The following is a 113,958-nucleotide window of genomic DNA, read 5'->3' as shown; positions in this document are numbered from 1 at the left end:
CAGTAGAGGAGATATTCTATACGATTTGAAAATGCTTTTAGTATTTCTTGTGGTTTAATTTCTCAACAAATACACTCCTTTTAAGGGTTGTTACTTAAATTTTAAGTAAATTAAATTAAAACTAAAGAATAAAAAACTTTGAAATTAAAAAAAAGAAAAGAAAAAAAGAAACAGAGATGGCTGGCTGGAATAGCCCTGGAATAGTCAGCTGAAAAGCTCATTATTCCTAGCACCAGTGTGGGAAACGACCATCAATGAGTTCTGATTGGTTCTAGTTTTGGATTGATTTTTCAAGGCTGGATTGAGATTGTTCTGATCAAAATTGAACCCATTAATTCTCTACAATGGATTCGATTTTTTGGCTCAATCTCTTCAATCTAAACCAACCGATTCCAGATTGAAATTGACACTGGAAAAACTCAAATGTTTCTGATGCCATTTCAGGAAACAATGTGTTTTATTAGGGCTAGAAATCAAACCCAGAGAGAGGTAGAGAGAGAGAGAAGAGGAAGAACAAGAACAAGAAGCAACTGGAGCAACGAAAGGACGAGACTCATCATCTGCAACCCACCTCAACATCTCCACCGTCGGCAACTTCGTCACTTCCTCCATCGCTGAAAACAAACCCATCTTGAATGAAACAAACAAACCCATATAGGTTTGAATATTTAGAACAAACCCACCCAAATTTTGCTTCTCTTTAGATCGGTGCGAGGAGATGTTGTCTTCTTATTCGACAGTTTCGTAGACGGTGTCAATTGGCTTGCAATGACAATAGTAGGGTTCTTCCATCTCTCTCCCAAATCTGGAACCCATTGGGTTTCCAGCCTCACCTTTTTCCTTATTCTTTGATTTTTTTATTCTTATTAAATTTTGATTAATTTAACTAAATATATGGTAATCTCAGTCTAATTAACGAAGTTGGTATCAAAGGAGGTGTCTTTGCCAAAACATTAAATGAAAATTTTTGAGAATCAAACAAATTGACAAGCAAGTTTACTAGAACGAGGGCTAAAAGACTAAAATACCACCGTCTATATTACATTGCACTTTTTTCAATGCAATTTGAGTGAGGGCATTTAGTTTTTTAGTTCCTATTCTGTAAGCCTATCTCAACCTGTTTAACCTTGTAGAAGAACTTAACATTAAATTATGAGGTGATCTTTGACGGCTTTTCTATTTCGCTTCGTCCAGTCAAATACGGGGAGTCAGCCAATCAACACTACTCGTCAAGTCACGGCGAAGTTCAAAATCATCACTAAGAGTGGTAAGTGAAAATCATTGATGTCCCCCACCCCCTCGCGGTCATCAAGCGTAATTAAATTAAAAAAAAATGTTTTAGTAAATAATTTTTTAATTATATTTTTAATAAAATTAAAAAAATATCAATTATAAGAACATAAATCATTTCATAATTGACTTTTTACTTACCAGATAATTTTTTTTCGTTAAGTTCAACTCCACTCAACATATCAATAAATGATTTGAAATAAAATTTTATATTATAAAACTATCATCCATAGCATCTATAATATTAATTTTTGACATAAAGTTTAACTTGTACTTATGACCTATAATCTTGTATTTTATATTGTTATATGTCAAATTATAAAATTGTGCATAAAATACAATTATTCTTCACCAACCAATATTTTAAAAGACTAAACCAACGAACGCTTGATTATTGTATGAATTATTTCACCTTATAAATTCGATGGGAAAATCTTAAATAATTTATACAAAACAAAAGATATTATTTAAATAATTAACATTAAATTTACAAAAGAAAAAAAAACATGTTCATCATTGAAAACGATTTCAATGCTATAAGTTTCTAACTTATCTTCAAAATGTGGAATCCTCCGAAGCCTCACGACTCAAACCTTTATTGTGTCTTGTTAGCATTGATTTGATTGACAAAATCAAATCTTTCATTCATATTTTGAAAAACTATTTTAAAGAGACTTTTATTAAATTGTAGCGTGTTATATACAATGAAAAATCTTGACATGAATTTTCTATTTATATTAAAAAATTATTATATTGGAACAATAAAATATTAAATATTAAAATATGTTTTATAATTATTAAAACTTTTCATATTTTTTATAATGCTCTCCCCACTTTCCCAAGGAGAATGAATAATACTATTGAAATTTAATTTTTTGAAAATATAGATTTTAAAAATATGATTTCTTAAATCTTAAGATATCACATTTTAAAATTTAAAATATCACATTTTTAAGATTATGGAAAAAGATTAATGCGTAATGAAAGAAAAATAAGTCAAAATTCATATTTTTAAGGTTTTTTTTTATCATTTCAGAAATTAAATTTCAAAAGCAGAAATTAAAAATTTCAAGAGAATTTTTAATTAGTATTGAAAAACCCATGCTGCATTTATAGGATTTTCTAACGTTATTTTAAATTTAAGATATCACATTTTTAAAATTATAATATAATAAATAATTTTATTTTAATAATTAATTCAACACTATCTTTAATTTGATGCAAGTTTTAGAGAAAAATAGTTCACTGTTGATTGCTACTTAACAAAATAACAAATTCATAAAAAATTCTTTACAAATGCATAGATTGTTTAATGCTAATTAAGATTTAATATATCACATTTTTAAGACTATAAAAGAAAATTAATACATAATAAAAGAAAAATAAGTCAAAATCTATATTTTTAAAGTTTTGTTATCATTGTAAAAATTAAATTTCAAGGGCAAAAATTAAAATTTTCAAGAGAATTTTAAATTAGTATTAGAAAACTCATATTTTCTCTTGTTTAAGAGTTTTAATTAATCATTCCTATGCCACAGATTAAGTGATTAGGGTACGATAAGGTAGAATTCGTACCAATAGGTAGTAAGTTCGATTCATTGCCCTACACAATGAGACAAAACCTCTACTTGTAATTTACCTCATCTGTCAAAATCAAGAGCATGAGCAGTAGAGGACCGCACAATGGCAGTAATTTCAAGAGTTTTAATTAATCATTACCTTTAATTTAATGTAATTTTTTTAAAAAAAATTAGTTAACGATTAATTGTCACTTGATAAAAATTTTTTTACAGACTATCATATTTTAATATATTAATAAGATAAGATAAGATAACTAATTTTTAAAAAATATTTTATAATACAAACAAACACTGAAAATAAGATAAAAAATAATATTTTATGTAAAATATTTTACATTAAAAATATTTTTTAATATAAAACACCTAGTTTTGAATTATGTGCAAGACAAACCAAAACCAAATTTTAAATTATATTTTCCAAATTTACAAATTAAGCCTTATTTTGATAAGAAATTGAACCATATCAAATGAAACCAAATTATGGCCAGCTCACTCTGGCAAGCAAGGGTTAGTTTGTTTCACAAAAAATATATGGCTTAATACATTTTTTCGTCCCTAAACTAATTAAAAAAATGGCTTTAAGGACCTCTACTAAAAAGTGTTCAGTATTCATCCCTGAATCAAATTAATTTGTACATTTTTCATCCCTAACTTAACAGTCGTTAAAAGAGGCGTTAAATTTACCTCGTCAGCACTGTCACATCACCATATATATACACACACACATACATATATATATATATACACACACATACATATATATATATATATATACACATAGCACACTAGTCATGGCTGGCTGTTCGAGCTTCTAAAAATACATATATATACACACAGCACACTAGCCATGACTGGCTGTTCGAGCTTCTAAAAATACACACATACATATATATATATACACACACACAGAGCACACTAGCCATCGACACCCACCCTATTCGAGCTTCTGAAAATACAAACATACATATATATATATACACACACACACACACAGCACATCCGCCATCGACATCCACTCTGTTCCAGCTTCTGAAAATTCTCGTCATTGACACCCACCCCGTTCCAACTTCTGAAAATACACACATACATACATACATTGTAACGGCCCGCCTCCCGGAGCCCCCGCTAGCATAGAGGATCCGTGAGAGGGTCATTATAAAATGATACCGAATAATAACGCAACTACAACTCATATACAACCCTTATTAAAATCGTAATCTTTCTTTTATTTAACATCTCATAATGATCTTTACAAACCATTCCTCACTTGGGCCCACCTGGGCTTACATAACATATGACAAACTCAAAAACGTAAACATTAACCTTATCAAAGACACGATGACACCCAGGATCTAGTTTCGGGAGAGCTCTGCACTTGCTACCATGACACGACGGCCTGGACCCAAACCTTGCTGAACTCACCTGCGGTCTCGAGACACACTCTTACTTGGAATGATATAAAACAACATGAGTCGCGAGACTCAGCAAGCTCTAGAAAGGAAGGTTATAGGTTTAAGGTAAGACTCTTCCCATGACACCCTATGCAATTCATGTCAATGCAATCACACCATGTCATGATTCGTACGTGCCTTACTTCTACGTGCATAACATAAAGTTAACTGCACATAAGTAACCAGGGGCCCACATAAGTCACACATTGGCACCCAGGTCTCGCATACAAACCTGTTGCAGCCTAACATAGGCTACCATATCATCATTCTCTTAGACCAGCCTTTTCCTGACATGGTCGATTTTTCCTAACATTCAACATTTGTCTTTTCCTGATACTTGTTACATATTTTTCCTGATATCCATCATATTCTCATGTGTTCTTCATGTCATATATCACATAATCATGTACTTCCGCGATCTTGGTCTTCCCTCGAGTCAACCCCGAGCTAATATCTAAGTCGAACCGAAGCTCACATGAGTCGGTACTCCCGACACCTGGTACGGTACTCCCGTCCAGAATAACAGTAACAATAAAATCATACAATGCAACACATAGGAAATGCAATGGCCTTTGTAGCATAAACGTGATGATAAGGCCCCCATAAACCAAGCATCAGGCCCTGCTACGCCTCACATAGGAATACACACATGCAGCATGCTCTAAATGCATATGCTCACCTAGGATACCCAAATTGGCTCTTGGACCAACCGGGTCATGCAAATGCTCATACATCTCATCACACACAAAGCATGTCCCCACGTGAATGCAACTCAGCCCCTTGTAGTACACACATCATGAAATGCACAAACCAAGGCGGGAATCTGGAGTACCAGCTCTTCTGGTTGTCTAGCGCTTATCGTAACAACCGATGAGTGGCGCCCATACATCCAGCCATCAACTGCCATGACTCACGGTCGACAGTCAGTGGCTTTGTACCCATACCCTTAGACACACTTACTAACACTATTAACTTTATATCTTCCCAGCTTAACTTTACATAACATTTCTCCATAACTCATAACCCTTCATGTGCATAATCGTATAACATCGTAATACCATTCTCATTATTTTTCATTCACATAAAGCCATGTCAACATACATAATAAATTATTAATAAAACCCCATTAAACCATAAACAACTTTTCTAAGAACCTAGCCCAACGGGTACGGCATCATTCCCAAGGAAAGCGGAGCGATACGAAGCTCCATGACGGTTGAAATGAAAGACACCATGACGCCATTACTTAGCTCATTCCATTAACAATAAATCCATTAATAAAATAAAAGTCATTAAGTGGTTATCACGCGGATTATTGTTATTGATGCGTGAAACCGAGTCAAGGTGAGGGAGGGTTTAGAGTATAAGAAACCTCGAAGACTTTCACGGGAAATAAATAACGCGAGGAGAAGGTTAGGAGCTTGCCTGTAAATAGCCGATCCTAGTTTCTCTCGTATTCCCGCTACGAAGTAAAATGTTTTATAAGAAGATGATAAGATTATGGATCTTAATAATTAGATTTAACCGTGAAAAATATACAATCTAACAGTGAAAAATCTATAATCTAAACATATAATACTTTTAATAATTTTATTCACTTACCTGAATACTTTAAACACTGATTAATCCCCAAAATCTCTTGATTTTCTCCAATTTTCTTCCTTCCCATCTGCTACTCGCGAGCTCTTCTTCTTCCCTTATTTTCTCTCATTCCTTTCTCTCATTTACTCCCTGTTTCTTGGCAACAAAAGTGGCCGAATTGACCTTCAAATTGCCTTCAATGCTTGCTGCCCAAGCCTCCCCTAATATGTATCAACTTAAGTGGCTTTTAAGCCACAAATTGAAATGGCCAAGGATGGGCCACGCCATGCATGCGCGCGCGCGCGCACACACACACATATATATATATATACATACACATTAAGTAATTAATTTAATTTAATTTACTTTTTTATTATCATCATTAATGATTATTATTATTATTATTATTATTATTATTTCTATTATTATTTTTATTATATTATATTTTATTATTTTCTTAAATATTTTCAATTAATTTAATTAATCACCTTAATTTTCTATTTCTTCAAAATATCATAGATAAGTATTTTTTTTTAAAAGTCTCCAAATATTCTAAAGTATTCTCAAATACCCAAATTAATTATTTTTACTTATCTCCAAATTTTTGGGACGCTACATACATATATATATATATATATAAATAGCACACCAGCCATGACTAACAGATCTAGGAGACCAAATTGATCAACACCCACCTCGTTCCCGCTTTTAAAAATCACAAAAACAGAGACTAGTTGCCACGAGCTTCGAGCTTCTGAAAATACATAGCACACCAGCCATGGCTGGTGTGTGTATATATGTATATACACACACATACACCCACCTCGTTCGAGCTTTTGAAAATACACACATACATATATATATATATATATACACACAGCACACTAGCCATCGGCACCCGCCCTAGCTTTTGAAAATACACACACACATATATATATATTTATATATACACACATCACACCCGCCATCGACACCCACCCTGTTCCAACTTCTGAAAATACACACACACACACACACACACACATATATATATATAAACAGGAATGAAGCAGGAAACCTTAAAGATGTAGGAAAAATGAATAGAACAGAGACCTGAATAGAATTAAAATACCCGAGGCGTGAGGACACTGTCTTTAAGGATATTTCCCTATGGTAGGGTATCCCCCAGGATTCAACGGTTCGTCCTCTTGGGAAGGGATACAGAAACAACAAAAAAATATTAAACCCAGCAAGGAGAAGATAGAAATAACAAGGAAAAGAAGCTTCGTTTGTTCTCTACAGTATAGGGAATACAAGAAGGTATTTATTGGCAAATATCATATCTTCCAACAACTAATTTTTGATTAAATGAGAGAATAATAAAGGCCTTTGTAACTGGCAGCTGTTGGAGGAAAATAAATATAGGAGTTATTAGTGTTTAAAAATAAAACTGATAGCTGTTAGGCCTTAATAAATATTCTAGCTGTTGGAGAAAATTAATTTCAATAGTTAAAACCTTTTGAAATACTCTCATATATACAACAATCCCCCAAATATTTCAAAAGATTGAAGTTAAGAAAGGTTTTTGCTGGGTTACAAATATACAAGTGTAAATGCCTCAAATCTGGTGTCTTTTGGACTATGAACCAGATTTTAGAAAGTATGAGATTTAATTTACATGACCAATGGTGAAGTTTTATAACTTCTATGAACCAAGGATTCTTATTGTAAATTAGGTATCTCACCAATCACATTACACCCCCACAATTTCTTGCTATTTACGCAGTTTTACGCTAATAGGCCATGCACGCGCCTGGTTATTCATGAGTGCTCTAGAGATCTTGCCAATTATCTCATAGGAGCGGCCCCACTCCATACTCATATAGGTGATTTCATCAAATGTTCACTGCAATCTGAACACTATCCATAAGGAATATGAAATTCACTAAGAGCTTTTAACTCATCCTCTCTATTATTGCAGATTAGCACTATTCTCACATCATAGGAAAAGACTTATCTTGTAGTGCTACAGAATCACAAATGACTTCGTTATTATCCATATGGACCTAATTCATGGGATCGCCAATCGCATAGGTTGGGTTACCATCATTTTGATTTCTCAACCGGCATTAGTCCCATTCCCCTCGATGTTTCAGATACCATCTTTCTACCAAGTGGTTTAGTTAGAGGATCTGTCAAATTCATCTCTGACTTCACATAATCAATTGATATGATTCCATCCTTTAACAACTGCTTTATCACATCATGTCTTAATCTAATGTGTCGATTTTTGCCATTGAAAGATTTGTTCTTTGCAATGGCTATTGTCGCTTGGCAATCACAATGCATGGGTATTGAGGGTGTTGGTTTAATACCCAAAGGAATTTCTATTAAAAAATTCCTCTGCCAATCAGCCTCATTTCCTGCTGATTCCAAAGTTATAAATTCTGACTCCATGATGGATCTAGCTATTATATTTTGCTTGGCTGATTTCCAAGACACCACACCACCACCAAGAGTGAAGATATAGCCACTAGTGGATCTAGTCTCGTCTGAATCTGAAATCCAGTTGGCATCACTGTATCCTTCCAATATAGCAGGATATCCACTATACATAATACCATAATTCATGGTACCTCTCAAATATTTCATTACTCTGACTATTGCCGCCCAATGCTCATGATTGGGATTGTGAGTATATCTACTCAACCTACACACAACATATGCTATGTCAGGCCGAGAGAAGTTCATCAAATGCATCAAACTCCCAATAATCTGAGCATACTCAAGCTGAGCAACAATTTCACCTCGATTTTTCTTTAATTGAGTGTTAGCATCATAAGGAGTACTCACTGGTGTCACATCAAAATGACCAAACTTCTTGAGAAGTTTCTCAACATAATGTTCTTGAGTTAACATTATACCATTGTCTCTCCTTATGATTTTAACACCTAATATCACACTAGCTTCACCCATGTCTTTCATATCAAATTTAGAAGCTAAGAGATGTTTAGTACTATGCACCACATCCATGCCAGTACAAAAAACATGCATATCATCCACATATAAACTAATGATTACATACTCATTGTCAAAAAATTTAATATAAACACATTTATCAACACTAATTGAAGAGAAACCATTACTTAAAATAATTTGATCAAATTTCTCATGCCACTGTTTAGGTGCTTGCTTTAGACCATATAAGGACTTTTTCAGTTTACATACCTTATTTTTTTGTCTAGGAGCTATACAGCCTTCAGGTTGCACCATGTATATCTCTTCTTCTAGATCACCATTTAGAAAAGCTATTTTAACATCCATTTGATGTATAAAAAGTTTATGTATAGAAGTCAAAGCGATTAAAACACGAATTGAAGAAATTCTAGCTACAGGTGCAAAAGTAACAAAATAATCAGCATTTTGTTTTTGAGTAAATCCTTTTGCAACCAATCTTGCTTTATATTTATCTATAAAACCATCAGAGAAATATTTTCTTTTAAAAATCCATTTGCAACCAATAGGTTTTGCTCCCGGAGGCAAATCAACAACCTCCCAGATTTGATTTTGTAAAAGTGAACCAATTTCATTTTTAATGGCTTCTTTCCAAAGTAAAGAATCATAAGAAGAGATAGCTTCGGAGTAAGTCATAGGATCTTTATCTACAAGATAAGTATAGAAATCATCTCCAAAGGAAGATTCTTTTCTTTGTCTTCTACTCATTCTCAATTCCTCAACATGAGTTTTTTCCACTCTATTATCATCAGTTGTATTATTATCAACTGGGGCACAACTAATCTTTTCAGATAATGGATAAATGTGTTCGAAGAATTCTGCATTCTTAGTCTCAGTAATAATGTTGCAATCAAGCACATCACTCTTTTGAACAAGAAATCTATATGCAGCACTTTTTTCAGCATAGCCAATGAACATGCAATCAGAAGTTTTTGAACCTTTTTTTCTCTTTTTAGTTCCGGTAGCATAACCTTTGCAAGACACCCCCACACTTTTAGATACCTCAAATTAGGAGCATAACCTTTCCATAATTCATAAGGTGTCTTACCAGTTTTCTTATATGGAATTCTATTTTGTAGATGACATGCAGATAAAATAGCTTCCCCCCACAAATTATCAGGAGGAGAAGAACTTATTAACATAGCATTCATCATTTCTTTTAATGTTCTATTTTTTCTTTTTGCTACCTCATTAGACTCGGGTGAGTAAGGAAGAGTAACTTCATGAATTATTCCTTCATTTTCACAATAATCATTCATAAAAATATATTCATCACCTCTATCAGATCTAACTCTTTTAATTTTCTTATTCAAATGATTTTCTACTTCAGCTTTATATAACAAAAGCATATTAAAAGCTTCATCTTTATTTCTAAGCACATAAACTCTAGTATACCTTGAAAAATCATCAATAAAAGTCACATAATATTTTTTTCCACCTCTAGTCATTGTTTGTTTTAAATCTCCTAAATCTGTGTGAATTAAACTAAGTAACTTTGTTTCTCTATTAACAGATGCACATGTTTTCTTCGTTATTTTAGCTTCAGCACATATTTCACATTTTTTCATGTATAAGGAATTAAAACCAGAGATTAAACCAAGTGAATGCATTTTCTTGAGATAAGACAAATTAACATGTCCTAATCTAGCATGCCATAGAACAACAGAGTCAAGCAAGTAAGCAGAAGAAGATGCATTCATAATTTCAAAAAAATTGAGTACAAAGAGTCATTGGTTACAATATTCTTTGCCCACAAATACATTATTTTTAGTCATTACAATCTTATCAGATTCGAATGACACTTTAATCCCAAACTTTCCCAATAAAGCCACAGAGACCAAATTTGCCTTTATGTTAGGGACATGTAGCACTTCACTCAAAGCCAGTATTTTGCCCGAAGTCAACTTCAAACGGACTTCATCTTTACCAAGAACATTTGCAGTTCTTGAATCTCCAAGGTAGACCACTTCTTCTCCATCCTCAACAGGTTTATAGGTGGAGAAGGATTCTTTACTAGCACATACGTGCCTAGTAGCACCAGAGTCTACAACCCATTCTTTATTATTGGTCACCATATTGACTTAAGAAACAACCGCAACAATAACTTCTTCTTCTCTTTCAACCAAGTTTGCCTTGGGTTTAAGAGGATTGTCATTTCTCACTATTTTTCGGCATTGAGGTGCATGATGGCCAGGTTTTCCACATACAAAACAATTTCCTTTTTTCTTAAAATTGTTGGGTTTGGGTTTGACTGCATTGGACTTGTAATCGTAGAACTTATTATTATTATTTGATTTATTGAAGTTGTTATCATACCTCTTTTGGTGCATATTACCTTGCACCAAATTCGCTTTGGAAGCCATTTCCTTTGCCTTGACAGCTTGCAATTCTTTCCTATTTGTATCTTCAATTATGATGTGAGTGATAAGGTCGGCCAAGGACAATTGCCTTTGCTTGTGCTTGAGTTGTTGCTTGTAATCATTCCATGTGTTGGGTAGTTTTTCGATCAAAATTCCAGCGACGAATTCCTCTGGCAGATTGATTTTTTCTGCTTTCAAATCTTCCAATAGTTTGTGGTATTCATTGATTTGAGTTTTGATGTTTTTGTCGTCCACCATCTCCCATTGATAGTATTTACCAATCACAAACTTTTGCTTATCAACATCCTCGGCTGTATATTTTGTGACCATATTAGCCCATATCTCTTTTGCTTCCTTATAGCCACAATATACATCAAACAATTCATTAGAAAGAGTACTAAGTATAGAGTGACGGCAAAACTTATTTCTATACATCCACACTTCAGCATTTGCGTCAATTTTGGGTTCGGACAGAACCCATGCAACTCCATGCATGTCAAGTACTATAAACATTCTTTCTTGCCATCTCTTAAAATTCTTACCACCAAAAACTTCAATTTTAGAGATGTCAGGAAAAAACTTGGCATAAGGAATTGTAGGGACAATAGCTGGTTGGACTGTAATAACAGCAAAAGCATTGGGAGCAGTAGGAACAATGGTTGTATCAACAGTATTGGTGTTAGGAGCAGCAGCAACAGCGGAAGTTGAGTCACCGTCCATTGATAATATCCTTAAGATTGTAGGAAAAATGAATAGAACGGAGACCTAAATAGAATTAAAACACCCGAGACGTGAGGACACTGTCCTTAAGGATATTTCCCTATGGTAGGGTATCCCCTAGGATTCAACGGGTTCGTCCTCTTGGGGAGGGATACAGAAACAGCAAAAAAATATTAAACCCAGCAAAGAGAAGATAGAAATAACAAGGAGAAGAAACTTCATTTGTTCTCTACAGAATAGGGAATACAAGAAGGTATTTATAGGCAAATATCATATCTTTTAACAGCTAGTTTTTGATTAAATGAGAGAATAATAAAGGCCTTTGTAACTGGTAGCTGTTGGAGGAAAATAAATATAAGAGTTATTAGTGTTTAAAAATAAAATTGATAGCTGTTAGGCCTTAATAAATATTCCAACTGTTGGAGAAAATTAATTTCAAGAGTTAAAACCTTTTGAAATACTCTCATATATACAACAATAGATCACTAAGATAGACCACCAAAATAAGGAAATCCCCTTGGGAACAAACGTAGAAATACGTCCGCATATTCAAACTCGTGTGGGTGGGAAAGTCAAAAATTGAAAAATCAACCTTGGATCTATTCTCTAGCCGCGAGAACGCAAACGATGGGAACAAAATCCTTATACGCAACACGCACAACAATGACCAGCGCCATCAGAAAGATTAAAAATCCAACGCTGAATCCTTTACACCCTCTCTCTCTCTATCTTGCCCAGATCTGTTCCCCGACCCCTAGCGGTCGGTGACCAAGGTTCGGGGGTTCCTCAACCCCCAATAGCTAGCGGCCATGGTCGAGAAGCCCAACCATGGCTGCAGCCATGGCCCCCGACAAGGAACCTTGGGTTCCTTGACCCCCAGCGTCGCCATGACTGGTGTGCTGTATATATATATATATATATATGTATATGTGTATATATATGTGGTGATGTGGCAATGCTAACAAAGATAATAGAGTGATGTGGCAGTGCTGACAAGCCCAATTTAATGTCTCTTTTAACGACGGTTAAGTTAGGGATGAAAAGTATATAAATTAATTTAATTTAATGATGAATAGTGAGCACTTTTTAGTAGAGGTCCTTAAAGCCATTTTTTTGATTAGTTTAAGGACGAAAAAATGTATTAAGCCAAAATATATCCTAGTGAGGCCATAGAAAAAGAGGTCATTTCTCTCATTATTCAAACGAGTGCAATTTTGTGCACCCCATTAAACACAGAGAGAGAGGAGTGAGACAAATGGAATTGCACGTGGCCCAATGTAAGTTGACACATTTCTTCTCCTCTCATTCCTTCTCTCATTCTCTCCCTCTCTCACTCTCCCATTCCCAGAGTCTCTCTCCATTCTTTCCGGCGACTCCTCCTCCAACAGTGGTGTCTCTCATTTTCATTTTCTTTCTTTTTCCAAAGCTCCATTCTTCTACCATAGCTTCTGTTTGTTCTTTGCACCCACCATCCGGGGTCTCAGACCCCTCAACAAGCCCACCAACTCCTGTATCTTCCAAAGTAATAAAAATATTTCTTAAAAAATACTTATATTTCTTTAACTCTATTAGGTAAAGAATTTATTCTTTGGAATGGGTATATAATATACAGCCCTATGATTTAATTGTTTAACTCTATTTAATTATTAATATCATATTTGGTCGTGAAGTAATTTTATGCAAATATATATTTTTTAAGTAATTTTTTATTATTAAAAGTAATATACGTGTTTTATTTTTTATTCATCTGTTTAATTTTTTTTTATTATATAACAATGTTATAAGATATCACTATAATACGTGAAAAAGAGAGAGAGAATATACTTTGACTGTAATAAATGTTGAAAATATAACTTTTATATCTCCATTACAATTTATCTTACAAAAGATTAAAATAAAATCATATCCTGTAATAATATTAAATTATATAATATTTATCATATATTATTACATATAATGTTTATTATTTATCCAATAATATTTTTCAGCAAAAAAGGTTTTATTTGAGTTTTATAGTGTCCAAATGATGATATACAGTTTTATGAATTTGTTTAGTTTAAGTACTAAAAAGATTTTAAGATATAAACAAATCATAATTTATGATACACTGTTGTTGAAATTACACCGCCTAAAACTGTATGCCACTATTTCACGCCGGAAAGAGAGAGGACGCCGGAGGACTACGGTCACTGCTGGAGGGGACGCCGGACGGAGTAGAGGGCCGTTGCTGTACGTCGGAGAGAGAGGAGGGTCGCTGTAGGCGGATGACATGTCGGAGAGAGAGGACATCGGAGGTGGAGGGGACGCCGCGACCGCTGTTGGAGGGGACGCAGGAGGTGGAGGGGACGTCGCGGCCGCTGCTAGAGGGGACGGAGAGAGAGAGAGAGAGAGTGGAGAGTGCTGCCGGACGGGCGCCGAAAATGGAAGGCCGTTGCTGGGGAGAGAGAACTGCTGCCTGCTGGAAAGATAGTGAGTGAGAGAGAGTGAGAGAAGAAGTGTTTGGGCGGGCGGGCTGCTACATTGGGCTGCGTAAAATCAATTAAATATTTTTTTTTCAATTTTCCAATAACTCTGTTCACAGCCTTCAAGCTAACGGTGGATGATGGTGGGTAAACTTACCTCAGTTAAATGGGGTGCACTCGCACTCTTATCCAAACACCGCTCCCCCTAAATGTAGGGCAATTTGTCCCCCCGATTCCGCTCCCTTTTATTCCTCCTTTTGCTGTACTGGATTCCCAGTGCTTCAATGGCAGTGCAACACCCCATAAAAGGGAAATGCTCTTTGCAGACACACAAGCACATATATATCCCTTTTCGTCAAGACAAGGCATTCCATTTCCGCCGAAAGGCAACAAAAGTCTGCTCCTTTACTCACTGTGACACCTCATATATATATATGTATGTATATATCGATATATAATTGATGAATCAATCAAACAAGAATTACAATAATTGGAACCTCACCATCTTCATCCTTAACCATGTCGGAAAACCACAGCTTTAGAGATGATCTCCAATGGGTTCTGAATGCAATTGAATCGGAAGAAGGCCTCCTCAACCTTCACAGCATCTCCTTCTGTCTGTCTCAGCCAACTTCAGGCTGCCACCAGGAAACCGAGGATTCCATGCGCATAGACATCTCCAAGAAGGACAATCATTCAATCCTGTCGCACTTTCTAGTGGCCTTGGGATCATCCAAAGCCAAGAACATCAAATCTTCCCTGAGGAGCGTGGAGTTTCACGAGGTTAAGTGGGAGCTGCGGCAGCTGCAGAATCTTGGTGTTCTGCTGGACGATCAGGCAAACAACATCAAGCAGCTTGTTTTCAGGAGAAATGGGTTCAACAAGGAATGCTTGCTGGAGCTATCAGAGATGGTGAAGAGGAATGGGGTGGTGAAAGAGATGTTGATCTCGGAGTCGGGAATAGGGTCGGTTGGAGCTGGCTTGCTTGCTTCGGCTCTCATGGTGAACAACAGCTTGGAAGAGCTGCAGATATGGGAGGACTCGATTGGGTCCAAGGGAGCAGAGGAGATGTCGAGGATGATTGAAGTGAATACAGCATTGAAGTTGCTGACAATTATGGATGATTCGAGTTCCATAGCTGCAACCCCACTAGTGTCTGCAGTTTTGGCAAGGAACAGGACCATGGAAGTGAATGTTTGGAGCGGAAAGAGCTCCAAAGTAGTTGAGTTTGTGCCTGAGAAGAGCACTCTCCGGGTGTACCAGCAGCTTGATGTGGCAGGGTCATGCAGAGTTGCCTGTGCTCTGGGGCTGAATACGACTGTGAAGTCGCTGGACATGACTGGGGTTCGACTGAAATCGCGGTGGGCTAAAGAGTTTCGATGGGCTTTGGAACAGAACCGCACCCTGAAAGAGGTGGATCTGTCGAGAACCTGTTTGAAAGACAAGGCGGTTGTGTATGTTGCCGCAGGACTCTTCAAGAACCAGAGCCTGGAAAGCCTGTACCTCCATGGAAACTGGTTCGGTGGGATTGGCGTAGAGCATTTGCTCTGCCCCTTGAGCAGGTTCTCCAGCCTGCAAATGCAGGCAAACTCAACACTCAAGTCAGTGACTTTTGGTGGGGGAAGGACTAAGATAGGAAGAGATGGGCTTGCAGCCATCATTCGGATGCTGTCCACGAATCAAAGCGTGGCAAAGTTGGGCATTCTGGACGATGAAAGTTTAAGGCCGGATGACTTTGTCAAAATTTTCAGGAGCCTGGAGAGGAATGCCAGCTTAAGGAGCTTGTCTTTGCAGGGCTGCAAGGGAGTGGATGGTGAGTTGGTGCTTGGGGCCATAATGGAGACAGTGCAGCTCAATCCTTGGCTTGAGGAACTGGATCTAACAAGAACGCCGCTCCAGAATTCAGGGAAGACCCAAGGGGTTTATCAGAAGCTGGGTCAGAATGCGAGGGCAGAGCCTGAACCCGAAATAGGTACAGAAACAGATTTTCTCAAGGACATGGCAATGGTGGAGCCCAAGAGCTGCCGAGTCTTCTTCTGTGGCCAAGAATTTGCAGGTAAAACTACATTGTGCAATTCCATAGCCCAGAATTTCTCTTCTTCAAAGCTACCACCCTACATGGATCAAGTAAGAGCTTTAGTGAGCCCGGTTGAGCAGGCTGCTGCTGCTGCTAGAACAGGAGGAATGAAAATCAAGACCCTGAAGGACAAAGACGGAACAAAGATCTCGATATGGAACCTTGCCGGGCAGCATGAGTTGTATTCCCTCCACGATCTCATGTTCCCAGGGCAAGGCAGTGCATCGCTGTTCCTGATCATATCCAGTTTATTCAGAAAACCCAACAACAGAGAACCCAAAGCCCCAGCTGAAATCGAACATGACCTCCAATATTGGCTTAGGTTCATAGTTTCCAATTCAAGAAGATCAGTCCAACAGTGCATGCTACCAAACGTAACTGTAGTGCTCACTCACGCCGACAAAATCAACCAAACATCGCAGAACCTGGAGGCTGCCGTGAATTCAATCCAGAAATTAAAAGACAAATTCCATGGCTTTGTTGAGTTCTACCCAACAGTGTTCACAGTTGATGCAAGATCATCAGCATCGGCGACCAAGCTTTCCCATCACCTCCGAAAGACGAGCAAGTCAGTGCTCCAAAGAGTTCCCAGGGTGTACGAGATTTGCAATGATCTGATACAGATTCTTTCGGATTGGAGATCAGAGAAGTACAACAAGCCAGCAATGAGGTGGAGTGAGTTTGGTGAACTATGCCAGGTTAGAGTCCCAGCTTTACGAATTCGCTCAAGGAACAGCAACAAGCACAAGGTGGAGATGAGGAGGCGAGCAATTGCTAATTGCCTCCATCATGTAGGCGAGGTGATATACTTTGAGGAACTAGGCTTTCTGATCTTGGATTGCGAGTGGTTTTGCAGCGAGGTGCTCGGCCAGCTAGCGAGACTAGATGCTCGAAAGCAAAGCTCGGCAGAGAACAATGGGTTTATAAGCAGACCAGAACTAGAGAAGATCCTCAAAGCAAACCTGCAGAGTCCAATACCTGGAATGGGTTCAAAGGTTTATGAGAACTTGGACGCCGGCGATCTGGTGAGAATGATGCTCAAACTGGAACTGTGTTACGAGCAAAGTCCTCAGGACCCAAATTCGCCACTGCTAATCCCCTCCCTTCTGGTAGACGGTAGGGGGAGGCCACAGAGATGGCAGATCAGCTCACCGGACTGTGTCTATGCTGGGCGACATCTTGAGTGCCATGATTCAAGCCAAACGTTCCTCACACCAGGCTTCTTTCCCCGCTTACAGGCAAGAAACTTGCTCTCCTTTCCAGTTCCTAGAAATTGCTTATACATAGAGCATATGAACAGAACAGATGCTTTTGCTTTGTTCAGATCACCATTATATATCGTTGTGGAAGCTGTTTTCGACATTGTTTCATTGTTGATCACCATTATATATCACCCGATTTGATATTATAATAAGCTCGCAGAAACAATTCTCAAGTTTGTGTTGCAAAACAGGTGCATCTCCACAACAGGATCATGGCGTTAAAGAACCAACACGGGGCAACTTACGGTCTTGAGAAGCACCTTATCTCAATCCACATCAATGGCATCCATGTGAGAGTTGAGCTTGGGGGGCAGCTGGGTTACTACATCGACGTGCTTGCTTGCTCCACGCATAATTTGACAGAAACCCTTCGACTCCTCCAGCAACTCATCATAATCCCGACGATACAAAGTCTCTGCAGCGGTGTCATGTTGACAGAGAGCATCCTAAGGCCGGAATGTATCAGAAATCTAACACCTCCAAGATACAGAAAGACACAATTTGTGGGGCTGCAACAGCTAAAAGAGGCACTACTCTCGGTTCCTGCAGACGGCATATACGATTATCAGCACACATGGGATTCAGTCTCGGACTCTGGCAGGCCTATTCTGACAGCAGGGTTCGATTTTACCAGAGACCTCCTGTCGGATGATGACTTGAGAGAAGTACTGCATCGAAGATATCATGATTTGTACAACCTGGCTATGGAATTGCAAGTCCCCCCAGAAAATAACCCCAATGAAGTGGACAACACACAGTCTGCTACTGGTGAAGGACAAGTCGAGCCATCGTTCGGAGGAATTGCAAAGGGGGTTGAAGAAGTTTTGAAGAGGCTTAAGATCATTGAACAAGAAATCAGGGACCTGAAGCAAGAGATTCAGGGGTTGAGGTACTACGAACACAGACTCCTAATCGAGCTTCATCGCAAGATCGACTACCTTGTCAACTACAATGTCCAAATCGAAGAAAGGAAGGTCCCCAACATGTTCTATTTTGTCAGAACAGAGAACTACTCGAGAAGACTGGTCACGAGCATGATCTCCGGCATGACTGCAGTGCGGCTGCACATGTTATGTGAATTCCGGCAAGAAATGCATGTGGTAGAGGATCAGCTAGGCTGCGAAATGATGCAGGTTGACAACACCACAGTAAAGTGCTTGGCTCCATACACCAAGAAATTCATGACACTATTGACATTTGCTCTCAAGATAGGAGCTCATTTGGCAGTTGGAATGGGGGAAATGATACCGGATTTGGGCAGGGAAGTTGCTCGCCTGGCCGACTCTTCGCTTCTATATGGCGCAGGCGCAGTTGCAGCAGGGGCTATCGGGGCTGCATCTGTTGGGCGCGCAGTGGGAAGCAGTAGGAGCAGGGGGGGTTCAAGGGACATTCGACAGGATCAACAAGCAGCTCAGCAATGGGTTGTTGATTTCTTAAGGAGCCGGGGGTGTTCCTCAGGGAAAGACATAGCCGAGAAGTTTGGGTTGTGGAGAGTGAGGTACAGAGACAGTGGCCAGATTGCCTGGATCTGTAGGAGGCACATGTACACCAGGGCAAATGAAGTTTTTGAGGTGCCAATCTGATCTGAGTCTGAGGGATGTATAGGGAAGCCATTCATTCAATTCAATCAACCATCCCAAATCAAGTTTGTTCAAACTGATTAGTATCATGCATCACACAATTAATAACATGACCACTATCGATTGGTGAGGGGTTTCTTTCCCATCGCCGATCATTGAAGAGAGTGAAAGAGAGATTTTATTTAGGTTCAAATCAAATCCTCAAATCAATTTGGGTTCGATTCAGATCCAGATTTTAGATTTTTGGATTGGATCAAACCCAGATTATTTTGGGTTCAAACCTAATAATTGACTAGGGTTTCCCTAATGATAGCCACCAATTTAGGTTTTTTCAAAAATCCAATCGATCGTGATGGGAGTTTTTGGATAAACCCCTATCACAATTGTTGATGGCTGATAAGATATCAGTAAAGAGATGAGATATGAAGAAAAATGAGGAGGGGAGAAAAAGAGAATGCTGCAAACGAAATGATGTTGGAATTAGCATGTTGGAGAGGAAAGAGAAAAAAAGAACAAATAAGAGATAGAAAGGGAGAAAAATAATTTAAGTAAAAAGACAAAATTGTCAACTTACTTGATTTGTTAGCAAGAAGGGATATCGATGCCACTTTTGGAAATATAAAGGTGACTAGTGTAATTTAGATAAATCTCATAAATTTATCAAGTGAGAAATATGAAACTTGCGAAAGAAATAAAAATTTATGGGAGTAATAAACATAGAAAAAGGTATTTTTGTTATAACAAATAACTCGTAATTGTTGTTTTTGATTTTGGTGATGCTTTGATGATGAAACTATTATAGTTTATTGTTGGGATGAGTCGAAAACTCAACCCTAATCAACCCTTTTAAACTCAAATAAAAAACTGACCGATTTTTTACACAAATGAATCAACTGAATCATACACAAACATAAACGGAATAAAAAACGCAAACACTAAGAGTTTACCGTGATTCACCCGTTAAATAGGGCTAGTCCACGTTGAGTTCCGACAAAGAGAGTTCACTGCACTATAGGGATGAAAATTTACAGCCACCGATTACAAACAAAAAACCATTCTCTCATCTCATTGTACAAACAAATCTCTCAAAAATTAACTCAGCCCCTGTAATGCCCCGAGAGCCCAGAGAAGTTAGTATATATCGAGGATAGTGTAAGGAAGGAAACAACACCAGCTAGATATCTTTTGGGCTGAATGTTGGCAAAGAACTCCCAAGTTAAGCGTGCTTGACCTGAGGTAATCTAGGGATGGGTGACCCCTTGGGAAGTTCGTGTAGACCCATCAGGATAAGTTGTTCCGGATCTTCATATCGCTCGAACGGGATGTTACAGGTGGTATCAGAGCCGACCCCTGAACCTCTGAGCGCGGTGGTAGGGCAAACCTCAGCGAGAACGCTGAGTCCCTGATGGAGGGTGCGTGTAGGCACCTTAGGCGAATCCCACATTGGCCATGCATCAGGGGGAGATCTGGGACCGGTTGTAAGGTCGCATGACGAGGACGTCATGTGCTTAAGGGGAGGAGAATATAATGCCCCGAGAGCCTAGAGAAGTTAGTATATATCGAGGATAGTGTAAGAAAGGAAACAACACCAGCTGGATACCTTTTGGGCTGAATGTTGGCAAAGAACTCCCAAGTTAAGCGTGCTTGACCTGGGGTAATCCAGGGATGGGTGACCCCCTGGGAAGTTCGTGTAGGCCCATCAGGATAAGTTGTTCCGGATCTTCCTATCGCTCGAATGGGATGTTACAGCCCCATAACCACAATCTAAGGTCAGAGGCTTACAACTCAGAGAACAAAACAAAAACAAAACATCTATATAGAGAGAATGAGAGAAAGAGAATGATCAAACAAACCCTATTTGCAACGGATAATCGAAGGCCGTTCCACTTCTCATCCTGAGGTGACTGTAGCTGATATAAAGGAGACTCGAGCGATGAAGATCGCGTCGTATAAATGAGTGTGCAGACATTAACGATCGGTGAAGAGGCAGGCTAAAAGACAAAGATAAGCACGCCAATTGAAACGGACAAGGCGGTTGTCGTTTTGGCCCTCCACCCAGGGCCCAAAACGCTGCCGTTTTGGGCAGCCATAAGGGTTGCCGAAAGGCCTTCCTGCCTTTGCCAAAAACGCTGCTGTTTGAAGCTTCACTTAAAACAACAATCTCCATCTTGAAGCTTCAATCATTAAGGGACAATCCACTAACAGTGCAGCAAGCTACAACCTATGCCATCATTACTCAGGTTGTTTGGTTTTTCAACCAACTGTGACATGCAGCAAGTCCAAACAATGTTTGAACTTTGCTGCAGTCACAATTTTTGTTCCCATATCAGTTGGGTTGTTTTCTGTTGGGACCTTTTGAATAATTACACTTTCCTTGGCCTACTTGGTCCCTTACAAAATGAAACTTTACATCTACATATTTGGTTCTCTCATGATATACAGGGTTCTTACATAAATGTATGGCACTTTGACTATCAGAAAATACTACAACCTTACCTTGTAACATATGAATCTCTTTTAACAAACTTTGGAGCCAGATGGCTTCTTTAAAGGCATCAATGACAGCCACATATTCTGCCTCAGTGGAAGACAGTGCAACCAGAGGCTGCAACTGAGACTTCCAACTGATGCAATTGCCTCCTAAAGTAAAGAAGAAAGAAGTTGTAGATTTTCGAGAGTCCCTGTCACCAGCAAAGTCAGAGTCCACATATCCAACAAGGTTAAAAACATCACAATTCCTTTTATAAATTAACCCAATATCAGCAGAGCCATTAATGTACCTTAACACATACTTTAAAGCTTCTCAATGAATTTTACCAGGGTTAGACATGAATCTACTAAGTAGAGAAATTGAAAATGCTAAATCAGGCCTAGTATTAATCATTGAGTACATTATGGTTCCAATGACATTAGCATATGGGATTTTTTCCATTTTAAGCATTTCAGATTCAGATATTGGACACTGTTTTTTAGATAAAATGAAGTGACCAGCCAAGTAAACATTTATTGGTTTACAATCAGACATGCCAAACTTTTGAACAAATTTTAACAAATAATCGTGTTGATGAATTTTCAGACAAGAATTACTCTATCCCTTTCAATAATCATTCCTAAAATTCTTCTAGCAGGTCCTAAGTCTTTCAAAGTTGGTATTTAACAGAGATTTTAACTCTGCAAATTTTAGACTTAGATTTGCTAATTAATAAAATGTCATCAACATACAACAACAAATAAACAGGAGTATCAGATAACATAAAGTAGAAGCACTTATCATATTCACTTCTGATAAAACCAATCCCAGTTGCAAAATTGTCAAATTTTTTATACCATTAACGTGGAGATTGTTTTAACCCCTACAAGGACTTCTTTAATAAACAAACATTATCAGGATGTTTCTTGTTAACATAACCTACTGGCTGATCCATATAAATTAGTTCTTCTAAGTCTCCATGTAAGAAAGCAGTTTTAACATCCAGCTATTCTAATTCTAAATTATACTTAACAACTATTGCAAGCATCATTCGAATAGTTTTAAATTTAACAACAGGAGAAAATATTTCAGTATAATCAATGCCTTCCCTCTGGGTAAACCCTTTAGCTACTAATCTAGCTTTAAACCTTAAGGGATCAAAGGGCAACATACCTTCTTTAACTTTGAACATCCACTTACATTTTACCAGCTTCTGCTTCTGAGGTCTTGGGACCAATTTCCAAGTGTTGTTGGTCATCAAAGAGTTCATCTCTTCGTCCATAGCTTGCTATCATTTTAAACAGTCATGGGAGCTGACAGCCTCTTCATAGGAGGTAGGGTCACTACTCCTCATCTCCAAACTTGCCATTAGGGCACAATAAACTAAATCTGAGTAAGAATATCTTGCAGGAGGCCTTATAGTCCTCATGCTTCTGTCCCTTGCCAGCTGGTAGTCCCTTAGGTTCTGGTGAGGAGAGTCATATTGCTCTTCCTCACCTTCAGGAGCTACAGATGGCTTCTCATGATCACTTTTATGATCAGATGGTAGGTCAACTTCAGGGTTTGAAACATCTGAGGAGGAAGTAGCCGGCAGATCAGGAATATCTGCCGGTTGCTCCGCCTCATTGGGGGTATTACCAATTATAGGGAAGTTATCTAGGGGTGCTAGGTGTGTGATAGTCTTCCAAATTTTCTAATTTACAAGGGAAGATAGATTCATTGAATATTACATCTCTACTTATTATTATCTTAACTCCACCTGAACTCCTATCCCACAATCTATATCCCTTTGTACCATCTTGGTACCCCACAAAAACACATTTGATGGATCTAGGATCAAATTTATCCACTGATTGGTAGGGCGTATGCCTCACAACCAAAAACCTTGAGATAATTGAAATTTAATTTTTTGCCTGTCTATTTTTCTCAGGACACTTTAAGTTTAACACAGTGGAAGGGCTACGATTTATTAAATGGGCAGCAGTGGAGAGAGCTTCTCCCCAAAATGTTTTAGGCAGGCCAGCTGTAAAAAGAAGGCATCTAACCTTTTCTAACAAGGTCCTGTTCATTCTCTCAGCCACCACATTCTGTTGGGGTGTGTTTCTCACGATTTTATGCCTAACAATGCCATGAGAGTCACAGAACTCATCAAAGTCTCTATTACATAATTCTAACCCATTGTTAGTTCTTAGGGTTTTAACCCTCTTGTCAAATTGGTTTTCTACTAAAGCTTTTCATGTTTTAAATTTGTCTAAAGTCTAATTCTTAGTTCTAAGAGGAAAAACCCAAACCTTCCTTGTAAAGTCATCCACAATGGATAGAAAGTATCTGTTCCTATCGAGAGTAGGCTTTTGAGAGGGACCCCACAAATCAGCATGCACATATTCTAAGCATACCTTCGCCAGGTGAGTTCCTTTATGGAAACTCATCCTGTGTTGCTTGCTTAGGATGCATGACTCACAAAAGTTTAGAGGATCTGTAGGCACTAGACCAAGGTAACCTTGGTTTGACAGAGCCTTCAGACCTTTCTAGCTCATTTGACCAAGTCTCAAGTGCCAGATATCTGTCTTATCAGCTTTAGCCATGCATGCAGTTGAAAAATTAACAGGGAGTAATGAATAACCATTTAAAACATATAGGTCATGTTTTTTAGAACCAGTGAGAATTAGGTGTTTATCCTTAAAGACATGCATATTCCCATTTTCTGCTTTATAAGAATAACCTAATTCATCTAAGGTTCCAAGAGATATGAGATTTCTTTTTAATCCAGGCACGTATCTAACATTAGTGAGAATCTTAATTTTGTTATCATGCACTTTAAAAGATATATCACCCATGTCTTGAACACAACAAGTTTGATTGTTACCCATATAAACAGTTTTCTGTTTCTCTGTTACTAAAATTTTGAAACCACTCAATGTTTGGGCACATGTGAAATGAACAACCAGAGTCCATAATCTATTCATTAGTAACAGTTTAACTAGAAACAGTAAAAACTTCAGCTAGGTTATTGGAGCTGCTTGCAGCTACCGATGCATCCCCCCTTGTTTTTGTTTCTTTAGCAAGTCATAACAATATTTCTTTATGTGACCCTCCTTCTCACAATGGTAGCATTTTCATTTGGGCCTTTTGCTTACCCTTTTTACCCTTACCCTTAAAACCTGAACCCACAATTTGGTTACTATTTCCTATGTTATTCCTCTTATCAGGTTTATCTTTAACAAACAAGTTGTTAGTTGGTTTCTTAGAGGCATTTAATTCTAATTCTCTTGCCTTAATTCCGGAAATAACAAGGTTTAAACTAGACACAAGACCAATATATTGCAAAGCATGTTTAACCACATTATATTCATCTGGCAGAGAATTTAAAATGATAGCCTCACTGGTATCACCAAGGGCTTGATCAGTTCCTCTTAACAATAAACTAAGTTTGGTAAATTCATCTATATTTTCATCCATAGATTTAGAAACATTCATCTTAAAGTTAAATAGCATGCCCTTTAAGTAAACTAAATTTGGAGCAAATAAAACAGAGTATAACGAATCAAGTTTATTCCATAATTCAAGAGGGGTATTCATGCCATCTACTTTACGTATTACACTATCACCAAGATGCAGCAAAATAAGATTGAATGCTTTTTCCCTTACCTCAGCAGCTCTTGCGAGCTATTCTGCTGTCCATTTCTCTTCGTTGGATTCAAGTGCAATAAGCCCTTTACGATGAGAGAGCAAGACTCTCATCTTTTTGTTCAAACTATCGAAATCGCTTTTACCATCGAATGTATCGATTTCAAATCGGGTTGATGTCATATTAGCCTTGCACGAAGGTACCCTAGGAAACCCTAGACACTGATCAGACTCACTCAGCAAAATAATAGACCGACGAGAGACTTTCAGTAAACCCTAGGAACCCCCGAAAAATGACACCACACCAGTAAACCCTAACTGAGACAAAACTCAGTCGTAGGTACTGCGAGTATAAAGGCTCTGATACCACTGTTGGGATGAGCCGAAAACTCAACCCTAATCAACCCCTTTAAACTCAAATAAAAAAACTGATCGATTTCTTACACAAATGAATCGACTGAATCATACACAAACATAAACGGAATAAAAAACACAAACATCAAGAGTTTACCGTGGTTCACCCGTTAAAGAGGGTTACGTCCACGTTGAGCTCCGGTAAAGGGAGTTCACTGCACTATAGGGATGAAAATTTACAGCCACCGATTACAAACAAAAAACCATTCTCTCATCTCACTGTACAAACAAATCTCTCAAAAATTAACTTAGCCCCATAACCACAATCTAAGGTTAGAGGCTTACAACTCAGAGAACAAAACAAAAACAAAACATCTATACAGAGAGAATGAGAGAAAGAGAATGATCAAACAAACCCTAATTGCAGCGGATAATCGAAGGCCGTCCCACTTCTCATCCCGAGGTGACTGTAGCTGATATAAAGGAGACTCAAGCGGTGGAGATCGTGTCGTATAAAGGACTGTGCAGAGCATCGACGATCGGGAAAGAGGCAGGATAAAAGACAAAGATAAGCACGCTAATTGAAACGACAAGGCGGTTGCAGTTTTGGCCCTCTACCCAGGGCCCAAAATGCTGCCGTTTTGGGCAGCCATAGGGGTTGCCAAAAGGCCTTCCTGCCTTTGCCAAAAACGTTGTCGTTTGAAGCTTCACTTAAAACAACATTTATCTTTAGAAATCAAAAATAATACCAAAGGAAATTATCAAATGTCAAAGGAAATTTTTTATCTTAAAATATTTCCATCATATTCAAATCTTTTGTGTCAAATTTGTTGATTGCTTTGTCGTCTATGTCGATCATTTTATTCATGTATCCTTTGGATTGTTAAAGGCAAATAAACTATCAACCGTTTTTAAAAATCAATCGATTGTTTCCTTGAAAGTTATTGGTTGACCTAATATGCCTGTTGATCGGCTAATTGCATGATCTCGCCCATTATTAGTCGACAACTATTGCATTAGATTTTTTGAAATCAATCAATTGGTTTCTCCAACTTGTTGACAGGTCTATGTGCATTCCTAAAAAATAATCGATCAATTTTTTGAATTTGTCAACAGTTTTCATCACAGATTTTTTTAAAGACTAGTTTTTGTAGGCTCCAAATAGTTAGTTTTTTTCAATGCTCGTGTGAAGTCTATATATTTTAATTCAATGATGCATTATAAAGACTAATGAATAGAAATGAAGTTATAAGAACTTATACGTAATTTTATTCTTCTTATTAGTGCTTGTATTTTCAATATTTCTCTCGACCAAGTATGTTTATCTTTTGTATCATCTTGTTTAAGTCTTCTTATAATTCTGAGAGAGACTCTTATAATTGAGAGTGTCAACTCTCAAATTATTCTCTTTGTAATTGTGTTATAAATTTTGAGTGGTTGTGCTAGAAGGCTTATTTTTGTATAAATATGAAGTTGTAATTTTTAACGATTTTGATAGAAAGCCTACTTGGTGAAGTATGAGGTGATAGTGGATTTTGAAATCTCTAGTGGAGAAATAGAGTAGTAAAGTAAATTGGGTTTAGCCGAACCACTTTATTTCTTGTATCTTTAGCAATTTTTGATTATGTCTTTTACTTATATTTCACAGTTTTGTTATTTATCTTTGAAAACATCTACAATTTTTTTAAAATCTTAAACACTTAATTCATCCCCTCTTCGATATGAGGTACAATTGTTTATACAAAGTTAATGATAATTATAACTTTTTTAATTATACATTATGTAAATATCAGATGTATGTAATAATCTACCATCACACATATGGAATAAATTAACCAAAAGTTAATAAATTCATATGGATGACAATATACTTTTTTGATTAATTTAATTTTTTTAAGAAAAGATTAATTTAAACAATTTTAAAGATATTTCTAAAAAATGAATATCATGGCAAATTTTGGGGAGGTGAGTGTAATTAATAATTGTATAATATTTATAGTGATTTCAATTTATTTATTTATCTATTTTTGATTGGGAGCGTAAACGGCTATAATTTTTGAATCTTTTGGTTGGACCAAACAAACCTATCACAACTCGTCGGCAGAAGCAAACGAAAGGACAACTCGTGAGGATATTGTTGTAATTTTAACAGTTAGAGGCTTAAAATTTTCAAACCCTAAAAGGTGTACAAAATCAAATTTCTCAACGGTCATCGTCCCCATCTCTCTCTCGCTAAAGCCAAAACGCTCTTCCTTCCTCCAACGCCTCTCTCTCTCTCTCTCTCTCTCTCTCTCTCTCTCTCTCTCTCTGTTCTCTTCATCAGATCTCTCTCTGCCTCTGTTTTTCTCTCTCTCTCCCAAGGGAAAAAGTTGAACGCAGAGATGTCGGAGAATCGATTCCTGGGAAGCATCTCAACCTCGTCAATCCGTAACCTTCTTCCCAAATCGGTCTCTACCAAACAGAAGATGAAGTTAAATCGATCTAAATCGAGGCTTGATAGTGAAAACATTCCGCCGACGGATCCGAACACTCAGATCGGCAATGGCCCACTTCCTAAGCAATCACTCCAGAAACTGGAAATTCCGCAGAGAGAGATCACTAGATCAGACTCTGCGACGAAAGTAATATCACCTTCATCAGATCCACCAGTCAAGGTACTAATTGTTTCCTTTTCGAAATGGTCCTTGCTCAATTTTCTCGATTTTAAAGGGGTATACCTTTATTTTCTGACATAATTGCGTGCATTGTTGGATGTTATTAGGTTATAGTGAGGATTAGACCAGATAATGGTCGTGAAAGAGAAGGAGATTGGTTTGTCAGGAAGATCTCAGATGAGTCAGTAGCTGTTGGGGAGAGGAAGTTTAACTTTGATTCAGTTCTCGACTCAAAATCGAACCAGGTTCCATTTATTTTCCCTGTTTTATTAGTAGTATTGTCTGAATTAACTGAAATTTTCCATCATTTACTAATTTTCTTTGCTTCACTTAATTGGCATATCATGATAAACAAAGAAGAAGAAATTGTGGAGTTTTTTTCTTGGCTACCAAACAGTGAATTTGAGGGTTTTGATTTCTGAAATGATGATTTCATTTCTCAGGAGGATGTTTTTCAATTGGTTGGTGTTCCTTTAGTTAAAAATGCATTAGCGGGTTACAACACCTCAGTCTTGGCATATGGACAGGTATCTCTAGCAAATGCCCTAGCTCTTGATCACTGAATTGTAATTTTACTATAACTAACCTTTCATAAATTCTCCATAGACTGGAAGTGGCAAGACTTACACAATGTGGGGTCCTCCAAGCGCAATGGTTGAGGGATGGGAAGGCAATAGTCACCAGGGCATTGTTCCACGGATCTTCCGGATGCTGTTCTCTGAGATTCAGAGAGTAGGCTCTGTTTACTTATCTGGTTAAAAAAGAGATATCACTAGTGTTGAGGTGTAATATTTTTTGTCTGCTTATTCCATCACTTAGGAACAGGACAATTCAGAAGCTAAACAGATAAATTATCAATGCCGCTGTTCATTCCTTGAGGTTCGTGTTTTCTAACGCGTGTTTTTTAATGTTCGGCTCTAAGATGTTCGTGTTTCATATTGTGAACAAACGAGGGTTTTGGCTCTAAGATGTTTTATGTTTTTCTATATGTATTTTGTTGCAGATATACAATGAACAAATTGGCGATTTACTTGATGCAACTCAACGCAACCTAGAGGTTGGTTTAGCTTCATTTTACCCTCTATCCTCTCCTCAATATATTGTCAATTTCCTTTGTTGTGTGCTTAATAGTAGTTAAAACTGTTGCAGATAAGGGATGATGCCAAACATGGATTTTATGTAGAGAATTTGACTGAGGAATATGTAACAAGTTATGAGGACGTTACCCAAATTTTAATCAAGGTAGGAAATAACAAAGCATTTAGATCTTACACTGTTCTCCAAGGGCATATGTCTTACTATTTATTTAATTTAGCGGCATGGATTGCTACTTCTTGTTTTCTTTGCAGATGCTTGTTTCATGCTTGTTAACTTTCCATTCTGGTGTGCAGGGGCTCTCAAATAGGAAGGTTGGAGCGACGAGCATAAATTCAAAAAGTTCAAGATCACATATTGTGTTTACATGTGTGATTGAATCCTGGTGTAAGGTATAATAAGACAATGATGCCAAAGTTTCTATCAATTACTACTAGAGTTTCTGACTTTATATTAGGGTTGTGTTTTGACTAAAGTGAAATGGTATATTGATACGATACCCCAACCTTTTGTAGTTTTCATGTTCAAAAAATCATTTATTATCCACATCATTTAATCCATTATTCATTCATAGGTCGAACTGGTTTTTTCTTCTTCTCCTTCTTTGTGCTAGGTCCAACTTATACTACGTTGGGTTCAAGGGTTATATGGGTTAATACTTTTCCTAGCTTTTGGCTAAAAGGTGAACTGATATATACTTGAATTTTTTTTTGGGAGCCACACAGTGGCTCGCTTGGTTTAGTGAGGTACATGCATACTTTTTCAGTATCCCTAAACTGAGTATATCATCAAGAGAAGGGAGTTTCACCACCATCCATCGTCTTATGCTCCTAGGTGCTTAACACGTGTTTTAGTAAGTTTTTTTATGATAACTTCTAACTCTCTCTCTCTCTCTCTCTCTCTCTCTCTCTCTCTGTGGAAAATCCTTGCCACAGGGGACATCATCAAAATGTTTCAGCAGTTCAAAGACCAGCAGAATCAGCCTTGTTGATCTTGCTGGACCGGAAAGAAATAAACTTGATGATGCTGGGAAGCAAGGGTGTGAAGGAGGAAAAATGCGTAAAGAAGTCTCTATCGCAGTTGGGGTATAACGCATTGAATTATATCAAGATACTGATAGTCTTTATCTAACTCTATGTTTTTTGTTGATATTTTGAAGAACAAAATTGTTATTCTTAGTGTGATGTTGAGAAATACTTTTCTCCTAGTAGATAGAGGATGCTCAACTTACTATTATAATCTCCCATAGTTTCTGTAGATCCTAGTATGTCAAACAATAACTAGTGAAGATCCTTATTTAATACTCTGGAAATTGTGTTCAAATTCAATGAAGCCCAGGTCCAGCTATTTTAAGTTGGATATGCGAATGTTGTCTGTGGTCCTCTGCTATCTAATGAGATATAGTGTCCGATCTAGTCTCACCCACTAGTAATGTTTCCTTTTCTTTTCATTATATAGTGAAAAGCAAGTTGCAATGATGTTCTGTTTTTGTTTTCCCATTTGTGAATTTAAAATACAACACAGCTCTGACTACTTGAGGTAATACTGCAGTTTTTTTTAATAAGAATAAAGAGTTGTTAGCAAATTTGAATATGGCTTCTGATTTACTACTTTCTTTTTATGTACATGTTAAAGATTTCAAGGTGAGACATAAAATTACCTTAGGTATGGCTGCATTAACCGTGTTAGTGTCCATGAAAGCTAATTCAATCAACTTTGGGTACCGCTGCTATCTATTTTGTTGTTCTCCCTATATATATGCAAGTGAATTGGCCATTTTTTGAGTTCAGCTACTGCACTATTGTAGTAATGGTTCCTTAATTGTTTCAGGCACCTAGTCAATATTCTTGCTGAAGAAACTCAGTCAGGAAAGCCTCGAGAAGTTCCTTACAGAAGCTCCAGGTTAACACATTTGATGAAGGAATCACTTGGTGGAAATGCCAAGCTTGCCGTTATATGTGCCATTTCTCCAGACAACAAGTAAGTTAACATTCATCAGACTCCTCTATGTTGTGGCTTACTAGTAACTTCATAAACTTGTCTATATGGTGGTATAAATGAAGTTGGTGGTGGTTTCATAAATCACTTCTACTGTCTTTCTACTGTGGCTGTTATATAGAAGCCTTTTAAACGTCTGAATGATCCAATGGCAACAAGTTTATAAGCAATGCGCATTGTTCTTTCCTTTCTTTTATATGCTTCTTTATATTAAAAGCTATGATCATCTCTGTTCAATGCTTTGGTGTAGGAGTAGCTGTGAAACATTAAGCACACTCAGATTCGGGCAGAGAGTAAAATCCATCCACAATGAGCCAGTAGTCAATGAAATATCAGAGGATCATGTTAATGACCTGAGTGACCAGATTCGTCAACTAAAGGTACTTTAAAAAAACTTATTTCTGGATGAGGCATTATAAGGCTGATGACTGAATTATAATGACAATGATGATGATGACCTACATCTTATTGATTGCAGGAAGAACTCATAAGAGCAAAATCAAGTGTATCAGGCAAATGTGGGTTCTCTAAAGTTCAAAGCACACGTGAAAGCTTGAATCAGTTGAGATTGAGCCTTAATCGTTCATTGATCCTACCCCACTTTGATAATGACATCGAGGAGGAAGTAAATGTTAATGAGGATGATGTAAGAGAACTACGTCTCCAATTAGACAGTTTGCATAGTTCGGGTGAAGAGAATATAGAAGACACCTATGAAAACAGAACCTGCATTCAGTTTTCTTCTGTAGAAGGAGGTTCTGACACAGACAGGACAAGTGAACATTATGGAAGCTGTCTAGAAGAAAGTGAACTTGAAGAAACTAGCCTAGAAAATTCTCAGACGCAACTTCAACAAGAGGAGAGCACATCATCTGCCGATAACGTTACATGTGGGGCCAACAGTTTTAGGACAGCAGATACTACATTACGGAGTAGCAGCATTTCAATTAGTTCATTTTGTCACGCTCCAGTGCTCCAAGATCCAACCTTGTCTGAGTCTCCAAAATTTCAAAATAACAACAGGAAAAGCATAGCATTTGCATCGACTCATCTGGCAAGTGAGAACATTGTATCAGAGAGTTCTAAGTTCAATTCAGATGTATTACGAAAGTCACGTAATGGAGGTGATCACATTCGATCCTCTCTGCATTCAAGCAAGATATTTCCAGGCCCCACGGAGTCCCTGGCAACTAGCCTTCAAAGAGGCTTACAGATAATTGACTATCACCAGAGGAATTCAGCATCAAGTACACCTTCAGTTGCATTCTCTTTTGAGCACTTGGCATTGAAGCCATGTCCAACAGTTGACAAAGTCAATGCTTCTGAACAAACCTTACCAAAAGAGAGGTCATCTTCTGATGGACATTCTGCTTCTTTTCTATGTGCATCATGCCGGAGGGCAGGAGGATTTACATCAACGGAAGTACAGGATAATTTAAATAGACCAACTGCCGAAGTTCCTAAGTATGTCTGGATTCAAGTTCTCAATGCCTTTGAAGTTAGTCAATTACATCTTTTTCTCCATGTTCACCTGTTCTATTTCTTCATTACCAGGATGTTGTAAAAGATTTGGCAGAAGCCATTAGGAGAGAGAAGGAGCTGCAAAATATTTGCACAGAGCAAACAGCCAAAATTGAGCAGCTAAATCTTCTGGTAATGATTTCTTGTCCTCTCTATGTCAAGATGAAGATTTAATTAAGACTTCACATCGTTAATAATTTATAGTTTTGCAGGTAGAGCAATATAAACATGACAGCAAAGGTAATACTCTAGTTGCTGAGGAATTGAAGAATGAGATAGTACTTGTTGAGAAGCCCCAGAATGAAAAATCTATTCCGCTGGAGGATGAAAGGAAGGTTAGTAATTTGATCATTATGCAATAAAAAGCACCTATTGGACTTTCCGTTTATTCTGATCACTTTGTTCTTATATGATATGTGTTCCTGGTTTTCTTTCTTTCTTCTTATTCTTTTCCTTGTTTTTTCAAATAATCTATACAGTTTCTGGGTTGGGATAAATATGATAATGAGCAAGAGGATATGAATGAAAAATGTGATATAAAAGAAGTCAGGGAAGAGATGGAGAACGAGTATGGGAACACATCCTTCGATATTAATGAGAAGGAAGCACTCCTCAGTGAAATTCAAAGCTTAAGAAGCAAGTTGCAGTCTGTTACTGATGGATCTCCTAAAGCATCGTCTGGGAGAGTGAGATCCTCCTTGTTGTCACGATCAATTCAGTTGAGGAAAAGTGGTGCATACTCCCTTGGGGGTAACAATGAGGAAGAACTTGAGAAAGAAAGACAGAGATGGATGGAAATGGAAAGTGACTGGATTTCTTTGACTGATGAGTTGAGACTCAATCTTGAAACCAACCGCGGACGTGCAGAGAAGGTGGAGATGGAGTTGAGATTAGAAAAGAAGTGCACCGAGGAGTTAGATGATGCACTTCAAAGATCTGTCCATGGGCATGCTAGAATGGTCGAACACTATGCTGAGCTACAGGAGAAGTACAATGATCTGGCCGAAAAGCACCGCCTCATGATGGAAGGGGTGGCAGAGGTGAAAAAGGCATTTGCAAAGGCAGGAGCAAAGGGTCGTGGCTCTCGTTATGCGAAGTCCTTGGCAGCAGAGCTATCAGCCCTTAGAGTGGAAAGAGCAAGGGAAATGGAATTGTTGAAAAAGGAGAACAGAAGCCTTAAAATCCAACTTAGAGACACTGCAGAAGCTGTTCACGCAGCTGGAGAGCTCCTTGTGAGGCTGAGAGAGGCTGAGGAAGCAGCTTCAGTGTCAGAGGTATGTACTTATATCATTCACATCTTTTTCAAGTCTTCTTACGGCATACCCTTGATGTTCTTAACTGGAAGAAGCAAAGAAAGAAACAGACCATTTCTGAAATGTTTTATTGTTAGTCTTAGCTATGTTAAATAAACACTTAAAGATTGTTTGCTGTATCTGCTGTGTCTTTGGCTACCAGGAGAATTTCACAAAGGTTGAGGAAGAGAATGAGAAGCTAAAAAAGCAAGTGGAGAAGCTCAAAAGAAAGCACAAAATGGAGATGATCACCATGAAACAGTACCTTGCAGAGAGCAGACTCCCAGAATCTGCACTGAGACCTTTGTACAGGGAGGATTCTGATGTAGCATACAACACTGCCTCGCTGCCCGATGACGATGACCAGGCATGGAGAGCAGAGTTTGGAGCCATATATCAAGATCATTACTGAGTCCTGATTGCATCAAGACCCTACTTGGGTCCAAGCCAATCAGCAGTTGTATAATTCATGTGAAATTTCTATCTCATTCCTATTCTTTTTGTTCTTTCTTCCATTCCATTTCAGAAGATGACTGAAAGAAAGCTCTTTCCCTATCATTTTCTACTGTTCTTTTCCTTCCTTTTGGCTGTTCAAACAAAAACAAATTCCCTTCTTTCATCCACTTCTTGTTGTAGTAAAGATATGGGTGTGTGGTTTTCTTATTTTCATTTGGATCTCTATCTCTTTAGCTTTTCATATCTTAATAATTTATCCACTGTCTTGGGCTTTTTGGCCATTCAGAATGTTTTAAGAAATAAAAGGTCAGCTAATTACCAAAGGAAGTTGAAGCAAAGTTTACATCTAAGACCTTTAGACTAAAAAATTATAGAAATTGGACTTCGTTTGTCCAATGTATTGCCTTGTAACAATTACAAAAGGACTTTGATAATTTACCCACAATTACAATTGTTAAAATTATTGCTATTTAATAGCTCATGAGTGGCACTGATGGCAAAAGCAGATGGTAGACATATCTGAGATTTTAAGTTCGAAACTTCCTGAATGAGTTATATGAAGATTAAATCATGATTTACCACCTCGGTCCACCAAAATAGTAGAGTGCAAGATCTGACACTTAGTTATCAAAAAAAAAAAATTATAACTATTTAAATTTTAATCATATGTTCTTTTTTATTCATAGAGTGTATTATATTGATATCTATGGATTTAACTTATTACAATAACCATCTAACTCAATTGACATCTTTATTGTTGACAATCCAATATAATTCTCATTCATAATAAAAATCTAAAAATAAGGAATGTTACTGTAATTTCAACATTTCTCGGAAGTATTGTTTCGATATTTCTCAATTATTTCTTGTATTGAAACATTGAGAAACACAAAAAAATAGGCTATATCTGTAATTTGAAACTTTTTCCTAATATTAAAAAATATTTTCGTTCATAAAAAGATTAGAGATGAAACTTAGGTTTGATTTTTTTTAAAAAAATTATTATTTATTTTTAATTAATAAATCATGATTTATGAATATATATATTTATGTTCATTTTTATATAAAAAATTATTTTTATTAATATTTTATTTCTTAATTTTTAAAAAAATATTTTTTTTTATTTTTAATTCGTATCATATCCGCTTTTCTATTTCGTTTCTGTAAAATTTAGAATTTGACCATACTCAACCGCAGCTGGTGTCAGTCATCGAAATATGACGTGGAAAACGACGTCGTTTATGCGGGATACCGATAATGGATGATGGAGCATAGTGGACGCGGAGGAGGAAGAAGAAGAAAAAAAACTGTTTAGGGCTTTTGGGGGCTTCACGTATACAGAAGGCGAAGATGGCGGATTCTCCAGCCTCTGATTCCGATTCAGAACTCCAGACCAATTCAAATCCTAACCCTAGCTCTAGCCCTACTATGGACGCAACGGGCCGTAGCAATCCGTCGACTCCTCCCGTCGTTTGCCTCCTCAGGTTCGCCGGCGACTCCGCTGCCGGCGCTGTCTTGGGCTCCATTTTCGGCTACGGTCGCTCTCCTTCCCTCTGTTTTCTTTCGTGTTTGCGTTCCATGAATTTTATATGTTCTTGCTTTCTTATTGATATTGAACTCCGATTACTGTAATTCTTTGAATTGCAATTGCTGAAAATGGTTCCGATGTGTTCAGTTATATGGTGATTAAATTTTATATATGTTCGCTTGCAAAGTAGATGAGCCTACATTTTGAGACACTAGCTCATACGAGAATGCGGCGTTTGGCTTCTCTGTTTGTTTCTATCATGACAGTAAACATTTAATTTTGCTGCTAATGCAAGGATGCAAGCTTCTCCTTCTTTAATCTAAGCATGAGAAAAGGTTAAGTACACTACTAAACCCACAACCTTGTAAAAACAAAGAGAAAAAGATCTTTGGTAATGCTAGAGAAAAGAAAGAATCTCAAACAGTCAAAGAATTGATTTGTACTCAATGCCATAACAACACAATAAGCCTTAAATCCAAATGTGGGCACGGCCCGTCAATTGTTTATATCTATATAGGCTTATCTTTTGTAAGACCCTTATAACTTATATCATAACTAAAAGTTTTCCACCAAGTTTTTCTTGATTGTCCTCTACCTATTTTGCTAAAGATTTGCTCCCTTCCATCGCCAAACAAAAGTCTCTATGAAATTTGTACTCGATGAATCAATGCATTAAAAAAAAAAAATCTATCATACATATTCTGTATTTATAATGAAAAACAACTTAATTTGCTCTAAGGCTTTAGGAGAAATTACAACCCCCCCTCCCCCAGACTCTAGGAGATTAACTTTATAACACTTATCTAGTAAAATAATTAAATAATTACACTTTTGTTATTTTATACGATTTATGTAATAAGATAGTCAAATAGGTTTAAGTATCTAATACGATGATCAATCCTATAATGCTTATCAAATAAGATAAGTGTGTCATAAATTTACTTTTAAAATATTAGATCTTCATTTTGTCTATCAAAATGGGTGGTGATATCTTTGGGAATGCAAGTGTTCTAGTTCTACGGAAATAAGCTGAATGTTGGATGGTTTGTAGATGCAACAAGGATGTGAAGCTAGTTTTTGAATAATCACATGTACTGGAGTGTCTTACTAAGTGCACTGATTTGTTTTCTTATTAATAACCCGTCAGACTAGTATATTCTAATGTATATTCTTGTACTCTAAATTATGGTTATGCATCAAGAAGACTAGTATATTCAAACATTGACACTTGTATGTTGAAGGGATTAGTTAGGGTTATCCAAATTTAACGAAATGAGTTCTCCTAATGTAATACCCAAAACCATCGTATAAAAAAGTTAAATATGAACTCCAAAGTATGTTTGTGCCACAAAGGAGAATGCGAGCAATGAAGTGACACCAATGATCTACCTTGGTTTTGTTTCTTCTGTACTTGAGAAAACTGTTGCATTTTAAGTTTTTAACACGTATTCTTGTATATGGTAGAGCTTAGTTAGGGCCCTGCAAGTTACAACAGTGAAGTCTGCTAACACTGTATCTGAAACCATCATGTAAACATTCAATGTGGATTTAAAAGGTTGGATGTGACTAATATGGGAATAATTCAAGAGCTATTTTTCTGCTGTCATATGTGAGCGATAAGCATTAGAAACTCAACAGTTGCAATTTTGATTTCTATATTTTATACTGAAGTCATTATGCACCACTTGGCTTTGGAGTTTTAACCTGCTATTAATTGCAGAAATGTAATAAAATGCTATGTTATGCACTGAAGTCAGCATGTCACTTGTATTCTGAATAATGACCTTCCATTGATTGCAGAATTGGAGTATGAATGTTAACAGAAATGGGTTTTTATTAATTTAAGTAGGTGAATGATAAATTTTGCATGTGCCAACTCATTATCTGGGTTTCAACATCTAGCAATGTCTTCTCACACTTAGACGAGGCAATGACATAATTAAGAATGTGGAATAAAGCAATCTGAAGTCACACCTTTATAGTAGTGGAAAAAACATGCTGTATATGTGTTCTTTTGTTCTTGTTATGGATGTTAAAATAAAATTAATGAGCTCTTAGATGTTTTGCAATGCTTGTGCCTTCTTTCCCATGGTACTTGTGAGTAGGGTTGTTAGCCTTGTATCCTCATCCTTTACTTAACATTGTGAATTTGGATGAATTTCTTTGGATCAAAAACAACCCTATTGAATGAATCTACCAAAGTCTTTATTTGGTGCATGGTTAGGAAAATAGATAATATCATTAAATTGCAGGTTCCATGTCATGTTTAATTCTTCCTCAGGGCTACCAAATCGAGTCCAGCTTGCCACAAATAACAATTTCATCATATTCTGTAAGATTTAGGCAGTGGCCTGATGAATTACTTTTGTGGGAATGTCTCTCAGGTTCAGGATTGATTAAGAAGAAAGGGTTTAAAGGATCATTTTCAGAGGCAGGATCTTCTGCCAAGGTATGGGAGTTCTTAAATTTACAAGAATTTTGATTGGAGAAATAAATTTGGAGGAGTTTCAGGTTCTCATATGTGTGTGTGTGTGTGTGTGTGTGTACTTGAATGGCCTTATTTCTTATGAAGTTATCCCTCGTTCTTGTACCCCCTCTATTTTCACAAGTTCTTTGTTATAACTTATGTCATTGCCCTTCTCCAGACATTTGCTGTTTTATCTGGAGTTCATGGTTTGGTTCTCTGCTTTCTGAAAAGACTGCGAGGGAAGGATGATGGTAAGATATCTCAACTGCAGTACTGACACCTGGCATGAATTCTTCCCTTTTTAATTTGTTTTTCTGTTTCTTCCCCACAGTCATCAATGCAGGAGTGGCCGGATGTTGCACTGGTCTTGCCTTAAGTTTCCCAGGTACTTCATCCCTCTGTAATGTGAATTTGCAATTACTTGCAATTCTTCTTGTTGGTTTTGCTATGGCCAAGTTTCCTGGCTCTTCTGTTATACTTCTGCTTGGCAATTTAATTCCTGCAGTTTTAAGTTTCTAAATTTTCATTTTGCTAATTATGATAACTGGCTTGGCTGTTTCATGAATCTGGATCTCCAGAAAACATCAGGGGTTAATGTTCCAAATTTGACCTAGTGGTGGTTCAGAGAGTTTGCGTGTACTGATCCTGTGAACTTGATCTACTGAAAATGAAGACAAATAGAAGAAAGAGGGAGAGAGAGAAAGATCTAGAGAATTTTTTTTTTTTTTTTTTTTTTTTGGGGGGGGGGGGGGGCGCTGGCTTAAGGACCTTAAGCTCCATTCCCAAGGACAGGGGTTTTGGAGGACAAAGTAGAAATCAAACTCTATGATAAGCAGAAATGAGCTATGCATGTATGGATGGTTCTTCTGCATGAATACCTTCACCTACATAAACCTTTTACTTCCCATTCTCATTCTCAGTAGGGTTTGTGTTGTCCATTCAGATCTTCATGGCATGAACTTGGAATTTCTTTCCTTCAATCCACCAAACTCACGGTAGTTTGCACCTTTATGCTTGTTCTGTAGGTGCACCTCAGGCCCTTCCTGCAGAGTTGCCTCACCTTTGGAGTATTCTCCTTCATCATTGAAGGGCTTAACAAGCAGCAGCCAGCCATGGCGCTTCAACTGTCTGCAAGATCCGAGCCAAGGCGGTTTGGCGTGCTCCGGCCGTTGGCCCTCCCTCTTCCAGACGAGCTTAGAGATTCATTTTCCTCTTTCTGTCAATCAATAAGAAGAAAATGAGAGGGATTTGCCTTCATATGACTGTAGAATGTTTGTGTAAAATGCTCTGCAAATTTAGGAGATGATGAACTCATATGGCTTTATGTAGGTGGATTGTTGTTTGTGCTTGGCGCAGGTCTATAAATTCTCTTCTTTGGCATTGATACGAATGGTTCTGTAAATTTGCCTTTTCACGTTGGCATTTAGGCTCGTTTGGTCTGGTCATTGAGTGGGCAACTCTTTCCTTGCAAGCACTTCTGAGTTACGCTTGGACCCAGGGATTTTAAGTGGTGTCATTTCAAATTTAACGTTACAAGGTAAGTAACGATGAGCTCGAGGTCTCAAATTTGAGTCTTGTGAGGAAACAATTATCGCTCATAAATTCAAATTTTATGAAGAAAACACTAAAAAATAAGAATACCCCTAAAAAAGAGCCTTAAATGCTCTTAACAATAATATATATACTTTGTTTTCTTAATTAAGCAAACAATCGTTCAATTTAATGTCATCATTGGTGAAGCTGTTTAGAAGATTTCATGAAGAAAAGAAGAGCCTAGTGTTATAGGGAGATGGTTTTCGACAATTTTCAACTATTTAAAGGGGTAAAATTGTAAATTAAAAATCTGAAAAAAATGGCCACCAGGCCATAACTGTATACCTGATCTTTTAGACCTCGGCCCTCAAATTATTATTCCAATGCAAATTGAAATGACAAATGATACAAATTCATACAAATGGACTTCGACTGTAAGGTCAGGTAAGTTCGAGTCGAATCGAAGCATCTGTATTCACATCCTTTTCATGCTCTCTTCTCAAATTCTTCTCATTTTTCTTTTCTCATGTGGGGGGAGAGGGGGGGGGGGGGTGGTTCTTGGTGGCTGCTTGCTTGTGCCTTAATTTATCAGTAGAAAGATGATAAAACTCTTCCAAGTAAGCCAAGGCTTCTGAGTTATTGTCACAGACCTTCCATAGCGACGAAGCCTCACCCTTGGCGACAGTTCCCCCAATCCTCGCAAGCGTCCAGAAAGTCCAGCAGCTTCGAGTAGAAAGACCCGTAGTTCATCAAGAGAACGGGGACTGGCAGCTCCGACCCAATTCTTTCTAGCTGAATTAAGGCTAGAATCTCAAACACTTCGTCCAATGTCCCGATACCACCAGGGAGAGCAACTACGGCAGTCCTGTCTGACTTCTTGTTTCTAACTGCAGCATCCACCAGTCCATGCTTCCTCGCAGAAAAGAACCTGCAGTGTGTTTCTGTTAGAAACAAAGCTGCATTTTATCATGTTTCATTCGACATGGAAGCTTAAGTTAAGTGCAATGATCTGATCAGAGAGCTGTGCTTTACCGGCAAGTGAGATAAGTTTCTGATGGCAAGTATGGGTGGTGATTCGAAGATGTCCAATCACCAGCTTCTTTGCCTATCTTAAATCCGCCAACTGGCTTTCCCGCTTGCAAGGCACCCTTAATTGCAGCATCCATGAGACCGGGACCTGCCCCTGTCCATGAAGTACAGTCCAAGAGACTTGCAATCTGCAGACAAAGATAAGTCGGCTCATACAATTTTCACATAACTTTCAGCATTTTGCCATGTACACTTGTAGTTCAATACTCTAAGTTTGTATTTCATCCACAAGGGAGGAAACAGATGGGCGTGTGCTTTGGAAGTAATTCAAGAAGCTGGACTGACTTGCCTCTCTTCCCAGTTCTAGTGCTTGCAGGTAATGCGGATGAGTTGGTCCCATCCTCGAAGAACCCAAATACACAACCCCCCTGCCGAGCCTGTGAATGAGTTCATAGCACTGTTTTATCTCTTCTTTCACCTTTTATTCGACAAGTTCATATTAGCGAGAGTGTACAGAAAACACTAGCAGTTATGCTCATGGCAGAGTGCTTCTGTGTTAAGAATGGTGTAGAAACAAAAGTTGCATCTGCTGTACCCAAGTTGATAATTTCTAATCTCAACAATAACGTGATAACAATGCAACTAGAAATCAGATTGGCCGTGTGTTAACATGCAAGTTACAGAAATTTGGTTCTGGTCTCAAAGATAGTTTTTCCTTTCTTGAGCCAACCCAAGTAACTGTGAGGAGCAGAACAAATACCATAGCTAGAAATAATAGCTCTTCAGTATCCAAGCAGGTCAGAGCATTACCAACTGAAAGCTAACGTGAACTTTTCTATTTCTCTTTTGGCTGAAATATGAAGGGAAGTCTTGAAACCCAAATTTCAGCCAACAGTTCAAAATAGTCCCCAAAGATGAGCTGTTCCCATGAAATTTACTTGGAAATAACTCTAGAAAAAGATCTCCACAAATCAGAACAAGTTTTTCATCTTTGAAGATGATACCATATGAATATGATCATGGATATAGAAGACTGGAAGTAGGGCTGTAACTTAGTCAAGCCGGGCACATAGAAGCTTAGGCTTGTCTGTCTAGAATTTTGCTAGGCTCCAGCTTGTGCTCAAGCTCGTTTATTAAAACTTTATAGCAGCTTTGGCTAAGCTTGGGCTTGGCTCATTTATGTTAAAAGATCTTTGAATGAGACTTCTCATAAGCTCTAAATTTAAAACTTATTGTAAGCTTGATTTCAAACTTGTTTACAGCTCAATTCAGTAATCAATACTGTTAAAATCCAAAAACTTAAAAAAAAAAAAAAAAAAAGGCATTCAAATAATATCAATCAAACCGAAATAAACAGTGAAATTGATAACAACAAGATCTACATTATTTCACAAGATCCACAACTATCAAACTGAAATAAACAGTGAAATTGATAACAACAAGATCTACATTATTTCACAAGATCCTTAGTTGTGAAAAACACAAAAGATCCCCAGTTGCAAACAACACACATTATTTTGGAACAAGTCACAAGCAAGCCTGTAATGGACACTTAAATGAGCTTGGGCAAGCCTAGATGAGCTGAGCACCCTAAAGCTCAAGCTTGGCTCATTTACTAATCAAGTTTAAAAGCCAAGCCTCAAGTTTGTTTATTTAACTAAATAAATGAGCTTGAAAGAGCCCAAATTGAACTGAGCTTTTAAGCTGCTCATTAGCAGCTTTGGTCATTTGCAGCGCAAACATCTAGAATTCATATAATTGACCCCAAAGTGGGATTAAGATTTGTGATTGTTGGTCTTGAAGGATATACCTTATGTTTTCACATCTAGTGTCCAGCTTTTATCAAGTTCCCAATTTTCTTTGTCAGAGGCTTTCTATTGAGCTCTCATTGACTCAAATTTTTCTTCAATTGACCGAAGATGACTAGTTCCTTATTGCCCAACTTTAGTCGACTAAAGCTACCGCTTCAGACATTCAAAGTCAGCTTGTTGTCTAGCTTTGGTAGTCTAGATCTTCCACTTTGAATGACGGAAGTTGACTAGTATGTGCTTGCTATCTCTTCATCTGCCTTTGGTCGACTGAAGTTAGAGGCTTAGACATGTTGCAACCTTTCCAAGTTCCAATGCCCATTATGATGAATAAGGTGATGACCGCCATTTATTAATTATTAGGTGAATCTATGTCGTTTGGTTCAGGGGGAAACACCAATCACCCCTGATAAACAATTCAACCCCTCATTATTCGCCATGTCATAAGGGCAATGATATGACCATATATGCATGCAGCTCTTATCAAGTTCCCATTTTCTTTGCTCACAACCCTATCCATTTTCAGCTTCTTACCTCTCCATCCTGGTAAACTAAGCTAAGATTCCTAAGAATTAGCAAAAAAGAGAGATAAATTTGACATTATGCTGAGACATTGAAAATAATTCTACCGAAAATCAGCCAAGTGTCACTGCAAGGCCTTAGTCTGTCTAGTCCAATGCAAATGGAAATCCCCCATATCTAACAAATTACAGAGACCCACAAGCCCATAACCAAGAACCACCATAAATATTGAAACTGGGAAATGATCAGAAAAAAAGGGTATTACCTGATTAGGGCTTGTCCTCTCCTCAAACTGGTAAAATTCAGGTTTACAGCAGGCAATCCTTCTCTGCCGGGGCTTGAACTTGAAGACTGGAAGCAGCTTGAAACTGTGATAAAGGGATGGCAAGTTTGGAGAGCTGTGATGGAAATCTCTGAAGAAAAAATGAGAACCAACAAAAGCACCAGCCATTGAGAAGCCCATTTGCATGAAGAATTGGGGGAGCTATGAGATGGGTATTGGCTATGAAGAGCAGCTATGAGATTTGGGACCGATCCAAGTTGTAATCAGATTCCATGGTGAGGGAGAGATGGGAATAGGGTTCCAATATCAATATGCTTTGTTATAGTGCCATTGCTGACCAAAAGAGGAAGACGACGATGCAGTTCCTGACTCATCAATGTTTGCATCTTTCGCAATATAATATTATTAATTAATGGGGCAAAAATGTCAATTTAAAAAAAATGTTATTATGATGTTTTACTTTAAATATTAATAAAAAAAAATACCATTTGAATTAGGAAAATTTCTGTTCAGAATCTGAAAATTTACTCGTCAAAATTCACGTCCCATCAAAATTTTCAATAATTTTAATATACCTCTTTTACTCTACAACCCACAGCCAACTCTCTCCTCCGATCATCTCTCGTCGCTAGGCCATCACCTATATAAATATATATATACACATAGCAAGGCCGCAGCTATGTAACCCCCACACACATATACACTTACACACCAATACACTCACACACCTATATAAATGTATATATACACACTCACACACACTTATATATATATATATGCACACACACACTAGGGGTGACAATAAGCCGAGCTAGGTCCAGCTCGAGCTCAGCTTGATTGATTTTAGCTTGGCTCATAGCTCAGCTCGAGCTCGATATGAGCTTATTTTTTTAGTTCGAGCTCGGCTCGGTTCGAAATTGACTATTACTTTACTTTTATATATATATATATATTTAAATAATATATGTGATATATATAATATATATATTTATAAAATTATTAAGTATATATTTATATTATTGAGTATTAAGTAATAAATATTTTTTTGTTTAATAAATTTATAAAATTAATATATATCGAGCTGGCTCGTGAGCCAAATAAGTCGAGCTAATGGTAGCTCAAGTTCGGCTCATTTACTAAATGAGCCAAATATTTGAGCTCAAACTTAGCTCATTTATATCATGAGATAGCTTATTGAGCCAATTTTCGACTCTAGCCTTAAGCCAGTTCACGAGTAGCTCGACTCATTGCCAACCCTAATACACACACAGTATGGCCACAGCCATGCAACCTAGCACACACACATATATACTCACACACCTATATAAATATATATATACACACTCACGCACACTTATATATATATATATATACAAGTTCCATGGCCATGGCCATGGAAACCTCCGCACCGCGAGGTGCGAGGCTTTTTGAACTCCCTACACCTCGCGGTACGGGGGATTCAGCAACCCTCGCACCGCGAGGTGTGGAGATTCTCAAATCTCTACACCTTGCGGTGTGGGGAATTAAGCCTTCCCGACTGAGCAGTCAGAGAATGCTGGTTTTATTTTTCTTTTTATTTTAACTAAAATTGTTTTATTATAATAAAATAAAATAAAAAATAATACAAATAAATAAATTCTAAATATCTGTATTTTGAGTAATTATAAATTAATTAATTTTAAATTTTGAATCATTATAATTAGGTGTTGAATTTTTTATACTTAAAAAAGTTTAAAATTAATTAATTTCTCTTATTAATTTTTTTAAAAATTAATTAATTTATCTTATCCAATTAGGTAAAGATACATATATTTAAAAAAATTATTTTAAATGATGATAGGATTTTTAAATTAATCTTATTGAATTAGGTAAAGATATATATATATATATATTTAAAATAAATTATTTTAAATGATGATAGGATTTTTAGATATGTGTATTTTTAAGTAATTCAATAAAATAAATTTACTAATTTTAAAATTTTTTAAGTATTAAAAATTCAACACTTAATTACAATGATTTAAAATTTAAAATTAGTTAATTTATAATTACTTAAAATATAGATATTTAGAATTTATTTATTTATATTACTTAAAATTTTTTAGATATGTATATGTATATATGATGTGAGAGAGATGATCGGAGGAGAAGATTGGCTGTCGGTTGTGGGGGTAAAACAAGTATATTAAAATTATTGAAAATTTTGATGGAACGTGAGTTGTGAAGAGTAAATTTTCGGGTTCTGAATAGAATTTTCCTTTGAATTAACAATCCATTCTTAAATTATTAATGATTAGAAAAATAAAAAAATTAAATAAAATTTAATTAAATAATATTAATAATTACATTTTTTTCTAATTTTCTAAATAAAGTTTAAGTAAAATGAGTCTTATTATAATAATAAATTTTTTTAATAAATTAATTATTCATAACTCATGTTTGATATTAAATAAAGCAAATATTTATTTTTGTCTTTTTTGTGATGGACATAGAATGACAAACAACTTAAAAGAACCAAGTCCACTACTAAAATTATTAGTCTTAGAAGTAGAAAAAAATATAATTATTTTTTATTCAACTGAATTAAAATTCCAATCTACATGACTTGAATAATTTGTTATATGAGATTCAATTATTTGGTCATTAAGGAACACAAAAACAAAAAATTGATTGATAAAAAATTCAAAATTTACAAGATATAATTTACATTTAACAACTAAAAGAAATATTAATTTTTTGAGATACTTCATTTCTTCAAATAGATTGATTCCCTAAATTTGTTTAAAAGTTACGAGTTTAATTCTTATTAACGTAGACATAATTATTTTTTTTTTAAGCAAAATACGCAAATAATATTTAAAAAAATACTTGTTGATATATATATCAAATATAATATTACTACATAAGAGTGATAATATATTTGATAAATCTATTAATTAATTTCATTGTCAAGTTTAGTTTGTGGGGGTAGAATTTTAGTAATGGAATTGGAATAAATTTTAGATGCCATCTCTTGCAAATAAACATTTTTGGTCTTCTCTAAATTGGAGGAGAATGGATCCCATTTATCTATTTTTTATATTTAATTTCATTACTTTCATCACGTCCTCTCCTAAATAAAGAGAATAAATCTTTCATTCCATTTCTTTTTTTTTTCTTTTCTATTTTATCTATTTATAATTTAATCAGATTGTGTTTTAATTATAAATTTGTATAATCGTAAAATGAATTTATAATTCAAGATATTATTGCCTAATAACAATAAATTTGAAATGGTAGGAGAACATCTTTCTCAAACTTTTAGATTGTGTTCTCTTTGCTGTTTTTGAGTCATTTTTAGTTTTCAGTTTTCTAAAATAATGAAAACGCATTCTCTTTCCTGTTTTTAAAAATGCATTTTTGAAAACAAAAAAAAAATTATAAAGAAACTCAAAACAACAAAAAGTTGTTTTGAGTGTTTTCATCCAAAATAAACTCTAAACTCAAAATACATCTATTTATTTATTTATTCATATTTTATTATTATAATGAAAAAAATATTACAAAATTCATTAACTTAAAATGTATATATATATTTAATAATATATTAACATTAAATATTTATAATTTACTTAATAATCAAATTTATTGAATAAAATATTATTAAAAAATATTTTCAAAATTTCAAAGAGAACGTGTTTTCTAATTTTTTGTTTTGAAAAATAGTTTTTCAAAATGACAAAGAGAACGCGTTTTCAATTTTCTAAAAACAGAAAACTGAAAATGAATTCAAAATTCAAAACTGAAAATTGAAAAGCAAAGAGAACGCAGCCCTTCAAGTTTTTGAGAAACTTGAGAAAAAAAAAATGATAAGAGATGCAGGGTGTTTTTTGTGCGAGTGTTTCAATATTCAAGTTAGTTTATTCATGGAAAAATGTAAAAAAATAAGAAAATTGTAGTTTGAGTTGAGTTTAAATCTTAATTTAATCAAAAAAATTATTTTTTATTTATAAAGATCGAAGTTGATAGACGAAGAAGTATCAATGTCTTTCGGATAATTTATTTTAAATTTTCATGTAAAAATGTTAGAAGTAGGTATGACACATTTTGAGACTTTGGAGAGGCCTCCAAGAGAGAGTATATTAGATATTACTAAATTAACATCTAATTAAAATGTGAGATGTTAATATGGTAAAAATAATATAGTTGACATTGGATAATTCAAAATAACTTTAAATTTAATATAAAGAAAGAAAATATATGATATTATAGAGATGGGCCTCGAAGTGGTCATAGCCGGGCCGATTTTGTGGGTTGTTGATGGTCCTGATGGGCCTTCGCTGCAGGCCCACTTGGGACTACGAGTCTTTCCAACAAAAGTTGGAGGATATAAACGTAATTTGAGAATTAGGGTTTTGAATATCCTATTCTATTGCTCCCAGCCCCTTCATTTTATTTCTTCATGCAAGGCTGCTGCTGCTGTCGCTGTTGACAGAGGATCTGAGGAAACCCTAGAATCCCCCATCTGCAACCATGGGTATGGCAGACTCTCCAATTCCCGTTCTTCAATCTTGTTGTCTACTTCATCGCCACGATGCTAATCTTGAAAAACCCTGATTTTGTTCGTAGGTATCTCCCGGGACTCGATGCACAAGAGACGTGCCACTGGTGGCAAGAAGAAGGCTTGGAGGAAGAAGAGAAAGTAACGCCTCCTTTCAACTCTGCCGTTAATCCATACAAAAACTATGTTCTTTTTTGGACTAATTCAATTCGGTGCTTCTGAGTTTAAGCTTTCTTAGCTTATGGCTTTCTCACTACATCTCAAAACACTAATCGCTTCATATTTTGATTTACTCTGATCTGATTGTTTGCTTTTACTCATTCCGAGATTTACGTGTTGGTTATGCCGTTATTTACTGGTTGGTATTTGTGATTAAGGGATTTGTTATTTCACACAACCAGTTCGGCTTCATTTTTCTCTATTTGATTGATTGCCGCTCATATTTTTATCTCCAGCTCATAATTCTTCTTTTTAATGAGTTTAGATTCATCCACTTAATTAGTTTGCGGCACATATTTCAATTAGTTGTAACCAAGTACTGATGCATATATTGCAATTTTCTAATCCCTAAGCAATAGAGGTTCATGTTGGCTAATTTATGTATATGGGGAATTTTGTAACACTGATGATCCATTTGTGTTATACTTGTACCCGTAAATATTTTGCATATCTGCTAATGCATTATATTTATCTTCAAGGTATGAGCTTGGAAGACAGCCTGCCAACACAAAGTTGTCAAGCAACAAGACCGTTAGGAGGGTAAGGGTTCGTGGTGGGAATGTGAAGTGGCGTGCATTGAGGTTGGATACTGGGAACTACTCTTGGGGGAGTGAGGCCGTGACTCGGAAGACCCGTATTTTGGATGTGGTTTATAATGCATCAAACAATGAGTTGGTTAGGACCCAGACATTGGTGAAAAGTGCAATTGTTCAGGTTGACGTAGCTCCATTTAAGCAATGGTATCTCCAACACTATGGTGTTGACATTGGTCGCAAAAAGAAAACAACTGTTACCAAAAAAGAGGGGGAGGTGAGAAATTTTGTGAATTATTTTGATAGATAGTATTTTTTTTTTTGGTATCATTTTTTCATTAGTTGATCAAGCTCCATATTTTTTTTTTTTAAATTTTGTGATTGTTTCTGGACTTGTTTTGTAAAGCTCAGCCTGCAATGTGTCAAGCCTGACTTGTAATTCTGCAGTCACTTTTTGGCTGCCTTTTTACTTGAATATGCTGTGGTATTGGTGATAAAATCTGAAGTATGCAATTCTTTGAAAAGCTGTTGAATGCCGCATGTTTTCTTGCCCTCCACAATCTCCATCATTGCACAGCTTAATGCTCTAAAAACCAAATATATTCATTTTCATGTAATCCAGCACTTGCCAAGCTGCACCACTTGAAATCACATTGCCAATCTGCATGTTAACTTCATGATCTAGTTGCCTATAGCATTGTTAGATTAGGCATTGTTAGATTGCTACTTCTCTCAAAATAGTGGTGGCCTATTCTATTGAGATGACAGATGTAAATGTTTTGTTGGAATGTAGTGGCCTCCTTTATTTTGGAGGCTATTGCATTGGATGTATAACTGTCTCAATTTTTCTTTGGACCATCTTGATTTTTGTTATGGGCTCTAAGATTGCAGTGTTTGGTGGCTGTGTTTTAGTTGCCTTATGTTAAGTGTGAATTCAGTTCTGTTGTGACCCACCATGTAGTGAATTATGGTCTTACCTTTTCTTCATCTGATGTTGGTCATGTGAAATCTCTTGCCTAATGAATCAGTGTTCTATTCCTTCTTAAACAGGACCAACGAAAAAAATTTATGCGGTTCCGGCCATTGTTACTTTCTTTCTTGCTGTTCTTCAGTATTTTATGCCCTTATCCTGTTATTAGAAGATTTCTTTATGATAATTATTGAGAATACATTTCCAGTCTGTCCAGATGGTAGATATGTATAATATTGAAGATTTGCTACCTTAAGACCTCTGAGCAGTTTCTTCCTTGCTGTTCTATTTTTGATGGCTTATAGGAGGGCGATGCAGCTACTGAAGAAACTAAGAAGAGCAACCATGTTATGAGAAAACTGCAGAAGCGCCAACAGGAACGCAAGCTTGATCCACATGTTGAAGAGCAATTTAGCAGTGGGCGTTTGTTGGCTGCAATCTCATCCCGACCTGGCCAATGCGGCCGTGCTGATGGGTATGCAACCTTCTTCACCTCTCTGCTGGTAGTCACTCTTGATTTTACCAAAAGTTTTCTGCCTACTAGTGAATGAGATCTTAGGATAATAATCTTAACACCCTAACAAAAATAGGTAAAGAATTGTATTGCTTGGGCATATTTCTAAATCCACTAGCTGCATAAAGGTACTTTTTTTGGATTATGGTAGCATCCCATTTGGGGTTTGCGGATGCCTAATATTTGCTAAATTTCCTTAAAACAGGTATATATTGGAGGGCAAAGAGCTGGAGTTCTACATGAAGAAGATCCAGAGGAAAAAAGGAAAGAGCGCAGGAGGTGCTGCTTGAAGCTTTTTGCCCAAAAATCTTAAGAGTTTCTATCGTCTTTTTCCCCCAATTCTCTTAAGACATGGAATTTTGGTTGAGCAAATGATTAGTTTGAACATTTCTATTTTGTCTTATCAGTGTTGTTGCCTTTCAAGTTACATCATATCCATATTTGTTACTTAGGGGGTGGGGGTCAAACTAGAACCCCATCTTATTCCTCTTCTCATAGATGGAACCATAGATCCATAAATGCTTGGGTGTTCTCACTTGAACTTTCATGGTAGGGGCGTACGATAGTCGGTATGGGCAGTTTGGGAAAGTTTTTTTAAACTAAATGCTTAGGTGATTTGGCTATGTCTTAAACTATGGTTAAATCATTACACGTTTCAATTCGATCAAATTATAGTTCAGCCATTTGGGTGGTTTGAGAAACGTATAAAATATAGTTATCGTCCAAATATTGCCATTTGGACGATTGTTTGCAGTTTGATAATAGGACTGAGATGATGGGGTTGGAGCAATGCTGGCGGCTTACAACATGCTGATCATCTCCCAATAATTCATGTTGTCTTGCACTTTCGTGGATGTTCGGCCTGGCCCCATCGCCGCCGTCCACCTCCAAAGAAACCACCCTATTTTTCAAGGCCGCCGGAAAAGTCCGTGGCTTGCATGTTGCCTGTTGGGGTATTCTTGTTTCTTGCTTGTTCCTGGTTCTGTCTTCTCATGCAGATGCAGTGCGTGCTTGAGCCCCTTCGGGGTTGGAATCTATCCACACATGGCTTGGCTTGGCCTGGCCTGGCCTGGCCATCATTGAGGACCAATCCGTTAGTTCGGAGTAGCAGCAGCAAGATGAAAGCAACAGTCGCCTCGCCTTCATCGCCACTGTCAAGTGTCAACTGCCGGTTCAGAAACCTACCCGAAAACCCGAGCTGAGGTGCTTGGTTTCAGTTTGGTTATATATTAAAAATTGAAACCTTTAATAGACTTGCGAGGAGAGGTCTTAACGGTTCGAATTGATCCAGTTCTATAAAAATTTAGTAATAAAATTATTTTTAACATTTTTAAAAAAATAAGAATCGTAATCGAATCATTACATATATAAAATCAAATCATGAACAATCCGTCGCATCTGACTGATTTTGGTTCGATTTCGGTTCTATCCAATTAATATTTAGTTTTTAAATATTTTTACAAAATATGAAATTACAAACAAATTTATTAATTAAAATAAATTTATAACTTCATTAATGCTTTAAATCTTAAAGTAAAAGTAGAACAAAATAATTCATAAACTACTTCATTAAATGAGATTACATCGACCATTTAGTATAGCAATAGCGCATAAAAGTCTAGAAATAAAAAGTTCATGAATAATAATAACCAACAAAAAAAAAAAGAAATAATCCAAAGCTAACATATTAAAATTGCGAGTAATAATATATTTATATGTATGTATATATATATCTCAAAAATTATAATATATATACAAGTATAATATTGATTTCGATTCGGTTCGAATCACGGTTTGAAAAGAAAAATCGGTAACCAAACAAAATATATCAGTTCTTAATTTTTTAGAACCAGAACCTAACCGTTAAATCATAAAATCAATCCAAAAAGCACAGTTCAGTTTGATTTGGTCCGATTCACCGATTTTCGGATATTTTTTGACACCCCAACCTGTGAGAAGAATTTCATAACATTAAAATGCTTTCTTTACTTATATACACTTCCCACATGTCTAGGTGGTTATGGACGGTTTTGGGTTTAGGGTGGTTTCGTGAGAGAAGTTAATGACATGAGATTTTGGTTTGAAAAACTGTATTACTTGTACATATCACCTAGTACTCTTGATTTTTAAAATAGTGGTTTCATTATAAGTCGTGTCTTCTAAAACAGCTGATCCTTACCTTTCGATTTAAAAAACCTTAATTTTCGTTTTAACAATGAAGTTATATTCTTTGGCCAAGTCAACAGAGCTCTCAGTGAGTGTTCTTACTGAGCCTAATTCAAGGGAGGAGAATGGGAAATGGGTATCTGTTTGGGGGATACAGTAAAAATACAATCACTGTGACATATCGCAACTCATTTAAAAATTACTGTGACACATCACAACTCATTATAGAGTGGTTGCTTCAATGGGCTGCATCTATGAGTTCCAATTCAGCAATCTCTCTTATAACCTCAGCTTTGTCTGCTTCAAACTGTTCATCCTCTGCCCAACAACAACAACAACAAAAAATTCACATTTCAACCCTCACTACTACTCCTACTAGACTATGCAAATTCAATATTTAAAAAAAAGGGTAGTGATTTTCGGACCGAATGAGGTGTGAAATGTCTATTTCACCCCTCCCTGCTTTAGGGAGTCCTATTGAGAGGTGCAATGGACCTGGGTTCGGACTGAAAATCATTATCCTTAAAGGAAACATTGGGAGGAAAATACACCAAGAAAATACTCCACCTTTATCAAGTTTGAAAGCACTAAGGAAGCGGAGAAGCTTGTTTCTGTTGGCCACAAGTATGTTGACAATCTCAGGAGGCTTGTTTTTGTTTGCAGCAAATAGCTGTCGAATTGAGTAAAAGCCAAAATTAAGCAACCATAAGTGAATGAATAGAACACTAGGTTATGCTCCTTTCTAAACAAGCCATCCATACCTTGAACACATGAAATGCATCTAGCTGGATGTTTTTGCTCGACTCCTGCAAGAGCAACCTAGCATCGATCATTCAAAGTCACAGAAACTTGCAGCTAGCAGTGCTGAAGATTTTTCTATAGAGCAATCTCGGGATAAGGAGACAAAACCATAGAAAATAAGATGACATAAAGGGGATACTCGATGCATGAGGTTCCCCAATCGGGAGGGTTGGGAGGGGATCGTTTACCCTCTCTTTGCAAAGAGACTGTTTCTACGGCCTGAACTAGCAATATTCCACTTACAAACAAGGTAACTTGGCTAGGCACAGAACAACTTACACACCATAACAGGACTCACAAGGATAGAAAATAAGTATGCATGAGGCTGGTAATTTATCATCTATAATGTGTGAAATCGAAAGAAAACATAACAGCTACATACCCTGAAAAGATTCATTAAAATCCTCAAGTTATCCATTGAACTGACATAGCGCACCATAACAGGAGTATTTGAACGCTCAAGTAATATATCTCCCAATAGCTGGAAACAAGTAGACATTGTCAGCAAAGTAATTGCCACAAAAGTTGTGAGCCTTAAAAATGGAGCCGCAGACACCCACATCACTGCTAAGTGCTAACAGTTGGAGTTCTTTTACTGTAATCACTGGAAAGAAAAAACAAGCGGAATGAAATGATTTCCCCAATGTCTGATTGTGAGGAATGATCAAAAAAGGATCATTTTTGCATGTTCCCTTATCTTTGCTTTGCAAAGAGGCTGTTTTCATAACTTGAACTTGTAATCTTTCAATAAAAATGTCAATCTTTTTAGCTTAGCAAAAAAAAAAAAAAAGGGGGGGGGGGGGGGAAATGATGCCTTCCTTGATTGCAATACCAGCAGACGGCATAGTAATCAACTGTTAATTATTTGGGTCCCTCTGAATGCATGCTGAGCACCCAAATTGTGAAGATAACACTGATAAAAACCATTCCATTTTAGAGGTTATAGCAGTATGAGGTTCATCTATAAAGGAGAAGAGATGGAATCTGTGCAAGATGAAGTTACTGCAATGTGACACTATTCCCAAAGGAACTTACCCTGATAGCTTGTCTTCTGGTGATGTAGTTGGTGGATTCCAATAGCTTTGAGTTGAACTCAGCAAAAAACTAAAACCACAAAACAATGTTGTAGGGGAAATGCCATTGTTACTGTCAATCAGAAAGCTCAAACAAGCATGGGGATGGAGCAGAATAAGGCAACAGAAGAGTAAGGTAGGAAACAAAATGTAAAACACCAATGGGTGTTCCCAATGCACGAGGCTCCTCACTTTTGCAAGGGTCATCTTTGTAAGTTGTTTTAACAACTCGAACTTGTGACTTTTTTGTCACAAAGGATCAATATTTCATTGTTATCAAGGCTTGTTCCTCAAAATTCGTACACCAAACACAATATATATAAGCACCAGATCATATTCAAACATCTCCATTGACTAAGCATAGATCAGAGAATTTACATGCATTATAATGGAAACGTTTCAAGTACTGAGCAGATCTTGGCATGACAGTGAACATAAATCACAGGGAAAGCTTTCTCCAACTGAGGTAGAACAAAAAATAATCCGTTGTTATACAAATTTGACTCTTTTCTTTCCATTAAATCAGAATGAATAAGATAACAATTATCAAGATTATAGGATGTTATCAACCCAGTATAGCAGGGGAAGTCGAGAAGAGTATTAGATGCTCAAGAAATAAGGAAAAGAACAAACAAAAAATATAGAAGCAATGCTTTGAAACCTAACTGCTCCACAAGTTAACTGACTACAAATCCAAACCTCTTTTTGTTGAAGAACATGAAACAAGAAGGTTTTGGGTAAGGAAAATTTCCCAGATGATGAGTATTATTGAGTGGGCATTTGGTCTCATCCTCATTATCACAAACCTTAATCCCATAGAGAGAGACTTGCTAAGGGTTTGCCACCAAATTCTTTTTGGTCTGATACCACAATTGTCAAGCCCTTGAATTAAGGCTGGGCAATTAGGTAATTCACAGAGTACAGAAAGAGAGAGAGAGAGAGAGAGAGAGAGAGAGAGAGAGAGAGAGAGAAGCGATCGTATATTCATTCGATGCCCTCTCCAATCTACTGTAGGTCTCTTTAAAAGAGCCTCTAGCCACATCACCATCTGTTTGCCATTTATATAAGAGTTAGTTATTCCTACCTAACCTCCTAACTCCTCCAGTTAGCCCTAACAGCTTTATACACCTGTATTTCCCCTCAATTACAATCAATCTTCCCTAAATTACAATCATATCCCCATGGTCGTGACACACCTCTTTTGCTTTCATTGCCTATCTACTCGCCTCACAAGTGTTACTATTGGTCCTTTCTCACGTGTACTTATTTATTAATCACATTTCGCACATTTCATTTTCAATAGGCACCGCCCTAACATTATTACGGAAAATCTCATTTTAATGTTGAATTTTCTTGCATTGCTGCACGTCCACAGCATCCTTCACTTAGTTAGGCTCATGTTTGCACATGTAGTTACTTAACTGTTCTATTTTCCCCCACTTTTTTAAGAGATTAAACGCTTAGGTCATTGTTAAAAGGATATCAAAAGAAAAGGAAATATAACATTATATCTGATGACATAAAACAGAAAATTTTCCTATTTCACAGCAGTAGAACTTTGCGGTGAAATCCAAGAAATGAAAAGAGCTATAAACATTTTATTCTAATGAGGCCAACCATTAAGTTTCTACAATCATAAACAGGAAAATGCATTAATGGATAAAATGAAGATAAATAACTAGACCAAGAAAGAACTTACCCAATTGTAATTTCCAGAGAAAAATTCAGTAACAGTTGACTTGTGCCTGGTCAGAAGCTCCTGGAGAGAATATTGAAAGATAATTAAAATGAACGCAGTTTTCATCTGATAAAAATGAATATAGGCTTCAGATTCAAACAAGTGAAGAAATTTCATTAAGGGAGTCCATAGTGCTGGTGCATGAGGCTCCTCGCTCTGTCAAGAGTCTTGGGGGAGGGACATCTTTATATGCAATCTTAACCCTTGCTATTTTCATAACTCAAAACTGGTGGGTAACTTTCTAGTCACAAAGGAGCAACTTATCATATCTTCTTCTAAACTAAACACAGCCCTATTAACTGTTTATGGCTAAGGGTAGCTGTCCAAAATTTATGAACCAAAAGAGTTTGAACGTGTATAGTCAAAATGCTTCCTTTGAAATGAGAAAACTTCTTATCTTTGCTTTTCTGATATGAACATAAAAACTGGGTAAAGAAAGAGAAGAAGAATTGATTCACTATCATTCATCAGTGACACAAGATTCAAGGAAAACAATTGAGCAGTAGTAATTGGAAAAACAGCAACACATTTACCACGCCATACTTGTTTGATATGTCATGCCAGCTAATTTATCTATCAGATTACCCTTGCTAAATATTGTTGGCCTTCAAATTGACTAGAAATCTTTCTGTACATGGTATTCTTAGCAGCATCTAAAGAATTTGAACTCTGCCGGTTTTTTTGCCATACAGCTACTATCTGAACCATTTTTCTTAGTTTAATATTCTATTATTTAGCATCAATTGTATAACCGGTCACTCACATTTATATTGAACAAAACATTAAAAGCCCATTTCCCATAGCAAAGTCACTCTGTTTTGTGGAGTAACCCAAAAAGCCACCCTCTACAATGGCAGTTTGTTCAGCTCATAACAAAAATTCAAAGCTCATAAACATGACAGCCTAGAGAGAGAGAGAGAGAGAGAGGACAAGCAAAACAAGACCTTAAAGGTTGCTGCAGCATCTGCGGCAACATCAAAATTTGGAAGCTGTATATAATCAAAAAAGTTCTTCATGTACTCTGATTCTAAAATATATCTGCACAGCAAACCAAACAGATCAAGGCAATGTCCATAAAACTTAAATATTGAACTACAAAAAAAAAGGGATCAGGAACTGGAGAAAAGAAATGAGGAAATTGACTTTACACATACAATACTAATAAAATTGGGAAACAATGAGATGCCTGATAGCCATTTCATAAGTAATTTGTTATTCAAAGTTTCTGTGAATCTAATCCAATAGACAAGAATACACCAGAATAGGCAATACTTGTTTTCTCCTAAAAGAGTTCCTGCACAACTAAACTAATCAAAACATGTCAAAAAAGCTTTAACACAGTAATTTAACATGGATTACACATATAGCACGCAAAACTACAGATAAAATGAAAAGCACAAATTCAACAAACGAGTCACTTTAATGATTCTATTCTCTGATGCTGTGTCAAGGGTTTTTGCCAAGACTCGTCACCACATTGTTGTCTTCCTACTCTTCATATCCCTCAATGATGGCAGGCATACTCCTCTCAAAAGGCATACAAATCCAAAATTCTAGTAAGATTAAAAGGAAAATAAGTTACTCATTCTCCATTGCTAAAAGAAAGTATCTGTTTCAAAAGAAAATATTCAAGTAGGTGTAACTGTAGTATTCATCTGGTTGAGCCTTCATGGGCATTGCATCATATGCAACCTTACCTTTTGAGTATTTCAGAACTGAAAGCAACTTTCTTTTTAGAGGAAAGTGAGGGAACATAAAATAAAGAAAAAAAATCCAGCGTATGAATTGCTTCTCACCTTGCAATACTTTGATGCCGTATACACTCCCTCAACATTCCACCGTAATGTAAAGCTACAGATGGATCATTGTACCTGAACAAATATTTGGCATAAGAATTTGAATTGATGTAATAAACAGAAGGATTCGTGCAAAGGAGTTCCTAAGACCATAAAGGAATCGTATTGGAAGAAGATTGTGTCAGCTACTCCAGTGGTTGAAGTTTCTGTTAGTCACAAACCCATATCATAGCTCATTATTACGGGGGAAAGGAATTGGTTGCAATTGGGAAAAAATGAATATTGAAGTACCTTAAATATTTTACAAATTCAGAAATCATCTATTACTTTTATCATTGTTACGTTAGGTGTTTGCTGAATTCTAGCACTCTTTAGGTGGGCCAAGATTAAGACCAACCCCCATCTAGGACATAAGAATATTACCACAAGAACAAAGACATAGGCTTGATCTGAGCTAGGAATTGAGAACCAGGAACAACAGATTAACTACAAGATCTGAAACCAATTTGACCATAGTTATTCTAAATTACAAGAAACATCAAAACAATAGTAGTATTAAATTGTTGACTACTAACTCATTGAGTTTCTTTTAGCAGTTAAGAGAGAGTAACACCTCCTCAATATTAGATATCATGTTGATTGTGAGATTTGAAAAAAACAAAACTGTTAATTCCCGAAGGATGTAGATTCACAAAGGAAAGGATAAGGAAGGTTGACTAATTAACCATCCTCAGTTTATAAGCTGATCTAATCTTTAGTTTTTTAGAAATTGCTAAATCAGTTTAGGATACTTTCCTAATTTCAGTTTAGGATACTTTCCTAAATCTTGTATAGACAATCTTTCCTAGTTTTTTAACCTTTGTAATCTTTCCTATGTTGTAATTCCTCAACCCTATAACTAGGGCTGTATTGTTTTGTGTAAAGGGAGTGAAATTATTCCATTCTAACATGGTATCAGAGCCATCATGATCTTCCCTTATTATCTTCTTGGTTTGATCTAATCACTGTGTGCCTTCATTGCCGAGGTATTGTTTTCTTTTCACACTACTTGTTCAGTCATTAATCTCTCCAAATATGTCAGAAATTCTGATCAACCACTCCTTCCAATGGCAACTTGAGAGGCTGTCCGGTTTGATCAACCAACTGGAAATACTCCTACCATTGAGCTACTGGGAATGCATCATTCCTATCGTCTAGATGGCAGAAACTACCTTGAGTGGTCTCAGCTTGTAAGGACTTTCTTAAAAGGTTGAGGGAAGCCCATTTGACTGAACTAGGCCCCAAGACCTCAAATCCCACATTCACATCATGGGATATTGAGGATTCAATGACCATGTCTTACCTTTGGAGTTCTATGCAGCATGAGCTAAGCAGAAATTACATGTTCTTATCCTTTGCCAAGGATATTTGGGACACCGTTAAACTCACTTATTCTAAAGTACAAGATGTCTTGGTAATCTTTGAGATTAACACAAAGATAAGTGGTACTAAGCAAGGGTCATTGACTGTAATTGACTATTATAATAAGATGAATGAATATTGGCTTGAGTTAGATCACTACCAGGATATTAAGATGGTGTGCAGCGAGGATGCAACCACTCTTATTACCATACTTGAACGATACAGAATTATAGAGTTATTGGCTGGTCTTAATGCCGAGTATGATCAAGTAAGAGTACAGGTTCTTGGAAGATAGAAACTTCCCACTTTCAACGAAGTTTTTTCTATGATTCGGAGTGAGGAGTATCAAAGAATAGCTATGCTCAATGAGTCCAATTTTGAGGGGTCAGCTATGGTGACCAATAAGGTGGATGGATCTAGATTCAAGTCTTAGCAGGGAAAGAATGACTCACACTCTAGATCACAAAATCGAGAAGGTTTGTGGTGTACTTATTGTATGAAGCCAAAGCACACTTAAGAAACATGCTTTAAGTTGCATGGGAAGGAGATACTTTTGTGTAAGATGGGAGGTCGCAAGAGTTTATCATCTAAAAACTAGACACAAGCCTATCTCACAAAAAAGGAGTAGGAGGAAGCCACCACAGAGAAGGAATATTTAGCTACAACTTCTGTCCTAAGTCAATTAAATGCGGATGAAATCAGTAAGCTCAAGATTTTCCTGAAAACTATTCAGGAGAGGACTTTCTCTCTAGCACAAGCAGGTGCTTGTTTCCACTCTGAATCTTTTACTGTCTCACAAACTAATAGGAATGATTTGTGGATTCTAGACTCAAGGGCTACTGACCATATGTCTTATGACCTAAATGTATTTGAAACCTATGAACTGATGGGAACTTCCAAAAGAATTATTATAGCCAATGGAAATTTAATTCCTATAGCAAGTTAGGGAAAAGTTACCCTTAGTCCCTTACTTCCTATTCACCAGGTTTTGCATGTTCCTAACTAATCTACCAATCTGATCTCTGTCCATTAGCTCACTAAAGATCTTAATTGCCGCGTTATTTTTTCTCTTCATGCATGTGAATTTCAGGCACTGGGTATGGAGAAGATGATTGGTGTTGCTAAGGAGCAGAAAGGTTGTATTACTTGAAGAGGAATAATGCTGTTACTAAAGGGGATCAGCCTATGCTTGCTTGTTCATCTCAATCTACCCCTGCCGTCACTAAAATATGGCTTTAGCATTATCGTCTAGGCCATCCTCCTTTTATTTTGTTAAAAACTATTTTTCCTTCTTTATTCAAGGATTTAAGTGTTATCTATCTTCATTGTGATGTGTATGAAATTTCTAAGCATCATCGGGTGTCTTATCCCATTAGTAATAAATTGTTTGTCACCATTTAGGCTAGTTATATTTTATTTTTATTTCTGCAAAATTGTATTAGTTAGTTATTTACAGATTAGTGACAGTTATGTGGTGTTTAGGAGCAGTTACTCCAGTGGATGAAGTGGAAACTACTTTGTTAAAGTAGTGGAATAGCCTTTATATAAGGCTGTACCACTCTTGTATGTTTTTTAGGTTTTGATTAATTGAAAGTTAATTCTCTCTCTCTGAAATTCTCTCTTGTATCTCTCGGATCTCTCTATTTCTCTCTAGTCCCTGTCTAAATTCTCCTTTCTCTCTCTCAGTTCTCAGTTCTCCTTCTTAATCAGTCTGATTCTTCCCCATTTTTCCTCTCTATTTCTCCCTCTCTTTCAATTCTCTCATCAAAGGAATTACATTCAAGCTCAGGTTCCTAACATTGTCCTCTATTCCTTTTTCATTGATACACTCTGATGTTTGGGGACCATCTAGAATTCCTAATTGTTCTAGGGCTAGATGGTTTATATCTTTCATTGATGATTGTATACGGATGACTTGAGTATACATCTTGAAGGATAAGACTACTATTAGTATTGTTTTACCACTCTTCCATAAGATGATCTCTACTTAATTCAACTCCCAAATTAGAAAATTTCATACTAATAATGCAAGGGATTATTTTAATCAACACTTGCATCAATTTTTTAAGCAAGCAAGAATTGTCCATGAGTCCTCTTGTATTGATACCTCTCAACAAAATGGGGTGGCAGAAAGGAAAATGAGGCATCTCCTTAATGTTGCTAGAGCCCTTTTACATAATCATCATGTTCCTAAACATTTTTTAGGGGAAGCAGTCCTAACAATAACCTACTTTATCAATCAGGTTCCCTTTAAACTCCTGTAATATCACAATCCATTTCAATGTTTATCTTCCTATTTTCCTAACATCTTCATACTTCTCTTCCTCTTAGAGTCTTTGGATGTGTGTCATTTGTCCATATTCCTAAGCTTCACAAGGATAAACTTGATCCTAGGGCTCTTAAGTGCATCTTTCTTGGGTATTCTCCTACACAAAATGGATACAAATGCTATCATCCTTCATCTTGAAAGTTCTATGTGTCTAAAGATGTTACCTTCGTTGAATATCAATCCTTTTTTGGGTTCTCTAGTCTTGGTCACCAGGGGGAGAATGAAAAATGTGGTGACCAAGGTGATTTTCCCATCTTGGACTTGGCTCCTTTAAGACCACCTGAGATAGAAGTAGCTTTCCCAATCTGACTCACTTGCTCTCTCACCCAGCTCAAGTGAGCAGGACTTATTTGAACAGGAAGAGCAGTCATTGACAGTGCTGCAATCCTCAATCAAGTTTAAAGGCTCTCCCCATGTATTCAAGAGAAGATCTCAGCCTATTCTGCATCCTCAGCCTAGATCAACATCTTTTTCCAGCCCAGGTATTGAACTCACTCAACCCTTTATTCCTTTTGACCTTATTCTTAATGACTTGGATCTCTTTATTGCAGTTTGAAAAGGGGTTAGGAGTTGTACTCAACATCCACTGGCTAACTATATTTCTTATCATCGTTTGTCCCCAAAGCATAAAAGCTTTTTGACCTTTCTAGATACCGTTGTCATTCCTAAGATAGTTGATGAGACTTTAAAGGATCAGAATTGGACACAACTTGATGTGAAAAATGCTTTTCTCCATGGGGATTTAGAGGAAGAAGTGTTTATGAAACCACCATTAGGATTTGATAAAGAAGATTCAGGCAAGGTATGCAGGCTTAAAAAGGCTTTCTATGCCCTTAATCAATCACCAAGGGCATGGTTTGACAGATTCTCTAAGGCAATGAGACACATGGGATATCACCAAAGCAGGGGAGATAGTATGTTCTTCATTAAGCATTCAATGAAGAAGAAGGTGACAGTTTTATTAGTATATGTAGATGACATAATTGTTAATGGTAATGATGTTGAGGAATAGAGTACCCTAAAGAAAAGTTTGCCCGTGACCTTTGTGGTTAAGGATCAGGGCATACTTAAGTATTTTCTGGGATTGGAAGTGGCCTCTTCTAAGGCAAGTATTTTTCTATCCCAATGAAAGTATATTCTGGATTTGTTAAAGGAAACAAGTTAGCTAGGAGGTAAAGGAGCTAGTACTCCTGTAGAGCCCAACATCAAGTTAGGAGAAAGACCTAACTGTCAGTCAGTGGATAATGGGAGATATCAGAGATTGGTAGGACATTTGATCTATCTATCACATACCAGACTAGACATTGCATTTGCTATCATCCTGGTAAGCCAATTCATGCATAGTCCAACCGAGGAACACATGCATGCAGTGAGGATGATCCTATGCTATCTAAAAACAACACCGGGCAAAGGAATTTTGTTCAAATCAAGAAATGACTTGAATATCAAAAGGTATACAAATGCTGATTATGCAGGCTCCCTAGTTGATAGATGGTCTACAACTGGTTATTGTGTGTTCCTAAAAGGGAATTTGGTATCTTGGGGAAGTAAGAAGCAAAGTATTGTGGCTAGGTCTAGTGCTGAAATAGAATTCAAGGCCATGTCACTTGGCCTATGTGAATTGCTGTGGTTGAGGATTGTTTTAGAAGATCTAAGAGTTATTAGCAGTGGACCAATCAAGTTATTTTGTGATAATAAATCAGCCATTAGTATTGCACAAAATCCTGTGCAACATGACAGGATAAAGCATATAGAGATAGACCCTCATTTTATAAAGGAGAAATTGGAAGCAGGACTGATTTGCATATCCTATATTTCCTCAGAAGAACAGTTGGTTGATCTATTGACAAAGAGGTTGGCTGCTAAAAGGTTTGAAGAATTGGTATGCAAGCTAGGAATAATAGATTTTCATTCACCAATTTGAGGGGGAGTGTTAATTCTCGAAGGATGTAGATTCACGAAGGAAAGGATAAGGAAGGTTGACTAATTAACCATCCTGGGTTTAGGAGCTGATCTAATCTTTATTTTTTAAAAATTGATAAATCAGTTTAGGATGCTTTCCTAAATCTTGTATGAACAATCTTTCCTATTTTTTTAGCCTTTTTAATCTTTCCTATGTTGTAATTCCTCAACCCTATAACTAGGGCTGTGTTGTTTTTGTGTAAAGGGAGTGAAATTATTCCATTCTCACAAAAAACTTGGTCTACTTTAATATCGATTAAGTTATTGACTGCCAATTCATCAAATAGTTTAAACAGTTATAAAAGGTCCCAATGTATATCAAGCTTTCTGGCACTCCCCTCACATGTAATCCAAACTCTAATAGGGAGTAAAGTTACTGGCTACCTCAACACACACAAAAGGGGAAAATATTGAATTTTATATCATTCTTTTACTCTCAACAAATGGAAAGATGAACGGAAATCATTGACCTCAAATTCCAAATCATTGAAGGTAATTGCTTACCCAGATACCAAATGATCCATGAGATCTAGATTGGCTTCCAAGTAACGACAAGCAATCAAACGTGACTGAACTTGTTGCCGTTGCAGATTTGCAACAATTTGAGTGGCATCCTTGCGGGCCTAAGAAAATGATACTTCCATGATAAGCAACATCAACGAAAGAAGATTAACTAAAACAAGGAAACGTGATTGACAGTATAATAGCCATTATGAAGTTGGTTCTTTGCTGTCACATTGACACAGTTATCAACCAAATTGAATTATTGTCATCTCACCTCCAAATCCAATTTGGGAAGGCAAACAATGAGGAGCCGGAATGTGTCCTCTCTAAAGAATTCTTGGGTTAACTGTGCACAAGCTTCTGCAGCAGGCTCAGATTCATCACTGCCATAAAGAATTGACTTCATCTCCCAAATAAGTTTATTTGTTTCTGCCATCTGAAAATGAGACAGAATGTGACCAAGAACTCTTGTACATTTGAATGTAGAAAAATAGACATGCAGATAGGTCCATAATGACCATTGACAATTAAATTCTACAGCAACCTGACTTGCATTAAAGCAGAGAACAAAAGCAAATCATGTTGATGGTTCCAAAGATCTTCTGTGGGTGGCATTTCCTCTGCTTGATATATAGAAGTGCATATTCTAGATTTTTTTTTTTTTCATTCAAAAGAATGGAGTCTTGGCCGGTAGTTTTAGATGGCCGGTAGTTTTAGATGGATCAACAAGAAGAAATAAGAATAAACTTCCTCATCCCAACAAGTTCATAAATAGATCTAGCCCAAAAACACAAATTTAGGACCAGTTCCATGGTAAATAAGAAGTCATGTAAAATCAAGGAAATCATTCCCAAGGCAGGGTGGTCAAGAGTGAGCACTTTCCGTTATATGATAACGATGAAAACATTCCTGCATTGATAATTAAGATCCAGAGGCACCAGTCAACCAACTTGAGATGAAGATTTTGCAGCACTAGAATGGAAAATAAGGAAAACATAAATTTTCCCTCTTCATTGTTCTGTTTCAGGGTGGAAAGGAAATGCAAGAAAAACAGGAAATCGTTTAATCAACTTTTCCCCTCATTCTCTTCTCTTCATCTAGGCCTTTATCTGTTTTCTTCTCTTCCCTTTGAAATCCAACAAGAAAAGCTACCTTTTCTTTTTCTAATCATCCACTTTTCAGCCCTCAATTTCTCTCCCAAGCACTTCAGCTTCTCGTCCATTTCCCTTCTATAAAATTCCAAATCATCATCATCATCAATGGCACCTTAGCCTAACCAAGTTAATGACAATTAACTATTAAAAGTCACATTTACTTATACATGCATGCAAAAGAATAATGTGACAATTTTACGTCGCATGCCCTTCCTGACACAATACTTTAGCGGGAGAATGACAAAGTTCCAACACCGCATTTGTATGATAAAATTTCATGAGATAATGGTAAATGAAGATAACTGATACGATCCTCTTCTATCACATGCTTCGTATTATTAAACCAACCTATATAACATGAAAACACGACAACTTTCATAAAATTCCGAACGGCAACAAACCAAAGCATTAAAATGAAAAAAAAAAAACTACTTCTATAAATTTCCAAAGCCGCAATTCAATCATTTCACAACAATGCAGAGATGAAAAAGGGGACAACCGACCTGCTCGGCATGCTTGGCGCCGACCTGGTCGCGGTCGGAATCTATGCACAAGAGGAGGGAGCCGGCTTGGCGGACCACATCGGCCGGCAAGCGAGGCTTGGGCTTGAAAAGGCCCTTCAAGGCGCTCTTACGAAGCGCCTTGACAATCGCCTTCTTCAATGCCGGAGGCTTCTGGGGAGTCCTCCGAGGGTCCTCCATTTTGCCGTCTCCCTCCATCCCCCTAGCTATCCCTAGGGTTTCGAAACCTTAGGGCCCCAGAGAGAGAGAGAGAGACGAAGAGGAAGAGAGAATTCAATGGCTTCGAAGTTCAGGCTTGTCTCTGCTCGATCGTCCGTTTTACCGGTAAAACCAGAACGAAATCGAACATATTATAGAAAGCCCCCCCAAAATCGGCTTTCTTTGCATTTGCGTCCCTAAATTTCGGCGGTTTTGCCTAACCATGCGCCCAGGGTAGAGAGACTACCGCTTCAAACCTGACCATTTACTATATTTGTTAAACGCCTTCAAATTTTGTTTTATTCGAAAAAAGTACTGATTCTAAATGCATTTATTGACTTCTATTTTGTAGGATGTAACACATCCGCTCGATTACTCTATGAGTGTTGATGGGCGACCCCACTTCAACCTAAAACTTAAAGAATTTTAGAGTCTTTGTTTTGCCACCAAGCCGAAACTTCGTTGGCATTGTTAACTTGCTTTGGTGTATACATTTATGTTTTATTAGCATCTATATAGTTTTTATACATTATTTAACATGCTTCGTATATTATGAATAGAAAAAAAATGTCGATTAGGCTTCATCTGTCGAATTCTAGTTGTGTTACATCAAACTTCATTCCCTTGGGCTAAGCACGACACAATTTGTTTGACACATCCAGATTACTCTTGTGCAATAAAAATGAAGGCTAAAGACATGGAAGAAAGAAAAGAAAAATTCTATCAGCAACCCAGCGAATTACTCTTTATAACCCGAATTTTATTTCCTCAACTACCCTCCATTAAAAAGCCTTTATTACCCTTACCTAACTACTTTCTCCTAACTACTTTCTTAACTCTTCGCAGCCCAATCTCCCATCACTTTCATTAAATTTTTGCGAACGTTTCTGATTCTAATCTTCGCAGCCCAATCTCCGATCACTTTCACTAAACATTTGCGAACGTTTCTGATTCTGATCACTTACAGTGAATACCTTCTTCTTGTTTCTGTTAATTTTAATTCTGTTCTTGACTTTTCTTTATGGATGATTATATTCAAAAATTGATGAGATGGAAAGAGTTTTATGGAGAAGATGATGAGCACCAGATCGTGCATAATGAGCAGGTGGACTACAATGAATCGTACCAGCAACACGTCAATATTCTAGTAAGTCATTTTATTTGTAATTTTAGTTTGATGCATGCTATTAACGGATGCTGAGAATCACTACATGAATAGAGGCCCGAGCTTCCCGACACATTCCAGTCGGGGATGCCTAGGTTCCCTGACTGTAACTCTTCGGGGAACCCGAGCTTCCCCTACGCATTCCAATCGGGCATACCCAGCTTCCCCAACTTGGGTTCCCTGAAGAGTTACAGTCGGGGAAGCCGAGCTTCCCCGACTCTTAGCCGTCTGGAACTCTCGGGTTCCCCGACTCGAAGCTGTCGGGAACCCAAGGGTTACCCGACTCACATCGGTCGGGTTCCCTACTCACACTCCGTTCGATCGCTTATAGTAGGGAACCTGAGTGTAATCCCTGATTTTTCTCGAATGGGTTGGTGGTTCCCGACCCACGATTCCATTCTCCATTCTGTCACACACTATTTTAAAATCTATATTTTTTCTTCTGTTTATATAAATTTTGTTATTTTTAATTTATATATTTTATCATATTTTGTTTAAAGCACAACCCATTTTTAATTTATGTATCTTATTTTTGTTTTGATAATAGGGATTTGATCATCAAAATTTAGAGAATGAGAATGGCGTATCGTTTGATGCTAGTTAAACTTTTGTTAGGAATGAGATTTTCAGTAATAGGGAAACACTAATTGAATGGATAGTTGGAAAAGAAAATGGAATGGTTATTGTTATAAAGGGTTCTGAATCTGGGGGTATAGGAAGAAAACCTAGAGTTCGTCTTGCTTGTGAACGGAGTGGAAAGTATAAATCATCAAAAAAATGAGATGAGACAATAGGAGAAACAAATTGTAGGACGATAGGTTCTAAAAAGTGTGGTTGTCCATTTGAGTTACTTGGTGTTAAATTGTCAAATGAACACTGGATGTTAAAGGTTGTATGTGGATTGCACAACCATTTACCAGTAGCTCAACTTGAGGGTCATTCATATGCTGGTCGACTTACAGAGAAAGAGAAACAAATTATGACAACAATGTCTAACAATCTTGTGAAGCCAAGAAATATTTTAATGACATTAAAGGCAGAAGATAAAAAAAATGTGAGTACCATTAAAACTATATATAATGCACGACAAAGATATAGAGTCATGGATAAAGGTAGTCGATCACAAATACAACAGTTGATGAAAAAATTGAAAGATTGTAATTATGTGGAGTGGTATAGAAGTGATACAATATCAGATTGTATCATAGGCTTATTTTGGGCTTATCCGATGCCTATAGAGTTATTTAAAACATTTCCCAATGTGTTAATAATGGATTGTACATACAAAACTAATAGATATAAGTATCCACTGCTAGAGATCGTTGATGTGACATCAACTGAGCTAACTTTTTCTATTGCTTTCGCATTTATGGATCATGAATATAAGGATAATTACACATGGGCAATGGAGAAATTAAAGAGTCTAATGACTCATAATACATATCCAGGAGTAATTGTAACCGATAGAGAGTTGGGATTAATGAATGCAATACAAAAAGTGTTTCCAACCACGAGCACCTTGTTGTGTAGGTGGCATATATCAAAAAATGTGCTCGCCAAATGTAAGAAATTATTTGATAGAAAGAAGACATGGGAGAAATTTATGTTAAGTTGGAACCTGGTTATTTTTGCATCGACTGAGGATGAATATAAACGTCGTCTGTATGAGTTAACACTTGAGTACTATGCATATGAGGGCGCACTTAATTATGTAAGAAAGACATGGCTGAGTGATTATAAGAAAAAATTTGTTGTAGCATAGACAAATAGAATAATGCATTTTGGCAACGTTAATACGAACAGGGCTGAGAGTGCATATGCAAAGTTGAAGAGACATCTTGGATCTTCTCAAGGTGACTTAGAGTCATCATGGACAATTATCAACAGTCTTATTAAGTTGCAACATGTAGAGATTAAAGGGTCGTTTGAAAAAAGTTTAATGTTGGTGCAACATAACTTCAAGCCAGCAATTTTTAGAGAATTGCGAGGTGTTATATTGAGAAGTGCATTGAATATGGTACTAATGCAGTTGCAACTTGCTCATAAAATGGGGATAGACAAAGTTTCATGTGGATGTGTGATTAGAAGTACATATGGTTTACCTTGTGCACATGAAATTGTAGAGTTTATGGTACAAGGACGACCATTTCCTTTGTCAACTGTGCATCCTCATTGGACAATGTTGCAGGTAGTGCAGTCAGCTTATGATGGTGTGTCATCGCAGGTAACGATTGAGCCAGAATAAAGAGTATATATAAAATGTTTTATTCAGAACCGGAGCCAATGAAGCAAGTATTAAAGCAAAAGTTGAGAGAAATAGTTAATCTAGACACAACTTCACTACAACCACCAACCATGAAAGTTAGGACGAAGGGTAAGCTATCATCGAAGAAGAAAATTCAGGTTGATACATCCACCAAATGTGATCCGTCCTTATTTGAAATAGTTCAATCTGGTCAAGACAGTAGATCCCTAACAACTTGGATATCCAAAAGAAACACCAACCGACTCAAGGGGTATGATGATTGTTTCCCACCACAAATACAACCATTCTTGCATAGTATTGTTAATGTAGAATCAGATGGACATTGTAGATTTCGCGCGATAGTAGGGTTACTTAGTATAAGTGAGCACAGTTGGAGAGATATTTGTTTTAGTCTGATAGGAGAGTTGCAATCTTTTTGTGCGATGTATACGCAATTATATAGATCAGAAATGCGTGTGGATGAGTTACTACATATATTGTGTTGCTTTGATAACATAACACTGTGTGAGCATTGGATGACTTTACCTGACATGGGCCATTTAGTTGCTTCAAAATACAATGTTATATTGGTGCATTTGTCACGGATCCAGTGTCTTACATATCTTCCACTCATATCGATCCCTCTTCTAACAGTACAGCACATGATGATTACTATAGGATTTGTGAATGACTATCATTTTGTGCAGGTATTCTTACTTATTTTGGTATTTATTTGCTTATATTGTGGATTTCATACGTTTGTTTTAACAATAATTTTTATTGGATATGTCATTTATCAGGTGATTAGTGGTTAATTTTGTAAAAATTTTGTTATAATTATACCCTTCTTTTGATCTTAAAAATGGTTTAAATTAGATATTAATATATATTTTATGGTTATATGTAAGTTTAAATTGAAAAATGAATGAAATGAAATTTTAGAGTAAAATTTAATAATAATAATAATAATAATAATAATATATAAAATTATATATAATACATATACATGATTATATGCATGTGTAATACATATATATAATTTATTAATAACATTAAATTATTTTTTTTAGGCATGAAGAATTCAAGCCCATGAAGACTTAAAGTCCATGAAGAATTCAAATCCACGAAGAAATCAAACCCATGAAGAAATCAAGCCCATGAAAAATTAAAGTCCATGAAGAATTCAAACCCATGAAGAATTCAAACCCATGAAGAATTAAGGCCCAATTTGAGCAACCCATGGAAGATATTATTTGGAGAAGGCCCAAGGATTATTTTTAATCCTAATGAAGATTAAAAAACTAATTTATAGAAATCTATTTTTATTTTTTATGTGAGAGCTTTATTAGGTGTGTTTTTTTAACTAAAATCCATTTAACTATTAAGTGTGTATTATAGCTAAAATTCATTTAACTTTAAGTGTGTGAGTGCTCATTAGATATAATTATATCTAATTGAATAATTGAAATTGTGTGATTTGTATTGCATCTTGTGGCCTATAAATAGCTCACTTGATTGCATTTGTAAGTGTGATTATTATTCTTGAATCAAAGTTTAGTTGTTTCCTTATAATTCTCTCTTTGAGAATTGTTCTTGTTCTTTCCCATTTTCTTTAGTATTCTCTCTTGTGATCTTACTTCCTTCCTTTATTCTTTTAAATTCTTATATCATTTATTATTACTTTATTATTCACCGCCTAAATGGCCGGTTAATTTGTGTCTTTAAATTTCTGCAATTTTAATTCTTGTCATTTAATTATTCACCGCCTAAATGGCCGGTTAATTTGTGCCTTTAAATTTCTGCAATTTTAATTCTTGTCATTTAATTATTCACCGCCTAAATGGCCGGTTAGTTTATGCTTTTAAATTTCTGCAATTTTAATTCTTGTCATTTAATTATCCACCGCCTAAATGGCCGGTTAGTTTCTGCTATTTTAATTCTTGTCATTTAAATTCTGTTATTTAAATTACGTCGTTTAAATTCCTGTTAATTAACTTTTAAATGGAAATGAGTAGCTAAATCTAATCTTGGGTTAAGGCAAGGACAGTGTCCAACGCCAATGATTCACAAAGAAAGTTGCGCTTTAAATGAGTAACATTAATTTAAATTTCAGTATGAGTGTATCTTAATTATTGAGAAATCACTAGGTTTGGATTGGAGCGTAAGCCTAACTTAGAGATTTCATGTCACGCATGAGAGTTACTAGAACTGGAAACGCTATCATACCCAAACCTAGATGATTAATTTAGTTGTCTTGTATATTAATTGTAATTGAATTTATGGTAGTTGCTTAAATTAGAATCTCACATATCATGTATGGGGATTGCTTAAACTAGAACTATCATAATCTCTAATTGCATTTAATAACAAACCCTCATATCTGAAATTAAATTAATGTTACTAACCTTATCTGTTAAAATTTGGGAATCAACGGGTTGGCACTGAAATTGTCTTAACTCAAATACTATCCAATTTTATATTCTCACTTTAAGTATTTATTTCAATTACTGCCTTAATTTATTTCCTAGTATCTGTTGTTTAAAAAACCATAAAAAAACCTTGTTGCCAATTTGTCCAAATGCTTGTGTGCTTGTGTGTGACATTCTTTTTATTTTGCCATAAATAAATCTCTTAGTGGACGACCTAGACTCATTCAGAAAATATAAATTTAAATTTGGACTACAACTGCACTCGTACACTGACAAGTATAAACCTCTCACCTAAATAAAGAAAAAAATATAAAATTTTTATTGTGTTTTGTTTTGTGTTTTAATTGCAGGGTGGGAGTGCAGCCAAATTTTGGCGCCGTTGCCGGGGAGATTGAGGCAAAAACAAAAGAAAAAAAATATATAAGAAGAGGCATCTCCTGATAAATTCGGTAACTCTGTTTCTTTTTACTTTATTTTTATTTGTTTATAGTGTATGATACTTAGGTCAGGTAAAACTATAGAATATCAATCACTCATGTCTCAACACAATAAGAACATGCCACTTGCACACAACATGTCTGCACATGGTAGTGACCATGGTGACCCTGATCCCGTTGATCAGGGTATGATCAGACCCCTTAGGGAGTATCTTCATCATCCTAGGCAGACAACCCCCTCATGCATTATTCTTCCCACCAACCATCATAGGTTTAACTTCAAACCTGGCACAATCCAATTGTTGCCAACTTTTCATGGCATGGATTCTGAAAATCCATATACTCATATGAAAGAATTTGAGGAAGTATGTAGCACTTGCATGGACTATACAACAAATGAGGATGTCATAAGATTAAAACTCTTTCCATTCTCACTGAAAGATAAGGCAAAAATATGGTTAAGCACTCTCTCACCTAGATCTATAGGAACTTGGAGAGAAATGCAAACAACTTTCTTAAAAAAATACTTCCCTGCCAACAGAACTGCTACTCTTCAAAGACAAATCATGAACTTTGCCTGTAAACCAAATGAGAATTTTGCTCAAGCGTGGGAAAGGTTTAAAGACCTTATTCACACTTGTCCGCACTATGCTTTTGAGCAATGGAGAGTGGTCAGTTTCTTTCATGATTCACTCACTCCCCAATTGAAAATGCTAGTTTCTACAATGTGCAATGGAGAATTCTATGAGAAGACTCCAGAAGAAGCTTTCCACTTCTTTGACACATTGGAAGAGAATACAAGGAACTGGGAAGTTGGTCCAACATCTGCTCTTGATTCAAGAGAAAATCCACAACCTAGAGGGAGATACCAACTGAGTGAGAGTGACGATTTAAATGCAAGACTAACTGCTTTAACAAAGAAAGTTGAAAACATGCAACCCAAAATTGAAAACATGCAACCCAAAAAGGTGCAATCTGTTAATCAAGTGGAAGTAAAGTGTGCTGTGTGTGATGCAACAGATCATTCAACTGAAGAATGTCATACCCTACCTGCTTTCAAGGAGGTATTGTATGGGCAGACTAATAACAATCATTCACACAACTTTGAGGGGAGACAAAATCAAAATCAGAGTGGAACCTATTATGGGAATAATCAGAACTACAATTCATACCATCCCAATAATAGAAATCACCCCAATTTTTCTTGGAGAAATGATTCTGGAAATCATTCTCAACCTCCTTTCCCTACACAACAACACACATTCCAACAAAATCAAGGTTCTTCATCCAATACTTACCAACCTCCTCATAGGAGATCTTTGGAAGATACCTTGCACCAGTTCATCCAAAGTCAAACAGGTATCAACAATCAGGTTGCTCAGCTTGTCAAAAATCAAGACCAAACAAACAGAGCCATAGAAGACATTAGGAGCCAGTTGACCAAGATAACACAAACATTGAGTGTGAGAGAACCCGGAAGGTTTCCATCCCAAACTAATCCTAACCCAATTAGGCAAACCAACCAGGTAGAAGCTTCAAATAGTGAAACCAACCTCATGAACAAGTGCAAGCAGTGACTGCCTTAAGAAGTGGAAGAATAATTGAGAAACCAATTGATCCTAGGATAAACCAACATGTTGATGAAGAAAAAGAACCAAAAGATCATGAATCCACCGTGGAAAAAAATGAGAAAAATGAGAAAAATGAAAAAAATGAAAAAAATGAGAAAAATGAAAAACAAAAAGAAGATGAGATAGAATTCAATACAGGCCCAAACCACCTTTTCCACAAAGGTTGAATCATTTGAAAAAAGAGCAACAAAATGCAGATATATATGAAGTGTTTAAGCAAGTGAGAATCAACATCCCGCTGTTGGATGCAATCAAACAAACACCTTCATATGCAAAATTTTTGAAAGATCTGTGCACTGTCAAAAGAAAAACAAATGTGCATGAAAAGGCATTCTTGACTGCACAAGTTAGCGCCATTCTCCAATTGAAAACTCCTCCCAAATACAAAGACCCAGGCTGTCCAACCATTACATGCATCATAGGAAGTCAAAAGGTTGATCGGGCACTCTTGGATTTAGGAGCTAGTGTCAATTTGTTGCCATACAGTGTGTATCAACAGTTGGGATTAGGTGAGCTTAAACCCACTAGAGTGACCCTTCAACTGGCTGATCGATCAGTCAAAGTTCCACGAGGAATTGTGGAGGATGTTCTGGTACAAATCGATAAGTTCTACTTTCCAGTGGACTTCATCGTTTTGGACACCCAGCCGCATCAGGGGCCTCAACCTCCTGTGCCAGTCATCTTAGGTCGACCATTCCTTGCCACATCAAATGCCATCATCAACTGTAGGAATGGTGTGTTAAAGCTATCTTTTGAGAACATGACTGTAGAAATGAATATCTTCAGGGTAGCCAAACATCAGGACACTGAGAGTGAAGTAGAGGAGGTAGACTTGATCCAAACACTGACCAATGACTATTTTGAAGAGTTCATGAGAAGACCCAAAGAAGGAAATCAAGATCTTGAAGAAATAAAAGAAGTGGAAGTCATAGGCAAAGAAAGTGAGAAGCTTACATGGATGCCTAGTTTAGAGTCATTAAGGAACTTGGACAGTAAGCTCATGGCTCCTGATAGCCATCAGTCCACGCCTGAGAGAAAGTCATTGCCCAGTGATTTGAAGTATGTTTTTCTAAGAGAAGGGGAAGCATTTCCAGTGGTGATCTCTTCAAGTTTGACACCTCAGCAAGAGCAACAATTGATAGAAGTTCTAAAAGCACACAGGAAGTCATTAGGATGGACCATTTCAGATTTGCAAGGTATTAGCCCTTTGATCTGTACTCATAAGATATTCTTGGAAGAAGGAGCAAAACCAGTTAGGCAAATGCAAAGGAGAGATTAAATCCCAACATGAAAGAAGTTGTCAGAAAAGAAGTGCTTAAGCTATTGGATGCTGGAATAATTTACCCAATCTCTAATTCTAAGTGGGTAAGTCCAACACAGGTAGTATCCAAAAAGTCTGGAGTCACTGTTGTAAAAAATGAGAACAATGAACTGATTCCCACGCGCATCCAGACAGGATGGCGTATGTGCATTGATTATAGAAAGCTCAATTCTGTGACAAGGAAAGATCATTTTCCTTTGCCTTTCTTGGATCAAGTTCTGGAGAGAATAGCAGGCCAAGCCTACTATTGTTTCTTAGATGGGTACTCAGGGTACAATCAGATAGAAATTGCACTAGAAGATCAAGAGAAGACTACTTTCACATGTCCATTTGGGACATTTGCATACAGGCGCATGCCATTTGGGTTATGCAATGCTCCAGCCACCTTTCAAAGGTGTATGATGAGCATTTTCAGTGAAATGGTTGAGCAGATTGTTGAAGTATTTATGGATGACTTTTCTGTTTATGGAAGTAACTTTGAGGCCTGTTTGGAGAATCTGAAAAAGGTTTTAGCAAGATGTGAGGAAACAAATCTGATACTCAATTGGGAAAAATGTCATTTCATGGTGAAACAGGGCATAGTCTTGGGGCACATCGTTTCATCTAGGGGGATGGAGGTAGACAGGTCAAAAATTGAAACAATTCAAAAACTCCCCACCCCTAGGAATGTGAAAGACATCAGAAGTTTTTTAGGACATGCAGGGTTTTATAGGAGATTCATTGCTTCCTTTAGTACCATAACAAGACCCTTGTGCCATTTGTTGTCTCAAGATGTTCCGTTTGAATGGAGTCCTTCCTGTCAAAATGCTTTTGATAAATTGAAAGATGCACTCATTTCAGCACCTATCATTCAGTCCCCTGATTGGTCCCTCCCGTTTGAACTTATGTGCGATGCTAGTGATTACGCGATAGGAGCTGTGTTAGGACAGAGGAAGGATAAGAAACCTCATGTGATATACTATGCTAGCAAAACTCTTAATGAGGCACAAAAGAATTACACCACTACAGAGAAAGAGTTACTAGCAGTTGTCTTTGCCCTGGACAAGTTCCGATCTTACCTCGTAGGGTCACTAGTGATCATTTTTACTGATCACGTTGCTCTGAAGTATTTGTTCACAAAGCAAGATGCAAAACCCTGTCTCCTCCAATGGATCTTACTCTTGCAAGAATTCAACATTGAAATCAGAGACAAGAAGGGAGTAGAAAATGTGGTGGCTGACCATTTGTCAAGGATTCCAAGTCAAGATCTCACACAATTTGATGAACCAATTCATGACAATTTCCCTGATGAGCAACTGTTTGAAGTGAATGTTATTCGTGCATCATCTGTTGTCCCTTGGTATGCCGACATTGCAAACTACCTGGCAACTGGTCTGATCCCAGACCATTGGAGTAAGCAAGATAAGCATAAATTCTTCAGAAAAGTCAGAACCTTCTTTTGGGATGAGCCTTACCTTTTCAAGTATTGTCCTGACCAAATCATCCGTAGATGCATACCCGATCATGAGCAACAAAGTGTCATTAATTTCTGTCATACTCTTGCATGTGGAGGCCATTTTTCTATCAAGAAAACAGTTGAAAAAATTTTTCAGAGTGAATTTTATTGGCCGACACTGTTCAAGGATGTGTACAAGTTCTGTTCAAATTGTGATCGATGTCAAAGGTTAGGAAGTCTGTCAAGGAGAAACATGATGCCATTACATCCGATCCAAGTGTTAGAAGTTTTTGACTGTTGGGGTATGGATTTTATGGGCCCATTTGTCAATTCATTTGGTCATGAATACATCTTACTTGCTGTTGACTATGTGTCCAAATGGGTAGAAGCAATCCCGGCCAGAACAAATGACCATAGGACGGTAGTGAAATTTTTGAAAGAAAACATATTCAGTCGATTTGGGATGCCACGAGCAATCATCAGTGATGGGGGTTCCCATTTTTGTAATAAAGTTGTGGCAGGATTAATGAAGAAATATGGTGTACTGCATAAGGTTGCAACACCCTACCATTCCCAAACCAATGGTCAAGCCAAGCTAGCCAATAGGGAGATTAAGCGCATATTGGAAAAGACTGTTGCTGCTAATCGTAAGGATTGGTCCCTAAGACTAGTAGACGCTCTTTGGGCATACAGGACAGCTTACAAAACAATTTTAAGAATGTCTCCCTATAGGCTAGTATACGGTAAATCTTGTCATTTGCCGGTGGAAATTGAGCATAAAGCATATTGGGCAATTCATAAGATCAACAAGAGTTTAACTGAAGCAGGCTTATCTAGAAAGCTCCAATTGAATAAACTTGAGAAAATTCGAAATGAAGCATTTGAAAATGCACGATTGGCCAAGGTTCGCATGAAAGAGTTACATGATCGGCACATCATTCGAAAAAGCTTTCAGGTAGGGTAACGGGTACTCTTGTACGATTCTCGATTGCATCTATTCCCAGGAAAATTGAAGTCTCGATGGGTCGGCCCTTTTGTAATCAAGTCCATCTCAGGATATGGGGCATTTGAGATAGAAAATCCGAAGTCAGGACAGCTTCTAACAGTCAATGGTCATAGGTTGAAACCATACCAGGGTAGTGTTGAGGAGAATGAAGGAGTTGTGGATTTGGATGATCCACCATCATCTGATGAATAAAGGAAGTTTCATGTCGTCTGGGAATCTGACGTTAAAAGACCACCTTTCCATTTAGGTTAAATGGATGTCTCTAGATCTGAAAAAATAAAAAAATAAATAAAAATAAATAAATAAAAAAGAAAAAAAATAAAAAAATAAAATAAAATAATAATAATAATAAAGAAGTATATATATAAGTTGTTCATTTTCTACATTACTTAATTAACTTTGATTCAAATAGTGTTTCTCTGTGTGCAGTCTAAATAAAATTTTTTGTATACGAGTTCATGCATTGAAGACCACCAGGTATGCCTATCTTCTATCCTTTTATTGTCGATTGAGGACAATGCGCAATTTAAGTTGGGGGGTAAGGTGTACTTGATTTATTGGTGTTTGAAATTGATCCATTGTGCAAATAATTTTGTTAGACTCGATAATATTGTCTTGTGTGGTATGTATGATTTTATTGGGTCCCTAAAACAAAACATTTATTAAGAAAAAAAATCAAAAAAATAAAAAAAAACTAATAATAATAAGAATAAGAATAAGAATAAAAAAAATTTAAAAAATAAACAATAAAAAAAATAATAATAAAAAAATAAAAAAATAATTTTTTTTTTTGAGAGAGACAGAATTGACGCTGGTGGTAGCCATCTTTTCTTGGGCAGTGCAATCACACTGCCCTATAAAGGATAAGGCACACTGCCAAATGTTAAAAAATGAGGCACCAAACGTTGAAAAAAAAGAGACGCCAAGCCTGATGGTGCAATTATGGCATGCCTCGACTCGAGTGTAGAATAGTGATGACCATTGCTCTATAAGAGACTCCATATCTGTATGAGGCAAGTCACCATTCTTGAGCTCAATCTTCTCTCCTTTGTGTTATTCTCCGATCAAGTACTTTCATCCCTTTTGTAAAGTTTATAGTTCTTTACTTTCTTCTCAGTATAGTTTTTTTTTTTTTTAAATGGATCTTTATATCTCAAAAATTCACAAGTACTATCCATCTCTCCCGCAGAATGATCTGAAAAAAATTTATGCTGCTAGGTGTGAAAGACTTAGGCTGTTGATGCGTAATAACATCCCTGAAGATATTTGTTGGCTGATCGAAGCAAAAGTTCGATTAGCTGGTGAAACTTCACCTAGTTTTAAGCATTTTTCAGGCTTAGGGAAGAGTAGTTTTGCGAAGAAAAGAAGAGCGAAAAGAGTGAATGGTTGTTACAAATGTGCTCAATGGACCTGTAACACACGATGCAAATTTGTGGGGTTTACGTCCATAAATCGAGAAGATAAAATTAGTTTCATAAAGGATGGACTGAGTAAGGAGTCTTTGGATGATATCCGATTGACTCTTGAGACACATCCATGTGGAATAGTGCAAAGAGAACTTCTTGCTTTATGGACCCAGTTTAGAACTGACCACCAATGCTATAGTCTTGGGAATCTGACTAAAAACGACCCTGTTTGCCAATCTATAAGAAAATTGGATGGGAAGCTTATCCTCGCTTCATAGAAAGTGTTTAAGCCATTTCTGGACGTAAAACTAGAGGAAGATGTGAGCCACAATCACAACTACTTATACATACGCATGATTTTTGTTTGTATTTATTTTTTGTTGAATTGTTGTATAGCTACTTTTGATCGCCAAACTTCTTTTCAGGACATACAAAAGGAACAAACATGGAAGGCCAGTTAGTTCATCGAATCAATACCATATGTGTACTTTGTGGCTCTCAACTTGGGAGCGATATTTGTTACGCACTTGCAGCGAGCGAACTTGGTAAAAAATTAGGAGAGAAAAAAATTAATTTGGTATATGGAGGGGGAAGTCGTGGATTGAATGGTTATGTTTCACAAGCTGTACATCTTGGAAATTCATCTGTGGTAGGTGTAATGCCAATCCCTTTAGCTGAACCACATATTTTCGGGATTACACGCGGTCAACTTATAGAAACGACTTCTATGTCTGAGCGCATGGCTTGTAAGATTTATCAGTCAGGTGCCTTCATTGCTTTACCAGGAGGTTTTGGAACACTTGAAGAAATCTTTTGTATAATCTCCTGGGCCAAGAGTAATCTCCATACCAAACCCATTGGACTTTTAAATGTTAACCATTTTTTCGATGGGTTACTCTCTTTTCTTGATCAGGCTGTGGACCAACAGTTCATTTCTCGTTCAGCAAGAAAGATTCTCATTTCTGCATCCACCATTGATAAGCTACTAGAGAAATTACAGGCTTATGTTCCACAGTACCATCCTCATGAGTCTCGGATAGACTGGTCTAAGGCAATTAGTAACAAGCGCCAAAGGAGTCCGATTAATTTAGATTTATCACTGTGAGAAATACTCTTTATTAAGATGGCTGAGTAAGGAGTACTTTTTGTACTCTTGAGACGCATCTAGTTATTGTACAACTTGCAGGATTTTTCTTGGTTGTGTTCTTAAAAAAAAAAAAAAAACTGTGGAATGTTGTTAGCAAAGTCTTCGATAAGATGGCTGAGTAAGGAGTACTTTTTGTACTCTTGAGACGTATTTTTTTTTATCTTATGACTTGCATCAATTTTTATTTTGGTATGAAAATATAAATATATATCTATATGGTATGCTCATTTGTTGTTTAAGTTTTAATAGTTCACAGCAAATCTATGGACTTGTGGAGTTACAGGTATTCCTAACAACCCTAATTTATTACTGCAATTCAAGTTGGGGGGTGTAAGGTTTAGTTATGAATTATCTGGTTCATATTTAACTGTGAGTTTGCTATTGCTAGTTTGTAGTCTTGTGTGAATTGATTATCTTTATTTGCTCTTATTAAAAAAAAAAATTTTATGTTTTAAATAACGCTATTCCTAAAGTTTTGAAGTTATGCACTGATAGCCGGTTAAGTTTGCAATACGAAACATGAATGCATTGATTTCTTATTTGAAAACGTATATGCATTAGAATAAGTACTTTGCATTCATCGGGGATTCAAAATTTAAAAATTGGTTATCGGTCATAAAGTCAAAGGTAACAGTAATTAGCTGATTAGTACACTGTATGATTCCTCAACAGAAGTGGAGACTATTACCCAAGTGAGTGTTTGAGCCTAATAACCGTTAATTCTAAGTGAAATAACACTTACTCTAAATATGCTTTATTGTTTATCTTATCTTTTCAATGGCTTCAAAACATCAATTTGCTTTGACTGGTTTCAAACTCTGAATTAGATGACTGAGTAACATCGTTTTGTAGAAGCATGATAGAGGGATCAATTTCTTTCATTTTGGGTCTACTAACTTTTTTTTCTTTCTTTACATTAACCTCACTTGTTATCCCATTTGAGCCATTTGTAGTACAATTTCTTTCGTTACCCTCGTTTAACCTATAACCATATGAATTTTATCCAACCTGGTGTGATTTTGGGAATTAGTCTGTTTATCTATTTTCATATTTAAAGAGAAAAAGAAAAAAAAAAGAGAAAAAAAAGAAGAAAAAAAAAGTGAAACAAATGGGGCAAATTCTCTTAGCTATTCAGCATAACTGTTTCAAAATAAATGCTAAAAAAATAAAAAATAAAATTCCGACACATCATTTGCACACTCTACCTTTTCTTTGACAACCCGTATTAACCTTATAGCCCCATTACAACCCAGTCTGGTCCATTTTGATGCTATAAATCATGTGATCTCAGAATTCGAGTTTGGAGTAGGGAATCATGTTTAAATTCAAAAGTTACTCATCTAGAGCATTATTCCAATCATGAAGCTATGTCAATTTCCTTGTTCTTTCATGAAAATACGTTCCTTGTATTTGGGATGGCACCGAGTTTTGAACTTGTTCTGCATTTACTCTTATAACGGTGCACCCCCTTGTGTGTACACTTGAGGAATCCTTTTTATTGGAGAGAAAATCCATAGTGAGATTTGAAGTCAAAACTTCGAGGGAGTAAGTCTGTGTGTTGGTTATCCTAATTTCCATTCCTGAGATTGTATGACCTTTAACCAAAAATCTGATTTAGAATGTTAAATTACTTATTCGATTTTATGCATTTTGGTTTCAAATTTGAAATTTTTACATTCATACAGTTATTGTGAATAAAGTTTGGCAGGTGTATAATCTGATTGCTAAGGGACTAGCCATGTTTAAGTTGGGGGGTATGATTAGTGGTTAATTTTGTAAAAATTTTGTTATAATTATACCCTTCTTTTGATCTTAAAAATGGTTTAAATTAGATATTAATATATATTTTATGGTTATATGCAAGTTTAAATTGAAAAATGAATGAAATGAAATTTTAAAGTAAAATTTAATAATAATAATAATAATATATAAAATTATATATAATACATATACATGATTATATGCATGCATGTAATATATATATATAATATAATCTAATATATATGTGCCATGTGTAATACATATATATAATATATAATTTATTAATAACATTAAATTATTTTTTTAGGCATGAAGAATTCAAGCCCATGAAGACTTAAAGTCCATGAAGAATTCAAATCCATGAAGAAATCAAACCCATGAAGAAATCAAGCCCATGAAAAATTAAAGTCCATGAAGAATTCAAACCCATGAAGAATTAAGGCCCAATTTGAGCAACCCATGGAAGATATTATTTGGAGAAGGCCCAAGGATTATTTTTAATCCTAATGAAGATTAAAAAACCAATTTATAGAAATCTATTTTTATTTTTTATGTGAGAGCTTTATTAGGTGTGTTTTTTAGCTAAAATTCATTTAACTATTAAGTGTGTATTATAGCTAAAATCCATTTAACTTTATGAGTGCTTTATTAGGTATGTATTTTAGCTAAAATCCATTTAATATTAGGTGTGTATTATAGCTAAAATCCATTTAACTTTAAGTGTGTAAGTGCCCATTAGATATAATTATGTCTAATTGAATAATTGAAATTGTGTGGTTTGTATTGCATCTTGTGACCTATAAATAGCTCACTTGATTGCATTTGTAAGTGTGATTATTATTCTTGAATCAAAGTTTAGTTGTTTCCTTATAATTCTCTCTTTGAGAATTGTTCTTGTTCTTTCCCATTTTCTTTAGTATTCTCTTTTGTGATCTTACTTCCTTTCTTTCTTCTTTTAAATTCTTATGTCATTTATTATTACTTTATTATTCACCGCCTAAATGGCCGGTTAATTTGTGCCTTTAAATTTCTGTAATTTTAATTCTTGTCATTTAATTATTCACCGCCTAAATGGCCGGTTAGTTTATGCTTTTAAATTTCTGCAATTTTAATTCTTGTCATTTAATTATCCACCGCCTAAATGGCCGGTTAGTTTCTGCTATTTTAATTCTTGTCATTTAAATTCTGTTATTTAAATTACGTCGTTTAAATTCCTGTTAATTAACTTTTAAATAGAAATGAGTAGCTAAATCTAATCTTGGGTTAAGGCAAGGACAGTGTCCAACGCCAATGATTCACAAAGAAAGTTGCGCTTTAAATGAGTAACATTAATTTAAATTTCAGTATGAGTGTATCTTAATTATTGAGAAATCACTAGGTTTGGATTGGAGCGTAAGCCTAACTTAGAGATTTCATGTCACGCATGAGAGTTACTAGAACTGGAAACGCTATCATACCCAAACCTAGATGATTAATTTAGTTGTCTTGTATATTAATTGTAATTGGATTTATGGTAGTTACTTAAATTAGAATCTCACATATCATGTATGGGGATTGCTTAAACTAGAACTATCATAATCTTTAATTGCATTTAATAACAAACCCTCATATCTGAAATTAAATTAATGTTACTAACCTTATCTGTTAAAATTTGGGAATCAACGGATTGGCACTGAAATTGTCTTAACTCAAGTACTATCCAATTTTATATTCTCACTTTAAGTATTTATTTCAATTACTGCCTTAATTTATTTCCTAGTATCTGTTGTTTAAAAAACCATAAAAAAACCTTGTTGCCAATTTGTCCAAATGCGTGTGTGCTTGTGTGTGACATTCTTTTTATTTTGCCATAAATAAATCTCTCAGTGGACGACCTGGACTCATTCAGAAAATATAAATTTAAATTTGGACTACAACTGCACTCGTACACTGACGAGTATAAACCTCTCACCTAAATAAAGAAAAAAATATAAAATTTTTATTGTGTTTTGTTTTGTGTTTTAATTGCAGGGTGGGAGTGCAGCCATCAGGTATTCCTTAAGCCAAGCTCACCAATTCCTCCTGTCGCACTGAATTGGTACAGATTTCGATGTGATAATGCACGTGATTGGGAAAACGCCATATATATCCAGAATTCAAGCATTTTTTATCTCTAGTAGGTCAAGATGTGGCAGCACAGGAAGTTTTTGACTTATCTGATACATGATTCTTAGGTTGTGTTTCTAAATAAGGCTCAAGGCAATGATGATTTTTCAGGCAAGTTTAATCTTCATAGGCTTAAGCCCATGATTGAAACATTAACCCATATCACAACTTATTGGCAGCCCAATTTGAAGTCCATAAGCCCATTTACTATCTCTTTAGAAGAGAGATGGGCATAAGCTTATTTGCTCAAGAGATGGAGAAACCTAGCCCATTACATATGATAGCCATGCTTTAGGTCGAGAGAGGAGGACAGTTGGGCAATTCAGGGCTAGGTTTCGTTGGACTTAGTGGTCTTATTTTTGGAGTTACCTAAGTAGTGATTTGTTGTCCATATCTGAGACTTTCTATACTTTGTGTATATTTTTGCATTTTATTTTGTGGATATTGCATTAATATCTTGTTTTATAGATTTTCTATTTACAAACTTATTTCACACAAGATGTATTTGATTTAATTAACCCATAATTAAAGTTTATGATATAAAGGAGTCTGATATAAACAAGTTTATAATATCTTGTTTTATAGATCACTTATATCACATATAAGTATTTAAAATAAGTTTTGTTAGTAACAATAAAATTACTTTTTAAGATAACACGGTTAGCTATTCGAGTTATGAAAATAATTTTTAAAGAAACTAAGAAAATGAAATCCAAACAGAAAAGGGTTGGCACCATTTATATCTTGGTGACATATCCGAACCTCATCAAAGCAATCAAATAGATAAGACTCTACTCACTATAACAAATATAGATAGTCTCAGATTACAAAAAAAAAAATTAATCTCTATCAATAATTTTTCTTGTTTCTTGAGGGGGGCCTGGGGCTGGATGATGTGGATTTGAACTCATAGGTGGTGGATTTATAATTGGTGTTGGAGATGATGTAACCACCGTCGGTGTTTGTACCACACTAGAAGGCACTTTGCAAAATATTATATATGCACGAGACCCAGTAGAAGAAGACCCAGTAGAAATAGTCAAAATATCATATACCTAAAGACATGCCCGTCTCCACACATCTACATCTTGAGTGGATCCACCTGATATGACTTGCCTAAGAGGAGACAGTGATGCCATGATGCGCTACAAGACACAATTATTTTAAATATAAAAAATTAAACATAATATATTTTAAAAAATTACAATTACAAAATTAATCTTACCACATCAGCAATGGTCACTCTATCTTGATCACCTTTATCAAACCCAGATCTATTTGTAGGATTTTGTATGACTCGATACGTAATGCGATGATACCATGCCAAGTAGTCTTCACTGCACTCCCATGGCACTCAGGTAAGTCCACCCCGTCGGTGTGCTAGCAATAAGTGAAAATCCCAATGAGACCAACTATCATTGATAAAATCATAAATTACCTTATATGTTATCGTAGCTCTACCCCGCTTGGCTTCAATAGGGGATAATGGAGGTGGAGGTATATTCTGCATATGCCCAAATTGTCACAGAACCCTCTTTGGATGATATGGCTCAATCACGCCTCCGCACTTAAGACATTCGGAGAAGAATGCAATCTTATGCAGTGGGTGTTGTGCACGATGCCTTTTATATGGTGTCCATATGACCTGCACATGTTTCAGAATTTCAATGACGAGCAATATTAAGTTGCAAAATATAATGTGTGAACAAAATACATGATCTTCAGTTAAGTCATCAAGTCGCTCTTGCAAAGATTGCAAAGAATCGTACTCACGAACAGGAAGCTAACGGTGAGCCCTAGGCAACTCATCAGTATATGATAAGTTATATTTACTTCTAGTCAATGAAAATGTTCGTATATCCAAGCCTGTATACATTTAATGTAAATAATTGTTAAGATATATGGAAAGACATAGTAAAAATATGCACAGAATAATAAAATTTAAATGATTACCTTAAGTAATGTTAAATATCCACAGATTCCCTTGACATCTCTTCTACTTGCGATACCCAGCTGCCTATATAAATATGCCAAACAAGTAGCCCCCCATGCATACGTACCAGATATACTCAAGTCTTCCAACAATGCAAGATAGGAAATCGAAATCATGCTACCACTCTTATCCACAAATAATGTACAACCTAATAAAAATAACAAATACGCCCTACTGGCATTGTAGATCTCTTCATCAGGAGCAGAATTTGGTACTTTTATAAATATTCTTCTCAGCCAATCTAATTTCATATACGGTCCCCGAGTCTTAGCTATCTGGCCTGCTGCTTCTACTACTGAGACCCCAAGTAAATGACAAAGTAAGTTTTGAGCTTCATTACCTATCAAATGGGGGACTGATACAAGGCTACTAGCAACTGGTATCTTTAGAATAGTAACAATGTCATCTAGCGTGAGTGTCATCTCACCAAATGGTAGATGAAATGTGTTAGTCTCAGGTTGTCATCTCTCTGAAAAGGCTGACACAACTGTAGGATTCACAAATCGATACGTGGATTCTATCAAATGTGCCAATTGAGATCTTACGACAACATCATAAATACATTGCTGATTTGCCAATGGCCAATTAGGAATTCTTTGTCCATGGCTATTGCACTTTAATACACCTCTTTCCTATTACATAAAAATAATAAAATAATTACTAAAATTATAATAATTATTTTAAATGTAAAATTATTTTCATAATCGCTTACCTCTCTAGCTCATATGCTAACAGCAACATGATTTTTAAAACTCTTTAAAATGGATGGATCTTCAAGGCCTCCCAAAAATATTTTAGTAGTATCGTTTAGAGCACTAATAGATGGCTGCTCTGGAGCACTAGTAAATGGCTGCTCCGGAGCACTAGGAAGTGATGAGTCCAAAGTACCTAGCTGCTCAGAAATGTGCGCCTCTGAGATAGATGTATCAGCTACAGAATGACCATCATGGCCCTCTACCCTCCTCCTCCTCCTCGTGGAAGCTGTCGGACGCTGACGAGATGAAGATGGGCGAGCTCTCTCTACTCCTCTTCCTCAAGTACGTGCCATACCTATAAATGAATGTACCATATTAGTTATTTTTAAAATAATAATAATCTACTACAAAATTAATTTAATTCATATAAGAATGCTATATTAAATGTCCAAATGCATGATGATAAATAAAATTGTTTATAATAAGATTAATAATAATTAGATTTATTAGAAAGGTAAAGTGTAAAATTATAATTAATATAAAAAATAACATGTGAGATTAATATGAAATCAATGATATTTTAAAAAAAATTCAAATGGCACAAAACTAAAAAAAATAAAAATAAATAGATTAATAAATCTCTGGTTTCAGTTTCTCCAACCCGATATTGCAGGTTCGAGAACCCGAAACGGGTTCGGACCCCCGCACCTCGCGGTGCGGGGGATTGAGATGGCTCCGCATCGCGAGGTGCAGAGGTCTCTGACCTCTCGGTGCGGAGCCATCTCAATCCCTCGCACTGCGAGGTGCAGGGGTTTAAGAAACCCCCTTCCCCACCCTGGCAGCGACGATGGCAACCACCATGGCTGCCTTCGTCAGCTGCGATAGTGGCGGCGACGATAGCAGCGACAGTTTCTGAAACCCCCGCACCTCGCTGTGTGAAGGTATGTGGCAGACGATGGTGGCCATGGTGGCTGCCATCACAGCCGATGGTAATGTCGCCATGTGCGATTATTAAAGAAATTAAACACTGAACATAAGGCGTACCTGATTTTAGTCTGATTTCTTCTTCCTCGCAAAACAATGGCCGAAGATTGTTAGGGTTTTTTTGAGAAAGGCGAGAAATGATGTGGCTGGTGTGGCTGTGAGGGCATATTTGGGAATTTATGGGCTGTAAATAGTAATTCTTGTGGTTGTAAAGAGTAAAAATGAAAATTTACTTGAACGGGTTATGAAGAGTAATTTATCGGGTTCCCAATAGAATTTCCCGAAAGAAAATCAAGATTGTAGGAGTAATAGATTTATTGAAAAAAAGGTAAATCTTAAATTATGTCCTAGTGTGATTAATAATGTTCTACGTATAGGTTTATTATTCTCCAATTTATGAATGAGAATATGCTATTGTTGGTGTATACTAAGTAAATTAATAGTGTTCAATTTTAGAATAATTTTTTTCATTATTTCCTTTTATTACTTTTTTTTGGTAACGTAGGATACTTGAGGAGTCTCTCAATCATAGACAATCTTTGACCCAAACTTATTTCATCCTATCTAAAACTCACGGTACACTTACTCGACAGTCCTAGGTGAACGAACAGGTATGTTGTGAGGCAAAATCTAGGAGCCTAGCCCTTTGAATAGATACAAGTGATTGCACAATTCTTTAAAGAAGTAGATTCAAATCCACAAACTCATAATATGCTTTTCATTGCTTCTTCTTATTACTTGTTCAATGAGAATTCGGTATATTTTATTTTTCTATCTTTAGTAAGATAAGTTTGAAATTTTTCTTTTTGTTTTAGTTTTGAAACTAAATTTATAGAAGTTGTATTCATAAATAGATAAAAATAGGAAACATGAATATGTATGGCCTGACCACACTTAGTCAAACTAAGACTTGTGTTGTAACACCCTATTTTCTCGGACATGTTACAACTTAGGACAATTTTGGGATAATAATTTTTTTTTTCTTTCAAACTAATGCTAAACCATATCATTCCTCATACGATCCCAAATTTTTCATACATTTATCTCGAAAGAGAATCATCATAAACATCAAATACGGAAGCTAAAATCAAACATAACATCTTAACATTAATCACAAATAAGGTTATGCATCATCATTAATCATAAATGAGGTTATACATCATCATTCCTCAAAACATTCAAAATTCAAAGTAACATAACTTAAATACATAGGCTACATAACATACATTCAATTCATCATACATTTTGCTAAGTGTCATTGTATGCCTCATTCATCCTTGTTTTTGTTACGATCTTCATCTAGAACGTTTGAATATTCTAAGGACAAAGCCCAAGTTAGATGATGAATCATCTAAGGGAACAATAAACATATTTTGTGCATGGATGCAAAATGTCATTTTCCATTTCATTTCAATTTTAACCGATCGTACCTTATTGCTACTCCTTATTTTTACAACCTCATTTCCAGGCCGAGTTGTATGGGTGCACCCTTGGAAGAGCAGCAGTCCCGGCCCGTACTCTCAAACCTCTATGCTAATGCATGATCAACAACATCATTGTGAATGTATGCACATTTCATCATAGCATGTAAATGCAATCTACATGACATATTTACATTAAGGCATGACAACATGATAAAACCATTTACATAAAATTAAGGTTTTTTTTTTTTGTTAAACCACCTACTTTCTCAAACTTATCGGGCTACCTCAATATTCAAGCCTTTCCTCTAAATACGTGCATCATCTCGATTTGCTTGTGTAATACCCAAAAAATTCTTGAGGATATAAATGGCATATTATGAAGGATACAATTGGAATTTTCAAAAGAATAAGGTTGTAGGGTACATTAACACAATTTTAAGCGACCGAATCGACAGGAGGGAGTATCCCAGACCTTAAATGTTTAAGAAAAATGGAACAATATTGATGAGTGATTCGAGGCATAATTTTAGGAATCAAAAGAAGTTGGATCGGGAATAGTTTTTGTTAGACCAGGAGGTGCTATGGCACACACCAAGAGGGGAGGTGAATTGGTTATTTTAAAAACTTAATTGAACTTGAAAAACTTTTTAACACAAATTGAGGTTTTATGAAATAAAACGTGAAGTATATAAAAGTGATAGATGAAAGTATACAAAAAATAAATATGCGAACCAAGTGAGGAAAAATGAAATGCTTGGAAAGATAAATAGATCAAAGAGCACAAGCACAAGAAACACAAGGATTTATAGTGGTTCGGCTTAGCCCAAGCCTAATCCACTACCTTAGTTCCTCACTAAGGATTTTGCAAACAATCCACTAAAACTCCCTACTTAAACCAAGTAGGTCCTCTAGTCCAAGACTAGGAATTACAACCTCTTGCTTATACAACCAAGCCCTCTAGCACCTAGCTAGGAATTACAGCCCCTTGCTTTAATGAGCAAGTCCTCTAGCACAAAGCTAGAAAAATAAAAGTGATACAAATGTAAACGAGATGCTAAGAGTTGACACTCTTAGTTACAAGTTCTCTCACAAAGAAAACAAGGCTTGAATGAATTAATACAAGTTAAAATCAAAGCCTTGAAGAGAGGAAAAAAATTGAAGCCCAATCACTGAAAATACAAACGAAAGTAACAGTAAGCTCAAATTATTTCATTCCCGTCCATTTGCCTTCTCTTGATCATCCTTGAGTTGTATTTATAGGCTTCCCAAAAGATTGAAGAGAAATGTAGCCGTTTGTGACCGTTGGAGTTTGAAAAACTAGCCGTTGGAAGCTTTCTGCAAAAGATATAGTCGATAGAAGAAAATGCATAGTTGACTATTTTTGCAAGTAGAACAAGATATAGTCGACAGACAAAAAAGCATAGTCGACTATCTTCTAACACAAATTTCACATAGTCGACAGATGTAAAAATATGAAGAGGATTTTGAATTTTATGAACAAAAATAGTCGACAGATGAAAAGCCATAGTCGACTATCTTTACATGATAGTTGACAGATGTAAAAATAGTCGACAGAAGCCTTAAATAGTCGACAGATCAAACCAGTATAGTCGACTATCCTTATGCATAGTCGACTATCCTTATAACATAGTCGACTATCCATTTGAAAACATTGAAAACTTAATAAATCCTCATTTTGATTCTTTTAAAAGCAAGTTGAGATTATCAAAACTATATTTTGAAACAAACCACACTCAACCATACTCAACATATCTCCTATATAAATTTTCATAACTTTGCTTCAAGGAGATTTAAAGATTGTTTTTCACATTCATATAAATTGATTAAAAATAAACTTATCCATAAATATTTACTCATAAAGATTTAGAGATTGATTTTCATATAGTCATTATCAAAACCACTATTTTATTATCCAAGAGTAAAATATCAGTTTTCGGTATAGCTGTGGGCCGGGCTAAAAAATCGAATCGACGTAGGGAACACCTGAAAAGTCAACAGAACATGCTGAGTGTAATACCCTGAGATACCGTAAAAATCCTGATTTTAGGCCCTAGAAAAATTATTAAAATTTTAGTGAGTATGTAGTGAAATTTATTTAATAATATAAGGTATGTGACCCTAAAGAAATTATTAGAGTTTTAAATGTTTATAATGTTTATTAAGTATAAATTTATTTTTAAGTTGTATGTAATTAATTTATTTAGTTTAAATCATATAGTATAATTGAAATATGCTTATGTATCAGAAATTATATAAATAGTATGCATTTTACTGTTATATGTATATATGTATGTAAATAAGTATAAATGTATATGTATATGTATGTATATGTATATGTATATATATATATTAAAAAAAGCAAAAAATCAGCAAAATCTGGCAGAAGATCGAAGCAGGCGCGCGCCATGCTTTGGCCGCGCCTGCAATCAAGCAATCAGAGGTAAGAGAGGCTTTTAATGCCTCCAAGGACGTCGGGATGGCCTTCTAGGGCACGTGGGTGCCTTGATGGGACGTTTCACGGTGGAGTTTTGTCTATAAATAGCTGAGGTCGAGCGAAACTTTTCATTCGAAAGTTTTAATTCATAGATCGCTCGATTTGGGTAGTGTTTGAGAGATTTGAGAGCGGGGTTTTGATCGTCGAGGTGTGGGCAAGCTTTCTGGTGATTTTGGTGGCCAACGGAGCAGCGGAGAAGGAGATCCAAGCACTCGCTGGAAAATCGTGCCTTGCCGGAGCTAAAGCTTCAATCGCCGATTCAAGGTATTTCGTGTTATTTTTTTTGAAATCTAAGGCTATATTTGGGTTCGGGAGGTCGAGATTAAGGGAAAGGGAAGCTTCGTTTGAAGCTTGGGGGTCGGAATCATTGCTGGCGGTGAGGCAGCCGCCGGAGATGATGAACTAGACGGGCGCGTGGCTGCACGCGCCCGCAAGTGGGAAGAAGGTGCGTGCCTTCCACGCACCCGCAAGAAAGAAAATAAAAAGAAAAGAAAAGAAAAGAAAAAAAGAGAAAAGAAAATAAAGAAAAAAATAAAATAAAAGAAATAAAAATTTTGTAATTTTTTTATTAAATCTGGAATATTGTTTATGTCTTGTTTTATGAAAAATATTCTTGAAAATGCTAAATTAGTCATTTATTTAAATAGTTTTTCTATTATGGAAATAAGGAAAAAATAGGAATTTAATTTGGAAAATTCCAAAAAAATTCAAGAATGCTAGAAATATTATTTAAGGAATATTAGTAAAGAGAAATTAGGATAAATGAAGGTTTAGATAATTATTATGTAATTTTGAAGAAATAAGGCTTAGAAATAAAAAGAAATTGTAGAAAATATGAAAAATAGTAAAGTAATATTCTAAAAAATAAATTTAATGTTTTAGGAGTCCTTGAGGGCAAGAGAATTGAGAAATAGCCGCTCGACACCTTTTTCGAGGCCAACACGCTTTTCGAGACAACTTAGTTGTAAGTGTACCATTTCAAACTTAGTACGGTTATAAATGTTTATCTTTGAGAATGTTTTCATCATATTGACATACTATGATATGTACCCATCACGTAGACTGCATCCATGACATGACTATGAAATGCATAAATACACGTCGATATCATTGATCACACGCATTTGAGGCTGTAGGGAGTCTGAACTGGCACCGCTGCCTTACCAAGGGTGCACCCATACACCCCGGTTTCGAAAGAAGTGGCTGATAAAATGGTAGGTAGCATGAGGGGTGCAGTTGACACCTATGAGGAAAGACATTGCATACACACATGACATAACATTATGTACCCTTACTTAGATGGTTCCTCATCTAACTCGAGTTCGCCCCTGGAACATTTGACGTTCCAATTGGGATTTGCAGTGATGATATAGAGGTTGAGGATGTGTAGTGATGCAATGACTAAATGTGCCATGTTATGTTGTAATATTAATAGTTCAAGATTTATGTACGTTTTAATTTATTTTCAGAAGCCTATGTATTAACTTTGTAATGAATGCCATGTTCATTTATATATATATATATAATGCCATGAGCAGGTTCGATTCAACTTCCACTTTATACGATTGTATTTATTTCTAGTGTATAAAATATTTCGTCAAGCACTAGATAGGTCTTAGGGAAGTTCGGGAGTAATAAAAATAAATAAATAAATAAGACCCAAATTTCCTAAGGCATAACACACCCTGAGAAGGTGGGCTGTTACACTAAGGACCAATATTTTACGTGTAGAACAACTCTTGAGCGAATTAGGGTTGAAACGAAGGGTTTTAGGGTCAAAACAATCAGTCGGGCCTAAGAGTACTTTTCTAAATTTGCCTGAGGGAGGTCAAAAGCATAGTTTTTCAAAAATTTCGAGTATGAAATGAATAGTACAAAGCTTGTGGGCCTTAGTGGTATAGTTGGATAGTTCAGGGGTGCTTTGGAAAATGCCAAAATGGCATTGAAAGAAACAATGGGTGGAAATGTAATAAATCAAACCTATAGTGTGACCATAGCAAGGAGAAATCGGCCGCCGCTTTCCATCGCACGTGGCCATCGTTTCTGGCGATGGGACGACCAAGAGAGGTTTGAGGGAGGTCATATACGGTGGGGGCTTGCTTGGAGGCTAAGCCTTGGTCGTTGATTGACCGAGATTTGATCAGTTTTTGGCTATAAAAGGGGCCAAAAGTTTAAGAGATTTTTGCATCAAATTCGTCAAGTTTGAGAACGAATTAAGGGAAACCAATAAAGGGCTTTTGCTCATTGGTGTGTGGGCATCGTTTGAGGGTGTTTGGTGTGTGTTTGGAAGCTGTTCGAGCATTGGTCGGAGACGCGAAGCAGATGCCTAAGGCCGACCTGCAATTCACGATTTGGAGGCTTTTTTGGTGTCCTTTTGATCAAAAATCGGTTCCATTGTGATCAACTAGTCAAGGGCTTCAAGGAGGTGTACTTAGATTGAGAATCGGAGCCGTCTCCGCCGGCCGGAATCGAGGAAAAGGTGCCACACTCCACGCACAGACACGCGCATGGAGCGTGAGAGCTCGTGACATAGGGGTATTCTCAAAATTTTGTTTCAGTATTTTTCTAAATTTATTTTAGGAATTTTCATGTTAAAAAATTTGGAAAAATATTTGAGGAGATAATTATTTTGAAATTATCGATGTGAAAATTAGGAGAAAAATAGAGGAAATTGTAAAAAAATTGATTTTTGATGTTTTTTAATTAAATATGATATTTAGGGAGTATCGTGGCTTGAAAATTGAGTATAAGTTCGGGTGTTTGAGGTTTTGTATGCAAATCGAGGTCATGCACGAGGATTAAGGCATTCCGAATACGTTCGAGGTGAGTGTTCTACCAAAAAATTTGGTTTTGACTTGTGAGTGTTCTACCAAAAAACTTGGTTTTGACTTGTGAATGTTCGCCCCCCAAAACTTGATTTATTGTGGGTATTTTACCCTAAAAACTTGGTATTTGTTCTATCTAAATGTGTTGTGATTTCATGCAAAATGGTTTTGTAGCATGCAAACAGTAATCGGTGACGGTTGGTTTTATGAGGGAGGTTCGTTCCTAAATGTTTTGTAATTGTGCATTGCATTTATAAAATGTTTTTTATATGATGCATTGAATTGTGAAATGTGGTATTGTCATGCGTTTTGTGATTGTTCATATGGAATGTTAGCCTAAAATGTTGTCTGGATAATGTAGCCATAATTCTCCAAGAGTGTGACGGAATAATAAGGGTATCTTGTGCCGGTGTGCATGTCGGGATAACTGCCTTGGTTTTCGTGCCGGGTTGTTTGGTCAGGGAAATTGCACTAGGATGACTAGGTGGTTCATATGGGATTTGAGTTAGGACTGGGTAGTGGTTCCTAAATGCTTTTGAGTGGGAACATAATCCCTGACGTAAATGTGGTGAGCCAGATTCATGTGTTCATATGACCCTCCTGGGCCAGAAGTGGTAACGATTATTCCCGAGATGTTGGGGAGATGCATTGACCTCGCCCCTCTCGAGCTAGAATCGCGTCGTGTCGATGTGTCAGTATGGCGGCATGGACTTTAGAGAGATTGCTCTTTCCCCATGGTAAGGTTAAGCACTATGTGGGATTCTCTTGATCTAGGGCTTGTCGAATTGTGTTGGTTTATTTCATGTTTTGCGTTCATTCATGAAAACATGTTTTTGAACTCTCACGTAGATGATTCATCATCCAATATGAATTTTGTCTCTGGAATATTCAAATGTTCCAAGTGAAGGCAGCAGTGCGAAAGGAAAAGGGATTGCCGAGAAGTGACAGCAAATAGTGGATAGTTTATAGTATGTCGTTTTCAATTATGTTGTTTATTTTGATGACGTCATGTAAAACGTTGATTTGGCTTTATGATATGAATAAAGTGATTTCCGGTTATGTTCTATTGAGATTTTGATGTAGCTTCTGCATTTGAGGTTATTTACCTATCTTAGTTTATTAATGATTCTAAGTTGATATTCTGAGAAGGTGTAATGGGATCCTCGGGGAACAGTTTTTGTGCTGAGTTTCCATTGAAAAAAATATATCCCCGGAATCTTACGTTGCCTAACGCCCTGGAAAGAGCGGGGTGTTACAATTGGTATTAGAGCAAAGGTTTGAAATTTAAGGGACTCTGGTTAGAGCGAATGTTATTTGTGGATTATAGATTTCGGTGGAAATTTAGAAATTATCGATTTGAGTACCCGACCTCAGAATGCGTGCCCAGACCATTTTCTTGCAAAAATCTCCAGAATATTGATAAATCTCATTTTCCTATTTTTTAAATAATTTTACAGCATTTTTTGGGATTTTTTCTCCATTTTTCCTATTTTCCTTTTTCCTTATTTCTTTATTTTCTTTTTCTTCCTCATTTTTTCTTCTCCCCTACTTCTTCTCCCTTCCTGCAACTCCCTTGCCCGACCTAAGGATGACACCTTGCTGCCGCCACCGCTTGTCGACCCCACCGCCACTGCTCGCTAGCAACTCGCCTTCGCTGCTGGTTCCGCCATCACTAAGAGCCATAACGGCCGCCTATGTGCGACCACTGCCATGGCCGATTGACCGCTAGCCTTTGCCTTCAATCGCCTTCGAGCGCCACTGCACCTGTTGCCTCGATCGATCTCCATTGCTGGTCCAGCTCCACTTACTTCCGTAGCTGCTCGACCTTCATTGCAGCTACTTCAAGCTACTACTATGGCCGATCGAGCTTGCTGCTCACGGCCATGGCTGCTGCCCACTTCCACTTGTTGATTTCGGCCATCACTCCAGCTCACACTCTCTTTCTCATGCTCTCTTTTTTGCTTCTCACTCTCTCGATCTCGGCTATGCTCGGCCACTACAACAACAACTTGAAGCTGTTATACCATGGTCGAATTCGACCATCCCTCTCTCTCCTTCTTTTGCTTCCATTTCTTCTTCATTTTGCATTTTATTTATAGTTAAATGCTGCTTAGGCACCACTCTTTCTAAGAGTGTTCAAAAAAGTCGCCAAACCGTGATTTTCGGCCGAACCACACTGACCGTTCTTTTTAAAGTGGCGGTCCGGTTCGATTTGGAAAACTGCCAAACTGTGCGGTTTGCAATTTGGTAGACCAACGGTTCAGTCCGCATATATAATATATAATTTAAAAAAAATATAATTTATATATTATAATTATAAAAAGGGTTAGGCGGTCTCTTTAGCTCTTCCTCTCCTTTTTCTCTCCCCTTTCCCCTCCAAACCCTAACCCTAAGCCATTTGCACCCACCCACGACCGCCACACCCTCTTTCTCTCCCATTTCCCTCAGACGATCCCCAATCGGCGCCAACCCCCATTTCTCATTTCTCTCTCTCTCTCTCATATTTTCTCTATCTCGCTCTCTGCTCCTACAGCCTCTCTTCGATCGCTACCACTGCCTCCCATCATCGCAAGCTCCACCACCCCCCACCATTGCCATCCACAATGTTGTAGCCGAGGTCACTGACTTGTTGCATCTCACGCTTTGCTAGTGGTTTGGTCGTTATAACACTCTCTCTACTTCTTTGTCGCTCTCGGCTTTTGTTCATTACACGTAGACCTCTCTCTTGCTCGCTCTCGGACCCTTCACTCTTGATCCGTTTTATGGCTGTTGACTTCGGACAGCTCGGTGGCCGGTGGTAGCTATTGTGTGGGCTATCCAGCGTCCTTGCCTCTCTCTCGCTCTCGCTCACTACCACTGTAAGTTCTCTCCTTTACTGCTCTATTGGGTTCTGAGTTTCAGGCTTATAGGACTATTCTATGGGTTTAGTTGCTGGCATATTAGGGTTTCCTATAATTAGGGTTTCCTATTTCTCAAATTGCAGAAACAGAATACTTGATCTATTAAGAGGTGTAAATTGCATGTGCGATTTGGTGCATTTTTTTGGCCAAACCTCTACTTTTAATCAATATTGCATCAAATTGTGGAAACCGCACCAAAACGCACCACAAATTGCGGTGTGGTCTAGTGTGATTTTCATGGACCAAACTAAACCGTGCGATTTGGTTTAATGCCAAACTGCATGTGCGGTTTGGCGTGTTGAAAATAGTCTAAACCGTCCAAATCGTATCGTGAACACCCTTAACTCTTTCTCTCAACAATCAACTTTCGACCATTTGCAATTCCTCAGCCCAAATGGGGAACCAACTCATCATGCTCAACATACTGCACAACTATTCCCCACGCCTCACGCACATGCCCCCACATACATATATATATATGATATATTACACAATTAATCTTTCCACTTATCATTAATTTTACTTGAGGGTTTTATTAATTGCACTTCGACCTTCTAACTCCATTATTATTTATCATCAAGCCACTCAAAACATCGATTTCTTTGAAATTAATAAACGACAATTACTCAATAAAGACTGATTTGGCCCTAGTGTCCTCATCGGGCCCTTGTTTGGTCCTAAAACCACTTCAGGGTTATTCCTCACGAAAAACCAAAGCCCCTTCAGGGTTCCGTTGACTTCCCGGAAATCCCATACAAAAATTCAGTTTTTCAGCCTAAATTATAGCTATATTTGATATTTTACTCTTGTGTTTAGTTTTGATGATGAAAAATTTCAAATGTCTTTTTATTTTCTCTCAATCAAAGCATATGGTTTGGAAACTAAAATCAATTTCAAATTGCTTTGTTAAAATAATCTATGATCTTTTATATTATTTGAATATTAGCATAAACAAGTTTTAAGATCTAAAAAGAATCTCCTTGAAATCGTTGGTCAAAACAATTCTAAAGCAAAAGACCAACTAGAACATGTTTTTGAAAGTGTGTTCATTTTAGAAAACTATCTCTTGGTATTTTGATATCTAATATCTCTTGGAAATGAAATGGTTTTGATAAATGTCTATATGAATGGTTTTTGATAAATGACTATATGAAAATCAATTTCTACTATGTGGATTATATGAATGAGAAAATGAATTTTTAGTATATAAGCTTTGAAGCAAGATATGAAAACTTATAGAAGAAATATTGAGTATGGTTGAGAGTGATTTGAAAAACTTGCTTGTTGAGAGTGATTTGTTTCAAAATATACTTTTGATAATCTCAACTTGCTTTAAAGATAATCAAAATGAGTTTTTAAAGAATCGAATAAGGATGTATTGAAAATTCAAGTTTTTCTAAAGAATAGTCGACTATCAGGATCATTCTGTTGACTATACTTTAAAATAGTCGACTATTTTTAATGTTCTGTCGACTATTTAAGCATCTGTCGACTATTTTTAGCATCTGTCGACTATCGAGTAAGAATAGTCGATTATGCCTTCTGATCTGTCGACTATTTTTGTTCATGAAATTCAAAAATTTCTTCATATCTCAGCATCTGTCGACTATTGGAATGTGTCTGTCGACTATTGAAATTTTGTGTTATAAAATAGTCGACTATTCGTTTTGTCTGTCGACTATTTCTTGCTTTAGTTGTAAAAATAGTCAACTATGTATTTCTTCTGTCGACTATTTCTTTTTGCAGAAAGCTCCAATGGCTATTTTTTCAAATCCCAACGACTCCAAACGGCTATATTTCTCTTCAACTTCGTGGGACACTTATATATACATGTCATAGATGATCAAAAGAAGGCTAATGGACGGGAACGAATTGAATTGAGCTTACATTTTACACTCGTTTCTATTTACATTCACTGTGCTTCAATTTTCTCTCTTCAAGGCTGTGATCTTAATTTGTTTACATTCATTTAAGCCTTGTATCATTTTTGAGAGACATTGTAACTAAGAGATTCATCTCTTAGATTCTCTCCAACTATATATTTCTTGTTTTCCTAGCTTGTATAGCTAGAGGGCCCATTTGAGTGGGAGGTTTTGTAATTTCTAGTCTCGGACTAGAGGACCTACTTGGTTTAAGTAGGGGGTTTTAGTGGATGGTTTGAAAAATCCTTAGTGAGGAGCTAAGGTAGTGGATTAGGCTTGGGTTAAGTCGAACCACTATAAATCTTGGTGTTCTTGTGTACTTGTGTTCTTTAAATCATCTTTATCTTTCCAGGCATTCCTTAATTCCTCACTTGATTCATATTTGTCATTTTATATGCTTCACGTTTTTAAATCATTAAAACTTCAACCTGTATTAAAAAGTTTTTTAAGTTCTATCAATTAAGTTTTTAAAATAACCAATTCACCCCCCTCTTGGTGTGTGCCATAGCATTTCCCGTTCTAACAATATTTTTTACTGTACTGAAAATCATCTCAATTCTGATTTCTTTTAATACCATAAATCCTATCTTAGAATGCTAATCGAGACCATATCATTTTTCATAGATATTTACACTCTGAAGCATTCCCTGCAGTCGATTCGACACTTATAATTGTAAGAAATTACACTTAAATCCTTAATCTTTTGATAATTTCACCTATGATCCATGTTAAAATTACTCTTGAACTAGTTAGAAAATTTGAGATATTACATGTATGTTATTGGTGGTCCTATGCATGTGATTTTTGAGTTCAAGTGGGGATGTTCTAGGTTGCACGGAAATGGAAAAATGATATAGTTTTTTAAAAAATAAGAAATAAAAATTCAGGATAAAGTATAAATTAAAAAAACATATGGGTTTTTTTATAAATATAATTTTTAATATAAAAAATTATAAAAAATAGTTCAAATATAATATAAACAAACATAAACAATAAAGATAAGCACCGACGAGAAGGAACAACACAAGTATTGAGTAAGAAACAATTAGCAGTAACGATGAGATGGAATGATGGTGAGAGGACTGAGGCTGGAATCAACGACTACACGAGCACCGAGTAAGAAGCAATTGGCAGCAACAACGAAAAGGAACAACAGCGAGAGCACTCAATCACCGAGGCTTGAATCAACTGCCACACGAGCAATGAGTAAGGTGCAATCACTAGAAATTGATGACGACAACTTACAAGCGTGAGAGTGAGAATGACGACAAGAGGTTTCACGCGAGGCAATCTTTATATTCGAAAATTAGGGCTAAAGAATAAAGGTAGCATGAAGACTGAAGAGAATAAGAAGAAGATTAGAACTAAAAGAATATAATATATATATATATATATTTCTGTCTCTAACCGTAATCGGTCGTTGGAAACACATTTTCAAAAGTTTTTTGTGATTGCGAAACCCTTCTGAAACGTTTTGTAAATTGCAGAAATGGCTCAAAAAACGTTTTGAGTCGAAAATATCGAAATGGCATCTCCGAGCCATTTTTGTGTATCAGTGGGGCTGCTATTGCTATCGTTAAAAAGGTTCTAAAATGGTGCAAGGTTAGCTAGGTGCATTAAGGAATAAAATGCGATGTTTTTCCTTCTTTATGTTCCTATTAATAAGATGAAGTTGATTTAACTTGTTATTCTTTTAGCCATAGAAAATAAAAACAAAAAAAAAACAGAAAAGATTTCAAATGACATATTTTTAAATTGATTTAAACTTTAAACATTAATTTTAGGAAAAAATTTATTATTTAGTTGTTGAATTAGGCCAAGCCCGGTTATTATAATTAAATCGGGTAAGTTAAAAGAACAAAAAATGTATTATTTTCAACATCTTTCACAATGTTATATGTATTTCCCACACCACTTTTCATGGGCTAAACCTAGTCCAGTAGGCTGGCCCAACCACTTAAAGCCCAGAAGGCCCAAGTGAGCTCGCCTGGACGAGCTCATACGTCACTGGAATCCGAGCTCTGATCGTGGAACCAAGCGAGCTCCAAGCAAGCTCTCAACAAGGTTTCTAGCGAGCTCCTAGTGATATATCCAACGAGCTTCTAGCAATGCTCCTAGTTCGTTGGCCTAACCATTAAGCTCGCTAGTTTAAAATCCTTCAGCTCGCATAGACAACGAAGCTGCTGGACAGCCGGATGCATGGGACCCACTCACTTTATATGAGGCGAGCCATATCCCTCATAATGAGAAACCCACTCCCGGTTTTATGCAGATGATAAGAACTGTTTGTCCCCTATGATATCATCTTTATATTTTTATATTTTATGCAAATTGTAAAGGCCCCTCGTTATAAATAGAGGGCAGAAATATCATCGAAAGGGTAGGAACAGGAATAATCAGATACTGTCACTCTGAAAGAATAATTAGGGGACAATCGTGGAGTAGGCATCATTTTGGTCGAACCACGTGAAAATTCTTTGTGTTCTGTCTATTTTGTTCTTCCTCCGTGTATCTGACACTTACTCATTCACTGCGGGCTTAACGAATCACGGTCGACTAAAATTGAACGTCAACATACAAGTTAAAGCTAATTTTGTTGAAATAATAATATTTCTTGTGATTAATACAATCATGCACAAAAACAATGTACAAGATTTTTAACCCGAAAATCTATGAATAAAGTAAAAAACTATAGAATACTAGATACAATTTTTGGTGTGTCCAAGAAAGTGGTCCTATGGCTGAGGATAAGCTTAAGTCTAGGGAAAGAAGCCTACACTCCATCGAGAGACCTAGGTGAGAAATCTAAATAAAAGACTAAAGTGGAAGACTCGCGAGAGACATGTGAGGGACTTCAATCCACGAGTGATGTCACACACAAGAGACTCATTAGAGACCTGCAAGGGACTTTAGTCCGTGAGTGACATCACCTCAAGAGACCAAGGGTGTGATCGAATGACCTCGCCCAAGAGCCTCTATTGATGCCTTCGAGAGACCTTCTCGGGAATTCATGAGTCACTCGATAATTACTACTCAAGAAACTCTATGATATCCTTGCTTACAAATCTAGAAGAGAGTTCAAAATGCCTGCTAAAGGATGCAGTCTTTCAATTGCTCTTCTCTCTAAGTAAGAGAACCACCCTCCTTGTTTTGGTATACTCACAATCTTACTGAAATTATAATTTCACTTCAGACACAAAACTAACTTAAGCATCAAAAGATTCACAAGTGACCTCACCCGTGCCCCTAATTAGTTTCTTTTTTTGCAGGTCTCTCTGAGACATTTTCCTACATAAAAAAAATTTATTATTATATCTTAACAAGAACATATTTAAACACTAACCCTAAACACTAGTTAAATGAAAAACATTGAGTGTGGCTGAAATTACAATATTTGTTCACAAAATAAGTAAAGACAATATCTAAGGATTAGATAAGGAAAAAAAAAAAAAGGAGATTCCTTGCTCTCCCCAAGATGCCCCTGCAATAAAACTAAAATTACAATATTGCCATTAAAGGGAAGAAATGGGGTTTCATCCCAACAACCAAGTTAAACACAAGATGAAGAAAATACAAAATCTAAATAAGATTGACCTCACTACGATAAGATTGATAAATTAAATGAAATTACATATCATTCACTAAGTTGAAGATACATTTTGCGACATTAACAACTTCTATTTCATTTCAAGCTGAATCAAACAATGAATAGATTACTGCCATTAGAGCCTATTCGTCAAGACCCAGTGTGGCTTCTGATCTCCAATGCCTAGCTTTCTCAAATCCATTGGTGCAATTCTCATAATCTTGAATAGTTTGGTCAATCTCTTCCTCAGTGTTCATCACAAAAGGGCCGTACTGCACCACTGGTTCACCCAAGGGCTGGCCTCCAACCAGAATGAACCTGAGGGGCTTCATGGACTTGTTCCATGCCTCAACACCATCCCCATCATTGCCCAGAAGTAGAAGATGGTGCGATGTTGCAGCCAAAGAATCTGGGCTGCCGAAGATGCCTTCGCCTTCCAACACATACACAAATGCATTCCAGGAAACCGGTACCGGCTGCTGCAGATGAGCTCCTGGCTTCAGAGTGAAGTCCAAGTACATGGTTGGTGTCCTTGTGTATACTGCTGACTTGGTTCCTAGTGCCTCGCCGGCGATCACTCTGACCTTGATTCTATCCTGTGCAGCTTCTGCAATGTCCCTGCTTGCCACTTCTTGATACCCAGGCTCAATCCTGAGATTATGCCGATTTGGATCAGTTGGGACTTAAGTTTCACGAGGAAAGAACAAAGGGGGGTGTCTGATCCCACCAGTATTAAATTTCTGACACGTTTAGGAAAGACTTGATATGATGGTTTTACAAAAGATAAAGCTGTAGATAGGAATGACCAATAAGCTATAATTCAAGTAATCGATCTCACATAGCAGGATAAAAGCTTGATATGTTATTTTTTATGTTTAGAAAAGTGTAAAACCAGCAGAATCACAAGCAAATGCCAGTTTCTACTCACATTTTGTGTTTGGAGGCGAGGTTGATCCATAACTGTAAGCCTCTCTGAGTTCCTTGGGCTGCAGGCATTTCTGAGTGAACGATTCCTCTTCCAGCAGTCATCCATTGCAAATCACCAGCTCCTATTGTCCCCTTGTGTCCCTCAAAATCTTCATGTGTTACAGCACCCTGGCGATACCAAAAAAGAAAACTTCTTGAAGCGATCAGGGCGAGTAAAATTAATGCCAGTAGTTGAAATTCATCTCATTAAGTCCATAAAACTTTTGGGAAGCTGAACTCTCTGCATATGAAAAGTCATTCTTTTGCTGGAAAAAGTCTAGTAGTTGGAATGCTTAAGTGCACCGAACAGAGTGGAACAAAGCAACGCCTCACCTCGCTCAACAGCTTCACTACACTCTTAACAAGTTTATGACGGCATAGGTTCTACAACTTTATTTATTTATTTATTTTTTGTTTTTTTTTTTTGGTGGTGGTGTGTGGGGGGGGGGGGGGGCTATAATTTTGTGAGGTGTGAAATACCAATCAAAACCCCTAATTTTATACATGCACAAGGTTAGAATTTTGTCTACGTAAATACATACTTATTTGCTACCTTATTTTCCAGACAGGAAAATTTAACCAATGAACCCATTAATGTAGGCAAATTATCAAACTACATAAATTTGATGTTCGTCGTATCCTCTTTGACCCTTGTAAAGTGGGTAGTGTTGTAAACTAGGGACGCCTTTTCTTCCATGGGTTACTAGCGCAGGGGTGACAAGAATACTAGTGGTGCTTCATTTTTAAGTTTCAAAATCATATCACAGAGACTAACTACTCATAATTAGTGATAAATGAATTAGCCTTTTGTGGTTAGGAGAAAAACTGCAAGTTGATCTCATGAACAGAAAATTATTATATCACACGACAACCACCTCATAAAGAAGTATTAATTGCGGCAAAAGCAGGAAAAGCAAACAGAAAGTGTGGCTGTCTTATGACAAAAGTTCTGGCACCAATTTGTTGGGTTCTTAAAAGCTAACAAACACCATGAGAAGTAGAGAAGCGGTAAAAAGTAAATGCTGTATGTACCTGCAACATGTAGGTGACTGTTTCAAATCCTGTCAGGCATTTAAACAAACAGATTCAAGACATTTTGAAAAACACAGAGAAAGTCAAGAAGAAGAAGAAGAAGAAGAAGAAGAAGATAATACCTCTGTGTGGATGATCAGGAAATCCAGCAGGTGAAGAAACTGCAAACATCAAGAGCAAAGATTCAAGAAATCGTTACACATTTAGAGAAACATTTATGCTAAGAACAAATCATAAAAAGAAGAAAAGGGGAAAACAGAGACACCCACCTGAGAATTCATCCAGCACAAGAAAAGGATCAAAGTACTTCAGCTCAAACCTGAAGGAACACAACAACCCATCAGCCAAACGGCTCAAATTTCAACAAGAACACAAGACAAAACAATCTTCGACAAAACATTCAATGTAATAGTGATACTACAACATCATCACATCCAATGATATCCCGCCATATATTCAGATCACAGATATTTTTGTCAAACTTAAAATTTGAATAAGAGTTTATCTTCCTCAACTGTTATGAGCATGTCATTGAATTGTGATACCACGTCAATGCAATGAAATCCATCTTTTACCTTCCTATGCTTCTTCTAACAATGGCGCCGACACCTTCATGCTGAGGCCTGGCCAGAAACTTCCTGACCACAAGCCGACGTTCTTTCACAATATTCACCATTCCTCTCTGTTCTCTCTGGTCTGATCAACTACTTCTCTGTGTTTGTTTGTTGAATGAGAAAATTTGAAAATGTGAGAAGCAAACTCAGAATTCCATCTGTATTTATAGAGAGAGAGAGACAGAGAGATAGAGAAAGAGTATCCATTGACAGGTCAGAGCCAGATGGGCGGGACGACTATTGGGTGCTGGCGTTCAGCTTTGGTGATTATGTGATCTCATATTAGCCTCAGCTTTGCGTCAATTGTCTTACTTTGCCGCTGCCGTAAGATTAACGATTCCTTAAAATTTTTAAATACCTAAAATGTCCTTTCTTCCCTCACTCTCCCTCCCCTTTCTCCCCCAATCTCTCTCCCTCTTCTCCCTGATTCTGTCTGCAAAATTCTTGTCTAGTATCGACATGTTTCTTAGCTCTCTCACTCTTCCCTCCATCTAAATTCTTGTCTAGTATCGACATGTTTCTTAGCGCTCTCTCTCTCCCTTCATTTTTTTTTTTTTATCTCTATCTCACCCTTTTCCAACCCAACTTTTACTATTATCATTGGATTTTCGATAACAAAACCCAATAGCAATAATCAATTGGTGAGATAAAAAGAAAAAGAAGAAGACAGAAAAAAAGAGATGTACCACCCCTATCACCGCCATAAGAGAAGTATCACCATTGCTATTGTCATTACATATCTCCATTTTCTTTCTATTTTTGTGTTTTTGTTGTAAATACGCCATTGCAACAGAATCTATTGTTGAAGAAAGAGCGGACAATAAGAGTGAGAGAGAATGGGAAAACATAAAGAAAAACCATCTCCCGTGTCATTTTCGATAAGAAGGTTTAACTTTTTGTTACTAGCAAGCATGATGGTTATAGCGTATTGAGAGAAAAAGACAAAAATTGTGACATTTACATTAGGTTTTGATGATCTTTTTAGGGAAGGGGTTCAATTCTTTTGTTACAAGAAGCCTTGGCCTTTGCAACCGCAACACAAACAAAGAAGGGAGAGAGAGAAGAATAACGAAAGGGTAGTATAGTCTTTTTATTTGATTTCCTTTAATGGCAGGGGTTTCTGTCATTTTTGATAACTTAGGGGAGTTTTGTGTTTTTTCATAAAACATTAGGATTGCTGATTGTAATCTACCTTAATCTTAATTAAATTTATAATAATAATATTTTAATAATAATGAATTAATAAATTATTTTAGATTTTATTTTTCTATACGTATTTTTTTTAAAAGTGTATTAAAATTAGGAAGATTATATGTGAGTACCCTGAGGTTTAGGATAATTACAAAAACTATCCTTAATGTTTGAGAAAATACAACTAGTAATCTTAAAAATATCAAAATGCACTTATAATTTAGAGGCATTTTCCTTATTTCTCATGCTTTTTTCCATTCTCTTTCTCTTCTCATTTTCTTTCATTTCCCTAACAAAAATGTTGGCAACGGTTCTTCTTTAGAAATGGCAACAACACTAGCAATAATATATTTTTCTCCTTTTAGAAATCTAGGGTAGTTTTTTCCATGTCAAATTTAGAAGAAGAAGCTTTTATTTTGAACCTAAATAAATGTTATTTTTGTGTTGTTTCTTTTTTTTTTTTTTAATTTTCTTAAAATCAAAGAAGAAAGAAAGAGAGGAAAGAGAGATAAAGAATGAAAAGTAAAATGGTCATTTTATCTCTTTGTTTAATGATAAGGGAATGTATTGTTATTTTCAAAATATGGGGGTTGTTCTTGCAATTAAGCCAAACCTCAAAGGTGGTTAATGCAATTTTTTCATTGAAATTATCGCTAAGATAAAATTAGAAAATAATGGATCCTTGAAACATTTTCATTTTTTATAACAAAATACAATTTTTTAGATTTTTTCTTTTGCTTTTGATGAAATTTCATAATCACATCTCTCACATGCTTTGGATGGTACACTACACCATCAAGGTATACAAGACATTCTTGGCCTCAAAGTCTACAAGTCACCCTCAACCTCAAAGTTTATAGGCCACCCTCGGCCTTGGGACACCTCATTCCTTAGTATGCATAGCTCCAATGGTAATTGATGATATTTTCAATTCTTAAAACATGTCTTGAATATCATAAAAATAATGAATTTCAAGATAACTCGATAACGAAGACTTAGGCCTCCTCTTTCCACTCTTCCACATCAAGATCGCTAACATTGATTGTCAATATTATCGATTGCTACAATGCAAGGTTCTACGATTATTTTGCAAAATCCCAAAGTAACATAGGCTAGGGTTTGAAATTCTCCATCAATTAGTAGAAGAGATTAAAGCTAATTATGTAGGCCTCCTCCCTTCATCAATTACTTTCATTTAGGTATGCCATCATTTAGATTTTCAAATCTATTTCCGCAAGAGCATGGGAGGCGATCACATTCATTGTTATTTCTTTTAAGCCCTTTCGCTCTTTGTGTACCGTTCAATACAATTTATGCAATTCTATAAATCTAATTATGGAGTTTAATTCACTCGCACCAACCATTATCTTGATTAATATATAAGAGCAAGTTTTTTAAATGGCGTCACATAGAAACATAGACATGGAAAATGCCTCGACCACTTCAACATTGTCCAATTTAAATGTGAAGCTCTGTCATCATCAACTAAAGGCCCAACTCTACATTTCATAGTCTAAAAAATTTTGATAGAAAATTTTATCGGTGCAAAAGATGGAAATCCAATGGTGATATTGTCAATTTGATGTGTTCTAGTGTATGTTCTTTGTTACTTAAAGGCTGTATAGATTATGAATTCACAAAGGGAGACGACATGTTGAGTCATTTAGGGGCCGTTCTCTTTGGCATTTTCAGCCTGTTTTCTATTTTCAATTTTTCAAAACACTCAAAACGCGTTTACTTACTCATTTTCAAAAACTCATTTTGCAAAACACACAAAAAATTTACACAGAAAACTCAAAATGCCAAAAACACGTTTTGGCTGTTTTCAGCCAAAACCAGCCTCCATCCAAAACACAGAAAACAACCACCGTTTTCATCCATTTTCTTCAACCTCTCTTCTCTCTTCTCTTTTTCTTCTTTTCTATTCAAGTTCGATCGCCTCCATCGTCCATGCCACCGCCATCACTGCAATCGCTTGCCACGACCATCACTGCCACACCCAAATCCGCCCGCCACTGCCATCTCCCTCGCCCGCTGTAGCCCTCCGAGCCTAGATCCTCCACCGCCACTGCCTTCCATGCCAAGATCGGCCACCGCCACCGCCATCGCCATCGCCATCGCCCTCGCCTGTCACTGTCCTCCAAGCCCAGATCTGCCACAGCCACCGCCGGCCACTGCCTTCCACGCCTAGATCTGCCACCGCCACAGCCATCGCTCTTGCCCGCCACTGCCTTCCACGCCCAAGCCATCGCCATCGCCACCGCCACCGCCACCGCCACCGCCACCGCCTGCCATGCCCAAATCCAGTCGCCCGCCACCGCTTTCTGCCATTTCTCCCTTCCGCGCCTCCACGCCCAATTAATATAGATTTTGTTATTTTATGCTTTATATATTTTTTAAATATTTATGTTGTGAATAATTTAAATCTCAAAATTAATATCAAATTTAATTTATAGGTAAAAATAAATTTATTATGAAATTAATAGTTGAGTGAAATTAAAAATGACTTAGAATGTACTTTGTAATTTTAATATATTATATATGATTAAATTATATAAGTTGTATTATATTTGAAATTCTTTAAATGAAATTTATAATTTATTTTGAATCAAATTTCTTAAATAAATTATCATAAAATAACATTTTACAAAATTTCAAAGTAAACGCATTTTCCAATTTTCTGTTTTGAGAAGCAATTTTTCAAAATAACAAAGAGAACGCGTTTTTAAAAATTTCAAAACAGACACTCAAAACACAAAACTCAAAATGAATTCAAAACTCAAAACTCAAAACTGAAACACAAAGAGAACACCACCTTATTCTTTAGGTTGTTGTCTAACTATATTAGGAAATGTATTCTTGGACTTAAATATGATAGTTTAGACTTCAAAACTTGATAAAAATAACTATATAAACTTTATGCATATAAGACATATTGGGTTCATATTAGTTGACTTGTGACATGGTACTAGTCAATTAGTTACACTTAATTTCTTGAGCAAAACCAAAGCTTTATGCCAAATTTCGCTAGACCCTGAAGTGTCATTGGTTTACTAGTTAAGTTCCTCTGGAAGGACTGAGTGTTATTTCGTGAAATAACTTGAATTTCAAACCATTCACTTGCTTTAACTACTCATGCTATGGATGTGGGAGCATTAACTTCGTTTTTGTGAGCTTTTGAGGAGCGAGAGACTTAGACATACTGTCAAACTTTAATGAATTTATCTAGAGATATTAGTCGACTACTAAAAATAAACTTATTTTTTTGGTGAACTTCAATAGATTAATTTAGACTAATAAGTTGACTATAACAAGTATCTTATCAGATTTTAATCTGTTGTTCGACTTTAGGCGACCAATAAAGGTTGGGTTTTTTTGATAAAGATAAATGATATAAACAATTAATATTTGTACACTTAGATTATACAAGTTAACACTTAATGATTCAAAGTGACAAACATTATTTACATATTTGAAACAATCTACAAAGGTGTTGGGTTTTGATAAAATTAAAAGATTGTTCTAAAATTGAAAAATCAGTTTAAAGATAAGTATTTATTTGGTAATTAGTCATAATAAAAAATAAATAACACTTTAAAAATATTTACTTAAAGTGCTGTAATACTATTTGTTAGGTTGTATAAAAACAGAAATGAAAAACGTATATAATACAAAACGAAAATACAAAAATAAATATAAATTTCATAATCTATTCAAATAAATTTAAAAAAAAATTAAAATTTTGAGTTTTTCGTCTCTAACTTTTTTGTGAATAGAAACCTATTTTTAAATTAGAAATGCATTTTGAATATTTTTATAATATTATGAAATAATTTTAAAATATTTTTAAAATTACAAAAATAATCCTGTAACTTTTTTGGCATACTAATAATTGTGACATTATTCATTAATCATGATGACGGGAGGGTTGGGGTGAGGATACGCAGACAGAAGCATGACGTCAGAGAACCGTTTTATGGTGGCAACGAAATTCAAATCATGGGACCAAAAGTCAAAAGACGCCGCCAACTAGCCAAATCACGTGTCCTTGACTTCTTTACTAAGTCAAGGACGTGTTTGGTTTTGACTTTTCAAAAGTATCTTTATTAATATAAATAGGTTGATCAAACCATTAAAAATGCTTAATTTCAGGGTTTGAGAATGATGACGCCATGCACACATCGTAATGTATAGTTTTTTTTGGTTAAATTTAAATATATTTTGCATGCTTAATTTTTATCTAAATTTAAAAATTATTAATATAGTAATTAACACATATTATACTTAAAATTTAGAATAATTGCAAATATTATTCATGGCCTTTAAAATGATACAACGATTAACCTCAAATACTATGTTATAATTTTTTGTATATTATTTAATTCTATTAAATATTAAAAATAAATAAAACACCTTTAATTTAAATTTTAACAAAATATTTACTTTATTTCATTCATTTCTCTTTATCCAATTCTCGACCACTTATGGCTAGAACCCACGGTTCCCTATCTTCATTATCAATGGCTATGGCTTTTCAATCTCTCTCTTTCAACAATGTCTACTAGTGGTGATGATAGATTTGTGACGACAATAGTAATAGTAAGCGGTGGTACTTACTACAGTACTAATAGTGTACTTACACAAATTTCTTTATCTTTTTTGATAAGGGATTCTTTCCTTTATTTTACTTTAAGCAATAACAAGTCTTCAACAATGGTGGCTAACAATTGAATCAATGCTCATTTTCTCTTTCTTTTCCTTTGATTGTGGCGAGTCAAGTTCTTGAAGTGAATTTTCTTACACAAGTTACTAAAAAAATCATTTTATTCAATATTAATAATCAAATATTGATACGTCCCTATCTTTTTCTCTCTCCTTTAGAAATAGGGTTTCATTACAAAATCCCAATCGCACTAGGTTATCGAGCTTCATCCCCAAAATCCATCGGGTTTGGTTGGTCTTTGATTTTGTGTTTTTATTTTTATTCTTTTGAAGTTAGTTGAGATGAGAAAGGGAAAGGGTGAGATGACAGAAAGAGAGGTCTTTTGTCATTTTATTCCAATTTTAAATAGTAAGAGTAGTCAATGCTATTTCTAAAATATAAAAGGTACAAATTTGGGGTGGTTATTGTAATTTATCGTAATATTTTTTTTTTGTTTTCAAAGTTGAAAGAAAAAAAATATGCTCAATTAAAATTTTATTTATTTTATATGGAAATTAAATATGTATAATAATCACATAATTTTTTTTTATCTATAACTTATTAGAATAGTAAATGTATATTGATTTTTTTAAAATCAATATAAATATTGTTATTAGCAAAACTATTGTTTACTAAATCTATTTTTTTTTTTTTTTTGTAAGTAAGTATTCATTGAAAAAAAATCACAAAATATCTACATCTTTTGCTAGGGCATACCTTGAGCATCACAAAAGAAGATTAACAAAAAAAACGAAAAGTGTCTCTAAACTACTTACATATAATGATACATGCCTCTAAAACATAGAGAAAAAAAATATGAAATATGCCAAAGTCTTCAAATGACCACTCTTGCAAATATACACACATTCTTCACTTTCTCACATCCCTTAATATTATAAGGCTTTTGACGTGAATATCGATATTTATGATGTTAATACATGGTTATTTACTTAAATAATGTTTAGAGAGAATAATGAACAAATTTTTAATCTTCAAAATTCTTTTCAGCTCCCTAAGTATTATAAGGTTTTTGACACGAATGTTAACATTTTATGATGAAAACACTCGATTATTCACCTAAATAATATTCAAGGAGGATGATGGCCACTTATCTTCGTTCTTTATATATTTATTTACATCTCTAAACATTATTTGGTTTTCTGTGCTAATGTTGATATTTTATGATGAAGACACTCAGTTACTCTCTAAATAATAGCTTAGAGTGCATAAATCATACTCATGAATTAAATCTCGTTTTACGTGAAAGTTAACATTTTATGATTCCAACCCTTAGTTACTAGGCGGTTCAAAATAAATGAGTAGAATATTTTAGTAGTCTGGAAGCCGCCAAAAGTGTTGCAGTCCCTGGTTTTGCAAAGTTAGAGGGAGGGAAATGGTAGACAATCGTGTCTAGATAACACACTGAATCATATACGCCAACTGAGACATAAAACGCTTTTGCTTGCAGAAGTAGCAATTATTACGCTCTTTCCATATGAAAAACACCTGGACCTTTGCTTGCAAAACAAAAAGGTTAGCAACTTGCCATGGACCTTTGCCACTCCACCTGGATGTCACCTGTCTCCTATCTACACCAAGACCATCCAAATTTCTTAGAACGATAAAAAAAGGATAACACTTGATGAGAATAAGAGCAATCAAATAACAAATGACTATGGCGCTCCGCTACCTCCCTGTAAAGAAAACATTTATTCTAAAAAGACAAGTACCAATTAATATGATCAAGAGTAGAAAGACCCTTTCTGATCGCTAACCAAAAAATAAAAGCATGAGAAGGAATACCATAAACATGCCATACCAAACGATGCCCAGAGACATGAGGGCTTTGCATCGATAAACTTTGCAAGGCTGAATGAACAAAGAAGATCTCGTTTAAGGCTGACAACCATCTCAACTCATTACTACACTCGACCCTAGGAGAATTGAGCATGTGTTCTTGAATAAGGTCTAAAGATGACGAATAAGCCATCTCAGGCCAAATCCAAGAACTATTGGTGATGATATTGGAACCATGAGTAGTGATAGAGATTCCCAACTATCGAGGCAA

General features: G+C 36.2%; 7 protein-coding genes and 1 long non-coding RNA gene across 11 annotated transcripts; 4 read left to right on the top strand and 4 right to left on the bottom strand.

Moving 5' to 3' along the window:
- Nucleotides 1–13,987: 13,987 nt before the first annotated feature.
- LOC127792544 (uncharacterized) lies at nucleotides 13,988–15,075 on the bottom strand. The gene is made up of 3 exons (XR_008021156.1): nucleotides 14,941–15,075; nucleotides 14,596–14,850; nucleotides 13,988–14,434 (listed from the first exon to the last, which is right to left on the bottom strand). It is a non-coding gene; the product is annotated as an uncharacterized LOC127792544 (long non-coding RNA).
- On the top strand, nucleotides 14,958–19,360 carry LOC127792543 (protein TORNADO 1). The gene is made up of 2 exons (XM_052323069.1): nucleotides 14,958–17,753; nucleotides 17,969–19,360. Exons 1-2 carry the CDS (start codon nucleotides 14,958–14,960, stop codon nucleotides 19,358–19,360), a joined length of 4,188 nt encoding a protein of 1,395 aa, XP_052179029.1.
- Nucleotides 19,361–28,031: 8,671 nt separating this feature from the next.
- LOC127791325 (kinesin-like protein KIN-12F) lies at nucleotides 28,032–35,037 on the top strand. The gene is given in 17 exon segments (XM_052321122.1): nucleotides 28,032–28,462; nucleotides 28,570–28,707; nucleotides 28,906–28,989; nucleotides 29,069–29,194; nucleotides 29,282–29,341; nucleotides 29,466–29,519; nucleotides 29,612–29,704; nucleotides 29,854–29,949; nucleotides 30,493–30,594; nucleotides 30,596–30,642; nucleotides 31,388–31,537; nucleotides 31,806–31,935; nucleotides 32,034–33,017; nucleotides 33,110–33,208; nucleotides 33,289–33,411; nucleotides 33,556–34,350; nucleotides 34,532–35,037. Coding segments are annotated over 17 exon segments (3,603 nt in total). The 5' UTR covers nucleotides 28,032–28,189; the 3' UTR covers nucleotides 34,781–35,037.
- Nucleotides 35,038–36,082: 1,045 nt separating this feature from the next.
- Nucleotides 36,083–40,231, top strand: LOC127792393 (chloroplastic import inner membrane translocase subunit TIM22-2-like). Its single transcript, XM_052322868.1, is given in 6 exon segments — nucleotides 36,083–36,361; nucleotides 38,737–38,801; nucleotides 38,998–39,070; nucleotides 39,151–39,204; nucleotides 39,845–39,861; nucleotides 39,863–40,231. Coding segments are annotated over 6 exon segments (594 nt in total). The 5' UTR covers nucleotides 36,083–36,174; the 3' UTR covers nucleotides 40,061–40,231.
- Nucleotides 39,887–44,358, bottom strand: LOC127792392 (probable cytokinin riboside 5'-monophosphate phosphoribohydrolase LOGL10). Of its 2 annotated transcripts, XM_052322867.1 has the most exons (5): nucleotides 43,977–44,358; nucleotides 41,731–41,859; nucleotides 41,385–41,569; nucleotides 41,003–41,280; nucleotides 39,887–40,035 (listed from the first exon to the last, which is right to left on the bottom strand). In XM_052322867.1, exons 1-4 carry the CDS (start codon nucleotides 44,178–44,180, stop codon nucleotides 41,022–41,024), a joined length of 777 nt encoding a protein of 258 aa, XP_052178827.1. In that variant the 5' UTR covers nucleotides 44,181–44,358; the 3' UTR covers nucleotides 39,887–40,035; nucleotides 41,003–41,021. The 2 variants fall into 2 exon arrangements, with proteins under 2 accessions (XP_052178827.1, XP_052178826.1); XM_052322866.1 differs by lacking the exon at nucleotides 39,887–40,035 and having other exon boundaries at nucleotides 40,880–41,280.
- Nucleotides 44,359–48,415: 4,057 nt separating this feature from the next.
- LOC127792652 (40S ribosomal protein S8-like) lies at nucleotides 48,416–51,322 on the top strand. Its single transcript, XM_052323251.1, has 5 exons — nucleotides 48,416–48,510; nucleotides 48,603–48,675; nucleotides 49,233–49,563; nucleotides 50,562–50,731; nucleotides 50,976–51,322. Exons 1-5 carry the CDS (start codon nucleotides 48,507–48,509, stop codon nucleotides 51,058–51,060), a joined length of 663 nt encoding a protein of 220 aa, XP_052179211.1. The 5' UTR covers nucleotides 48,416–48,506; the 3' UTR covers nucleotides 51,061–51,322.
- Nucleotides 51,323–52,925: 1,603 nt separating this feature from the next.
- LOC127792221 (putative MO25-like protein At5g47540) lies at nucleotides 52,926–66,567 on the bottom strand. The gene is made up of 11 exons (XM_052322659.1): nucleotides 66,198–66,567; nucleotides 64,815–64,976; nucleotides 64,541–64,659; nucleotides 58,345–58,419; nucleotides 57,493–57,586; nucleotides 56,510–56,569; nucleotides 54,773–54,841; nucleotides 54,120–54,218; nucleotides 53,698–53,742; nucleotides 53,504–53,606; nucleotides 52,926–53,254 (listed from the first exon to the last, which is right to left on the bottom strand). Exons 1-11 carry the CDS (start codon nucleotides 66,411–66,413, stop codon nucleotides 53,175–53,177), a joined length of 1,122 nt encoding a protein of 373 aa, XP_052178619.1. The 5' UTR covers nucleotides 66,414–66,567; the 3' UTR covers nucleotides 52,926–53,174.
- Nucleotides 66,568–103,379: 36,812 nt separating this feature from the next.
- Nucleotides 103,380–106,233, bottom strand: LOC127792579 (pirin-like protein). Of its 3 annotated transcripts, XM_052323117.1 has the most exons (6): nucleotides 105,959–106,224; nucleotides 105,653–105,702; nucleotides 105,506–105,544; nucleotides 105,384–105,412; nucleotides 104,314–104,480; nucleotides 103,380–104,036 (listed from the first exon to the last, which is right to left on the bottom strand). In XM_052323117.1, the coding sequence occupies exons 1-6, from the start codon at nucleotides 106,057–106,059 to the stop codon at nucleotides 103,529–103,531; spliced, it is 894 nt and encodes a 297-aa protein (XP_052179077.1). In that variant the 5' UTR covers nucleotides 106,060–106,224; the 3' UTR covers nucleotides 103,380–103,528. The 3 variants fall into 3 exon arrangements, with proteins under 3 accessions (XP_052179077.1, XP_052179078.1, XP_052179080.1); XM_052323118.1 differs by lacking the exon at nucleotides 105,384–105,412 and having other exon boundaries at nucleotides 105,959–106,233; XM_052323120.1 differs by lacking the exon at nucleotides 105,384–105,412 and having other exon boundaries at nucleotides 105,899–106,004.
- Between the last annotated feature and the right edge of the window lie 7,725 nt (nucleotides 106,234–113,958).

Source organism: Diospyros lotus, chromosome 15 (genome assembly GCF_014633365.1).
Source record: "Diospyros lotus cultivar Yz01 chromosome 15, ASM1463336v1, whole genome shotgun sequence".
Taxonomy (NCBI): Eukaryota; Viridiplantae; Streptophyta; class Magnoliopsida; order Ericales; family Ebenaceae; genus Diospyros; species Diospyros lotus.
The sequence above is the reverse complement of the archived record's forward strand: the minus strand, read 5'-3'. Positions and strand labels throughout refer to the sequence as shown.

Bases quoted from the DNA above. Each gene is read 5' to 3' on its own strand.
- LOC127792392 (XM_052322867.1), bottom strand. From the start codon at position 44,180: ATGCAAATGGGCTTCTCAATGGCTGGTGCTTTTGTTGGTTCTCATTTT. The intron at 41,860-43,976 runs GTAATACCCTTT...GTCGAATAAAAG, and splicing joins AGAGGACAAGCCCTAATCAG to GTGAAAGAAGAGATAAAACA. The intron at 41,281-41,384 runs GTAAAGCACAGC...AACACACTGCAG, and splicing joins GAAACTTATCTCACTTGCCG to GTTCTTTTCTGCGAGGAAGC.
- LOC127792221 (XM_052322659.1), bottom strand. From the start codon at position 66,413: ATGGAGGGAGACGGCAAAATGGAGGACCCTCGGAGGACTCCCCAGAAG. The intron at 64,977-66,197 runs GTCGGTTGTCCC...TCTCATTTTCAG, and splicing joins GCGCCAAGCATGCCGAGCAG to ATGGCAGAAACAAATAAACT. The intron at 64,660-64,814 runs GTGAGATGACAA...TCATTTTCTTAG, and splicing joins TTCCCAAATTGGATTTGGAG to GCCCGCAAGGATGCCACTCA.
- LOC127792579 (XM_052323117.1), bottom strand. From the start codon at position 106,059: ATGGTGAATATTGTGAAAGAACGTCGGCTTGTGGTCAGGAAGTTTCTG. The intron at 105,545-105,652 runs GTGGGTGTCTCT...TGATGTTTGCAG, and splicing joins TGTGCTGGATGAATTCTCAG to TTTCTTCACCTGCTGGATTT. The intron at 105,413-105,505 runs GTATTATCTTCT...AATGCCTGACAG, and splicing joins TCCTGATCATCCACACAGAG to GATTTGAAACAGTCACCTAC.
- LOC127792543 (XM_052323069.1), top strand. From the start codon at position 14,958: ATGTCGGAAAACCACAGCTTTAGAGATGATCTCCAATGGGTTCTGAAT. The intron at 17,754-17,968 runs GCAAGAAACTTG...GTTGCAAAACAG, and splicing joins GCTTCTTTCCCCGCTTACAG to GTGCATCTCCACAACAGGAT.
- LOC127792652 (XM_052323251.1), top strand. The intron at 48,676-49,232 runs GTAACGCCTCCT...TTTATCTTCAAG, and splicing joins GCTTGGAGGAAGAAGAGAAA to GTATGAGCTTGGAAGACAGC. The intron at 50,732-50,975 runs GTATGCAACCTT...TCCTTAAAACAG, and splicing joins CAATGCGGCCGTGCTGATGG to GTATATATTGGAGGGCAAAG.